We start from the raw sequence: 141,713 nt of genomic DNA, 5'->3' as shown, positions 1-141,713 counted from the left end.
CTGCAGGTAAAGACACATTATTTTGGCTTTAATTAGACATGAACACCATTGGTAGTTATAAGGGGGGTTGCGGTACACAAAGCAGCGAGAGTCACCACATTTTCAAGCACAATTAGATATAAGGCAGAAGTCTTGAATCTGGATGGAAGCCATGAAGAGAGATCCTTTGATAATGGCCCACAGGATTGTTGTCTGTGCTGTGATTCGCCCACTGAGACATTCATCACACATCACATCATTGTGTGGCATGCTCCGGCTTTTTCAGCGCTCCCACCCTTTTCTGCTTCCCCTCTCTTTTCCTGACAAACACAGTGTGACTCATGTTGTACGGCGACGTCTGTCCAAAGAGCTGCAAGTGGCCTTCAAGTATTTCCCATCGATGTGAAGCAGATGATCGTTATCCCATTAAATGCCTGAGATTATTTTCGTAATCCATCTTTTTGACCTTTCCCCCACTCCCTCACTCTCTCTCCATGCATCACCTCTCTTATCCATCCCCTTAAACCTCTCTTCCCCTCCCCTCCATATCTCCTTCCTGTATTCCCTCTCTTCTCCTATATCCCTCGCCTTCAACAGGCGAGCAGAGACGAGGGCTATGAAGTGGATGAGGATTTAGCTGAACAGGATGCCGCATCTTTGTTTGAGGTACGTTCTCAGATTAAATCTGTGCTGCATAACTCCTTCAAATTAGAGGCCTTATTCATTGTGTGCCCTTTAAATAACATCAGTGTTTGCAAGGTAATGTGATCCCAGATTTGGATGTTTAAGCATGTGAGCCCAGGATGACGGGCAAATCTCACAAGTACAGGTTTAATTAAATCAAAGCTTGTTTCTTGAGGTAATGTACTGTGGCTTTTATTACACCAAAGGACTGTGGGATATTTGTGGAAATTCACAGCTAAGGTGTGAAGCTTCATATTTAAGTTTCACAGTTATGCTGTACAAATGTAAATGCGTGCAGAGGTAGTCATTTGGCATTTTCACCATATTATTATGAGGTTTTGAGTCGGTTCTTTTTAGCCATGCTAGCATTGTGGCTCTGTGGATGGCAGTTTGTCAGTTGGTTCACCACTTTGGTCCAGACTGAAATATCTCTATACAACTATTGGGATGGATTACCATGAAATGTTTTACAGACATTCTTATGTTCTCTACTGACTTTGATGAACTTTTCATCTAGCGCCACCATGAGGTTGACATTTGTGGGTTTTTAGTGAAATGTTTTGGCGACTATCACTGCAACTTTCATCTATCCATCAAACACCTGCAAAACGAATGCCATGTCCGTCATCAGCTGTACTTTGCTTCTAGTGTCTGTTAGCTAATGTTAGCATGCTAACATGCTAAGAAGGTGACCATGGTAAACAGTACACCTGCTAAACAACAGCACTTAAGCATTTTCACTGTGAGCATCTTAGCATGCACGTTAGCATTTAGCTCAAAGCACTGCTATGTAGCCTCACAGAGCAGCTATTGCATGGTTGTAGACTCTTTTATATAAATCGTATAATTTGCCTCTTCATATACGACTGACCCAGAGCCATTCCTTTTTAAGTTCATTATGGTTTATTATCAGTCTTATTTTCATAGCACCAGCCACTTAGTTGTCATGATAACATTGTACTGTCTGAGCCAGTACTATCTTATTCTTATTGTTATAATAAAGCAGGAACTATCCTTTAATGAATAACTGCACTTGCCCCTCTTATCAAATGAGACAAAATAGAACAGAAAAACAGGATAGGAAATGAGACGCATGTAATACTAAGACAAATACTCACAAACGTTGGCGTATTATTTCCTCCTTTTTGCGCCTGTCAGGCAGGAGAAGGCAGATTTGGCACAGATGAGTCGACCTTCACCTTCATCCTGACGCACAGGAACTACCTGCAGCTTCAGGCCACCTTTAAGGTCTATGAGTCGGTAAGGACTGCACTCATTCCTGGAAAGAAAAGATGTGGCTGAGAGATGATTTCCTACTGGCTTCTCATCATTGTTGATATTGTAAGTTCTCATGTTGACTTATTGTCTTGCAGCTTTCAGGAACAGACATTTTGGACACCATTGACTCTGAGGCAACAGGAACCCTCAAGGACTGCTACATTACTCTGGGTAGGTTGCCCCGTAACAGGTTCATTCACAAGCCATGACATATCGAATCAAATATCAGTTCTTGTCATAACACCGGCTGCCTTTGTGTGTGTTTTAAAGTCAGGTGTGCTAAGAACCCGCAGCTGTATTTTGCCCGGCGCCTTAATGCCGCCATGAAAGGAGCGGGCACTGATGAAGACACGCTCATTCGCATCATTGTAGGCCGCTCTGAGGCAAGTCTGTGAGCGCATGGCCAGATGTCTAATCGTTCTGAGTAACCGCACAGGAGTCACAATGTTTAGTGAATCAGATTTGGTTTTAAAGTAATTCATTTAAACATCCAATTCAAAGACAAAAATAAGCAATGAAAAGAGATTGTGTTGTGAACCCACAGGTCGACCTGGAGACAGTGAAGGACATGTATCTGGAGAAATACGACGTTACCCTGAAAGACGCTCTGGATTCCGAGTGTGGAGGAGACTTCAAACGCCTCCTCATTGAGATCCTGCTCTAAAACGTGTCGCCTCCTTCCTACAGGTCTTATTTAACCGACATGACACAGCCTCTCCTCTGTACCCACTCATCCTCCCTCCTTCCTCCTCCTCTTTGTTCTCCTTTTACCAGTTTCACTCATTCTCTTTCTATCTGGCATCCTTCGCACATCTGAGAGACAGTCTGTATCTGTTTGTGTCTTTGCAGCATGGACCAAAAAACCAACTCATTATTATATCATAGTGTTTTACACAACGTAAACTTGCATTCATAGTCTTTAAATACACAGTTTTGCCAAGAACATTACTTTTCTCTTATTGTTTTAGTCCAATATACCACAGAGGTACATCGAATATTTGATATCCCTTTGACAATATTATTGCAGCATTGTGGAACTTGTGCAGCTGAGCATCGTGCTAATATATTTACCCAACTACATAGTGTTAGTCCAGTTCTTTATTCACTATCAGCAGCTTTACAGTCATTTCATTATTTCAGTTGTAGTTCACCATTTCAACCTGATCCCAAAGCTGTAAACATCAAGAGGCTGCTGCTGCTCAACATAAACCATGTACTGTGGCCTCTCAAAGTTTTCATTGTATTCATTTCTCTCACCATCATTCATTAACTTCACCACTATTTGCCTCAAAGTTGCCTTTCATGAGATGCGACGTAATTTCCTTTTTGCTGCAAACACTCAACACATAAGTGCCGAATTATCACTTTTGATTAATTACACGCGATGATATTATTTCCCTGATATTGAACTCTTTAAGTACACAGAATTGGGGTTTTGTAGTGACATCCCGAAATGCTATGTGGGATTTTTAACTCAGAAGGTAGTTTGTAGTCTTATTTTTAATCACAGCTCACATTTACACACTTTTATTATTGGACAAATGACTTTTTCCTGTTGTCACTCAGTCATTGAATTTTCAATTTACTACAGATCATTAGATGATGATACTCATTTTGAAAAAGATACATTTTGCTCTGTAACCCCTGAAGTACAATCACTGATAATGGACCCACTGTCTGCATCCATGTATTGAAGTGTATCTTAACTCATTTTATTTAAAACCCAGCCTACAGTGATATAAATTACTATGAAATATGGTTGTATTGTCATATAGCAAATGAATACACTAAACTATATGAAAGAAGTAATTGTTAACCTGTTGTAATGGCATTAAACATGTGGCATACATTTGCAGTGATAATAAATTTTAACTCCACTAAAAAGTTCGTGATTCATTCTCTGTGTCTCCTGTAGAGGGCAGCATCGCACCACTAGGAATGTTGTGTTTGCTGCTTTTCAGGAATGACATGACATGAAATCATAGTCAAATCAATGATGTAATATTATGTATAATTAGATATTTCTGACATGTATAACCTATTGTGTGCTTTAACATGCTGTATAATGAACATTGTGATATTATTTATAAACAACCTTTTGCTCTGATGTTAAATATGAAGATTTACTGGGTTGCTTAATGTTCGTGTCAGTGGCTTATGATCCAAAGCCATACAAAAGTTGTTTTCTTACAACATCCACCCCAAAACATTTTGACTTGCTACACAGCACAGAAACTGTGGGATGCCTCTGGGCAAGTTGAAAGTGGATAGAGGAGAAGAAAAGTTCAAAACAAGCGAGAACTGCTTCCAGATGCACTGACACAGGAGCAGCCGATTTCTCACTTTCTTTCCCACTGTTAGTTTCTTTCCCACAGCATTCGTCTTCTGATTCTCCCGCTCCTCCTCCTGCATCTTTCTCTCTCTCTCTCTTGCCTTGATGTTGTGGTTGTTTCAGTATCGAGGGTAAGGTTTGGAGTACACCTGCTTTCTGCACATTCTTGCTACCTGTATATCTACAGTCTGTGCACCATATGGAGCCCAGTAGCCCCTCCGTGCACCACACATTCCTGCTAATATAAGACAAGGGCGGGGAGTGCAGATTCTATGCAGTGGACACCAGTATGATGAGTGAGACTCCCTTTGGAGAAACACATATATTGTAGTTTTTGTAGGAAAAGTATTGATGTGGGAAGTGGGGTGAACCTTATGTTCCACTTTTTTTAAATAGGGTGACTGTCCACAGGCTTTTTGCTATTTGGACCCTCCCCTTGACTTAGAAGAAATAACACAACAGTACACTTCTAATTCATAATTTTTTAATGTGTCTTTAATGTAATTTTTTCCAATTAATCTGAAAGGGAAGCTTGAAATAACATGTGAATCTGAGGTGAGAAAAAATTAAAAGACATCTCCCTGCGCTCCCAGTCAGACTACACTCCCTTCAGAAAGAAAACATACATGACATTACCCCTTTTCTGACCCTCCTGACTCTACATTATATATATGCCGTTATGTCGCTTTATGGCATTAAATTCCATTCATTTTGTATTTACTTTGGAGGAAAATTGATTGAAACCAAACAAAAAGTCAACATACATGCATATAAATGCATGCCTTGCCTCAAGACCCACCCATACGCTTGGCTTTCCCTCCATCTGTACTCTATTATCTAGAGTGCTAATGTGTTAGAGCAGCTAGTCCTGCCGGACAGAGCTCCATTCTCTATACTGTGGAGCTCTGACCTTTTTCCTTAAGCGCTTATCATCCCCAGAACACCATAACTCACCCAGGAGGAGGTGGTTTCAATTTGTCTGAAGATATGCTTTTTTCCTGTTCTGTTAGTCGACTCAGGTCTGGTTATTGTCTTGTGTCTCTGACAAAAGTTGTGCGCAAGATTCAGGCTTAGTTCATAAACTGGGCTGCACATGCTTTATTCATGGCAACAGTCTGGTCAAACAACCTTGAACTAGAGAGAATTAGAGGACTGAAGTGGGAAATGGTTGTGTCGGCACTCTTTTGATCCAAGAGACTCCATACCAGCACCTTCAAGACACAAACCTGCATATTAATGGCACTAATCCCCTAAAAGTCATGATTTATTGAACAGTCTATAGCACACATTAACCTGGAGGTCATGACTTCAAAGGCTGAAATAATAACATCAACTGGTCTACTGGTTTTCATAGAACATATGCCCAGGATCGTAATATGCTTTTTGATCTTGTGCCAAAGAGCAGTACTCTGGGAATGGGAAGGGTTGTCGGTGGACGTGCGTAGGAAGGCCATTAGGAGGTTAACTACCCGGCTAATATAATTTCAACTGTTTAAATTCATGATAAAGGACCTCTGTCCTTTGATGTGTAATAGCAAACACCTGGCAGCTTGTTCCAAGAGCAAACATGTTCAATCTCCACGTCTCTGACTGCACCACATAGGAAAAAACCCACGATGGGAGTAGTCCGTGCAAGATTGTCAGTCTCTAAATGCTGTATACAGGAGATTTGGGATGGAACATGCTCGGCATCTTTGTAATTACAACAAACATGGTGACAATCTGTGATATATTATGTGGTCTAGTTTGTTGTGATTGTGGTCCTGATGTAGAATACCTTAAAAAATCTGAAGGTTTTACGAAATATTCTTGTAATTGTGGAGTAGCTGTTGTGGACACTTAATAGCTAATACTACTAAAGAGTTATTTAACTAGTAGCTGTGTCCTAATAACTACTTTAAATGCTAATGCTAAAACACGCTAATAGGCCTCATGGTAAATGTGAAAATGTAATAGCAGTAACAGTAGCACAAGGAGATAAGAGTCATAAAGTTAGTCAGCTAACTCAGAGATGTCAGTTACACAGCGATATCTCTCTAAACGTTGGCTAACGTTAGTTAACATTAGGCACCATACAGTAAGCTGGTCATACCAGACTAAGTTAGTGAACTTAATGAACAAGAGCGTGTTTGTTGCTGAGGAATTCATTTATTTATGAAAAATATGTTATTTCTAATTTCGAAAGTTAGTCTCGCTTTAAATGACGCATCTGTAAATGTCACACAGAGGCAGCAGCACAAAATCTGTCAAAACAATTTTAATTTTATTGTATTTAATATAAAACAACAAATATACACTTTATTACAGTTTAGTTTGAGTAAGCAGTAACTATATCTTAAGGTGATAATATTTAAAATAGCATGCTGTCCCTCCAGGACAGTTTAATGTCGACAGGGCCTTAGTGAAACGCACTCCTTTAAGTCCATAATATGAAAAGTGTAGTCATTAAACAAGGCATGCAGTAGATATTCACATTAGAAAATGGCGGCTAACATGAAACACATGCTCTTAAAAAACACACTCCTGAATGAAGCCAGCACCAGAGAACCGCTTTGGGTGACAGCAGAAAATGCTGTAGTCACAGTGGGAACGATCTGAAGGTCCTTTTGGCGTCAACAGAGTAATTGAATTACATAAATAAAAGACAGACAAAGTACAGCACATGGAATTTCTGAACATAAAAAAGGAGAAAAGTCAAGCGTGAAAGTTAAAAACTGTGTCCTCCTGTACTATCAGGTGAACACAGTTGTACAATACAACAGAAACACATACAATGATTGATGCATGATGATTTTTTAAATAAAAGTCCATATTTGAGCTTTTTTTAAACACAAATTAGCTGTAGGCTACTCACTGCAAAATAAAGCAGCTTAAAGGAATAGTTCCAAGTTTGGGAAATATGCTTATTCGCTTTCTTGCCGAGAGTTAGATGAGAAGATCGATACCACTATGGTATTTGTGCATTAAATATGAAGCTAAAGCCAGAAGACGGTTAGCTTAGCTTAGCACAAAGGCTGGGGGAAAGCAGCTAGCATGGCATAAAATCATGAATCATGAATGAATCATATAATCATTGTTACTTTTGCACTTTGCTTTTTGTACGTATTAAACAAACAAGACATAAGAGCCATGAACAGAGCCAGGCTAGCTGTTTCCAGTCTTTATGCTAAGCTAGCTGCTGGTGGTAGCTTCAAATTCAACAAACAGATATGGTGTCAGTCTCCTCGTCTAACTCCTGGCAAGAAAACAAATCTCTTTCCCACCACATCTAACTATTCATTTAAAATCAAACCAATGAAACTAGTCCATCATATAAATGGCTTAACATCTGGTCTACTGAACTGGAAACCATATAAAGAAACAGCATAGTAAAGTTTTGTCTTTCTTGGGTTATGCTGCCACCCAGAGGAATGACACTCCACTTCCTGTTTGGTGGCTGATCTGGTTGACCCTTCCTCGCACACAGTCCAGTGTGAAGAACACTGCTGTGCCGTTATGAACCTGGAAAGACGCCCGCAGGCTCACACTGGCCCAATGGCTGCCCTCAGACATCTGACCACCCACCTGCTGAGCCAGTGGGACGGGTCGGGCTGCCTCTGCCTCCCGGCCTCCTCCTGACCCCTCTGGATCACTTCGCCTAAGAAGAGTCACCTTGACCAGGTTGCAGGAGTGAATGAGTTTGAGATCCAGAGCCACGTTGGCTGTGCCACTCTCCCTGAACACAAATTCCCGTCTCTGATCTGTGGGTCCCTTCCCTAGCAGCCCCATCTGGGACACCTGAGCGCTGGTCTGGCGGAAGAACAGCGGCTTGTTTCTAACTGCTCCTGAGGGAAGGCCGGTGTAGGCCACAGAGGCAGACAGCGAGGAAGAGATAGCAGCAGGGACCCAAACCAAGCTAAGGGTACTGATGCCTGTCTCGTCGCCAAAGAAACGTACGTTGCACTGAGCAGGAGAGAGGATTTCAAAGCCCAGTGTGTCCCCAGGGTCAACTTTAGCCGCTCCAGACAGAGATATGGACGTGTCTCGATAGTGGACGCCTGGTTTGAAGGTACGGCACAGTTCCATGCCGGATCCATTGCGGTTGAGGTACGCCAACAGCTGGAAGCCCTCACTCACACACGCCTGGCCCATAGAGTACAACGCCTGCTGAAATACAAAACGCACAGTGCCACTTTCTGCATAACGGATCCCTCGGCCGTCATGAGTCAGTCCAACTACATAAGGGTCAGAGGTGGAGGTGGTTCGGAAGACAGGGCGATAGTTTGTATGGTAGTGTGCGGACACGGTGGCCTGTGCTGTCATGGCAACAGCCCCGGTGTCATGAGAGAGCCAGAAGAGACTGAGCGGAGATGCTGAGGGGTCGTACAGCTGCAGACCTTCACTGCTTTGGTTACAGTGGTGGCTGGCGCTCCGGAGGAAGAGGGAGATCATATGGCCTGGGGCGACCTCTGCTACCCCACTGATGCTGGCGCTCTGGAGCGACTTTCCCTCCCGCTGCTCCACCCTAACGCCACTGAGGTCGCGACCTTCCGAGCCGTCTGTGCTGTTCATACGCAGACACACCTGGATGAAGCTACGACAGCCGTGGCTCACCGAGAGATTCTCATCCAGCCAGACCAGACCGTGCTGCCTGAGCACCAGACGCCCATCCTCAGCGGACACCAGACCTGCGTCGCCTCTTCCCTGGATGTGAAGCTGCACGCTAGGGAAGGCGTGAGCCAGGACGCGGCCTTTTGCGCCAGGCAGACTCACATCTCCGGCCCAGGAAAGAGAGAGGGTGCCGTCACCAGCAGCAGGGCCAGAGCAGACGGTATCTGTGTCGAAGGTACAAGGTGAAGCCACGGGCTCGCCATCACACTCATTACAGGCCTGACACTCATCCATGTCCGAGTTGTAGAAGTAGCCGTGGCCGCACATTCCTGAGTTGGCGTCTCGCTCTGTCATGCCCTGGCACCTGAATCCACCTGATGACGGGAAAAAAGAGCTGTTAGTTCAAAACGTATTTCATTGTCTCTAACTATAGTCAGTAGTTCAACGAATGGAGGGGAGGGAAAATGTGGGAATGGTTCCAATTGGTTATTGTACACTTTTTAGAGAAATTAGAGTTGTAATCAAATGCAGGCAATATTGACAAAAATGTTACCTGGAGTATTGAGACACTTCTGTTGATCTTCACACAGATCAGCTATTTCAAGGCATTCATCTCTGTCCTGCAAGGATGAATAAATGTACACTTTGAAAAGCAGCATTTTAAAGCAGCTATACTTTACTTGTCAAATATGACTACTTGTATGTGAAAGGGATTGCTCATAGTAGTGAACGCACAGAAAGTCAACCTACTCTGTATTTACCGTCAGCTCTACAGAGCTTTAAGGCATCTTTCAGTTCACAGTTTTGATTTTGCAGGACACAAATTTACTGTTTTGGTCCAGTTTTCAGCAGCAGGCAGCTGTTTTCAGCAAAAAAGCTCTGCAAACCCACTTTACCTGCTGCCTGCCTAACACCAAACTGCAGACAGGCGCAGTTAGCAACTAGCTGTTGAACATAGTGGAGCCAGAAATTTCCCTCAGGAGTTGGTGGAGACTAAAACAGAGCTACAAGAGAGTGAAAGTTGGACTTGTTGGCCAAGTGGCCAGAAACATGACTCCAAATGAATGCTAATGTTGCTCCATGTGTGCTAGATGTGTACATCAAATAGGCAAGTGTTTTCTAACATTTCATTGCCATTTCAGCTTAAAAGGTAAATACATATTTTCCGCTGCCCCCAATTGGCCAAAAAATCAGTTATTGCAGGTCTAACCATGGAACCGACAGGTCACCAAATCCATTGCCATCTATAGGAGGTTAAAATTTAAACCAGATGGCTTTCTTGTTCTGTCTTCTGCTTCTTGTTTCTTTATGACCGTCTTCTTTAGATAGTAGTCAGTGGTGAAACAGTGGAAAGCACTCTCTTGCAACATCTGCTATAACTGTAAGTTGTGTCATATTGTATGAGTCCTGTTTATGTCCACGAGTTCAACTGTGATGGCCGCGCTAACCTGGCAGATTCTGTCTGCGTGGACTGAACACTGGGCGACCAGGAAGAAGCCAGCAGGACAGATGGTGCATTTCTCACAGCGAGGGCGGCCGCTGCTGAAGCCGCAGTACTCCTCAGGACCGCAGCTCCCACAGGCCAACAGGGAGCGACCCACCTGACGGCATCAACCACCACAGTCATGTAAAGAAGGCAATGTAGAGAAGCTAAGCACATGTCGTATAGTGCAGGCATCTTATTTACTGATAGATGCTAGTTGTGGGATGAGACAGCGTTTATGTTAAAGTAGATTACATTTAGTTAAAATTTGATAAAAAAAATATTAACATTAGGTCAGAAATCATTATGCAAGATTCATGCAGATAAGAATGTGAAAACTATGGGGATTAATTACTGAAGATTATTATTAGTGCAGTACATGCTTTTGCAGTAGATCTGTGCAGTGGTGGAGTAAGTACTCAAATCTTCTACTTAGTACAAGTAGCAATACCACAGTGTAGAAATACTAGTAACTAATAGTTACAAGTAATAGTCCTGCATTTGAAAGTATACTTAAGTAAAAGTACAATAGCATCAACCTTCACTTAAAGTACCAAGAATACAAGTAAAAGCTCATCATGCAGTATGGCCCACTTTCGATGTAAAACGTTGATTATATTATTGGATTATTACCATTGACGTACATTAACATGTACATCATGTTGCAGCTGGTAAAGGTGTTTATTTAATTATGGTAGTTTGTAGTCTTATCTTAACCTACAATAATACATTCATTTGCATTCATTTTATTTTGCATTATTAATCTGAATCTGCAAAGTAACAAGTAAGTTAAGTTTGCCTTTGAATTGTAGTGCAGAAAATGGAAATACTCAAGTAAAGTACCTCAGAATTGTACTTGAGTAAATGTACTACTTTCTACCACAGGGTCTATACAGGGTGTATATAGAGTTTGACTCAAACTTCAAAAACCTCCAGACACACATTCTTGCTAAATGATGGCTGTAATGACTTTTTATCACAGTGCCTTTACTTACAAATGAGTTAGGTCTCTGAAGATGGAAACATCTGGTATCATGTTTTTATACACTATATTTTAAACACACTCGATTCCTGATTCAACCTGCAGCTCACCTCCATCACGCTGGCCTCCATGTCCACCTTGTGCAGAGAGAGAGCCTGCTGGGCTTGGTGGGCTCTAGCCTGCCCACTCAAGGTTTCCATGTGACTGTCTAGCTCCCCCTGCAGGTTCTGGAAAGATGTTTGTTTGAAACTGTCCATCAGTAAGTTGTGCTGGGCTTTAACCTGGAAGTAGAGAAATAAAATATAAAAAAGACAAACATATTTTTTTTGAATGAAACTACAAAATGTGTGATTATTCTATGCAGCCCCTATTACTCAGCTCTGTGCATAACTGCTCATTTCAGCTCGGCTGTTGGACAGAACATTTTCCTCCCCATATGGAACAGATCCTCCACAGGGAGGTCAGCGGTCATCAACTATCTAAATAAAACTTCTGTAGGTCAGGTGTTTTCCATCCACCTCAACTAAATAAATGTTTAATGTTTCTCTAATCACCGGCCAATAACCAACTATTAGCACTTCTCTCATCATCAGTCACAGCGACCTTACTTGCTCCATCTGTTCATACATCCTCCTCTGTTGCTCCAGCATTTCTCTCTGCTGGCTGACCAGCGTCCCCTGCTGCTCACTGAGGAGCCTCTGCAGCTCCCTGACCTCGTCCTGCTGGCCCCTGAGGGCCTCAACCAGCTTCTCCTGGCTCTTAGACAGCTGCAGCTGCAGCACAAGAGCGTCCTCTGAGGGAACCTCGTTGGTCCCTGTGACAAAGACAGAAAACCATTACAAGGCACTTTAAGTGATTATTATTTCCTCACTGCGAAGGCTGCACTTCAGATTAGATGAGTTATGGCTAATCACTCACAGGCTGGTGGCTGATACTGACCTGGTTTCATGTCACATGTCAGCTGTATCCATGCACCACGTTCCGACCCAAAGTCTGGCAGTTCGTCCAGAAACTGCGCCGCTCTGTCTGTCACATGAACCGGCGAAGAGTGTCCTCTCCCGTCGTCTCCTCCGTGCGTACCGCAACCGTCTCCGACGCAAGGCTTGGGCTTCTGACGCATCCGGAGGGGAAGTTTACATCCAATCCCTTTGCACTCCCGTGCTGCGCTGTCATCACTCGTCGGCCGATGAGAGACAGTGGTCGGACAGGTCCCACCGGCGCAGCCAGGATGGAACACCTCCGCTGTGATGGTCCTCGGGTTCGTCCTCCTGGTGCCATCCGTGCCCGCTTGTTGCGCAAAGCTTCCCTGCTGAGGCTGGATGATGGTGTACGGTGCTAACGGCGCGCTTTGGGCTTGCTGATGCCCGAAATGAGCATCCTGTTGGTAACTCGGGTGGACTTGTCCTTGTCTGGGCTGTGCAGAGTGGTGAAACTGCCGTCGGGGCGCTACTGCCTCCGCGCGCCCCTGGCAGTGCGCTCCGACGCACGGTCTGCTCCAGTCCTGGCCAGAGAAGCAGCGCGCCCCCCGGCAGATCTCAGATGCGCTCTCTGCTCCACTGAGTATAGACGTAACACAGAGCAAGAATACGGCAGAGACGCGTGCCATGTTGCTATGCTGAAAGGTCAACGGCTGAATGGTGGCCCCCTTTTTGCGCATCAATCCTTTAGCCCAGCAGATCTAGTTTGATCATCTCGTTAAGAGGAAAAAAAACCCTCAAATTAGTAACTGTCCATACGTGTAACTGCCAATTGATCTTGAACAAGTGATTGCACAGACATTCAGCTTGTCTCCATTGCGCGCACCGCGGTTTCTGCCCCCTTTGCCCCTTCTGGAGATAGCTCCGTCTAGCCCACATGTGGCGCTCACTGCTCCTAATTGGCAACAGGCTTTGCTCCTAGTCTTAAATTAACCCGTAGCTTTCCCGGACATACCACTCCGCCGAGTCACTCCATTCCCGTTGAAGCTGTGCATGTGGTAGATATTTGGACAATTCCAATGTTGTTTTTATTTTAACACTCATTCTTGAGCAGTTTTGTGTGCACCGTTGACAGAACTTCATGCCAAATGCCAAATGGTCCGCTGGGATTTACTTTATGGGGTTTTTCCACATGTAACTATATTACTCAAAGGGCAAACAACTCTTTCTTTCTAACCGTTTCCCTTTTCTCTCGCCATTCATTTTGAAGATCAGCCCAGTGGGGTTTTAACAAGCCCTGTCAGAATTAAAACCTCTGCTTTATATGGCGTCAAAGCTTTGATCTCTTCTGTAGTACTGGATTAGGGTCTCAGTTGTGGGACTTTACAACTCTGTGATACTGTAAATTTTTGGAGCCAAAATTGCCTCTCCTGTAAAATGTCCACTTTATAACAGGTTATTATTGCCACTCTCATTTCCCTTCCCTGACCCCACATGGCTTTGATTAAAGCTTTAACCCACATTAGAAACACTTAAATGTTTCTCTCTCCTGTCATTTCCATGGTAAGACACACACACACACACACACACACACTGAATATATACCAGTCAGTATGTAAATCCTGCACCTCTCAGAAGTAGTTTGTTCATCCAGAAAGCTTAAAAACAGTTGAAGGGCTGAAGCTAACTGCAGCATGCACACACATGCACACACACATGCACACACACATGCACACACGCAGCAGGCGATAGCAGGGTCGCACTTAGATACAGTTACTAATTTGCTCAGTCAGGCTGAAGTGAGACCACACACGACTGTGTGAGCGCTATAAGAGGTCTATAAGAGGCTGTTAATGTCTGTTTCCACAACTGCTTTCACACATTTCTTTCGCTGTCTGCACTATTCATAGTGGTGCTATTGTCATCGGTGTCTTGCTCTGATCTGCTGTGCCGTGTCATGACGCTGTACCTTATGACCCTAGGACCCCTCAGCCCATTCTCATGTGAGTGGAATATTATTTTAGTTCTTATTTGAACAGAGAGGCGTTTCTGTTATTTAGCCTATACTCTTGTTGATATAAATGGGGGGGGGCAGAAGCTGTCAGTATAACACAATACAATTCCAACAAACTGCATCCTCCAAAATGATCATACTGTTGAATCAACACCTCTCGGTTGTTGCATTCGTTTCAGCTAGAAGTACTTCACACGGTGTACATCATCGGTGTGTCGTGTTTTCTATTTGCCAACAATTCACTTTGTCCAATAGGAATTTATTGGAGCGTATAAGCTGTCATACATTCTTTGAGCCAGTTGTTCTAGTTATACTAGAGTTATACTTTACTATAAGTACTTTAAACTATAAGTTGTACTAGTCCTTTTTCTATATTTCTTGAAATATATCAAGATTGTCATTTAACTACCAGAAATGCTTATGATATATATATATATATATATATATATATAAATATATTGTAGTAACCTTGTTTCTTTCATCAATCCCTGTCAGTCGTCACTTGGTTATACGCTGCTTTACTGCAAGTGACCTGTGGATTGATTAGACCTCGTTAAGGCAAGACTGGCTTGTTGCTATAGCAACTACAGCAACAGCATGGCAATGCAAAGTGAACACATTAATAAACAGGAGGATTAGACTTCTATTGCAGGTACAATACAGGGCAAGATGTTAATGAAGTTTTAAGCCTCAATTTAAAATAATTGAGAGCCATGCAGGAAGTTTGCGCACCAAACTAACAATACTTCAAAGAATCACAAAGGTGTAGTATATCCCCTCCTGACAGGTGCAACAAAACTAACAGAAGAGTGAGGGTGATGTCAGTCAAGGGCAGGTCTAATCAGGCAAACTAGGTGGGACCACCTGTGTGAACCTACCATGATGGTGTAGGACTGTGAGAACTGAAGAGAAGAGGCTAGTGTGTAGTGGTCAGTAGGTGCGGTACAGCACCGCAGATATGCACCATAATAAGAAAGTTAAACCTCATTCTGCTTTACCAGAGAAGCAGATACATCTACTTCCTGATTTCACAGGAAGCTCAGTTGACTGCAGAGGCAGTGCAGGCACAGTCATGTGCACAAGTGGTTTCTTACAGACTTGCCCCTGAGAGTTTTAGCCTTTGCACTCACTTCATGATGCTCCCATGTGTGAAAGAGACAGAGAAGGTAAGAACAATTAAAAAAATGATTCTGAATGTTTTTAAAAAAAATAAGTTTATGTGTATTATGCCAACTGTATAGTAAATCAATAAAATACAAATGTGCAAAAATGCTAAATATATCTATCTATCCCTTCTGTTAGTCTCTTTAAGAGTTAAATACTTGAGCAGCCACATCAGCTTTGTTTAGGACAAACACATGTCCTCTCACAGCAGCCAATGGATGGTTGTGCAACTAATTAGAAAACAGTAAGAAGCTCTCAACCACAAGAAAAGAGAAAACATGTTGGTTTACTGTCAGCAGGCAATGCTTTTTGATTCCCTTCATGCATATAAGTCTCAATAAATCGCCTTTTGTACTCCGGCTTTGGCTCGTCCTCCTGTCAGCCTGCCTGTCTGTCTCCTGGCGGCTGATGTGTGGGACCACAGAGGGAGACGGCAGCAACAATCTGACATGCCTGATGAGAGCATGGAATTCATAAACAAATGTGGTTTTGCAATGCATGCTGCGATGAGCACATGCCCGAGACTGCAAACACAGAATCTCTGACCATTACCAGTAATAGAAAGTTTACCCGTGCACGTAAACATAAAACAGAAGTAAGGATTGACGTATGTGAGGCACGGAAGTCCGGAGTGGCCACAAAGGTGAAGTTCACTTTCTTGATCCAAAGATTTCACTTTCACATGGAAACAATACTCAGTCAACCACCATCCTCTCCCCTCTTCCCCTTCCACCTCACTGCAGGATCTCTGTTTAAAAAGGGCTAATGGATGGTCTGTTTACTGTGCAGCATAAACACAGAATGAGACTGAACATCACAGTCAGGACTGTATACTGTACGTCTTTCTGTTTGTGTATATGCACATTAGGCTGCGTGTGTGTGTATATATATATATATATATATATATATATATATCTGTGTATGAAGAGGGACAAGTGGTACAGAGAGCAACAAAGAGCGGGACAGAGGCTCTAAATGTATGAATGTCTCAAAGACCACATGAGTTGACAGAATATGTACTTTGCACACCTCCAGCTGCACCTTTAATGTATAAAATAGATCAGCGTAAAGTTAAACAAAGCCAAACAGATGTCTGCTGTGCTCGTCACGTATTTAGACTCCAGCTGTATCACGATGTGATCCGACGCTGGTTGAAAAAGGTACACAAAGAAAAGATGATAGCAGCCTTAGTTGAGAGATTGTCTCAGCACATATTAAGAAAAACAAAATAGATTAAAAAACATACGATATTAAAGCTGCTATAATCCATATTAATGTGGTTACAATCCAGTTATATCTAGTGGTTCCATACAAACACAAAATGCACTACATATATGTGAACTTATGTACAGAAACAATGTATAAAGCTCAGAAAACAATGCAAACAAAGTGCCATACTATCAATTCAAATGTCAGTGATGGATAGTTTATATAGGCATTGCAGTCTATTGTGTATATTTTGCTATGTGTGCTTCCAGGTATTTTGTTAGTTGCATGTCCACCTTGTCCATGCTACTCTATGCATCCTGCAACAGAGGAGTTATCAGAAAACTTCTACATTAAGCGGTAGTGGTGGTAAACCTGTCCTCTGTCCGTATGTACTGTTTCTAGTTTCTATGCACGCTGCTGTGGCTTTACAATATGTATATATATATTGTTACAGTAATGATAACCGCACATAGCAACGGTCTCAAAGACAAAGCAGGGAGCTCATTCTTCAGTTCGCTTTTTAAGCCCCTCCACATGCGGGATGTATTTTTGACCCTAAAGCTGGCAAGATGCCTCCTCCATATGGACAAACCCAGACGCTGAGTTCCACAAAGTTTTGCCTCATGTAAATCTTTGATCTCAATGAAGCCCTTTTTCCCCCAGAAATGATCAATTATTAATGCAAAGTATGTGATGTTCTTCAGCTCGAGCTGTCGCCCATAATTCACAGATTATTAGTTAAACTCGTGACACCTACACAAGACATTTCAAATCGTGCTAAATTTATCTTTGATTTTTAGTCAACAAAGTCTTCATATTAAGATCTTTTCCAGAGAAACGTCACACTGCTTGCCTTCACCTCCACATGGTGTCTTTCAGTAAAATGAGAGGATCAGTGAATCAGTTTCAGCGTTGCAGTTTATATGAAATTATTTCTGAGTCGTATGTACTGTGAGTGGAACGTGGACCCACATGATGCAGCTGATTGAAGATGAGCTTCATCGGTTTGCTGGACGGCGATAAAAACAACTCTTGCAACAGCCAGAGCAACATGGAAAGCATTTCAACTTGCCACACACGCTGCTTTGTCACTTTTTAGAGTCACATTTCAGTTTTTTTTCTGTGGAGTGATCAAACACTGTTTGCATATTGTTTATCTGTTTTTACAGCTATGAAAGGCATATCCAAACTGTGTATACGTGCATGTATGTGTCCAAGGGTGTTTGTATCTCCGTACCACAAAAATGTCAATTGTTGGGCAGGCCTTTCAATACAGCCCCCCCCCCCCCCCCCACCCCCAACTGTTCCGCTTGCTTCCTGAGAAACAATTCCAGAACTGTTGCCAGTAGAAACTGAATTTAAACTGAACTGAAATCATCCAAAGATTTTCAGTTCCTGGTGCTTCTGGTGTAGTGTCCTGTAATCTCCTTTCTACATTGTACTGCAGCTAAAATCTAAGATGTTTTGTTCTGCTGCTCTCAGATGGACGACATAGATACCATGTTCAGTCACCTGCTTGGGGAGATGGAGCATCTCTCTCAGGTGAGTCATACAGCAGAGCTAAATGCTAACGCCAACACTCCAACATGCTGAAGTTTAGCAGGTCTAAACCACATTCACCATTGTATTTAGCCTGTTAGTATGGTAACATTTGCAAACTAGCACTACATATAAAGTAGAGCTGAGGCTGATGGGAATGTCATTAGTTTTGCAGGTATTTGGTCATAAACCAAAGTATTGGACACGTTACAATTTTGACCTGACGACTGGGCCATGAAAAGTAAAGGGATTACCAAAATTATTACCATTTATCCCAATAGGGACGTGAACATCTGTACAAAATGTCATAGTTTTTAAGATATTTCACTGAAAACCAAAATTGTGACCTGATGGCGCTAGAGGAAATTGTCAAAGGATCACTAGGATTCATCCTCTGCAAACCATGAATTTAGAATTTTTTAAATTTCATGGCAATCCCTCCAGCTGTTGCTGAGATATTTCAGTCCGGATCAAACTGGTGGACCAACTGAGCGCCATTGCCATCCTTAGAGCCACGCTGCTAACGTGGCTAAAAACATGTTGGACGACATGTCCTATTACGCATTAGTAAATTTCATCTGGAGTTGTGAGAAACACACATCAAAACATCTTTGGTCGCATTCTTTCTCAAAACATGACCAGATGAGCTGAGACTCTTACACTCTCGCCGAATGTTCCCATCAGTGCTTTTGAAGTAGGAACAGGTTACAAGAAGGGAATCAGACAAATCACTTGATGTTTACCTCACTAATCTGGGCATTATCTGATTACACATGGCAGCCTTTTGTTTTGAAACTGAGCCTCAGACAGAAAAGCGGAAAGGCGACGCTGAGATGTGAAGTCATCGCATCTGGATTGGTCCGTGGGCGATCGTCGCAGATTCCCTTAAGCACACATAAGCTGCTCATCACATATCTGCAGCTCGCCAAGAAAAACATTACACACATCTAACTGATGCAACCTCAGCCCGAGGCGTAATTCATTATTGTCCATTTCAAATCTCCCCATGTATGCTAAATAAGTGCAGCCCTGAGAGTGGGATCAATCTTAAACATTACATCAGACAAAAAGCTCTATATGTCACTTTGGCATGCGTCCTCTTGGAAAGCCATCACAGTGACAAACACCACTCCACAGACTATTACCAGAGTCTGCAAGAAAGGCATTTTGATTAAAGCATTGACCCTCTCAGAGTCGGAGACACAAAAGGATTTCAAGTATTTCCACTTGTTGCCTTGATTGGGTCCATTCTCTGCTTTACTGCCGCGGAGCCGGAGGACAAAACCCAGACTGAAGGAGCTCGGAGGTGTCAGTTAAGCAGCAGCTCCAGCATGACGACATGTGTTTTCATCAGACTCAAACTGCATGCCGGCAGGCATCATTTTGTGTACAGGTTGGCAGTCTGCCCAGCTTGTTTATACAACATGATTGAGCCTGTGGAGAGTTTGGTTAATGATTAAAATATTGCAGTTTGGATATCAGCCCTTTTCTTTGCGATATTCAAATGTCAAAGGGACAGCGATTCACCAGGAGTGTGGATGTGTGCACCGGATGTGTACAGCTTGCTTCAAACAAAAAACAGAGACTGCAACCTCACAGTTTTGACAAATCAGTTTTTCTTAATGAACTGACATATGATTTATTGTCTTTGCATATAGTAAACTGAGTGCAATGTGTTCTCCATTATTGGTACAGCTTTAAAACAGAGCATGATAAAGTGCAGGGAAACAAAGCCACTGATAAATAACAGGCTCACGTTACATAATTAAACATTAGTTCAGAGCAGTTCAGGGACACATATGGCCCACTTTGATTTTCGGGCTGCTCTTATATGTATTATATTTAATTCTTCACAATATACAACTGTCATTTATGGGTGTGTGGGTAAGACAGTGGGGACCCCGGGGGCGTGAGATGTTGTTAATTTACCATCACCATTACTTCATTGCAGAGTTTAGAGCCGGCAGCCGACTCACCAGAAGTGGATCCTGCCTCACAGACAGAGAGCACCTTCTCTATTGGCTTCACAGACTTAAATGGTAAGTGCTGGTTCAGATGAAGACACTCTCATCCACAGCAAGAACGGTAGGTGAAGCTTTGAGTTCCAGATGCTCCAGCAATGTTACACAACCAAGAGTCACACTGCCCTGAAAGTAGGTGTGAAGTAGAAGGATGCAAGTGGGGGAGATACGAGTCCAGTGATAAGATTTCTGTTGGGAGATGGGGAGTGACTGTTTTTTCTTGCGCCAGGAGGTCGTGCCAACCTCTAGAAACCAGGTGGAGATAATCACGTTGGGAAATGAAGGATAAGTGGATGGTTGTGGCACAACTGTAAAAACACACATTCTTTGGCCTAAATTAAGGATTACAACTTGTTGGACTAAATAAATAAAGTAAATTAGATAATGAGGGAGAAAAACTGAAGAAACTGAACACACCAAGCAAGCCTCTTGCTCACACAAAAGGGAGTGAGCAAAAGAATATTTAGCTTTGATTCAATACAAAGTGGGAATGTTGTGTTAAAGGAATATTTGATCTTTTGGGGAACAAACGTTTTGTTTGATGAGGAGATTGGTACCACCCTCATGTCTGTCTGTTAAATATGAAATTACAGCCAGCAGATGGTTAGCTTAGCTTAGCATAAAGACTGCCTTGTTAACGTAATATAGATGTGTTCACCTCTCGCTAAATGAAAAACAGTCTTAAACTTTGGGAATGCATCAACAAATGGAATTGTCTTTGTAATTTGAAACTAAACTTTGATGTATTATAGTCTCACATCTCCTCTGTCAGTTGTGCCTTTGTAATGACAGGATGAAAATGTTTAATCTTATTTTTTCAGGGAAGTTTCACCGAGAGCTTCCCAGAACAACAGCCTGATCTGTTGGCTACTGAGCAGCTTCACCACAGCAGTTGGTGGTTAAAGGCCTGGCTCAGCGATACCTCAGCAGTGCTAATGAGGCAGCAGCGAGTGTGACTGTTTCAGTTTGCTCGAGTAGATTTGTCCTGCCAGCCCGGGGATTGAACCCGCGACCTCTACGAGGTTGCTTCTCTAACCTTTAAGCCACAACTCCACCCTTATCTCCTCACAGAGTCTCTTAATGAGCTGGAGGACCATGACCTGGATGCTCTGGTGGCTGACCTCGGATCAAAATCAACCAAAAAGACCAGCACCAGCGCAGATAATCAAACTGCAGCGTCAGCCATGACTTTGCAATCTGAGCCAGCGGCTGCCCTTCCTCCACCACCAAACACGGCTGAATCCTCCGGAGTGCTGCAGGCGGTAACATAGAATCTGTCACTGGACATAAAAATGAAGTTGTATTTTCACGAAAAAAAAATGATATGATTGATTACCTCCTCATATTATGCTTCCAGAGCAAACCCCAGACAAAGGCCGACAAAATTAAATTGGCTCTGGAGAAGCTGAAAGAAGCCAAAGTGAGGAAGGTAAAGTCAGCAGGTTTTTGTGCGGGTCTTTCTTCAACATGCAGCCTCACAGGTAAACAAACTGAGCCTGCTGCCTCTTCTAGTTGATAGTAAAAGTGCTGATGAGTGACGGCAGCTCCAAGACGCTGATGGTGGATGAGAGGCAGACGGTCCGAGAGGTTCTGGACAATCTGTTTGAGAAGACACACTGTGACCGCAGCATCGACTGGAGCCTGTGTGAGACCAACCCTGAGCTGCAGATCGGTGAGATGAACACATGCTGCACACTGCTGGAGACACTGTTGCACACACTGTGTGTGTGTGTGTTTCAGAAACTGAAGACCGATACACACTTTCAAAGGCTGGCTTCTCACCATTTCAGAGAGAGGCTTTGAGGACCATGAATATTTAGTGGAGCCGCTGTCTGCGTGGACTCGCCACACTGAAAATAAAATCTGCTTTGTGTCCAGACCTCAGAAGTACGTGATGTTCACAGACCCTCAGGTCAGTATGTAAATGTGCACGCATGTTCTTCTCGTTTGATCACGCAGTTTGACGTTCAGTCACTAAATTGAACTATGGCTCTCTCTCCCCGAAGTTGTTTTACATGTGGAAAAAGAAGAGAGAGCGTTTGAGTGGGATTAACGAGCAAGCCAAACAACTCTTACTTCAGGTCAGTTACAGTGCCACCATATTACTGGAACTACATGTCAGGTTTCTGTGTGTCAGTACACAAACTGAAGCTTTGTAACATCTTTCACATGTGCATGGTCATAACCTTATTTTAACTTTTGCCATTCCGGTCCCCAATGTCTCCGTTGATCTGATCATCGGCCCTGTATGTTTTCCACCTCACTCCCAAACCCAGTTTTCCAGGAAATGAGAGCAGGTCTATGACCCCTCTCACTGCCAAGCCTTCACCTCAGCCCCCATTAAGGCTCCCCCTGCTGTCCTGGGCACAGAAGAGCCGGTCACGTTATTCAATTCCACACCAATGCTCTTGACTCAAGTGCCCCTTACAAAGTTAGAAAACCTCAAATCAAAGCTCGGCCCTGGTTGAACGCCACCAGTCGCACAGTTAGTCAGGCAGGAAGCAGGCTAAATACCAACAGTTTGTCAAATCAGAGAGACAAAACTTTTGTGATATTATCTTCAAACACCCGTAGACCCAGTACTCAACCCTTTCTCCTGAAGCAACACCTGACACCAGTGAATATTTCTTAAGATACAAAATTGACACTACAGGATCAAAAAACCCAACCTAGATCCGTCTGTTCCTAATAATTGCTGGCCAATCTCTAAGCTCCTGTTTCTTATCCCATTTAAGAGTCTTGATGAAGTTGTTTTCTCTCTGTTCATCTCCCTCTTGGACAGGACTCATTTCAGTCACACCACACACAAGTGATTTGTTCTATAGGAATGTTAAATGAGCCCTATAAATACATTGACTTGCCTGACTAAGACTAAGAGTGCATTGTTTTACATGACATTGTTTTGTTTTTTTGTCTCTATCCTGTGATAATTTCAGTTTTGCATGTCCTCTGACTCTGCAGGAGCATTTTGGAGGTTCCACTCTGATTGTTCCTGATCTCGAGGGCACGCTGTACCTAAAGGAAGATGGGAAAAAAGTTTGGAAGCCTCGCTACTTTGTGCTCAGGGCCTCTGGCATCTACTATGTACCCAAAGGAAAGACAAAGGTATGGCAGATCAAATGTGTTTTTGAACAATGGAAACATTCTACCGCATATTTCATTTTAAATGCAGCCATGTTTGGTGCGCTGCTGACACCAATGTGTTGCTGCTGTAGAGACAACAGGTAGGTGAGAGATTACATTTAGCCACCTGTGTGGATGAAACCACCTCCTACACACACAGCCTGGAGAACATTCTGGTTTGCTGTTGTCATGACAGTGAAATTGGTAAATACTCAGTTATGGTTATGTTTCATCAGGTGATTTTTGGCACCATGCACAAAAGAAAAAAGATAACTTTATTTTCCATCTTACTGTCTTCCTGTTCCCGGCTAGCAGTGGCTGTAAGGCTGTTTAAACTTACAAATTGAATTTTAACATCCACACAAACAGTTAAAATCATTGGCATGTTGGTATTTTAGGTAAGTAGGCAGAAGGATTTGTCATTTTTCATTCGGTTGTCTGATGTTATTCCTGGTAATCTTCAGATAAACAAAAAACAATAGTACAACATTTTGGGAAATATGCTTATTAGTTTTCTTGACCACTCTCATGTCTGCAGGTTGAGCTACAGCCAGCAGTCGGTTAGCTTAGCTTAGCATAAAGACTGGAAAGAGGGTGAAACAGCAAGCCTGGCTCAGTCCAAAGATTAAAGAAAAGGCAACTACTACCCACTATTGTGTTGTTTTTTTTACCCGAGGCAGCTGTTAACCACTGCTCCCAGTCTTCAGGCTAAGCTAGGCTAACTGAGAAATAGTCTGGCACATAGTCTTGCACTTCCTTTTTTTATGGATTAAACAAACAGGATATAACGTGTTCATTCTGGAGCTTTGTATCTCCTCCCCCCCGTTTCCAGTCTTTTTGAAGCTAAGCTAACCAGCTGCAGACTCCAGCTACATATTGAACGGACATGAGAGCGGTATCAGTCCTCTCATCTAACTCGCAGGAAAGTGAATTTCCCAAATGTTGCAATGTTGACAAATGGTGTCAGTTTTTTCAAGTAGACTATAAACAACCTTCCAGTTGAGGAGAAAATAAAAAGAAGAAAACTGGATTAGTATGGCAGCAATCCTTAAACAACGAGATAAGAGAGTTTTTCCCCCTGTGTGAAGTGTATGATGGCTTACAATGTAAGCCTTACATCATAGCTTAGCAGAAGCAGAAAGGCAAGAGGAAGAGCTGAAGAAATGAAGATGGACGGTGTGAATTGAGGCCTCGCCGCTGTTAAAGAGAAACATGTCGTCCTGTCACTGAGCAGAAAAAACGCCCACACAAAAAAAAAATCATCCAAAAGGGAGAAATAGATGGAGGGGAAACTGTGCGAGGCAGATGTGCAAATCGCAAACATGAGAGAGCTGCAGGAATCATCTGAGGCCAAGGAGCAGTGGAGGATCCGGAAGGGACAGTTCATTAGGCAGGGGGAAAGAGAAATGGCCACAATCAGACAAAAGAAAAAGCCCAACTGAAGTCCTCCAGCGGTCTGAAATGCACCCACATGCAACTACAGTGACACGGACACAGAAGCTACTGTCACATATTTAGAAGAGAGAATCATGGAGCTGGGATCATCACACAGGCAGAGATGGAGAAAAGGTAAGAAATGGAAGAAGAAAAGCAGACAAAGGTGTGGGTCACTTACAGGAAACTGCACCTAGTGGTGCGAACCACAACAGCAGCATCTACGTGGTTGAATGTGTGAAGATGATGTGTTCCTGATTAAAATGGAAGGAATGCTTTAGAGAGAAAAACAAAATGTTTTCTCTGAAATGGAGCTCGATTGTTGACTCCCTTTGAAAATTAAATAAAGACAAATGGCCTCACATTTAATTGTTGTTTTTTTTATTTTTTTATTCAAGTCTTCATTTTTAATACCTACCACACAATGAGATTGAGAAAACAACCAGAACTTCAAAACAAAATAATGACTGGCAGTCATTTAGACTGCTCTAATTTATGCTACCTCTTAAATATCACTGTAAAACTGTTCTGGGTTGGCAATGCCTTTTAACATTAGAAATGATACAAAACCGATTACACAAACGCATTTTTGTGTGAATTGTTCAACTTTTCCCTGCAAAACACCTGAGAGGAACTCTGCTGTGCTGCAGGAGACTTATCATCATATATAACACTTCCACACTTTATGTTCCACGTTCTAGGATTTCTACCTCATGATTTGCTTTTTTCTCTCTGTCCGACAGTCTTCCAGTGATCTCGCCTGCTTTGTCCGTTTTGAAAAAGTCGACATCTACACCACCAACAGCTACAAACAGAAATACAGAGCTCCCACCAACTTCTGCTTCACGCTAAAGGTAAAGGCATTACAAAGCACAATGATGTCATTGTTAAACCACTTCAAGGGTCCCCCCCCCCCATTTATGACATTTTAAGATGCATCACTTTGAACAACACTTACTGTATCATACTCTCCATACTTAATAAGAGTTTGGTCACATCAAACATAGACTGAGAGGAGGGCTGAACATGAGACAGGACTGTGCACAACTGCACTGCTGCACTGCAACAGATAAAGATCAAGCTGTCAGGAGATAGGACGAGTGGTCAGTAAGTCGTGTTGAGGGGAAGTGGGATGAATGAAGAACCACAACCGGTTTTGACCATGTTGTTCTGTTGGTGTGACGTGTATTTTTGACAGCCTGTCAGAAGTGCTTCTCAACCATGGGAACCTGGACAACAACCAAACATAGTGTTTGCAGAAACAGTGCTGTAATAGAATAGTCACATCTAGGATTTCCAGTTTTTGTCTGCTTGTTTTTAATTGAATTAAATGAATCAAGAGACCAGATTCCCACTGAGAAACACATGTTTGGTCCTGTTTTAACACTTGTGTGAGTAGTGTTCATGTTCCACAGTGCAGTGACAGCTTGGTGTGGGCTGCCCTCTGCCGGCTCTGGTGTGTACTACAACTACACAAACTCAGCGAGAGACACAGCCTCTGTATTTACTAGGGAGGCAGAGTCTCCCAAAAGACACCATTGTGTTGCATTATGGGAAATGTAGGCATTTCTGGAGCTTGACCAACACTAGGGACTAAAAGTCAGGGTATCTTGGCCTGTACTGCATCAGTTTTGACCATTCTTTTTTTTTTTTTACAATATGTCTCTCTCAGGTGCCCCAACTTTATGGAAGTGCAAAAAAATCACAGGAGTGCCCCTTTAACATCACTGTTCTCTCTATTGGTACTCTTTCCCCAGCACCCCTGCATCCAGAAGGAGTCGGACTACATCAAGTTCCTGTGCTGTGATGATAAACACACACTGTCACTTTGGGTCAACTCCATCAGAATAGCCAAGGTCAGATTCAACAATGACATTTTTTTAAATTTGGGGTAAAAGTATATGCAGACATTTCATCAATGGCAAAGAATGAAACAGGTGTGTGTCCTCTGTGTGTGTGTTCAGTATGGGACTGTCCTGTACAAGAACTACCAGGCTGCAATGACCAGAGCCTCCGGTTTGCAAACTCTCCGATCTGCTGCACACAAAGGTATGCCATTTTGTCATTAATGGGTGTATGTTTTTTTGTTGTTTGTAAGACCCAAACCTAAGACAAATGTCTATCCTTATGTGATAGACAATAAAGTTTTTTGAATCTTGAATTTGAATCTCATTGGAACTGTACAAAAAACCTCTAAGAAATGGTCTCAAGAATGGTGCACCACTTGGACCAGTTGTACGCTTTGCATAAAAAAGCTGAAAGTAAATTTTCTAAACGTTTATGTGTGATTCTTACAGTGAGTGCAGACTACATAGACTCCTAAGTGCCCTCCCCCAAGCACTGAATCAGCCAATAACAGGCCTCAGAAGGTGGTAAATATATGCAATTTGGGGTATTATTCATAACATGATGATGATGTTAGAAGTAACTGTGGAGGCCGTACAAAATGTTTGATGTTAGTACGTTGTTCAAATACATGTTTAGCTTTTACGCTTTTTCCAAAACTGAATTCAACCTAAAAAGAAAGACATTTACATCTATGGCGTTTATTCTTAACTCTAAGAATAAGAGCAAAATTACTGAGATTACTGAATGATGATGTACTTAAGACAAAAATGTACCTGTGTTTGAACAACAGCAGTGGAGAAAACTGTAAGAATGCAGGACTTATAGAAATTTCCCTGCCTAAAATATTATATATACGGTATATTTAAACACTAAAACCCACACGTCGGGGTTTAATTCTCATTTGGTTGTCTTTACAGACAGATCCAACGGTCATGTTGAAGACTATCCACATGAACCACCACCTGACTTCATCCCTCCTCCTCCTCCTGCTGGACACACACAAGTTTGAGACATCTTTGCCACCTTCTGTGTATAACTTCAGCTAGCCTGGATTTAGCAAATTCAGCCTCCCTTTGTGAACACACGTCTGGACAAATGGAGCCAATAACATGATGTTTCATGCCTCTGATGCAAAAGAACGTATTTTAAAAGCTTATATTTATACTTGTATTTTGTTTTGGACAAAATCTCTGCAACTTTTTACACCTGTTCCAACAGCTTGACGATACACAAAACACACAGTTCTGTCCATTGTTTCAATGGGCTGTTTATTACAAAAAGACTGTACATAAATTTCAATGAGCACATCCTATGTACAAACTGAGAGGAGGAGACAAATATTGGATTCTGATCCCATGAACATTTAAGTTACTGACCCCCCCAACCCCCCCGCGCTTCATCATTAAGAAAACACACATCAAAGAAAGGCGCCTTGACCTGTGATGCCCTGAAATGCTAGACGTTAAGTGGTAAACATTACAAAGTTCTGCACGTCAGTGGTTGTCTCATGGTTTCTCTATGAAAAAAGTATAAATTAATCCTTTACATACAAACTGCTAGTGAAGCGCCCGCAGCAGTCTGACACAAAAACAAAACAGGTTGAATGCAAAGCTAGAAATACATTAGAAAAAGTTCTCACAAAAGAATTACCTCATGATGGAAAAAATACAATCAAGAATGGGATGTAGTGGCAAATCACTCACTGTAATGACGTTAAGATATTTTCATGCACAGAGGCTCCGTGAATCCTTCTTCTAGTCTGTATGGAGACCTGAAAATGTTACCTCTGGGCCATATTCCCCTCATACACAAGGAAGTCTGCATCCATTTCAAAATAAGAGCTTGTGTTCAACGTATGATTAAGTCTGCTTATGTGGCTTGTTACAAACGTAGCTTCTGAGATAAAACATTTAGCTTCAATGATATTTGACTTGCACCAACAATCACTTTGTAAGAGCAGGCATCTTACTTTCAAAAGTAGTAGAAATCAGAACAGAAGTCTCTGTTTTAAAGAGTCATTCCTTCACTGCAGTTAGCAGGTGTCATTCATGTGTATGTGTATCTGTGTGTAGATAGACAAACTGCAAGTAGCAGGCTGAATCTAGCTTCAGCACATTACTGCTGGGCTGCCTACATTCACTAAAATGCACAGGTGATTCAAGACGATTACAATCAAATCTGATGGACGTTCACCCCTCTGGAGCAATGTAATGAGACTAAAATCCCTTGTTACATTTCTACAGTATATAGAGCGGTCTTGTTTTGAGGTTGTTTGGGTTGGTGATTATGGTTATTGAGCACCAATGGAAAGCACCACACCAGCAACCACTGAAAGAACAGAGTGTAAAGGTTAGTCGATACTTCTGGGCAGCAACTCTTGTGTTAAAAAAAAAAATCAAAGCAACGGCGGTAATCATAAAGTCATCACAGTTGCTGATAAGTACTCAGTGCAGCTATTCCAACACAACGGAAAACAACATGAAAACACACAGTCCTCCCTCTGCTTCACATTTCTGCTACAGTAGCTGGACAGCATCACCAGATATAGTGATCAAAAAGATATACTTGTGACTGAACATAGAAAAATAAATGTTTATACACGGCCACTTCGCCTTCGGTCAAGTTCAAATGGCACTGTGAGTGATGAATAAAATTAATAATTCAAGTAAAAACAAACAAATAAAATGTAAAAACAACATCTTGGCATCATCACCTCCACTGACGCTGATGGAAACTCACAGGTGAAACTCACAGACTGACAAAATGTACTGTACTGGCAGCTTCTCACGTTATAGTTTATATACAAGTCAAAGAACAGAAGGAAAGTCCACCAGAAAGAAGAAACTGTTTTCTTTTTGTATGCTTTTTTTTTGTAATGCATTCTATACACTCGGTTCACCCTTTTCAACAGCATCCTCACCGACACAGAGCATAGTAAGTACACAACTCCAGGTTGCTTTTGTTCCCTCTTGAACATCTTGTGATTCGGACATCGACGGCATCAAACATTCAGTCGTGTCCTAATGCACTTGTTGATGCTTGTTTGTCCTTTTCGGGTTTTTTTGTATTTTTGATAAGGTACGATGGATGTGTTTGAAAGGAGGGAAGGGTTGTTGGTCTGCTGGTCTACAGTGCAAATGAAGGGTTAGGAGTGTGTGCAGCATTTTATCATAAGAATGCTCCACTGCCTCATCTATTCATGGAAATCGTAGTAATACTTTACTGTCTGGATCTACTGGAAATACTGGAAATGTTGGTTGCACATACACACAGTAACACTAAATCTACATCTACTTGGCATTCTTTAAACTATTCTGATTGGATGTAATTTCTTATGAGGCAAAATGTGAAAAGTGCTACCGACCAGTGGCAGCAAAAAGGTCTTTATCTCCTCCCTTTTTGTCCACAGTGTAAACTAACAGACCCTGGTCTTCCAAAGCTTCAGCATCCTCCTTCTTTGTGCGACACGTTTTTTTTCTTCTTTTTTTTTTGAGCACAACAATACGGTGCAAGCACAAGCCCCCCCCCCCAAAAAAAAGAAAATAAGTATGTAAATTCACCATGGCACTTCAATTCAAAATGGGAGCCGTATGAACTGCAATCACTGGACTGCATACATCTGTACATCTTCACCGTTTTACCTCTGTTCAAAACTGCAGTGCCATTTTGGGTGTTTTATTTTGTTTTGTTTTTTTAGTCAGCATAGTGCATGATCGACTCGACGTAGTTTCCTGGGAAGAGTCCGGTGACGCCATTAGAGACGCCTTCGAACCAGCCGTCATCGTTTTTCTTGATTATGTAGATGATGGCTCCTTCCATGAAGGACAGCTCATCCTCCTTGTCCTTGGAGTAGTCGTAGATGGCCACAACTATAAAATAACATCAAACAAAGTTATCAGTTGAAGAACAAGAGAACAAGACAAAAAAAAAAAAACGTCCACCTGGCGGTTGTATTCGGTCACTAACCTTTCTCTAAGTAAGCCTTGGGGGCCCAGTGGGGGTCTCCGTCAGAGTAGGGGTCGCTGTAATGAACCACTGCGGCCTCCTCTTCCTCGTAGTCCACAGGTGGTGGCGGAGGAGGGGGAGAGGGCTCCTCAAACACACCGATGTCCTCGGGGGGAGGTGGAGGAGGCGGGGCTGGGCTGTCTGATACTGGACGAGGAGAAAGAGGACAGATAACGAGTTTGCTCTCCTGATCTGATCTGCCACTGCAGTACATTTCAAAACGTAGCTCTTGCAGCAGAGTGAGTGTGTACATACTCCATTTCAAAACCTCTTTTATTGTTATTATTCTTTGGTCCAACATGGCAAAGCAATCCGTACAATATTTGATTCTTTAACTATTTTTGCCAACAGCAAATGTCCCTGTGTAGAAGGACAACCTGGAATCTAAATTAGCATTCATATTGTCAATTCATTTTTCCATATTGACGAGCATCTTCTAGACCAGAACAGAAACCTTTATGAACCTTGTTACTGGGAAGACCTCTGCAGACAGGAACTGCCACAGTGGTTGTGCAGTGATGTAAATGTTCACTAGAGGGCAGGTTATGGTCCTTGTTACTCTTCAGTAAGACAGTCATCCTACACCGTCTACTACTACTACTAGTAGTACTTGTATACATTTTAGAAATACTGAGGTCAACAAGGCCAACACAAGATAATCGTTATATTTTCTTATACAATGCCAACATGAAGGTCTAAATTCTGCTTTAAAGCCTCCACGCTGTCAGGAAGAAAACTCTGTTAAAGAAATACTGATTTTATTTATTTATAAAGTAGTCAACTTTAAATATATTGAGTCTAAAATACTTGAGTCAGCCCTGTGTTGTTTTTGATTTTTTTTTTAAATTAACACCAACTTCTCTCAGTGTGGTTGTGGTGCCTCAAAGGGATGTTTTGACCTCCTCTTGAAACATTCACAAAGTTAATGTGATTTGTATTCTAGAAATCAGCAGTGGCATTTTAAGCATACGCTTACAAAATAAACACCCAGAATATTCCCTTGAGTCACTTTGAGAATGTGTGTTTTACACACACACACACACACACAGTCAGGGTGCTTCTGTGTCCGAAGGCTTAAGCTTCAGCAGAAAAAGGGACCCATCATTTCTTCCTGTGTGTTCACAGTTCAAGCAGGTGGTAAAATGAGCGTTTTCTGGAAGTGAGATTGTAAAAGCTCGACTGAGTCCTGACACTCTTCCACTGACGCTACGGTCTTCAGTCTTTTAACCACATGTGTGCTTGTGACACTAGCGTCATCTTGGAGCATGTCTCCCTGCAGGCTTACACCCACAAGCCTGAAGATTAAAGAAAAACTGCACCTCCTGTCTAACTAATTCATGAAACTGCTCTTGAATTAAACAAACTGCAATAATGCACCAGAGGACTGAGTCTAATGCATCCCTTCAATTCCAGTCTGCTTACATACCTTTTTTCTTACAACTGACTTAAATCTGTTTACAAGCTGTCTTGGATTTTATTGGTCTGTGTAAACACAGCATACATTACACTTAGTCAGAGTTTAAGTATACAGTTGGCAAAGACTATATCTGACTGAATGTCAACCATTCCCTGCGAAAAAAAACAGTTTAATAAACATAAGTTTGCATTTGTGTGGGTACCTGTTTATAAGTGTTATCCAGTATTAAAGTGGTAACATATGAGATCAGTATTTTTTTTTTTTTTATTATTGGTTTAGTTTAAGGCATAATCTATTCCTTATTTGACTGTACTGCCTCATGTCCAGTAGTGTGCTTCAGTTCTGTGTGATGGCAGCCTGCGTTACTTTTGACCAGACAAAGATTGCTACACAGCTGCATTTCTCCAGACAGGCAGGTGGTGAATCAGGGCACTGCATCAGGTCACATTTTGCTCTCGTCAGTGGAGAAAGTACAGGACGCGTGCTTTCAGTGATCCATCGCCATGGCAACAGGCAGACATCTGGAGGGGCGTGTGCTCCCCCTCACCCCCGAAGAGCTGAGCAAGAAAAGGTGTGCTGAGAGCAGCAAGCCGCAGGGGAGAGAATGTGAGGCAGCGTCGGGATGCTGAGCATTGATAAGAGATGTGAGGAAACAAAATATGACCTTTAATCTGTACCAATAAAAATCAACAGACCTGATGATCATAAAATGATCATGTACCAATCACCTTTTTTATACATCAATGCATGTATTTCCTTTCTGATGCTGATGCTGTAGCTGTTCTCACTTTCTGCACCTTCAGTTTTCTGTGGGAGTGAATGTGTCTCCGAGTAAGTGGATGTGAAGAGTTTTGCAGTGTCATCTTTATAAGCAGAGATTCTGAGTTTCAGAAATGCACCGCAGGTTTGTGCACTAGTGAGTGTGCATATGCATGTGGTGGATTTAATTGTACTCATGCATGTACATGTGCTTAACTGCACATGTCTTTGTATGGATTTTCTACTTACTGCTCTCCTGCATTCTGGCCACAAAGCCGGTCAGAGGGATCTGTGGGGTCAGCTGGACCATCGGAGGAGGAGGCGGAGGAGCCACAGACACTGGAGCAGCAACACCCAGCGAGGGCAGACAAAACGAGAGAGGCAAAGAGCGACGGAGGTGGTGGACAACGAGAATGACCATGACAAGAGAAGAGCAAAAAGAACATAATAGAGGAGATAAAAGTCCAGAATGGAGGAAGAGAGGGGAAAAAACAAAGACAAAAAGCTTGTCAGTGAGCGAAAACAGTGCAGGAAGCATTGCTGAGCAACTCATTTACACATTTCCAATCAGGGTTCTTTTGTGCTGCGTTTGTCAAGCTGGGCTAAAGAGGCATTCATCTCATCTCAGTCTGAGAATCCACCTCATCAGCGTCTGTTTTAAGTCAGAAGCAAAGGCTGTAGCTAGCAATAGGTTTCTGCTACAGTGAAAGAGCTGTGAAGCACTATGCAGATCCAAAAACATGACAGTGGCAAGGTGACAGCTCAAAAAAAACATTACAGGTAGAGCTGTAGCATTTCTATCTGATCTGACTGAATTGAATTAAAAGCAAATTGTCATGGTGTGTCAGGTGTGTGATCAGGTGCTACATTTAGTTCAATCAATTTACTGAACGGCCTAGTGTTCACATGATCTCCATCTTCTGTCCCTGAAATGAGGCTTTTTGCTACATTGTCTTAAAAAGGAGATAAATGAATGAAAACAAAGAGAAACACAGCTGTCCTCGAAGTCAAAGTCAAAGACATGATGTCACACACACTCACGCCAGGTCTGGAGGTAATGGGAAATGGAGAAGCGTCTGTAGTCTCACCGGGCAGTAATGTCAGTAAGCTACACCCTGAGAGATCAATGAGCTCCCTCACATACTGGAACCAGCTTTTTGTGCTGTTTAACTTCGATTACATTCACCAGAATTTTTCACTTTAATTACATTTCAATGAGTATACATCACAGAGATCATATGATGTCCCACTTTAAGTCCCTGGTTGATGCAGCTCTGCATCTTTGTCTCCCTCCTCCCAGACAAGACAGACCGCCTCCTCCTTCTGTGCCAAGGAAGACGCTTGTCCTTTGAGAGAGACGCCATTAGAGGAGAGTGATGTCTGCCAAAATAAATTCTACTCTTCTGACAGAAAATATGCATATGTCCTGGGTTTCCCCTTGTCTAGTGGCTGTTCATGTGTTGTCTTCCCTGAAATGCCTGCCTGCCTGTCTCTCCTGAACAAGAAGCCTCCTCCAGCTGACTAAAGTGATAATGTCATAACTCAATTAGAAATGGTAATGAAACACTGTGCACAGTAGTGCTGAGGTGGGAAGGTTTCAACAACCCTGACTTCAGTAATTATGGCTGATCATTCATTTTCATTAGCCTCTGGAAGGGCCAGCCCATGCGTATATTTTAGACCCAGAGGACAATTATGGATTGTGGAGAGCAAAAACTGCTGGACAAGGAATGGACAGAACAATAATACGACACAAGCTTCCTCTCTGCTTTACACACATCTGGGAGTGGCCAAAATGTATCACCAACCATCTAGTAAACCACACCATTAATAACACACATACATTATTGATGAATAAATGTATTCTACCTGAGTTCTGTGGGTAGGCAGGGCCCCCGTTGATGTGGGGCTGCTGGGAGGAGACGGAGGGCGCGCGGCGGTAGGTGCCAGTGGCCGACACCATGGAGGCCGAGGAGGTGGTGTTGGAGTTGTGGCGGGAGATCTGGCGGGAGATGGTGCCGAACTGGGACATGGGTATGGGACCCAAGCCAGGGCCCTGGGGCACTGAGGCAGAGGATGTCGGCACTGCAGGAGAGGAGAGACACGGGATCACAGCGTTAACACCTCAGCCTGGTGAGTCAGCACATGGCTGTCACCGTAATTAACATTAACAGTAGTTTTTGTAACAGTACGCATTCATTTCCATGCAGAATGTAACTACAAATAATAAGCTGCTGTTGGTATAATAAGAGCATTTAAATTCAGTTTACTTTAGGTCCACACAGATAAAAAAACACCAACAACAGTACAATATGATTCTTTTTATACTAAAAACACTAACAAGGGGCAAACAGCCTGCACAGCATTTTCTTCAATGTATATATAATGTGTGTTTGTGCAAAAACTAAAAGACCTGATTATAGAATACACCTTTACAATATTGCTGTGTACTTGCAATGCTTTTTCATAGGTTAATAAACACTTAAATCAGGCCTGAATGAAGCTGAATGCTACCAAATCTTTAGCATTTACATACTCACCTTGCCCAATACTGGGAGGGGAGGGGGTGGGAACTGCTATAGGGATACCAACTCCACTGCTTCCACTGTTCTCCCTGCCGCCACTACCACCACTGCTGCCACTGCAGAGAGAGAGACAGGGACACACAGAGTCATGATGGTGATCATTAGAGGATGTGTGAGGCATAACTTAATTACACGACAGTGTTTGACATCCTACCATTACTCGCTCATATGTCATTCCATCATAACAATTCTTCTCGTCACTGTGGCAACAGACTCGCAGTTCTGTGAATAAGCTTTGTGCACCGTCTGGCACATTCACACATGAATACTGGGCACCAATCTGGGAGCGCACAGTTACATTTGCAGTTACACAGTGTAACAAAAACAACACGAGAGCCAAGACTTGTTTGTGACGCAAAAGGAGGAGATTCAAATCTAAAAAGCTCAGACTAAAAGGAGTAATTAGACTTTGCCTTCAGATGCTGAATTGTAAATTTGAACATGAATGAATTATCATTGCAACTTTGAATTTGAAATATTAGTGGTCATATTAAGCAAGCAAGGGTGGATAAGTGTAACAGCTTAACTTAAAAGAGACACTAGGCACTAGCACACTGACACAGTTTTTTGGTTGTGGATATGCAGGTGTAATGGATGGTTGTGTCTGTAGATCTATAATGAAACAATGTCTATGATGATCAAGTACTGACTGTAATTTGAGGGATTTCTTTTATCTACACTGGCTGAACAGGCCCCGTGTCTTTGTCCTGCTGCACTGTTCAAAATTTTGTGAAACAATATAAAAAGGGCTTCAAGTAATATGATGTTCATCTGACATGAAGGTGACTGCTCTCACACACCCCTGACAGCCTTATCCTTTTAGGTAGTGAATTGATGCCAGTGATTTTGAGGGAAACAACTAAATTTATAGCCACCCTAAATGCTAAGTTTGGTGGAGCCATGACAAATTTAAAGCTGTCCTGCCCTAATAATGATAAAAGTTGTCATAAATGTGGCAACAAAAATCAGACAGTCTTGAGGAGAGATCAAATGAGGCCTTATTGAAAACACCTGTGGGAGTGAAGACAGTGTGGTGTGTGGAATAAGTCACAGGTAGGCCTTTCTCACGGAGGACATTTTGACATGTCGTAGTAGGAAAAGCACAGCAGCTGAATTCCATTTAGCTGCTTCAGTTTCAGGGTCCTGGCACTGTGCATGCTGGTCCACCGCCATGACTTAGTGGGACACTTGAATAACAGGGAGCCATCATTAATGTTATTAGCAACACCTGCGCCTTCCCTGCTATGACGAGTCAAAATGTCCGCTGTGAGAAAGGCTTATAAAGAGGGAGGGGGTCTATGCTACCTGTGTGTCCTGGGCCTCTGGTTGAGCGAGGCTGTGCGTGCGGGGCTGTGCTGGCTGCCCAGTCGGGCTGGGCTCGTCATGTAGTCGTTGGGCACCACTGGAGGCTTCACTGGCTCCAGCGTCTTGTAGGGGGTGTTACGCCTGGATACAGATAAACAGAGCCAAAGAGAGCACAGTCAATTCTCATGAAGTGAGAGAAAGCACTTTTACAGACACTGTTTATGGAACCATGGTCAGGTGGTCAGGCTGTTATAAACAACCATTGTGAAATGTTTGTGCAAGAATACATATACACAGACTGAGAAGAATTAAAAGTATTTTAAAAACAACTACTACAACTGTAAGCTCTCACCCCAGGGTACCGCGACCAGCCATGGGGGGGCTTGGGGGTTTCTGTGTGGGTGGGTTGGTCCTGGAAAGTGTCCCGCCTCGTCCTGCTGCGTTGTTCCCATGTTGCTAGAGGAGCAAACACAAGTTAAAACAATGCTTTTGTGTAATCTGACTCGCTGACACCAGGGTGATATTAAGGCTGAGGAGTCACTTAAACTTCTAATGGCCGAGTAAAACTGGAATTACTTTCAAAAAGAGCATCTCATCTTTAGTTTCAACCAAGCATATTTTTGGAGGCTTTTCTGTCCACTTACATATAATATAAAGACATAGAATAGGAGACAAATAGAGATATGAAGGGAGGAAGAGAAATTGTGGGATATCACTCATTAACTGGTTCATGGATGAAGATGTACAGGACATGGGAATATTTGTTAAGGGTAAATATTGTAAATATGAAATATAATGTTTGATGTCTCCTGTTTACTGTAACATACATATTGAGTTGACCCTGTAGTATATTCATGGTAGAATTTCCAGGTTTATACTTGCATTAATAAAGGGGAAGGTGATTAATGGCAACTTGTGAATATTACAGTTACAGGCAACAACAGATGAATATGATACTGCTATGTTGCACAGTAATAAATCAGCTTTTTGATGGAATCACATTTGTTCTTTGAAAACTTAATTCCATGTTATCAAAATCTATAATTCTTGTATATGTTTTTCCAAATGACAGACACGTTTTAATGGGTGCATGGACACCTTGACTGGTTGGAGTTTTATAAAACACATGACAGAAAGAAGAGAAAGACAACCATCTCTTACCTTGGCCTTAAGCCACTGAGTGCAAGCAGGCAAAAAAGGGAAGACAGAAAACAAGATATGCTCATTGGTTATTGCTTAAAAAAGTGAGTTTAGTGAGAGCAAGCATTATGCATGAGCGCTACATCTATTCTTCGTTAATACATTTTTATATACAGTATGTAAAGTTGAAAGAGCATCATGAAGACAAACGTGAGCGAGTAGAGAAATGGAGTAGGAGACTAATATAAGGAAACATGCTAGTGTAAAAATAAGTTGCCCCTTACAGCCGACCAGAGTCAAGAGGTTTGAATTGACCAGCCGGCCAAGTGACCAACATACTGAAAACACGAGGGGCTGAAAATCTGTGTTAGATTACAAGGTCCATTCCCCTCTAATGTACGATGTGTGTGTCAGTCTACCCAGCTGTGTGTGTGTGTGTGTGTGTGTGTGTGTGTGTGTGTGTGTGTGTGCAGATGATGATTTTTAGTCAACCAACAGCCCAAAACCTAAAGGCATTCAAATTACAATCATATAAAGCCGCAAATTGTTACATTTGAGGAGCTGCCACCTGATCATTTTTGGCATTTTTACTTGAAAAATAACTTCTAAAAAATAACTAAAATATTTGTTAATTGTATAATCAGCTAATCGTTTAAGTAGTAATCACATTTTCAACGCATCTAGAGTCAGATTTTATTAAACATTTATTACAGTATTTGGCATATTATTGTTCACTGGGGTTACCAGCACAAGAATGATGTTCCCTCCTACTTAAACAGCTGCCTGGCAGAAATGAAACCCACATCTAACAACCCAATTTAGGTTTTACACAACAAAGAGGAAGAAATAACTTCCATTTGTTCCACTTTGTAATCAAAAGTTGACAAAAGTGAAAACACCACATTGTACTGTGTATCAAATACACATAGTGAAACTACTCCCCAACCCTGTTTGTGTTGAATGGTTGAGTCTGTTCTGTGCGCTGTTACAGACTGTAATCAGAATAAGAATCACTTAAATCGCCAGACACACTAGAAATAAAGAGAAGCACCTAAGCTACATGCGGCTGTGCTGATATTTCAAGTGTAGCAGTAAAGCACAGCGAGGTCATAAATAACAGCAGTGAGGTGTTCAGACTGGCGGAGTGGCTGTAATGTGGCTGAAACTATGTCACCCTGGTAACTGCCAGTAATGCCAATAAAGGCTGCCATGGTGGTGGGTGAGCACAGTCATCCGTAAATGTGTGAATGGGTATTTCCATGCTCAAGTCTGACTCCCCATCTTTCCGTGGGTGAGTACCCCTGGATATATGGATGAAAGGCAGAGAGGTGATGATCACGCCTTGAACGCTCAAAAGAATCCACCACAGCCGGGAGGAAATAGGCTGGAAGCTGCTATTTCGCACACAGTATGAACACACCGTGAACACGTATACAGTAAGTACACAAAAGCAAACACACAGACGAACATACCCACACACGTGCATTAATATACTTCTCAGAATACTGTGCTGTGCTGGTACAGCAGTGAGTATGAAATGACATCAATCCTTCTGAATTATTCACAGACGTGTGTGAGAGAAAAAGTGTTTTGGGGGGAAAAATGTGGAATGCGATATGCATTTCTGTCTGCACCAAGCCAGACAAATGCACATCCATGAACACAAAAGCAGCATCACACACACACACACACACACAAAGGCAGACAGAGAAATCACAGAGAATTTAAAATGAACCAGTAGCCAGGGAGAAAAGTTTTCTTCCTTCCTAAAATCCAACCCTTATTAAAACAACTAAACTTGATTAAATTAAATCCCCAAATGTAGACTCCCAAATACTGCTGGCAGCATGAACAGCCGTTTTCTAATGCAGGGTATATTTGAACAGAACCTTTTTCGAGCATCTCCACACTGATCTGTGCTGATTTCTGCAGAGATCCATCATTTGCAGCATCCACGGGCGATGCTTCATTTGCATAGCGGGCCATGCCAGATCTGTCTCAGCGTGAGCAGCTCTCAGAGGAGGAAACACGAGCTTTTGAATTTGAATCAGCGGATGTTTGAAAGTCAGCGGACAGCCACTATCTCGACAGACAGACAGGGATGAAGAGGCCGATTCAATCACGCCGCGGAAATGTGTGACACCAGCAATCAATGCACACAAGCGAAAACACACAGAATGCACAGAGGAGGAGGGGAGAGGAGACGGCGGATGGATCATGGGGAGAGAAAATAAAAAAAATTGAAGAATGAGCCGGAAAAGGGCTGAAAGAATATTTTCCCAAAATTCAATAGGGCATGTGATGGTGTGAGTACCACTTGGCCAAAACGTCTCTGTCTTGCTCACACTATGGATGCCACACACACACAAACACAGTCTTTTCTATTAACTTCCAGCTAAGGATGTTGTTACTGGGCATGAACAAAACCTCTGACAAGCAAAGCTTTTTTAGCCACAGCCAGATACCAACATAGCTTCTTATTCTTGGACAGGTGTTTGTTACATTTCCTGTTTTCTGTACTTCATTAACTAAAAGGCCAGTGTATTGATTGGCTTTTGCAGTGTGACTGGACGTGTGTGAGTGAATTATGAAAGCAGACGGTTCCTTTGTTCACATGAAGGTGCCAGGTGTGAACTCGGCTGAGTGCATGTTTTCCTGTCTAGCAAAATTGATTAACACTGGAAATCAAGACGATCTATCAAAGTAATGACTGCAAGTCAGTCTGGTTGTGGTGAAGCTAGAAGAGTGTGGCAGTGCTTTTTGAAAACCAGTAGCTAACGAACAGAAGAGAAACGGAAACTAGGATACTCTTGACATGAGTAAATACATGCATTCAGATTTATTGATCTTTAAGCCTGTTTTGTTTACACTAAAACTACGAGGGATTTATTTTGACATTCTTACTTTGACGCCGTGTCCCACATCATCCAGCAGTGTGTAGTCAATGGGCTTTCGAATGTAGCGCACCGGCCGCTCCATGTTGCCCGGGGCGATGATCTTGTGGGTGCGAGAGGTGTTCTTATTTGTGGTCAGGATGCCGATCTCTCGACGTGCCACCTTCTCCTTATGAATATCCACCGTCTGCAGGACAGAGAAAAGAAGGGGGACATGAGACTACAAAAGACTTTTAAAAGGGTTTACTTCACATATTACATATACTCAATATTCTCAAAATGAATTCCCTTCAACTCAAGAGTTTTCTTCATTTTAGACAGGTTACTATTAGAGACATGCATGATTTCTAATTTCCCCTGTTTTGTAAAGAGGTTGGATCATATTTTACTAAAGGGCCGCACCAGTGCCTGTTACAGTAATTTGCTTTTAATGCAAACCCAACACTTCCTCCGCCTGTTTCATATTAGAAGCCTCCCAGGAAGTGTGGGGGGGGGGCATTTTATTATAAAATACCTGCAAGAAGTGTTTGATTTCATTACAGTAACTAAACATTGCAAAAGCGCAGCAAAGTTTTTTTTTGTAAGAATTTTTCTAAACCCATCTTATAGTATACAAATGTTTATTTATTTTTGATCATTATTTGACACTATGGTTTTTAGATTTTATCCAGTAAATTCCTCCAGTGAAATCCCCAGGCCTCCCACTGCTTGGACACACACTCTGGTTTCATCCGTTGAACTCCTACTGACCCACTATTCTAGCTCTATCGGCCTGCACCCTGGGACGCACTTGACGAGGCGCTCCTTTAACCCCCTCCTCCACCGGGAGCAATTGAAAATACCAGTGACCTCCATCTCTTCTGCGATTACAGTCATTATCGCTCACAGCACCCATTCACAGCGGGTGCCGTACGGACTGGCTTTCAATTTATGAATGATAGATGAAACTGGAGGGAGCGGAGGGGGGGGCTGAAGGAAACGTGGAGAAGGATGAGGGAGGACGGACAGCTTCGTCTCTGGAAGAGGAGGTCACACTTGGGAGAAGAGTGCTGATGAGTGTAAGCGTTATTAAAGCTTGTGTGTGACATATATGAGTCCATGTTAATCCCACTGTAAATACTGTACCTCTCCCTGCATTGGTGCATACTAGAAAATTTGAAATGAAAAGAAAACATAAGTGTGTATGTGTGCATGTATATGCGAGTGCATGTTTTGTAAGTAGATGTGTGTTAGACAGACATCCCAATGAGGTCACGCATCAATCACCACTCAGACATCTCATCCGGTCAACCCGACAGCTCCCACTGCTGAGACCGCCTCTCTCTGGGTGCTGAAGAACCCAACTGAGAGACTGAAAGCCTGATAGCTGTCAGGAAGTTGACCCCACGACTGCCACTCCAAAACTCTCTCTGTGTCCGACGTGAAGCCCGTGTGATGCATGTGAGGTGTATATATATAGAGAGAGAACACGCTGGGCTCTTTTTTTAGGAGAGGAAACCGAAGCGACACGCCCAGCTTCGGCTGGGAAGTAAGAAAAAAAAGACCCGCCTATTTCCTGCCAGCGATAGGCGAGCAGAGGTGGAGTGCAGATTAGACAAAGTGAGAACAACAAAACTCAACAGGACAGAAAGGCACAGACAGTTAGAGATACACAAGATAGACAGTATACTGTATGTAAAACTGTACGTGGTGATGGGAGAGATGCTAACAAGATTTTTAGCCTCTAGATTTAAGCCAGCATCATTGGAAATGTGCGCTTTAACCAAACCACATATGCGGTCACAGCCCATCCTGTGTTTCCATGGTAATACCATGAGGACAAACTGAAGCAGATCTGTAGGTGATGACTGGACCCTGTCAGCTTCACTTCAGCATTTCCTCTCCACGCGTACTGCTGAAAAACAAAGTTACCTAATTGAAGTAATCTTCCTGAAACATCTAGACATAATAACTGTTGCCTAATCATTGACGACGGGCCTCTGTCTGCCCTTCCTGTGCTCTCTCAATCTCATTTTCTTTTGTAATCTCTTTACTCTGATAAACATCTGGCTGTCTGCTCAACCTCTGCAGTGTGTTGAGAGCAGATGGTACTGCTGTTTCAGCCTAATAAATCTGTGTTGTAGCAAATGACTCGTCTCTGCAGTGCAGTGGAACAAGTTGTGCACTTTTTTTTTTTTTACTCTTGTTGAAGTGTTATTGGCAAGAAGAAAATATGATGTAGCCTGTGTTGAGATTCCAAGGCGTGTCAGCGTCTCATCAATGATATGAGATCATTGATGTATGAAATCACACATCAATGATCTCATATATGGCTTGGTAACGGGTCTACACATTCAGACAGTTCTACAGTGGGATTAATATTCTGCAGTTATGAATGAAACCTCCGTATCTGTGTCATTATCATTTTTTATATGTACATTCTGTGCTTGAGAGGATTTGACCAACTGAAATGGAGCAGGAAGAGACACACGAAAAAAAAGGAACAGATGAATCAGAAAACAAACTGGCAGACAGTGGGAGTCAAGAAAATGGAAAATAGAAGTAAAGAGACTCATGCGAAGGTCCTTTATGTTTATCATCGCAACAGAATCCCTTGCACTGGTTTGGGTTAGGACACCAGAACTGAACGCTCACACATGTTTAGGCAGAACCATTCAATTTGACTGACACACAGAGAGGAGAAATGGGCTGCAACAGCTCGGGTTTGATTAAACACGCTGTTGATTTGCATTTAGGTGGTAGCATTTCTTGTATAATTTTGTGACAGCCTCCTCTGCTGTGGGCTTTTAAAGCCTGCAGAGATGGGACTTGGGTTTGGCAGCAATGTTTGGCTACCTTCTCTTTCTAATCCCATTTTAACTCTTTCAAGCCGAGACAATTTGCTCAGTCTAAGCCGGAAAAACACTTGGCACCACCAAGCAGGTTATAATTTAATTTCTTGGACACATCACTACTAGAATAATGAATCAAAGCCCTGGGGACACACCTGCGTGAGATACATGTAAAAAGTAAATTAACTTTTCCAACCCATCCGTGCCTGAGACGTCTACTGAGAGACATGGATTTCCATCCGATAGCACCTTTTCTATATTTTCATGCACCCATATGTATTGGATTTCCCTTCATAAACCTTTCTTGACTTAGGTTAGACACAGGGCTGGTTAACAATATAGCCTCATGCTTGTTTGTTGTACGCAAAAGGCCAAAAGATATCAAGTTAAAATGGCTGCTGTGAAAAAGAGCTATTTTGAACATGATGGACAGAGAGATGAATGCTCTCAGCACCAACTATAGATAAGGGACCATACTGACTTCACAGTTTCTGCACTGGGGTGGTGTCAAGTGTTCATAACCACATGTTACATGAGCTAGTGTATCTGACGCAGAAATATGTCATGAAGCACCACTGACCATCTCTAAAGACTTTCATTGTTCTTCATTCGACTGCACCTAACTCTACTCCATCCTGCAGCCTGTGGAGTAAAGCGGGAGCTGGAAATGCTAACCAGGCGAGAGTGCTGGCGTCAGGATTTCACTTCATCCCTGACAGGCTTAATGAAGCACACAGGGAGGGGACGGGGACATTCACTGGCTGACAGGCAGGGTGGCCGCATGAAGCACAGAGGGGGAAAGGGAGACAGAGAGAGGACTGCTGATGAAGCAAGAGGGGCTGGAGAGGGGCTGTGGAGGTTTGGCAGCTCCAGCATGATCCCTGCCCCTGTCATATCTATCCGTCTATCTTTATAATGTGTCAATGTAACATTGTGCATTGTGTTTTGATGACAAAGAATAACACCAGCGGGTTTGTACTATATTGTACTTGAATATGTTTAATCTTCAGATGACAATCCTCAAAACCACACCCTGATCCACCAATATTCCTCTACAGGACAGAGAAGATAGCAACAGTTTGTAAACCTAAATATATAATACCTGAATACTGCTGCTGATTTTCTCTTTTTAACAGAAATAATGTTTTCATTCATTAATTTATTCCAATCGCTTCCATTTTTTTTGATTGCTACTTAGCTGCTGTCAATGAAACTCATGTCTTACTGCAGATGTTTCACATTAAAAGCCTACCAGTAAAGGGAGGGAAAGTCTGCATTAACATCAAACAGCTTCAGCAGCCAATTAAAACAGGAGTAGATCAGACAACAAACTAAAATGTGATACATAAACTTGTAAAAACAGAGGAAATTAGAAATAAAGGCCTGTTTAAATATGTTTCAAATAAAGGTTTTGTTCTCTCTGCAGATGGAGTAAATAAAGGCCCTGGCCCTTTTTTCAGTTAATGCATGCATATGGTATGTGTATGTGTATCTTCCAGAGCTGCGGTGTATACCTGGGAGATGTGGTTTATGGAGGACTCCATGCGTCGTAGTTGCGAGGCCTGTATGTCCAGCAGCTGCAGCACATTGTTAGCTAAGGCATTGATCTGGTAGGCCACGCTGGCCAGAGACTGGGTGGTGTAGGCCTTGGTCTCCTCCAGGGCCTTCTTCTTGTCTTGAGCCTGGCAGAGAGAGGAAACAAGGACACGGAGAAGGAGGAGAAAACACACAAGTCAGAAAAATCAGTGGAATGGTGTGTGGGTGGATGAAATGAGTTGGCAGAGGGAAGTAAGGTATGAGCTCCAAAAAGCTTGAGAGGAAATGCTGCACTCTCGTTGTTACTCTCCTATCAGTTGTGTGAGCAGGGAGTGAGAGGGCAGCTTTCTTCAGGGAGCTGTGTTTGACAGGACTATTCATTCTCCACTGTTTTTAAACTGCAAAGCCCTGTTAAGATCTGACGGGAAGTGAACAAGAGTTTATGATTCTCAGAGAGGAATGACTTCGTGGATGCAAAGCAACCTGGAATTGGACGACAATAACTTCCGAATAACTCAGATGGACAACATGGGACAGGTGCATGGTGGGAGTGGAGCCCAGTGAGCAGGAATGCCAAGACATTTCATAGGATCCCAAATCTCCACCCGGCTGCACAAACCATCTGTTTCTGGATGCCTTTAAATAGCGTAGGGACTGAATGGACATATTTATAGTTTGGAAACAAAACAGGGACAATGCAGACACACAGAGAACTAGTCCAACAGGGAACTGCCAAGAAACTGGAACTGGACTGTAACTAGCAATTATTTTCAATATAAATTATTCTATTGATTTTCCTTTTTTATGAATAAATTAGTAACTAGTTAGTTTTACTGAAAGCCAAAAAAACAAAAACAAAGTTGAGCAAGTTATACACATATGAAATATGAAAAATGCAACTCAATTTGATATGCTATGACCAGCAAATGTTTGGTCTTAAAAATAGTCAAAATAAATAAATATAAATATATAAAATATAAATATTAAAATAACCATTAATACATTTCTTTCAATCACCTAACTGATTCATTGGCTAATCACTTCAGCTCTAGTTGTCTCACACCCTAGCAAGTCAATATGACTTGGGTTATTCATGAAGCCTCAAGGAGCAAGAAGAGGCTGTCCTTAAAGAATGAGTTGTATCACTGTTTTTACGAGCTTCAGAGTTGTGTAGTTACATAGTAATTATGGTGTAGATTCAACACATTCAAAAAACTGACAGGCTGACCCACAAATTGTGATGCATAAAATATTAAATAAATATAAAAAAGCTAAAACACTACATTGTGACTTGCTTCTTATGTACAGGCAAATTGACATTTTAAGAAATAAAATATGCCTCCACATCAGCACCTCTCAAGCTCACTTATTAACACATTGTAACTCGTGTTTAATCTGAACAAAAACAACAACAAGTTGGGGTTTGACGGGATGTTACGTGCTGATAATCTTGTGGCTCTAGCTTCATACTTAACGGACAGATATGAGAGTGGTATCAATCTTCCCATTTAACTCCAGGAACAAGATAGCGAATAAGTGTGTTTATCAAAATGTCAAACTATTCCTTTACGATTTACATCCACAGAGTTTGATCTGTTGCTGCATCTTAAGCTGTTCAGTCACTATGATTATTTTGTGCAGACTTTCAAAGCTCTAATCTAGAATCCCATAAATGCTGTGTCACAAAGACAGCAGCTATGATTTACCAGCTGTTACCAAACAACAATTATGGTATGCGTGTGAGGTAGCAGGAGGCTAACAGCCTGCACCATGACACCACTTTACAAAAGGACCACCTGCCCACCTGCTACCTTGCAAACCACCTGCTGGACCAATATCTGTTGCAGATGTCTGGCGTGAGCTGCAGGTCGGCCTGACCCATGCAGATCTTTGACTGCCAGTTTGTAAAACAGAGTCAGAAGAGGAAACACTGCTGGCCTACTCTGCATTATCACAGTAGACTGGAACAGGCTCTCATACCTGAGCTCAGAAAACAATGACTTATGTTTCCAAAGACAATGTACATGTACCACTGAAACACCTGGCAGCCACATTTTACTATTCTCACGAGTCACGTACAAACAGAGATTTAAAAAAAATACCAAAACAGTAGATACACACTGTTATCTTTAACAAAGTGAAATGCATTAATGAGGGGCAGTAGAAGAAGAAAATGTGTGAACTGGGATTTAAAGAGAGGTTAAAACTTCCAACGGAATCAACTAATTAAAAAAAGGTCTGAAAATATCCTGCATGAAGGCATACTGCATAATAATAGCCTACATCTCCCTAATACACATTACTCATTATGGATCTCTCTCACTCTCTCTTACTCCCGCTTTGAGATGTTATGTTTCATATTAAGCTTACAAAAGGCCTTTTGTTTGGAATTTCTTCTTTTTGTTAAGTGCCTGACTCAACCTCAACAATGCATTAAAATTAAGCAATTTCTGAGTGCCATATCATACTGAACTCCAGGTCTGATACTGGAATATAATGAACGTCATGAGTCATGAATGAAACAGCCATGAGTCAGAGGGGTGTCATGGGAGCTGACAGGGGGGATTTTGGTGGGGTCAACATCAGGGAAATATTAAGTAGATTCCTGTCTAACACCCACTTTTTCCACACATCTCCTTATAGAGAGGAAAAAGTATTTATCTTTAACTTGGAAACAAAAGTGACACTGATACTGATTGGTCTGTTTAAAAAAATGCCACTCGAACATATTGACATGCTGGAACAAAATGAGGAGGAAGTAGTGTTCATTTTAAGCTTTTTTTTTTTACCTAAATATCTACATACATGTCTACACACCCATAGCAGCAAAGGCCCATCTGTATCCCAAAAAACAGCATGATATTCATTGTTCAATATTACTACAGAGATCATCCACAGAGTTGCTATTTTGGTATACAAAGGCCTTAAGAAAGGTAGCTAGCAACAAAGCTAAGTTCTGCTTTTATGCCACCCATCATTCTGTCGGTGACAGCTTTTGAAATGGCTTTCAAATATCTCCTCTAAGAATAAAACTCTTATTTTTTTCCTCCAGCATCACAGAGTGGATTTACATATAAGGGCATGCATTATCAGTGTTTTGTTCAATTTTACTATTCTGGCTGATCGTGTGATGTGAATACATAAACTGCATTTAAAAAATGTTATTCCCACAGGATTATGCTGATCTATGTTACATCAAGACAACCAGGTATTATTTCACGTCTATGAGAAAAATATGCATCTAAAAAGATTTTAAGAAGTGGTGAGCCATAGGGAGCAAAAACCAAAATTAAGAACTATATTCAGAATACAGAACTGTATTCCAGGTCCAATGTTACTGTGCACAATCTGAGGATAAGCTATTTGGCCCGCACAGCCTCCTTACTCTTAATTCCCTGTTGTGTTTGTCAAATGTGTTTATATGCACGCAGGATTCTAGCTAATGTGTCTAATGTCGCTTAAGAAATCATTATTCAGGAGAAGCCGCATACGTGTATCCTCATATTCCAGGCAATATTCTAGATATTGCAGTAGAAAGTGAAACTGGTACAGGGTGTGGAACGGGAATGAAAAGCAATATGCATCCACTTCTCATACATGGGTTAGCAAAGCACCTAAGCATTTGTAAATAAAATCTTCTATGACTTAAATGGCAGTACAAATCTCTTGGCCCTTTGTGTATAGAAGTATTCATCATTGTCTTTGTCTCATTCTGCTACACGTAAATAGATGCAACAACAAAGAAGGTAATACATCTTATTTGGATGATGGCAAAAAAACAACCCCAGTGCATTCTGGATATCAGTCTTATCATGTGACTCGTACCAAAATATATATATATAACATGGTATGATTATTGATTTCACAAGGTGTTGGGTTACAGACAGAGGTAATGTGATGCAAACGTGGTGTGCCGATGAGAGTGGACAATGCTTCAAGGAGCTATGATCGAAATCCAGCATGCAATTTTTCACCATTTTCCCTCATTGTCCACAACAAATACTGTTTGTCTGTTCATTTCCTTGTGGCTTCATGCAGTATGGCACAACAAAATTTCAGATTTGAGCATGTCTGCTGTCATCTGCAACATGTGTGGTTTTTCATTCCCCTTAGCTGTGTCTTGATATAAATAGCATCAGGGATTAAAGCAAATGCCAAACTGATGATTTGTTAACATCATTCAGCAAGAATATTTACAAAATTTGCAGATGGGTTGTAGGGGGTATAATTCCTACCCTTGCTCGGTTTTATCCAGTTTATGAATGAAATCACACACATTTCTGCCTCGTGGTGACAGTCAAGCTGTCAACCTGCTGTTACCAACAAGATGTAGTCTGCCAAAACAATCATTTAATGTCCACACAATAATCCAAATAACTGAAATTTACATCCCCAAGTGAATATGTATAGACTAATACATCAGCCACCTGGGGTCTACATCGAAGCAATGCAGTTTAAATAATGAAACTGCAGTTAAAATAGACCCTAAATAAAATGTGGAAATAGCATGACCTTTGAGCAAAATAATAAAACTCTCAAATAGTGTTTTGCATAATGATACTGGGGTGAGCACACATAGCACACAGGTCCTATATCTATGTGAGCACACTCCAACACGGAGCTGTGTATGCTTGTCAGTGTCTAGGCGTGCACTCAAGCAGTGTAACCTACATTGCATTTCTGATGACAGGCAGGGAAAAGTGATCTGACGTGTTCTAACGGCATAACTGTGGGCTTTCTCAGCGCCACAGTCAAAAAATTACCATGCGGGAGCACAGTGGGGTTTCTGGTGTGTGCTGGTCTGTCAACAGACACTGCTGTTCACACCAGACCATTCAACCTAGTGATGTCAGCTCACACTCTCACCCACATTTACTGAATACACTGTCACCCAGGCAAAAGTAACAGGGTGATGAGGTTTATTGTGAGTAATGGCTTCAAGCTAGAAATCCCCATTACTGATTTAACATTTTGTACACATTGGGCAATGAATATAGTGATTTTGTCTGAGGGAGACCTCCCAATTTGAGAGACATTTTGCTGTTGGACATGTACAGAACTGAATTACATTTCACAGTATTTTATTACACTGTATAACAAAGCTGTTATAAAACAGTTACTTCCACTGAAATTAATAAAATGGAAAGTAAAGCTTGTATGGTTCCTCCACTGCTTCTGACTACTGATTCCCACATTTCCTGACTCTGACTGATCATTCAGTCTGATATGCAAAAACAAGCAGACACACCTATCATTAACCTGCACTGTGTATTTGATTGCAAGCAAATGATCCATGGACGTGCTGCTCTGGAGCCATGTTTTCAGCACTGTGGCAGACACATGATATCTGCACCATGACACATCTAGAGTCTTACACGACTTGTGTTTTTCCCTAAAAGTCTTCAAGGACTTGGCCTACATAATGACATCCACTGATATGCAACTTAACAGATGAGAGATGCTTGGAGCCCATGCTAATGACTAATAGAAAAGACTAAATACCAAATGTAATAACAGTCCTAGTGAGTAGCTTGCCTTTACTCAATATTCTACAGTTATAGTGAGCGTATAAGCATTTAATGGTAGAGGTCTGGTCTAATAACATCTGACAAATATTACTAAGTACTTGCAGTTTTGCTAATGTTAGCTTTTAAATTCTGCACAAATAAAAGGGCTCTTTATAGAGTTCATTGGTGAAATGTTCCTTTATAATACAGTTACATGGCCCAAACGTGTGACGCCTGTTTGTGGTTAAGACATGTGAAAAGGATAATTAACGTTTAAAATTCATTATAAAATGGGGGCCAATATTACATTCTGTCTCAGGTACCTATCAGAGACTGCAGTCAGTGACAAACCTCTTGGTCATAACAACGACACACCCTCCAAAAGCCCCCAGCAGCTTTCTACACATCGAGTGTAGCCTGTAAATGTGAACACGGCTCCGGTGAACCGGGCCGGCTAGCCACAACGAGAAAATAACGCCACACAGCCATGGCTGACACCGCACCGAGACGCGACTGAATCATTATACCGGGGAAAAAGGCCACTGCATGTAGCTAGCGGTTTGAGGATCCCTTTCGTTGCGACCAGCATTTCCTGTCCCTGTGGTTTCACTCACTTGTACTACAGCACCGCAGACACGACGGACATAACTGATAAATTCGCCAAATTTAATGGCCGCTCGGCATCTCTTACCTGAACATAGTTGTTTTCACAGTATTCCGCAACCCGGGACAGGTTCTGGTAGCTTTCCACAAGAGCTCTTTTGCCGGCAGGGATTTCCTCCTCTAATAGCATTTGTAGCTCTGCCATCTTACATCCCTTTGCATTTCTCTCCTCTCTGTCCTTTTTAGTGAGGCGAGGCGGTGATGCTGTGGTGTGTTGCTGAGAGAGGGGCTCCCCCGCCTGGCATTGTGGGGCCGCTGGCCTCCGATTCACAACAGCCTGTGACAAATGGCAGCTACGATATAAACGGAGGCCGCTGATTGGCTGAGAGGCCGGGGGAGAAGAGCAGTAGACCAATGACATTTCACTGTGATGACGTTTAAGTCGATAATAAAAAATAGATTAACATAATAATAATGATTATTATCATTATAAAGTTATTGTTATTTATGCGGGAATCACATTTACATGTTATGTATCCACATTCCTTCCTCTCTTTTATTATTTTTCCTATGAAAAAACACCCTAGAAAACGTGTTAAATGAAAGATTAAAAAAAATCAGATCAGACCATAAAAAAGGCACAAATGACTCGCAGAAGAACGCATATCTGTAAAAATGAGGATAGATTTTACAGTCACAATACAATCCTCAGGATTACACATACGCAACAGAGCAATACATACATATATATACATACATATACATTGTTTTTGTATATCTTTTTTTACTTTTATTTTTCACTTAAATATTGTAAATGTGTATATTTTTTACTTTTTTTTTCTATTTCTTATTTTTTATATTTTTGTGCATACGTATGCTACTTTCTACTATTGAATGGGAGCACCAGTACTGTACAATTTCCCCCCGGGGATCAATGAAGTATTTCTGATTCTGATTCGGATTCTGCTTACTCAAAATAAATGGAATATCTAACCTAAAGAATTATGGAATTTCATATATTTCATAATATTTTAGCCTATTTATTAAAACACTCGACTCCATAGTCTACACACAATAGATGTTTACGTCTTGATTTGTGTAATAATACTTTATAAAAAAAACTATATAAAAAACGTATGGTAAATCTGTGTTCTTTCAAAGAGATGCATAAAATACAACAACAAAACTTGGCAACTACAGATTAGAAATTAACCTACAGCACAGAAATCCCTACGTGATTCTGAATGAGATAAGAAAGACAATCTTAAAAATGCATTATTAAGTTCAAGACATGCTATTGTGCCTGTATCATAAAATCTTTCTTTAAAAAGCATAAAAGACCAACCTCTCGACACTACATTTCCCACACACCCCCGCGGTTTAAATACCCGCTGAGAAGGGTTTGTGGGATTTGAAGGAGTAAGTGTTGAGTCTCAAGCCACCATTTGACGAGGTTTTCCTCAACAAAAACTACATTGCCCAGATATGTTTTGTGCTCAAGCGTTGACTGTTTGGCTCATCCTTGACCGGAGTCGAGATTGGCTTTCTGCTGCATATTGCAGACAGACACCGGGCTAATGAAATAATTACCGCACCGGCGATTGTCAACTTTATGGTGAGTTTCTGACAAATCAGCCACAGAGGGAATCATTTCTGTTAAAGAATATAGTCAGTTGGCGCTAAACCGATTTAGGGTTTATTAAATAGACCAATCTTATCCTAGATTATGGGATATATATCTAGATATCCTAGATTAAACAGGAAACAGTCTCCCTCCTTGGATAAGACAAGTGGCAACTAGCTGCAGTGATGACCAAATTGTCCCTCGCTGAACCCTTTCTGAACTGCTTCATATTGCTTCATATTCTTGTTCAAGATGTGAGGACCCCTTCATGCCATCCTTGTTGGGACTCAGCATGGCGCAGGAGGAGGACAAACACAGCCTGGAGGCGAAATTTGTGGCTGCAGTCAAAGTGATCCGGAGTTTGCCTGAAGAAGGTGATAACTTCTTCTATTCTACTCTCTCCTTGTCTATGCCTGGAGGTGATTGGACCTATGTGTTCAGTTGTGTGCTTTATAATGTGAGGTCTGTGCTTGTTGGTGTGTTAACACTTCAGGTGATTGACCTACATGCATGAGCATTTAAGAGCTGCCTCTCTTGGCTAACCCTTTATTGAGAAAGCTGCTGTAAGGATAAGAGCAGATTAACTGAATCAGTCATTTCTCAAGTCGAATAACAACTCATGTCGCTCACATGTGTCTCAGCATAACATTTCATGCTTTTACTACATTTCCAAGCTGTACCTTTACCCACACATGTACCTTTTTATAATTTGCTCCATTCATTCCTTCAGGTCCTTTCCAGCCGTCTGATGACATGATGCTGATGTTCTATAGTTACTACAAGCAGGCCACCCTGGGGCCCTGCAACATCCCCAGACCAACCGGCTTCTGGGACACTCATGGCAAAGCTAAATGGTAAGTGCTTGTAATATGCTCTTGTGATGCACAAGTAATTGTTATATTCCTAGAGTCATGGCTAGTGGCCACATGGGCCACGAGCAGGTGCAGGTGGATAGATAAGATCCATAATATTTATAATATTCAGAGTCTCATCCCCTGTCCATTCTGAGTCCAGGTCACTTCACATGCCTGCTATGCTATTGTTCCAGATCCATGACTTAGTTTAATAATACCCAAATATTACTGCATAGATATAGAATATATTAAGTCTGGAGAGATTTCTGCACCACTGTGTGTGACGGCACATTTTCAGTTATTCAGTGTTCAGTCATTCACTTTCTTCTCACTGCTCCAGTGTTGAACTAAGACTTTGTGTTGCCAGGGATGCATGGAGCTCTTTAGGATATATGACAAAGGAGGAAGCCATGAAGAATTATGTTGAGGACATCCAGCTGGTAAGTCCTTTCAAGGAACACTAAAGCTGAACCGAAGCAGCATGCATAATGATAAACAGTCAATAAACTTGGAGCACACATCTCTCTCCACATAAATGTTTTGGCATGGTAAGAAAAGGGTGTGTGCTTAACACATACAGTAAATATATTTTCCTATTACAAATGATCTAATAGCCTAGTGATCAGCCTCAACTTTAGTTTGTGTTTACTGCTAATTAGAAAATGTTAGCATGCTAACAGGCTAAACTAAGATAGTGAACATGGTAAACATGGTATACCTTAGTACATACATTAGTCTTGTTCATGAAAAATGACTCACTTTATGGTGTTTATTTGAGAAATTTGTTGAGCAATGACACATCCTTTTGAATAAGAGCAGAAACTGCTTTTGCAAATGTTATTTCTCATTTTTCAACTAACAGAATGTAAGTGGCATTCAGGTCCTCCAGTTACCAGCTGTTTTTAATGTGCTTTACTTAACAGCTCCAACAGGGAAATCAGTTGGCCTTATCTATATATAAAATTACATAAATAGATGTAATTATATATACATAAGGCTGACACTTTGTGGTAACTTGTTGACAGTCTTACCACACCTATTTACACAAAAACATGTGTTTTTTGCATATTTTCCCAACCCCTCTTTAACATAAACTTTATCATTTATGTGTGTTGTCAGATTTTGGAGACCATCCCAATCTCAGACGAAGTGTCTGACCTGGTGCAGAAGCTTGGCAACTTCTACACAGAGGTCGACAGAGAAGGAGAAGAATCTGAAGAAAATGAGGTGGACAGGAGGCCATTCACCAGGCCTTTTGCACAACATGCAGGTAATGCACATGATCATCGGTGCCAGAATAACTCCACGCTGGAAGACACATCAAAGGAAAAAGAGGACACACACCAGGGAGGGCTCTACTGGGATGTAGTGGGATGTAGTACTGCTGTCTTTGTTAGTCACACAGATGACACTTTTTTCAAACACTGAGCCTGTCTTACATGTGTTTTTGTCACTAGATGAGCTGGTCACACCATTTCAGAGACCAACAATGGAAGGCAAGTCTTTGGTGTTCGTAGTAGCTGTAGAGATGATAGATTGGTCCCACAGTATATAAGCTGATTAAGTGGCTTTCAGTGCAGTTACATGACAAAAGATAAGTGTACATTATCCTTGGCTTACGCTGCAGGAACTTTAAGATATTAGATTGTTAGACGGACGAAAGTGTCTTGTGTTAATCTGTCGTGTGTGCTGTAGTTAGTCAGTGTGTCGGTTGTTATTTGCACTTTGTGGTGTAGACGCAGTGTGTAGAAGCTGTGCCCTGTTGACCAGCTGTGTGTATGTCTTTGCTTTGTGTAGATTTACGTTGTGCAACATAACATACTTTGATAGACAGTTAATCAAGAGTGTTTCCCTCACTGCTCAGGCTTTGGGGATCTGTGGGATGATATACAAAACCTGCAAGAAAATGGCAGCAAAGACAGCAGTGTTCAAGGCGTAAGTGTTGGTAGCGAGGAGGCAGAGGGAAGCAAAGAAAGTAGTGAAATTGAGAGAGGAGAGGAGAGTAGTGATTGGAAGAACAGTGAGGAAGAGGAGAATGGGGATGAAGAAGACAATACGGACGATGAAGACAAGGAGGAGGAAGAGGAGGACGGAAAAGGTACCATCTGTAGTTGTCAGCTGTTTTGTGCTGTGGAGTTTATGTTGTAGAGTGAACCACACTGTTGCACTGGGTGACACGTTTCTTCATTACCATGAACACGGGCAGTGTCGTTTATTTAGAGTCAATCCCACATAAATCGACCTGCTCACTAAATACTCACTCGTGAACCAAATGTGTATCAATCCACAGTTGAAAATAGTCCCTAACAAATATACAAATTACTCCTGTGTGAGTAACATTTGTTAAAAACTACAGGTGCCCAGTGCCCAGGAAGGTACTTAGCCTTTTTGAAAAATCAATATATATATATTTTTTGTTTGACCTTTCTGTATGCACTAGTTTATTTTAATTGTCCTTAAATCATGCCTCTCTGTTATTAGTTTAAAAAAAGAATTAAAGCAACTGTTTGTGTATTTGTGCTGTGTTCTTAGATTAGTATTAGATAAGTGACTAAAAACCAGCCAGCACACATGTATTTCTTCGCTAAGAATAACATTTTCACTATAATATGACACGAGTTAATTTTAAGGGTGCGAGATACATAGATCGAATTTGATGTGTTTTCCCTCTGAATACATTCCTATGAATGAGAACAGTATTTCAAGGAGATAAAGGAAAAAGTCATTTGCATCCAGGGTGAGATATAGCTAGACAAAGGGCACATCAAAAATAACTGCTCTTTTTTGTAATGCTTTGTCAAACTCTCTCTCTCTCTCTCTTTCTCTCTCTCTCTCGTCTCAGACTGGAGTCCTGACCCGAGGCTGCAGATGGTGGAGGACAAGAGGTGGAGGTCTTGCACCAGAGGGTCCAGCAGCAGCATGGAGCCCAGCATGTCCTCCTTCACCAATGGGACACACAGCTCCCTCAACAGTGAGGTGGAGGAGGAGGAACTGGCCAGCTCCGTAGAGCCCAGTGTGCAGTATAACTCCTATATGCACTTTAATGGACACCTGAGTGGTAAGATTACTTTTAGTGCAAGAAGTGTATTTTGATTGTATAACACTATATACAAAAAAGCACAAGATTTGACAATGCATACCTCCAAATAGTTTATGATTACACTCTTCCAGATTCCTTTTGAGTAAAGCCTTCGATATACTAAAAGAATTAGATAAGGTGAAACATAAATTATCCCAAAATGTTATGTTGCAGCAGCAAAAACAACAGCTCATGAAACAGAAAAATAACTATAATAAGTGTAGCAACAATACAAAATAATAATATATATAATATAATATAGCTGAGGGGAACTGCAGTGTCAGGTGATAATTCTGTATGGGTTTGTCACTAAGAGCGACCCCTCTTATTTATATATATATATATATATATATATATATATATATATATATATATATATATATATATATATATATATAAGGCTAATTAACATTGCATTGTTAAAATGTTGTTAAGAATCTAACAAACAAAATGTTTATTATGTAGATGTACAGTGAAGGACGATGTCATTTACCCTGTTTTCCATGCAGTTCCTGAGAAGAACCACCGATCCACAGACTCAGATAATGAGGAATTCTGCGACTCAATGGAGCATCTGGCCATGGAAGAGGTGTGGCGTCCCTCCTCCAGTGTACACAACATTGAAGGATTAGTTTCGACAATTTAGGAAACGTGCTCATTCACTTTCTTTCCAAGAGCTAGATGAGAAGATTGATATCACTCTGAAGTCTCATCACTAAATGTGTAGCCAGAGCCGGGAGACAGTTAGCTTAGCATAAAGACTGGAAGCAGGGGGAAAGCGCTGAGCTACCAGAACTACTAAAGATCCCAATATGACAAGACTAAGGAAATCATTGCACCTAGCCAAGAAAAAGTCCAGCACATAAACCCCTGTGAAAAAACATGTTGTTTATACACTTCAGTTTCTGTACAGATTAAAGTAGCCTCAGAGTTTTAGAGCTTTAAAGGTGCTGGTAGGTGCATTTTTGAACTTTAGTCACAGCCCGACTAGCTGTTTCCCCCTGGTCCCAGTCTTTATGCTAAGCTAAGCTAACTGTCTCCAGGCTGTAGCTTCATATTTTCAGGACAGATTTTCTCATGTTACCCCAGGCAAGACAAAGTGTATTTTCCAAAATGTCAAACTATAACTTTAATCGTGTCAACATTATAGAAAGAAAGTCATGAGGAGTTACAAAGTAAAACACAAGCTGAACGTGTTCTGACCTCATTTTGGCTAATCAAACTCATCTTTTCCTACCAAAGGTGCTGTCTACATCCAAAATGATGTCACCTGGATCAGGAGCTGCCTCGGTGAGGCAAAAGGATCTTTGGTTCGAGAGCAACACAACTCTGAATGGAGGAGAGGATCAAGTGCTCATGGAAGATTCCTGCCTTAGAGAAGGGATTAGTACAAGCCAACACAACAGCGCCTTGTCAAGAAGAGGGAGAGGTGAGACTACAGTAGTCGGCTTTGATTCATACTGACGCTGTATCGCTAATTTACCTTTCTCCTAAGATGTGCACTCAGTTCATCCTGCTAGACATTTAAAGGCATCGCATACCCTAAAACACAGCACAGTTGCATCTTGTAGCATTAACACTCTGACTCTCGTCTCAGGTTCTCAATCGCCAAGGGCAACCTGCAGCTCTCAGCGGCGCACCAGCGTAGATGCCGCCTGCCGTTGTGTGTCACAGAGCAGACACCCCGTCAGTGCTGCCAGGGGAAACGTCAACGAACAAATAGCCACAGCTCTGCTGAGGCTGCAGCACGACATGGCCACTGTGTTGCACAGGCTGCACGCTCTGGAGGCGCTCGCGCTGTCACAGGTGAAGGACCAGGGGTGTTAGCCACATTGTGTTCGCTGTGGAGATCGAGACATTGTCACTTCTCTTTGCCATCACACAAGCAGATTTTTCCAGGCACCTGTGCACTGAAATGTAACATTGTTGATGACGTTGATGATGCTGATACATATTTATTGATAGATTTCTATTACATTTTTCAGTCAAGATCATCCTCTCCACGGCAGGAGGACTCCCTACCTGTAGCACTAAAGGTCCTTATAACAATGTTTTCTAAAGTGTATTTGATTTTTACTTAGAATTGAAAATGGTTTTGTTTTTTATTTTGCAATTTTATGACTAAGTGGTATCCAATGAGGAAACAAACTGTAGCTTTAATGCAAGTTTCTGTTTTTATAGTTCCTAAGACCCTCCTGGTGGCCTTTCGACTTCTGTCCCCTCACAGTGGTGTTGACTGCACTTTGGCCTCTGATTGCCCATTGGCTTGTCCAGGTTTACTTACAGCGGAAGAGAAGGTGAGCAAAATACTTAATAAATGTATCGTCACTAATTAATCTGTTTTTGCTTTATAGACTACTGAAACTCTGTTTCACACTTTCTCCTCAAAGAAAAATCCCCTGAATTATCTGACAGCCGTCGGCATCAATCAAGGAACATGAATCCGGGATGAAATTGTTGCACTGTTGTTGCTTTGTGGCTTTTTCACGCCACCACCACAGACACGGTGCAATCAGGCACCAGTAGAAATGGAAAGGCCACCTTAGACAAATGAACGGCCAGGAAGGTGTTTTTAAAGGTAGCCTCTGTAGCATTTGGACTTCATGGACACTTTTTAGGTGTTACAGAAAAGGAAGATGTATTCACTGTAAATGCTGGCACATTTCTTTGTTACAGTCAGCTTAGCATTAGGTGGTGATCTTATTTATGACACGTCTCACATATCACAGGAAGTCAATGTACACACGACTCACGCAACTGAGTCAACTTTTAATTGAAATAAATCCATACAGTAGCTGTGGACCTTAAGCGATGAGTTTTTTTTCTCATTGACATTGAGTTGTTAGATTTATTGTACATTTCATTGTTCATTGAGGTTTCTTTTAATGTTTCTTTTAATATTTTTTTTTCCTGATAACTAAAGACATCAGCCTTTTTGTATTTATTGTCCGAAATATAGAAACATATTTAGTGGCATTTCTTTTTAGACCAAATAGACATGGTGACAAATGTGGTTATATATGTGTAAAAGTGTTTATTCATTGTATGGCTTCAGTGCAATAGTATCATAGATTGCACTTTTGCAAAAAGAGAGATACAGAGTAAGGACAATCTATATATATTTATTATTGTGTCTAGTCAGCTGTACAGTGAAAATTAAAAGATACTCTGTTTAAGCAGGGGTGTCATGCTTTCAAATAAACAGATGTACAACATAAGTATATAATGCAAATTTTGACATGCAATAAACACATTCTTGGGACAAACGCATTCACTGTAGTGAATCATTTCTTTTAATGCGCCACATTCAGATGTAGGACTGTGAAGCTGTAACTGCTTGTGATTCTGACTGCTATTGTTATTTCTGAACCATGAGCTGACATTTTTAAGTATATAGAGACTACATCATATCTATCACATTTTAGACTATTGTAAATGAGCAGAATGCTATCATTAAATTAATTGTAAAGCTAGATGAACGGAATTTAAAGTAGACCAGAAAAAGGAGAACACATTTCGACAGGGATACAAAATGTGTCACAACACGGGCAACGTCACATCCGAGTGATATTCAGCGGTCAGACCACCGGCCGCTGAAGTTCGCAGTCTGACTTGCTATGCCTGCTTCAGAAAGAGAAAGGGAAAGAAATACGGACTTTTAACTCACAGGGACAGTGGTGTAACTTGCGACGCTTGACTGCCGTTTTGTACCAGTGAGAATTAGAAATGTTTTCTTTGACCGCCCAACCGCAGGTAAGAAAAGCAAGAAACGTTAGGCCAAGCTAGCATTAGCATTGTTGTTGTTTTGGTACTAACCCCGTTCAGTTGAGCCTGCTAGCGAGCTGAGTTAACCTTAGCTTGTTCTCTCATGAGCCAGACTGCAGTCGACCTTCCGCTAGGGTTTGGTGATTTGAAAGAAACTTATATTTACGTCCGTTGACATTGTGTCAGCGCTGTTATCATTCTATTAACTAGTAATTAAACTGAAACAAAGACAGAGAAGTTTCAGCTAGCTAGCTACTGTTCTGTTGAGCGCTCAGCGTGTCCTTAGCTGTCAGGTGGGAAACTGCGTCAATGAGTGACATGTTTGACTACTGATGGTTTGCATATTCCAATAAATCAGCAGTTTAACCAACGTTCCTACGTTTCTACCGACAAGTGACAATCACCTGTGTGGCTACTTTTTTATTCATCATAAGCGTGATTTGGATCATGTTAACTTTGTAACACTAGCTAAGTTAGCTGATGTACTTTACCTGTGACTACCTCAGTTAGCTGCCTAACAATAGGGCTTGTGGTGCTAATTGTAACATTTATGATAGTTGTGATTTTTTTAATGTTCAAAAAATGTCATTCACTCACGCTTTGTTTACATGTGATCTCAGGTGACTGTACCTCTCAGCCACCTCATCAACGTCCTCCACTCCATAAAGAGCTCAGTGGGAAGCAGCAGCAGTGCCACCTGCAAATCAAGAAAACACAAGGAGCATGCCACAGACTCAGAACTACACTGCGCAGAGGTATACATTAGTGGGACATAATCTGTTATTGCTGTATGAAGTGAGAGACAGTATGATGCTGCACTGACTTAGTTGTTTTCATCCCAAGCCCTGCTACACAAAAACCTGTTCCAGAATAACTTGTGAGGAATGTAAATCAAATCTCATGCATGAAACGGTACAATGTATTTGTGTGCAGCCCATGTGGAACATGCGTGAGCTTGGCTTATCAGACCTGGGAGCATTGCAGCTGGATGAGCTGGTGAACCGTGTGTTCCCGCGCTTGAGTCCACAGAAGGAGCCACATGCATTGGGTGGACAGACAGCCTGGAGGACCTCGCATCTTTCTGCACACTCATTTTTCTTCAATAAGCATGGTGAGAATGTGCATCTTTGTTATAAATAGGCCTCTCATACTGTACCTTGTACCACTTACAAACTTCTGACGTCTCAACATTGCTAGAAGATTATTGTAACCTCAGAACCCTCTCGACTCCTCATCTCCATTCATGAATGAATACACCATATCAGGACTTTACAATCTTTAAACATGGTGTTTCACTTCACTGCATAGAATTTCTTCCAGGAAACTAGTTAGTGGAAGCGGTAAGCATTCATTAGCTACTAGGTGACCGCCTTAACAAGCAACTAGGGCCTCTGCTGCCACTTTTTCCTTAAAGGTATCTCAGCATTAACAGATATACCTTGTCCTCTGTTCCCAGGCTTCTCATGTGCTGCAATGCCCATGTCGGCCACAGCTTTTTCCAGGCAGCACCCTTCACCCCTTCAGTCTGTCTGTACAGAGCTACAACACTGGCCAGGTAACTATGGATTAGAAGCATTTATAAGTGGTGTGTTATTTGAAAACAGTATAGACTATAGACTTTCAATATTATCTAGGGTTTCCTATTTTTACAGGTAGGTTGTAAATTTACCTGTAACAACAACAACAATGTGTATATTTACAATGTTTACGCTAATCTAGTAAAGTTACATGCTGTGCAAACATGGTCAGCTGTTTAATCTGCATAAACATCATATACTTACTGTATATTACAAGTGTGGGTCCAGAGCAGAGGTTTTAAAACTTTAAAGAGCAAAACCAGACGACTGCAGTCAGCCTCCGACCGCCCCCTGGAGTCTGAAGGGTTCACACCATCTTTTATGAAGGTGAGCACTTAGAGATGTTCACATGCATTTTATGGATTTGCTTAACGTGCTTATTACATCAAGAATATCCTTAACATTCTTAATGTAATGAGCATGTTAAAGACACAGTTTTAAACTATTTACCTGTAAGTGTAGCCTTACCAGCAACAAACACTTTTTGGAGGCTCTTGAGCAGAAAAGAAGGAAAAGCTGTTTTTTCTTCTCTGCTGTCTTGTCAAATAAAAACGGAGATGGGCCTGTCTTACATTGGAGCTTCTGCACAAAAGAAAAATGGCACTTAATTGGTGTTCTGCCTAGCCTGTGTCACCAACAGGCCTATGATAATCGCTGAAATAGACAGTATGTTGTTTTTGTTATGCAGCCACGTTAGCTCAGTAACAACACAAAAGGGACCTCCAGCTGTTCTGCCCGTGCAGGAATCTAAAAATAAAAGCTGAACAGGTGCACCTCAAGTTTTCAGGCCTACAAAGCGAGTCAAGTGTGATCGCCTTGAGAGTAAAGGTGTGATGAAAGTGAAGGAGTGTTCTGGCTTTTTGAAAACTGCTGACTAGTCTTACCTTGTATCGCAGGGTTTCCTGACACGTGACAAGGGGGTTGAAGTTGAGAGTCTAGACAGCCTGTTGAAGAAGAAGAACATACCTGATGGACAGCAGGATGCTTTCAAGAGGGGCTTCGCTGAGGGGTTCCTGAAAGCTCAAGCCCTGACACAACGCACGCAAGGCAAGTTTTAATACAAACTTCACTGTTATTCCACTATATAAGCATTAAACGGCACTGATGTATAGTTGTTCTGCTCCAACTGTTCAGACTCTCTCAGGAGGACTCGTCTAATCCTGCTGGTTCTGCTCCTCGTTGGGCTCTATGGTATCTCCAAGACCCCCTTCATATCGGGTAAAGGCTCCTTTTCTCCTCTAAGGCTCCTTTTCCATTTCATGTCATACATGAAATCACCTCTAATATGTTAATATTTTAATATATTAATGTTGATGATAAAGCTCAGCATTTGCCTGCTAAACTAAACCATGAACATGTGTTTACCCTTAAAAGAAAACAACTAAACTTGATATAACTGAACCATATCCTGCTCAACTAATTCTAACCTGCAGTATTGAACCACTAATATAGTATGCAATCAGACATGGTTATTAAATAATTCTCAGTAACAAGTAGTGTGTGTGTGTTTGTGTGTGTGTCTGTGAGTTCATTAACCGTGCCATGCAGTGTGATTTCGAACTTTAATCTAACCATTTTGGATAGTGCGGTTCCGAACCACCTCAGGCCTGGACTCGGCAGTGGACCCCGTCCAGATGAAAAACGTGACATTTGAGCATGTCAAAGGGGTAGAGGAAGCTAAGAATGAGCTGCAGGAAGTGGTGGAGTTCCTGAAAAACCCACAGAAGTTCACAGCCTTGGGAGGAAAGCTGCCAAAAGGTAGTGCTATCTTTCACGGGTCATTTTTAAGCTTCACAGTTTTCAGAAATTGTGCACTTACCTATGTTGGTAGTATGATGACTTTTCAACTATGAAAGAATATGGTGATTGCACAGTTCCATTCAGGGCTCCTCCTTGCCTCTCTTTACTTTAGGTGTCCTGCTTGTTGGCCCTCCGGGGACTGGAAAGACTCTAATGGCCAGAGCGGTGGCAGGAGAGGCAGATGTGCCATTTTACTATGCCTCTGGGTCCGAGTTTGATGAAATGTTTGTTGGAGTGGGAGCCAGCCGCATCAGGAACCTTTTCAGTGGGTTTTTTTGTTATTATTTTAATGTCAAAATTGACCTCTGTTTCCCTTTTCCTTCCCTAGAAATCGCTTGAGCGTGTAAAGTTAACTTCTCCTAATACAAGTTCTGCATGACTGTGGCAAAAACATTGTAATTGTTGTGCTGAATATTGTGGTAAATATGTTTATTTTTAGATTTGTTTTGCTTGCTTTTTTCTAGGGGAGGCTAAAGCCAATGCTCCCTGTGTGATCTTCATTGATGAACTGGACAGTGTGGGTGGGAAAAGGATTGAGTCTCCCATGCACCCTTACTCCAGACAGACTATCAACCAACTGCTTGCTGAGATGGACGGGTAAACTCTCAAATGATCTGTTGCATTTTTACATTTCAGGAATGCAATGAGTGAGGAGCCGTCTTTCAGTTCAGATTAAAGCAATGTTGTCCTGGTGATATGGTGGGTTTGCAATGCATGTGTGTGCAGTAGGGGTGGGTAATATGGATAAAATCTTCTGTCATGATAATTTTATAATGTGATAGAGATGCATATATATTCATTTTAATTAATCAAGAAACCATCTATAGATAAAATTACTGTTTTTTTGTTTTGATCCATTAAATTAAATATATGACAAATCAACAAATCACAGTGTTGGTCAAAAATAATAAAAGTACTGAAGCATTGTGGCTCAAAACATGAATTAGAGGGCTGAAGAGTCCTGTGGTGAGAAAACGGCAGAAGACGAGAGTTGCTGCATCGCAGACGCTGACTTGGCATGTACCCTGTGATATTATGTTGCAGGTTTAAACCAAATGAGGGCGTGATCATCATCGGAGCAACCAACTTCCCAGAGGCTTTGGATAAGTATGTTTACCCCTGTATCTCTGGCCTAGCCTGTCTGGCTTGTGCAAATGTCAGAGCTTAACAATGCACATTTACAAATGTCAAGGTTTATAACCCTCAGAGTCACAGCTTTCCCTGTCTGGACTGCAGCTCCGAGGCTGTGTTTGATGCAGTGACACAGAAATATATGCTGACTTAGTATTTTACTAATCAGCTGATATTCTCTTTTAGTGCCCTGATTCGCCCGGGACGTTTTGACATGCAGGTGACTGTCCCCAAACCGGATGTGAAAGGCCGCACGGAGATCCTCAACTGGTATCTAAAGAAGATTAAAGTGGATCCAGGTGGGAGATCAGCATCTGCTAATCCTGAAATATTTTTTTCTCAAATGCATTATTATGGTGTTTAACCCACATGTGTTTGTATGTCCTGGTTTGATGGTCCTGACACGCTGAGCACACTGGCACAGAGCGCTGGTGTTTTTTAAGCATAAACATTGTTGGGTGGATGTTTGCTATTTACTTTGCTTTAACAGTCGTCCAGTCTGTGGCCTAGACTGACTGTGAGCTCTTTGTTGTCTCTGCAGCTATTGAGGCCAATATTATTGCCCGGGGCACAGTTGGCTTCTCTGGCGCTGACCTGGAAAATCTGGTTAACCAGGCTGCCCTGAAGGCAGCAGTTGATGGCAAAGACATGGTCACCCTGAAGGAGCTGGAGTTCGCTAAAGACAAAATCCTCATGGGTGAGTAATGAGGATGCTTTGCTAGTTGGTAAAGAGAGACCACTTTCTTGTTTCTCTGCAGTTGTTATAATATGCTATCTTTCTACTGATCCTTATCCTGATTGTCTCTGTTTTCATCTGGCATTACTTTTTGTCTCACTTTTAATCCTCCTCGAAATAATTTCATTCATTGCTTCTCCTGTTTCCTTCAAGGACCTGAGAGGAGGAGTGCGGAAATAGACAAGAAGAACAAGCTCATCACAGCATACCATGAATCAGGCCATGCAATTGTAGCTTACTACACCAAAGACGCCATGCCAATCAACAAGGCTACTATCATGCCCAGAGGCCCCAGTCTGGGACATGTAAGGAAACCTAGAGCTTGTTAACTCTCCATATTAAGCTTTGACACCGGGTCTGGAACTTTGTACCTCCTCTCATCCCCTTCATGTTTCACCCCTCCTCTCCATCCTCTTTGATGTTTCTTGGTCAGGTGTCCATGCTTCCAGAGAATGATCGCTGGAGTGAGACTCGCTCTCAGCTGCTGGCCCAGATGGACGTCAGCATGGGCGGCCGTGTAGCAGAGGAGATTATATTTGGCCACGAGTACATCACAACCGGTAAGAAAGACTTCCTAAAAGGGACAATAAGTCAAAAGATGTTTATTGTGAATCTTGATTCCCTTACGTGAAGAAAGGTGTTTGGCAGGCTGGAATTTATAAAGGCAACATACGTATACGTTCTTCTTCTTCTCCAGGTGCATCAAGCGACTTTGATAGTGCCACAAAGATCGCTAAGTTGATGGTGACCAGATTTGGAATGTGTGAAAAGGTAGGCTTGACTTGAAAGGAACTTAATAGGGGGAGGCTTTTCATAGAATTTGTATCGCACATGCATCACAGTCTACGGTTTTGCTATAATTTCACGTACACTTATGTATTTATTTCCCCTTCCTGTCTCCCAGTTGGGTGTGATGACCTACACTGACATGACAATGCAGAGCCCAGAGGCGCAAGCAGCTGTGGAGCATGAAATCAGGCTGTTATTGAAGGTGTGTGTGATCTTTTTGGGGAAAGCTGAACAAAAAAAACAACAACTCTGCGACCCAACCAGCTCTTGTAAAACCCTTTCTTACCATCTTTTCTTTTGTTGTCTCCAGGAGTCTTACGAGCGAGCCAAAGCCCTGCTGAAGTCTCATGCCAAAGAGCACAAAAACCTGGCCGATGCTCTGCTCATGTATGAGACGCTGGATGCCAAGGAGATCCAGCTGGTCCTGGAGGGCAAGACCCTGGAGACCAGATGAAACGGGTGAGGACTGCAACAATCAGGGGGTAGCAACGGGGGAAGCGGTCAGATTTTAAGAGCTCAGGGGTCATGGAAGGAGGGATGGACTCAGTTCATGAGCAGCGAATCAGAGGAGTAAGAAGTCATGGCCTCTTGACGAGTGCTCATGTGGGACTATGTCATATCTTCATGCTGTCTCCTTCGTGTAATCTCATCAATATTCCCAGATATGTAGATTTGTTATATGAAACGTAAACATGACGTTCCTGTGTTCAGAGGTAAGCAGTTGTAAGTTGCACAGGTTCATTGTATGTGATGAAGATTAAAAAGTTAAATGCCAAATGGTGAAGATGTTGCTCAGGTCGCTTTATCAGTTGGTGGGAGGAAATACATGAATGTAATTCAGATAGGATTCCTTTTTTTATGTTAAAGGTTTAAAAAAGAATCCAGTCAGGTCTGTATAGATTCTGTCTATGAGAAATCCTGAGCGGCATGTATCTTTAACCCAAAGAGCCACTGTGTAATCATGGCAACTAGACTCTAACTAAATCTGAACTCCAGTTTGTCAGTTGTCTTCCAGTGTTTGTGCTCATATCTGTTATTTTTCTAGTATGTCTTCAAGGTCAGGCTATATAGTGGCTATAAGGGGGTGCTGCACTTTCCGTCTGATTCTTTGTGTCTGGGATGATCATGTATCTACGTTCTCCTGTTCTACTGTACCCCTCTGCATATGTCCCTGTTACTTATTTTTAAAGGTGGCCTTTTGGGGAATGAATGCGTAAATCTTTCCTTTTTGAAGTAGAAAGTGTATAAAGTTAAACTATAACAACTCAGCACTTTGGGTAAGTGTACCAATTGAAAAACGCACTTGTGCACTCTATGTAATTTATTTCATTTGTGCTGTGTGTATGGATGGATCAAAAAACTGCAGCTCAGCCTCAAAAAGCATGCAACAAATACACGCTGTGTTTATGTAGTGATAGAGCAGGATTTAGGATTTTAAAGTTGTAATGTTGGCCTGATTTATTTAAATAGCTTGGGCATCTGAAAAACCTCTCGGCAAAATATCAGTTTTTCTTGTAGTTGCAAATGAGTGGATTAAAGACTCTTGATCTTCAGATTATTCAGTCATTTATTGTCCATGGGCATCTCCTTTGTCATTACTTCAAAGCTGAGACATTTTCTCACGTCTAGTGCTCGGTTCCTTTCTGTTTCAACACAGAAAGATGCCAATGTTCAGTGCTCTGTGTATAAAGGAAGTTAAGCTATAACAAGGCTTAATTGTAAAGTGACATCCTTGATTTTCAACACAGATCAATGGTAGAAACTTGCTGTTATGGTTCTGTTAAAATGTTGAATGTCAAGTTTCAAGTGATTAGTTACAGCAGCGACAGTATGTATGGAACATTGATTTCCTTTTTGTATAGTTCTCTTCAAGATAACCACCAGCATATGTTGTACTCCATAGTGTTACCCTTTTCCTGCTGTCTTTTGCTTCAATTTGACACAATTTCTTCCATTTACTGGCCTTTTATCCACGCTTAGCTGTATATATGACTGGGATGTAATGGGAACATTGTATATAGATGTATAGTTATGCTTTTATGCTGTGAACACATTGAATGGCTCTCTGCTGTTGATTGATCTCTCAACAATGTAATGGCAGTGGTAAATGAATGTGTGTGCAGCTGTAATAAATGGAAAGATAAAATTAAAAATAAACTTGTGATTTTTGGTGTGTGTGTGTGTGGGGGGGGGGGGGGGGGGGCAGTGAGCAGGAGTGTACTAAAGAAGTATAGAATGACTCTGCATATACCTTTGATACAAATTAGACAAAATGCTCAAGGTTTACACTTATCACACATCAAAACAGAATAGATTTAGAATCCAAAAACTTACAAAATAAGTGTTAGAGTCGAACTGAAATTAAAACCCTTTTTCCTAAGAAATCAGTGTATATATTGTCTGTGTGTGTGTTTTGACTTGTGTACGTGTTTGGTCAAAATTGTAATTACCAAAAAGAAGAAATTTAACTTTTATTTTTCCGCCGTGCCCTTTATGTTAGTGTTCTCCACAGGGTCAGTGCTGTAATTTGATTGGTCCAATATCTGTGTAGGCGGGCACTAAAAGTAGTTCAAATTAAAATTGAATGCACACAATGCACATAATGGACATATTCCCACTTTAATACCACTTCCCACAGGCCCCAAATAGTGTCAGAAACACTGGTATGAACACTAAACCGTGGAGCAGCCCAAATGTAATCACAAGAAACACAATCTTGAAGAATGTCCTAAAGATGTAACTCCCAGACATGGACAACACCACTACTCCTAAAATAGTGGACAATGCTCCTTGCAGTATCGGATAGCCTAAATGGGCCAGGGCATCCATAGCTTTCTCATTAACGTCATTCTTGGGGCTGGAGACAAAAGAGTAAGAAATATGTGCTGAGAAATCTACAGAAAAACCAATGCACATGACCAGGTTGATCATGGAAATAGAGTCCAGGTTTACACCCCACAGTGCCATAAACCCTGTCACACCAGCAATGACTGAACAAATTGCAAAAGCCACCCACACCGAACAATGAGGGCTGGGTATCAGGACGAGTGAGACGACTAGTATCACAACTGCAGCCACCAGGATGGTTTGAATGGTGTTCTCCATGATGACAGTATACTGGTCAAAGTAGATGAAAGCAGGGTGGTACACCAGGAGCTCTACTGGACATTCCTCTGCCATTTTCCTGAGTCCAGTCATCATGTCCTTCATCGTGGTTTTGTTGAGTGTCTGAATGAAGAAGCGAGAGGCCTGGATCTCATTTTCTGCAGTCAAGTTGATGTCTTGTTTGAACATGGAGTTGAGTTCTAAAAAATGGGGCAGATGTGTTTGGAAAGCCTCGTGGGAACTCACATTGAGATTGGTTGCATTCGCATACCGTAGAAAGGAAAGAAACCAAGCAAAAGTGCCATTGACAAAGTTCAAGCTTTCAAAATTTGAAATGCATGAATGTAGATGCTTCTGTTCATCCTCATTCCAGTAAAGGAAGGGCTGCTTCACTGCAACCATCACGTTACAGCTATATTCAGAGAAGTGTTGCCTTTGATTGTTGTAGTAATTGATGATGTAGGAATCGTCCAAAGCCAGATTCCTGATGTCGAGTCCCTCCTTTAAGGTAAAACAACCATAGATACTAACAGCCAGATAGCCTGCATAAATGACAAGTACGCATGCTTTCGTCAATTTGTGGGTCAGAAATGGGCCATAGAACCGCTCAAAAATGTGACTCATGGGCCCAGTTTCCTCCTTTTCAGTGATTTGATCATAGCTCCCCCCGACACAGCAGATACTGAAGGCTTTTGAGTGCCTGGATGGTAAGTCAACTGGGACTTTTGCACAGGTGAACCAGTGCTTGTTCTCTGCCTCCCTCTGTCCATTCAAAGCCATGCACGCCCCCAGGAAAGTGATGCTGTACAAATAGCAGAAGCAAATAGAAATCCCAGCATACAGGCAGAAGGACTTGACTGAACCAAAGGGCGAGCTGTATCCCAGGAAGAGAGCCAGGGCATCTGTCAGGGTGGTGATGGAGATGGAGATGGCAGCTTCCTTGTAGGCGTCAGCCAACCGGTCAGGGACATTGTCCAGAACACAGGTCCTCTGCCAGCAAGAGATCATGATGAACATGTCATCCAGTCCAATACCTTTAGATTTAAAGTCAGAGGAGAAAGAGGCTGAATAACCTTGTAAGGCGGGCAACTGTCAATTGTGGTGGGTCCTTATCTTGTGACTTTGTCTTTTTGAAGGGCCTGTGTTAAGCTCTTTAAACTAAAAAATAATGTATAGACTGCTACTACTGCATTTTTCTGACCACTTTCAAATGTCCCAGACAGCCATTGGTTTCCCTTCATTTCTGCACAGTATGAAAATCAGTTAGCGGACTCTTGAACTTGAGTTGTATAATCCCTCACGGTACACACGTCTGCATTGCTTTTGGTCTTTAGGGGCCCTCTAACTGGTTAATCCTGCACTGGTTATGTGACATGAAAGGAAAAGTATAATGGACATTATCAGAGATCATCAATGTTGTGCATTGAGATTGGGAAATGTGAATGCCTTATGACAATTACATCTGGTCTGAAAAATGCTAAGACTAAAAAGTGTGATATGACTGAGCAACTTATTGGTGTTGGAAAATGGAAACATGAAAATGTATGCGTCAATGCTTTAACTTTTTAGGTTAACAGGCAGTGGTGTTGTTTTGAGTTCTGTCTAACTTTGATTCAGTCCTGGACAGGTGGAACCTCATGGACCTGGGTGTTCAACAGAACCTACCCAATATCATGAAAGGACAGGAGGCAACTGTCATGACAAAAGGATGATCCAGCAACAACAGGGCACCAAAACCGCTCAGGACTGCCAGACCTGTGGAGAGCACCCCACAGGATGCCACCCACACCTTTGTCCTCACATTATCCAACCTAAAAAAAAATCACAAATCAGAAAGAGCCGTACATCCTAAATTAAATTTTGCATAAAATGTTCAGCAGATGTTTTACCAACCTCCAACAAGATATAATTGAAAATGTGATGGCAATGGCGTAGGTGACGGAGAATAAATAGATGACGGAAGCTGGAGATTTTTTAAATTCCCACTGCATTGACATGGAGGTGGAGTACGACACCTAAAAAGATTATGAATAAGTTTAACAGAAGCCACTTAATGACACCAAAAGGTGATCATTTAAAACACTGGTATGTATCAAAGTTCTGCTTACCTGAATGGAAGTTGATGACACGTTTGACACCAAATTAATGAAGCTTTCCAACCAAAGGTCGGTTTTTGTTTTGTTGTCCTCACGTAAATAATAATGGAGCTGTATGGCTTTAGCACTTTCAACAACTGAGCTCTCCATGTTCAATTTCACACTCCCCAGACTTAAATATAAAGGAAAACTCCTAAAATCAGAGTGATGCCATGGAAATGTCAAATTGACGGTGTCTATATTGTTGGCATTGTATTCAATAATATCTAAAATGTCATTAGAGGTGCAGGATCCTGTCCCTTCAGCACAAACATCCACATACTCAAGTGACTGGTTGTCAAACTGCACTACCATACCCCTGACTTTAAAGTCCAAGTCTAGGATGTCCTGGAGTGACTCCACAGTCAGAATATTCCTGTCACTTGTAGCTATGAGAGTTGCATAATTCCCATCTGTGCTCAGTCTTAAACGTGAAAACATGGAATCGTTTCCTGGAAAAGTTTCTTGGATGTATTTCCTCTCCGTCTTGGCTTGTCCATCGACAGGTGTGAACTGCTCTTCGATGCTGTTAGACATTCTGTCCTCGAGAAGATAGAATCCGCTCCCCAGACTCGCAGAGAGAATAAGGGGGGCAATCAAGAACCACCAGGGATGAGATCCAACATAATGACCCATCATCTCGAACCAGATGCGTAGGGGTCTCTCTATGCAATCTGTGCGGAATCTGGCCATAGCTTTTAAAACTTACTCCCTTAAAACCAGGATTTCTGTTTGGCATTTAGTACAAAAACTACTTTGGGGAGTGTGAAGGAGCTGCTCCTTTTCTCGGAAATGTCAGACTAACATTAGAGAAAGCTGTGAGTATTCACAACCAGCTGTATTTATTGTGCTGCAGACTCTTTTCAGCTCCTTCATGAGATGGGATTTGCATAATAACAGGGTTGGCCTTCTCTGTAATGAACAGAGGCAGATGAGGTTTGAGGAAAGGCTCTGTCAAAGAGTCTATTGAAGAACAGTGGGTGTAGTATGGTTCACTGCTTCCATTTCAATACTTAGTGTCACTGGTTTTCAATAGCTTAACCCCCAGGTGATTCCTTCTCACGGTTGAGATAACATTAAAATGTGGGTCCTAGAAGATTGATGAAATGTAGCAAAGGCACAGAACAAAGACGTATTCTAATGTGGATCTTTATTTAGACCATTCAAAGGTTTCCTACCTGTCAATTGACAATCATGTTCTATGGTAGACTTCCCCCTAATCCCGCCACTTCTGCTCCAGAGTAAACTGGTCAACATCAGCAAAAGAACATGTAGCTATGTTTAAAATACATGTACAAACCGTGAAAACAAAACAAACATTTGCGAGGTATTTAAGTTTGGAAAAGCCAGTGGACAAATGACCAGAAACACATGAAAAATCTTAGCAATATGTTACAGAACTTACATTTTACAAATTCACAATGCCACCACCTGATAAATAAAACACCGTTCTTTTCAGTGCTGTAAAACTTAAATGGTGAGAGTTTTTATCAGTTAACACTTTTAGACTCAATACTTTTTAACAGTTGTATCACTTTTGTCATTTTGCATTCAATTTAATTTAATTCAATTTAAACTTTATTCAATGATATTAATGTACATACAGTACAACGTCTGGTACAAAATCAAGTCTTCAAGAATACAGTAATAACAATTTTTTTGTATTTTATTTTATTGTACTTTATTTTATTCTGTTTCGTTTTTTTTTATTTTACGTTATTTATTTATTTTTTATTTCATTTTATTTTATTTTTTAAACCTCGTTAACTTCCGTGACGTCACGCGTCGCACGTTGGGCGGAAGTTGCGCGAACAGGAGGCTGTCACCGTAGCTACTAGCCGCCTGCAGCCCTGAAAACAAGTGAAATTTACCGATAAAAGCGTCGCCAAGTCGAAGTCAAACTAGCCCCCACGGGAATATGGATGAAGACGTGCTGACGACTCTGAAGCTGTTGATAATTGGCGAAAGTGGAGTCGGGAAATCCAGGTTTGTATCTCTTTATGGCGAGCTTAACTGTTACTAGCTAGCCTGTTGTGAGTGTTAATATTCTTCTAGTTATGTAAGTTAATTCCCCACTGCTCAGCAGCTGCTGCTACAGCTAGCTGGCAGCGTTGTTGTTTTTTTGCCATCAGTTTAGGCCAAATACGCAATGTTGACACGTCAACATTTAGGTGACAGATAACGTCAATGTCACACAGGCATCTGTAAAACTTTAACTGGTATTTCGTCAGTCCTCAGTCAGTTGTCAACACTAACTGTATAGTCGTTGTGATCCTCCTGTAACTGACAGAGGCAAAGGTTGTTAGAGCTTTTAGCCAACTCACAAAAGCCTACTGTACTGTATGCCCTGCTTATTTTCATATTATCTTTATTTCCCTAACAGTCTCCTCCTGAGGTTCACAGACGACACTTTTGATCCAGAGCAGTCAGCAACAATAGGTTTTACACACACACACACACACACACACACAGACCTATGGAAACTACTGATCATTTAAGATGGGTCCATTAAAGCCCTTTGTCTTTCCTGTCTCTCTCATGGCTGATCAGGTGTGGATTTCAAAGTAAAGACGCTCGCAATAGATGGGAACAAAGCAAAGCTCGCCATATGGGTGAGTCTGAAGTAATTAAACCATTGTCTATAGTTGTCAGCTGTGTTGTCAGGAAAAACATTATGCAATACACAGTTTCCCCCACAAGATGGAGACATTGCACAGCCAGAATCATGGAAAGAAACTTAAAACTTCCTTTCATGAAACACAAAGTGGTCCAGTCCCAATGTCCAATGAAAACACACCGAGGCCATAACCTAAGCCCTAAATACTGAACTCCCATAGACTTTAAAATTTGTCTTAAAGTCTATGGGATGGTCCTGAGACCTCACAGACTTATCGTGAACATATGTCAAAACCAGAGTGTGGACGCTGGGACTTGGCTAGTGAACCTGTTGGTCTGAAAAAGTTAGGATTCACGGAATCATGGAGTCTTTTTCTGTCGTTGATCCCAAGTATCTTTACCTTTTGCAGGACACAGCTGGACAAGAACGGTTTCGCACCCTGACGCCCAGCTACTACCGCGGTGCACAGGGAGTCATACTTGGTAAACAGTGATGCTTATGAAGCCACATAACAGGGTCACAGACATACAGTTTGTCAGTTCATGCTTATTGTTTGCTTGTAATTTCTACAAACAAGACATTGAAATGTCTGTGGGAGTCAATTTGGATAAAGGCATCAGCTAAATGCTCATACTGTAAATCAGCAGCCATCCGATAACTGCAGTGTCGTGTTAAAGTTCTTATCAGTAAAAGGTTATTAAAGATGTTACTATACTTACATTAAATATACCCTCTAACTGCTCCTCTCTTCTGGCATGTTTTGACAGTATATGATGTCACAAAGCGCGAGACTTTTACGAAACTGGAAAACTGGCTGAATGAACTGGAGACCTACACAACACGCAATGACATTGTGAAAATGCTTGTTGGGAACAAAATTGATAGGGTGAGTCTGTAGCTTGTGACGCGTGAAATACTCAAGTGTTTTTATAAATGTGCTCACCAGCCATGTGTGCTGCCACACTTGTCGAGTACATGATGTTTAATTGCTTAATGCCTCACAATGTGTAGAGAAAATCACATATCACACTTACTGTTTGGTTTTCAGGACGACCAGGAAGTGGACAGAAATGAGGGACTGAAATTTGCTAGGAAACACTCTATGCTTTTTATTGGTAAGTGTCCATGTTAGAGTAAAATCAGACATGGTCATTTAAACTAATAGAGCCATAAAATGTAACTTAGAGCCGTTAAAACGTACCATAATGTACTTAAAAGTCAGAACTGTAATTGTGTAGTTGGAACAAGTTAAGACATCACTTAGCAAGTCGTGCATTTAGTTTGGGTTTGTTGCGTTGTTTATACTGCTTTGGCATTTTTGAGTCTCAACTGTCAGCGCTGCGCTGAAAGATGCAGCCTCTCCAGAAGAACTGCATTATGATTAAAATCTAGCGGGCTTTCATTTATCGGATCCATGTCTACACGTGTTCCTGATTCTCATCTCCAATCTACCCCTCTCTGGGAAATTGGGTTAACGTTTCGGTGGAGTTTCCATTTTAGAACTAAATTAAGGGGTTTTGAAAAGGGCTGGGCAAGAGGATGTCGTGGATTTAATCCGCTGTGAGGATGTCTTCATCCCACTGGATGTCTCCTTCTTCTTAAATGAAGTCATTTCATACTTTATATGTCATGTTTGTCAACACATGGATATTTTAAAATCTCTGTCATTAGTTTTACCATATGAAAAGGAAGATGTTTTTCTCTGTTTTGGATTTAAAAGCTGACGTTTAGGGTTTTTTTTTTTTTTTGTGACATTTTGGAAAGTGCACTGCCAGTTTATTTTCTAATCTCATAAATCTTGGTAACCCTCTTTCCATTGTACAGAGGCCAGTGCAAAGACCAAAGATGGCGTCCAGTGTGCCTTTGAGGAGCTTGTGGAGAAGATCCTCCAGAGTCCGGGGCTTTGGGAGAGTGAAAACCAGGGTCAGAAGATTCGCCTGGGGGAGCAGGAGCAGGGCGGCGGGAGGGCATGTGGAGGATATTGTTCCATACCCTGAAACTGGACAGAACCGAAAAGCACCAACCTGAGGGAGTGACCGTGGACCAGGAACAGAGAGCAGAGCGAGAGGTGGAACTGGATGAGTACTTGTTGTTGGAGTAGTTCTGTCGCTCGAAAGGACTTTGCTGTTTGCACACTTCCTTTTCAACCATCGCCTGTCACATGTCACTACTTTCTGTCTAGAACATGAATGAAAGGATCATGCAAAAATAACCTCTTGTCTAAGGAAGTATAGTGTTTTAAATTGACATAACCATGCCAAGTGTACGTCATACAAGTACATGTCTGGTTTGAATTTATCTTATTGGCAACAGTGATTCTTTTGTACATTAAGGCATCGGGTTAATAGCGTAGTGCCTATAACATGAAACAATTTGTAGGTCACAGTACATAGCTTGTCAAATTTTACTCAAAATTATTCATTATAATCGATACAGAAGTCTCAATTATTCACTTCCAGGAAAAAAAAAACTAGCTGCAAAGTGCAACATATTCTACAAGACATATTTGCAAGCTTTATCTCATATAATTTCATATATATCACTTGGATTGAGGATAGTGGTGGAAGAGACTTGGTATGTGGAGTGTGTGTGTGTGTGTGTGTGTTGGTCTCCATTTAACATCTGTCATTTTGCACCAAAACACTGTGAATGCTCCCAAATGAGACATTTCACAATGGACCCTGGTTACTGACACCAGTTCATTTTTGCTGTTAATGCAATTATTATTGGTTTGATGGTGATATCCATCAAATTCTATGTATGTATTTATAGCGGCTGACAAGTACTCATCTTTGTCTTTTAGGATTTTTCTTTTTCTTTGCATGTCTGATCTAGACCCTAACCTCCACATCTACATCTAAGTGTAAGGTTTACAGTATTAAGAGCTCCTGCAATAAAATATGCTCTTTTACTTGAGTTCATTTTTTTTGCTCTGGCAAAATTGCATTTAGTCTCAGCTTGACCCTGTAAACCCCCCCCCCCCCCCCCCCCCCATTTATTTCACAGTTTGTGTGTGGTGTTGTGGTCTATATAATGTTCCACTGACTTATTGAAGGCATTTCTCACACATTATAGTATGAGAGCATTCCTGAGAGCTTTGTTTCTTCCTCTCTACAGTATAATATGGATTTGATGTATTGTTGCGATTTGTTTATATTCGTTTTTCATGTTTCAAATCATGTTGACTCTTTCCCACCTTTTATTCCTGTCCTTCTTTCCTGTTGCTTTTGCTATGCACCTATTTGAATCATATTCAGCAATATGTTGCCTTAACATTGAATGACATGTGATAGAGTTATGGTGCGGTAACGTTTGTATTGTTTCAAACTGAAATAAATGACAACCTCAAGATGTCGTCACTCAAAACTAGTCATTGTTTAATTGCCATTTGAGAAGTGCCATGTTGTGTAGAAGCCTGCCTAATCGAAAGTAGGTGTACAGTGGAAACAGGAGTGAGGTGCTCTTTCTATGGTCTCTCTGTGGTGATAACTAGCCTGTTGTACATGCAAGGCAGAAAACATTTGCCTAAAATGTTAAATAACAGACCAAAACCGGGACATGAGTGGAAAAATCCTGTTAATCATGTTTTGTAAGTTAGTCCCAGAGGACAGTTGGTGATTATTAGCTTATGTTTGGTGTCAGGACGTCCCCAGATGGAACAGGGCGCTCCCCACAAGTCTCTCCTCAGAGTACCAGACATTCTCCAGAGGCTTATCGTGTTCTCTTCATTTCTCTACGTTTTTGGCAGTTGACCCCATATTGAGGTCAGGAAATTCCTGAGATCCCATTTGGCATTTCTGTTATTAACATCAAAAACAGATGACACTTAAGTGTCTCGCCTATCATAAAGATGTTTGCCGTAAAGGAAAATACAGAAAAACAAGATTTTTGTTCCTCTCACAGGCATCACATTGTACTTGTGAGCAACATACCTTATTATTTCATTACAGTACATTCACAATACCTGACTTGGGGGCAGCGGAAACAAGCTGTAAACACATACTGGCATCACTTTTAAAGTCTTTACGGAAACTTGTTAGCTAGCAGTAGCCTGTGTACACATACAAGGCAGCTCTGTGCTGAAAAGTTAGCCTCCAGTCGGTTTTTAGAGCTTTTTCTCTTAAAACAGTTAAAGCTGCACGTTGTTGCCAATAACGACGCTATGAGAGCGGCGAGAGTGAACCAAAACAGTTACGTTGTGGGCCCGGAAAACCAAAATAATTAGCTCAAAAACATTAAAAAGCTTGAGTTAAAAAAACCAAAATTTTCATCACTACCTGCGACCTCTTTCACATACACACAGACATTTGATCCATTAATATAAAAATATTGATTATAGCTGCTTTATCTTTGTATCAGGAAACTGCAACGTGTCCCCTGTGAGTTTTTAGCGTTATCCATCATATTTCATGGACTTTGGCTGATTTACTGACATACATTTCAACCAATATAAAATATTGCTGGTGTCCAGTAATCACTGTGAATCCTTCCTTAGCTGGAGCGATGCTCATCAGAAGCATTTTAACCACAGTACTGCTTGAAGAACTGCTCAGTTCAGGATGCCACCCGTCTGCCCATAGTACAACCTTTTAAAAAGCAATTTTGAAAGGATATAACGAAACTGCGAGACCCACAATTGCACACATGAAAACTACCACTAAATACAGTTCAGTGAAACAACTATGCAGCTTCAGCCACTGCAAAGCAACGAGTTAAGGAAAACGACTGGTCAAAAGATTTCACATTGGGTTTATTCAAATAGCTGCTGTCAAACTTTAGCATTGGATGATGATCCAGTCTCGTGGAAGTTAATATAACTTACTGCAACAGATGGCAATAGGAAGACATTAGAAACATGGCAAAAACAGTAGAAAATATTCAGCTGTGTTAGGTCAGTTTTTCCATTTTACAATGTAAAAATGATTGAAAATGTCAGGTTTATCAGCATTACAAAATAACAGAGGCTGTACATATATTGCAAGGCACTTAAGCATCTGGTATTCCTATATGGAACGACAGACCAGATGCTCACATGAAATGCCTACACACTGTGTGCCAGGGCCACGTTAACAGTCTGGACCTCCGAGATATGAGAGGACTTCTGGATGATGCGGCTGGTGAGAGTGGACCCCGCGGTGCAGCTCTGCCTCAGAGCAGAGGTGGGCCCTGTGACACACACCCTGTCTATGATAGTGGTCCTCGTGGTAACCGAGAAGGGCTCTCGGGTGCAGCTCTGCCCTGTGCCAGCGCTGGGCCCGGTCACGCCGCTGCTCTGGCCTGCCGTGCAGCTCTGCCCCTGGGCCAAGTTGGTCAGAGCCACGGCGGCGTGGATCTCTCTCCAGCCCTGATCGACTCGTCTCTGCTGGCCTCGGTCCTGCTTCTGGTCCCTGGGAATACATTAAAGAAAACCTCCTGTGTATGAAGTGGATTAATAAATACCATCTCACCTCTTGCCTAAATGAACCAGGAACAAATCAGCTCACGAGCAATTTCCCAAAAGCAAGAAATTCAAAGCAGAACTGGTACATTTGCTCTGACATCTCCTCTTGACACAAAGCCAGAATAATATGGATGAATTAGAGGCGGCGGTTCAGTTTCAAGGACAACATCCAAGAGGGATTATAAATAATATTACTTTTCAAGTTGATGAAAGTTGAAAAGTGCAAACAGCTGATTTGATTGCAGATGGAGGGATGAATAATCACACTTACCTGTCACATTTAGTTGAAGTATAGTCCATTGTATCTGCAAGAGAGAAGAAAAAGACTCACCTAAGTATGCCGTGAATCAGTTTACGTGATAGCAGTGAAATTGCAAAATATTCACAGGACAATCAGTGTTGGCTTATGCTTTAGGGCCGTATGTTAGTGATACATAGTATTAATGTGAGTTTTTATGTGTGCATCTCTGAATGTTGGTACATTTGTGTATACAGTTACTATTTGTCCAGCGTGTCTCTCTGGATGTGTTTAACAGTGCCAGAAAGGTTTGACTCAGTGAAGTGCACCAGTCTGCCTGTGCTCAGCTACTCTGGCCAAAGCAAATGCAACGCAGTTGTTTCTCTTGAGCTTTTGAGAGGAGGAAGAAAAAATCTGATATCTGCATCGTGTCATGAGGACTGACGCTGTTTCCAAAGCTCTGCTATCACCTGTAAAGTTAGTCCAAAGTTGTGTCGTTCCTTTCCCGAAAGCTCTCCCTGCACATCTCCATCTTTTTGTGACCAAGGCCTGAGCACTTAATTAAACTTTACCAACGGGCAGGGGAGTGTCTTATGAATGAATACCTAAGGACCTCGCTACACCTGTGGAAGAAGGAAGGGTCAGTCTTTCTCCCACAATGCCCTGAAATTAAACAGTTACAGTATCTCTGGCTATTTCAGCTGCAGGAGCAGGAGAATAGGACTTCAGAGAAATATTATATTGCTTGCACGATTTCTGTTTGTGGTCTGTGCATAAGCATGCATTATATGTGGAGCATATTTTCCATTTCACTTTTGGAATATTGCCTTTTTTCATTGGAGCAGATAGAAGCTGGTCAAAAGCGATTTTTCTTCAGAGGGCAATAGACGGGGAAATTAGAGGCCCACTGTGAAACACAGTCTTTCAATTCTAACAGCCCGAAACATCCCCATCTCTGATTTCTTCAGCCAGGCCAGAGCCAAGAGCAACTACTTATTGATAGTAAATCATTTTGCCGTTTTATGCTTTTTTGCTACTGAACGTCCCTGAACGTTTCTCTCTTTAGCCATAACATGCGTTTGCCAAGAAACTACTTCAGTACCTCTGTTGTATTTATTACCAAGAAAAAACATTGTTTTACCTCTGGTGAGTTTCAAATTTACAGCAGGGATCAGTTACGTTAGAGAATTTCACGGGGGCAATGAAGCTGCTGAATGCTTTTTTTGATTGCATTCTGGTGCAGTAAAGTTATAATTTCATGCTAGAACTTACATCTAACCATATCTTTTTACAAGTGAGGAAAAGTTTGACGTTTTCGGAAACACTCTTATCTACTTTCTTACCGAGAGATGAAAAGATCAATACCACTCATGTCTGTACGGTAAATATGAAGCTACAGCAAGCAGCCGGTTAGCTTAGCTTAGCATAAACACTGAAAACAGGGAAACAGCAAGCTGTTTGAAAGTAACAAAATTCACCTAGCAGCACCTCTAAAGCTCACTTATCAATACGCTTTGTCTCATTTTGTTCAAAAACTGAAGTGAAAAAAATAAGTTGCAGGTTTACGGCCATAAAACAGTCAAAAAACATCCCGGCACATTATCTCCCGTAAATAAACGCAGCTTGTCGTTTTCACACTTTGGTTTTTGAACAGATTGAACAAACAAGATGTAACGTGTTGATTAGTGAGGTTTAGAGATGCTAGGCTTTAAACAGGCTAGCTGTCTCCCTCTGTTTCCAGTCTTTATGCTAAGCTAAGCTAACCACCTCCTGGCTCCAGCAGCATATAAAACTTTGTGTATATTCTGGGATTTACCTTTCTATTAATCTCATAAATCCTGTCTCACCATGAAGTTATGTCTACATGAGCTGATTAAAATTGGGTATTCTCCCACAATATCAGTTTAAACCCCCCCCGACCCAAAGTCAGCGACTCGGTGATCTCACAGGTGTGTCATTGGGATCCACGCTGGAAAACAACCGTGTGTTGAGAAAACATTGTAAAATCTTATTTCCTCTGTGCGGATATGTATTTGCTCCCCTCTCAGCATGCCTGTTTTCGTTTGAAACAAAGTGGGCGGAAAACGCAGCAAGGTGTTTGTCCAGATATGTTTTTCGGCGCTCTGCGTCCTATAAAACATGATTCTGGTCACATTTATGGGTCTCCAGCTACTCACATCAGCTTCAGTATTTCCCTTAACTTTTTAAGGGAAATACTGAAGCTGATGTGAGTAGCATATTATGTGGTGTAAACATCCTCACATTCCTGCGCAGTAAATACTAACACACAGTATACTATTCCATTAGGCTTTTAAAGTGTCCTTGTAAGACACTGTGTAGTGGCATCTCTTATTAGTCCATCACTTGAGGTTTAGTGACCGTTTTAGCCGTCTCCTGGGCGGAGTATAAACGTGTTAATGGTGTTAGTGCCTGTCATGAATCTGGCAGCTTGACTTTCCACAGCACCTCCACAGAGGAGCCGTACTGGGTTGCAAGCACAATTAATATGACCAGCAGGGATACATTAAAAGTTTGCACAAACATTTCAACAGTGCTGCCCACATCGTGCGTGACGATATCAAAATACTCCAAAAGAAATATGATTTGAAGTAAGAGAGTAATAATATTTTTTGAAGGAATAGAGTAACATTTTGGGCTTTCTTGCCACGACTTAAATGAAATTGATTCCACTCTCATGTCTGTATGCGAGTGAAGCTATAGCTTAGCTTAGCATAAAAACTCAAAACACGGGGAAACATCTAGCCTAACTCTGTCCCAAGTAGCCTGGCACATAACTCTCGTAAAAACTAGTCATTTTTACGCTTCAATTTTTGAACGGAATAAACAAATTAGATATAAAGTGTTAATTAGTGAACTTCAGAGGTGCTGGTAGGTGGCTTTTGTTGCCTTTGGACAGAGCCATTCTAGCTGTTTCCTCCTGTTTCCAGTGTAAATGCTAAGCGAAGCTAACCGTCTGCTGGCTGTAGCTTCATATTCAGCGTAGAGAAATGAGAGTGGTATCGATCTTCTCATCTAACTCTCGGCAAGACAGCGAATAAGCGTATTTCCCAAAATGTTGAACTATTCCTCTAAAGTGAATGAGGGAAATGAGGATCCTTATATAACCATTGTTTAATTCATACAAATGTTAATTAAAATGTTTGTAAATTTATACCATATTTGTTTAATAATTTGAGCAAAACAGTATACTTTAAACAATATGCAATTGCAGTGATTCACTATTACTTTAAATGTATATTGTACAAGATAAGATTATGATTAATTATTCAAGTAGGCCAATTTGAGGTTAAACTGAGTTTCCCGGATACAAATTAAGCCTTGTCACAGATTATAAAAATATCCATTAAAGAACCTTCAGACTGGGACCAGGGTTTCCAGGAAAGTGGTTCTAAAATAATAAAACAGGAACTTAAAGCATGCCTTGTTTAATTTTAGAGTGAAACTTACGCTTACGTAAAATATGCTAAAGAGCAGAATTGGTTTCAAAAATCTTTTCACAACTCTTATGATATAATGTACATTTAGATTGGTTTTGAGTAGGAAAGTAACACTTGGGAGAAGCCGCCTGCCAGAGCGCACATGAGTCAAGCAAGCAAACACTGATGGGAAAAGCCAAATGGATGTTAGTGATCTCGCTCTGCGTTGCCTCACAGCTGAGTGGCAGCTCTGACAGTTGCTCTACGAGACGTCCTCACTGCTTTACTGACAGACTGCTCCATTTCTACATTTGGCTGAGGTTTCCACTTCTCACCCTGGGAAGAATAAAGTCTCAGACATTCTGTAATTGTCCTTGAGACTGGACTGGACATTTCCACCATGGCAAGAAGCTGAAGCGGAACAAATGGCACATTCTAGTATATGGAAATGATATTTGCGGTGCGCAGCAGCAGCCAGCATGAGCTTCATCCAATTTTAAAATGAGGGATTTCAACGTCTGCATGAGTCTTTATTAGTGATGTTTGTAAAGGCTTTGGCTCCTGTTCCTCAACGGATTTGAGGGTTGTCAGTGTGCTGGGCTCCCTATGGGTCTGAAAGGGCACCCAGGTGTCAAACCCCCTCCCAGTTTTGCTGTAACTTTATAATTGAATCTCGCAGAGCTTCTGACTTTCAGTGGAATGCCAGAGATTTATTAATGTCAGGAGGAGCCATGTGGAAGTTTCTGTTCGGTCTGTTCTTATTTTACTGTTCACTGTGGTGTGTTAAAAATGAACTGAGGGGAAGCAGGCTAGTTAAAGTGTCATTTTACCTCACATTCAACATAAATCTACAATTAACAAGGAAGACGCTTTAATGATTTCTGTGGATGGAGGGTGCTATCATCTCTTTTCCACCCAATCTACCATCTATGTTGTATTTGATTGCTTACTTTTACGACTGTATGCATAATATGAGTGTCTGCATTATTACATCCTCTTTACACACATTCAGTGCACATTCTGTGTTAAAGCACAATTTTCCACTCATCTCATTGCTTTATTGTGTGATATTGTCCCGCAAAGTGACAAAAACTGACGTCTCTCACCCATGTGGTAGACAAAGTTGGCCTCTGTTTCGTAGGACGACGCCGGGGAGACCACATCTCGATCACATTCGTTGGAGCTGAACGACTCGGAGTGGCTCCTCCTCTTGCGGGCTGAAGTGACGCCATCGGCCTTCGCCGCCATCATGTGCCGCAGGGTGTCGTTCAGATACCGATTCAGTAAACTGCTCTTGTACTTGGATGGAGGCGATGCACTGTCGTCCGCCATGGCGAGGACGCTGCCCTGCTTCTGGAGTACGCTCTTGTGGGAAGATGACCTGCCAAAGTCTGATTGGCTGATAGGAGTTTGTAAGGGACACTCTTCATCTGCAGCAAAGGAAACAAAACTGTTGCACTGATTCATATAATATATAAGATGTTACAAACTATGATAAATGATGATGTTTTAGATCTGCAGCCCGTACCATCTGAGTCAGTGTCATCACTGCACACGCTCAGTCTCTCAGCGTTTCCCTGGATGTATTTATTGTACAGTTTGATCCTCAGGGCCCAGCTCAGGTCTGGCTGTCTCACTGTGTTCTTCAGCCTCCGCCGGGCATTCGCAAACCAGTTCGAAACCTGCACAAATGCACCTTGTTATGAGACACCACTGGCTTAATCTTAACTCACAAAATATTCAGTATCAACACATTCCTGAAGTCCCCTTTGCCTTCATGCCACCATCACCGCTTTCATGCACGGGTTTGCCTCTCACCTGCACTAGAGTCATATGTGAGCCCAGGGCCAGCAGGACCTTCTCTGTCTTGGTGGGGTAGGGGTTGTCCCGGTGTTTGTACAGCCAATGTTTCAGCGGTCGGGCCATGTCCTGCAGCACCTGTCTCTTGTGGCGAACTTTGACCCCACCCAGACGAGACCTGGAGGAATCAGAGGTTGCCTAAAAGATTCATGCAGACCACCTACAATTCCCTCTGTCCAGACTACGCCGTTTATACATGAAACAACACAATGCTAAAGAACCGCAAAGAACTATTCAACTATGTATGTGAAGGCAGAACAACATTTTAGCATGACACAATGTCAAGTTAGAGGACTGTCTCAGATTTTATATGACTGCTTTTTAAGTATAACCGCATTAAAATACATATTACAACTGTCATACAGCTGTTTAGCCATCAAAACAATATTTACAACTCAGGCAAAAAGGGCGTACCCATATCTTCTGTACTTGATAGGAGAGCTGTCTTCTGTGGAGTCCTGGCATCGCAGCAGGTCTGTGCTCTGCCCGTCTGTTAAACTGCTCTGAGGTAAGTCTACACAATTCAGTCTGCTGCTCTCCTCTGCTCTCCTGTTGTCCTCCAAGTGGAGCAGAGCGTCAGACTTCATCACAGCGACTTTGTTCATTGTCAAACACAGAGAGTTGTCCTCAATCAACAGGTGCATCAGTAGACTTCCAGATGTAAATAGAAGCAGTGGGTTCCCATCCTGGATACACTCGATGTAAAGGTAATTTAAAAAAGAAAGTGTTCCTTCTCTCTGTGCTCCCGGGAGGAGTGACTGAGCAGACAGATGATGACAGACTCTTATGAGAGAATAATGTTTGAAAAGTCAGAGGATGTTGTCTGGTTTAGTTGAGCTGTGTGAGGAGAGTTCAAATAACCTGCTGCTCTGCCGCCCATTGGCTCTCCCGCCGTCCAATCACTTCTCTCGAGAGCTCTGCGAGGAAAAGCCAGCAGAGCAGCAGCCTCGGCAGCACCCCAGCATAAGAAAAATATTGCACATGTAAGAATATCAGCAAATGCGGTCATTAGATTTACTAGTGAGATTTTTTTTTTGTCTGGTGTGACTGAAGCCTAAGCAGTTTGACATGCTCTCATATTTTCTACATGAGGCGTATGAATCTCTTGCGGTTTCACCAAAAATCGTGTCAGCAAATAATACATGTTTTACCAGGGGATTCTGGAAATGTATGGGTGTAATTACATGGTTGCTATTAACCAGCAAAACCACCAAACTGTGCCTCGTGTTGGGCAGCGAGTCCTGCTGAGTTGAGATGGATTTCAGTACAAATTGGCTCATTATGAAGTCAACACAAACGCTGGAAAATGAACTTGATCCTTGCCTCTGTAATCCGCAGCCAGTGTTGCACATGCAGTTAACAGATTTGTGAGTCCCAATGTGTGTTAGAATGTGCATTTAGTGTTAGGATTGTGCATCTTTTACACTGTCTTGCGTGAGTGTGGATAATCCAACCATAATGCTCATATTTGCCAATGTTTACCTCCAGTTTGGTGCAACAGGGACTGTGACCAATTATAAGACGGGGTCTGACAGAAGCTTAGCGTCATCATTAGTCTAACTATATGACAACATGCGGGCACTGGGCCCAGTATTCGAAGACTCTGTGGCTCAACTTCAGCTGTCATCCACGTAGGTTTTTCCTCCTGACATCCAAACACTCACTTATGTAAGACTGTTTGGATCTACAGTAATGACTTTGCCATGCACAATCATAACTTTCAACAAACATATGCGATACAATGCACTTTTTTCCTGCCTACAGTTGAAACTTTTTGAAGGTCGTGGCTAAAATCCGAGCAGCACTTGTTCAACCATTAACCATATTAAAGGACGCCATAACTCTCTTCCCTGTTCATAATTCAGCAGCATCAGTGGGGAGGTTGAGTTTCAATGGTTTCAAAGCTGAAAAACACATGGACCAGAAGCATCCCCGTTAGGTGCAGTAAATTCCTTGCTCACATTCCTCAGCAGTGGTTGGAGAATGCTACATGCTATCACACACCATTTACTCCTGTCCCTCTGTGATATGTTCACCGGCTCAACTGTTGATGTAAGCTGGGAACACGCCTTCATTCGGCAGCCAGGAGACCTGTGAAAAACACTGTGGGAGGACATATATCTCTTCTTGTTTGGATAGTTTGGCACTCGTATGTGTGTGTGTCTGTCTTGCAGGCTCACAAGCTCCAGGCCCATCCAAAGGGCCAAACATCAAGCCAAGTGTGTGTTGGAGAAATTAATTGTATCCTCAAATATCCTGAAGAAGTAACTTCTGCCACATTTAGATATTTTATTTACTTTAATGTTATTATTTCTAATTTAGTACATTCCAATGGAGGATTATTGATGAGACTTGTCAAATGCTTTTCATGCTGTTACATGCTGCTGCTGTATGCGCCAAGACTTTGTAACAGAGGCCACTGTAGCCAAAAAAGGTAATTACAGCATAATTCCCAAGATTGTCTTCAGGTGCTTTAAAGCTGCACTAATTCATATTTTCATATTAACAATGGTTAAAATGACTGTGTAATGAGGTGTTGCTTCTAAACTGCTCTCATCAACCTCAGTTCCAGCTGCAGCTGTTTTTACCAAAAGCTCTGATAAATCTACTGTTTACAACCTACCCAGCACCAACCAGCAACCAAGTTAGCAACCAGCTGGTGAACATAGATGAACATTTAGCAACTAAAGACCAACCAGATATTTGGCTCAGGAGTTGGTGGAGACCAAAACAGAGCCAAAAGGCAGAAGGAGAGTGAATATTGGACTTTTCTCCGGTGGCCAGAAACAACTGTTTGCTAACACTTTCACCATAGCAACTTTATAAGGTTATAATAAACAAAGAAAAAGAATTAACGAAGGTTTAGAGACATTACCATCTTTAGGTGATCTGACTAAGAGTGATGTTTCCTGGTGAGTTGGTGTGTTCACATCTTGTTTTACTTTTGTAATAAAACCAGTGAAATGCTAACATAAGAGCCATTAAGTCAGCAAACTCTGTCAGTTAGTTGCACAGCAATATCTTTTGTTTGCGAACATTAGCCACCATAACTTTCTGGTCATACCAGACCAAGTAAGGCTGTACCAACAAAACCCTTCAGTGTACTGAATGGAGCAAGGGTTCGTTTGATTGCTTATGAATTCAGCTTTTTATTTGTAAGAGGAAGATTGTGTTATTTCTTCGTTGCGTAACCTGGCTTTAACGTGTCAATATCAGGAAAATCAGTTGACTCTTTAAATTTACAGAAACCTTTTTCCCCTTCCTGCTTTAGGTTTGTATATCATACACTTTCAGCATCAGCCTTACTGTGTTGGCTGTTTAAAAGTTACGAATATCTCATGCAAAGATGAAGATATTGTTTAACAGTCAGTCGTATTTATTTTTACATACTTTGAATAGACAGTTACATGATTGAGGCAAATTATCCGAGACCAATTGACATCATACTTCTGTGTAATGTTTGAAGTGGGAGCCGCAGTTAACATAAAAACGGTGGGTTTTCATTGGATCACTCTGGTGTCTTAAATGGCATCGTTATGATCTCAGAGGGTGCCTGCAGATTCTCAGTGGTGTGATGAAGTTATGCTGCCACGCTTTGGCTGAGGTCGGGCTTCAGGCCTGGCAGAAGTACGACTGTTGTCCTGACAGTCTGGTTTGTAGGTTTTGGCGACCTGTAGACATATAGACACGCCAATGAGTGTATCTCCACTCATCCACTTGTGCCACTGTCTTCTTCGTGTACTCAGTTGTAAACTACCTGAGACAAAATGGCAGGCTCTTTATCCCTGCAGCCTAATCCATGATGTAGCGCCTCGCCGTGCTTTCACAGCTTTTATGTGCGGTCATAACTTTCTCTCCGTACGTCTGCGAAGTCCCTTGAAAGCCATTACCGTCTCCCCACATCATGCGGCTCCCTCTTCCTCCCAAACACGACATGATAGACACATTAACACTCCTTCACACCCAATTGAGCACAGCATCCAAAAAACGAGGAAGGAAACACCGTGAATGTGGAGGAATGCAGCCATTAAAAAGAATTAGATTAAGCAGAATCTGCACCCCGACGGGCAGCTGTAATGCTCAAATATGAGTATTTGCTAATGGAGTGCCACTAATGGTGAGGATCTGACAATTATTTTTAATTGTCTCAATATGTTTTTGTATAAAAAATAGACCTCTTCACAATTAATGCTGCATAATAGAGTTGATTCTCAGTGCAGGGTGCTTAGAAATACACAAATTCAAGCTTTAAATATTCAACAGCCAATACTACAATGTCTACCATAATACTTCTAACTGAAACATCAACTTCTATTGTCCTCATCTACAATATCTACACAAATCTGAAACTTCTTCTTCATCTGCAGTCTAATTGTCTGTTATCTTGTTTATGTCCCTAGTTTTTTTACAGCATGTTGTTGGCAAAAATGTCTCCTTGACTGCTACTAATAATATTTCTCTGGTGTACATTACAGTTAATTGAAGTGCAGCAGCTGTCAGAATAATTACATGCTGATGTTTGCGACTTGGCAGGGAAGGATTACACTCAGCCACAAGCTCTGGAGAGTTTCCTTTTTTCCCCCTTCTTCTTCTTCTTCTTCTTCTTCTCCGTCCTGCGAGCCGACGTTATTTCAGCCAAATGCCAACAAAAAAAAACTGGCTCTGAGACAGACGGAGGGAGGGAGGGAGAGAGAGAGAGAGAGAGACGGATTCTGTTTGCCTAATTAGATACACACTAAGGGACAGTATGGAAAACTGTGGTAATCACAGGGATTGTTTACAGATGGAAAAATATTTCAAATATGACAAAAATTCAAATTTTATATCGTACATACAACTAAGATTTTTTCAAATCTTTTGTTCTTTGTTTCTTTGTTCAAAGTTCAAATCCAGCCGCTCAAATGACCACAGCTTCTGCGTGCTTTTGTCGGCGAGGAGCAAATCCACTCGGCAGGAATCCACTGGACCTCTGCCTCTTCTACCTTCTCGAGGTCCGCCTTCAGCTCTCTGAACGCCACGGCGATGTCTCCGTTAACGACCACCTTGTCAAACAAGTGGCCGCACTGGCTCTCCATGCTTTGAGCCGAGTCAATCATGTCCTCGAAATCCTCCTCCTGTGACAAGAGAACACCTGGGTCAATAAAGTGTAGGAACAGGATAGCTCTATTCAGCTCTTTCCATAGCTTGATTGGTGTGTCCCTTTGATTAACCATCAAGGAAAAGATGAAAAGAATTAAAGGAGCACAAAAAAAACACAGCGATTGATGATTAATGATGATTTCATTACTAATCTGACAAATACTGCTGATGAACGGAACAGCTAAACTCTGGCCATATGGTGACAAAAAACATCCTCCTAGACGTGGAACGGACCCCGTGACCATTGAACTACACGAGCCCAGGCGTAACGCGTCGTTACATGCTGAGAGTAAAGGATAAGAGGCCTTTTCACACCAGCTGTAGTACGAGTTGAAGATATGCCTGAACCATCTAAGGGCTGCGGTGCTTGGCACTGTGCGACACAGGTGTGTGACCTCGAGGGTTTAATAAGGGCAGCATGGGCAGCCAGGGTCAAACAGTGAATGCAGAGCCAGATGAGGATTATGGAAGTGACCTAGTATGTCATGTCTAAAACACCTCTGCCATCAAACATGCGTTCTCCTGTTTTGAGACAAGTGAACACAAACCCACCAGAGCAGCATCAAATATGAATCCCTCCCTCATTGAGTTCTTCTTCATCTTCTGGACAAAATCTACTCACCTATACTTATTTATCAAACAAGAAGCCACCCACCAAGCAGCCTTGTAACTCCCCCTGTCTCTTAAACGTCTCTTAAATGCAAACCGCAGGGTCAGCCATGTGTAAGGCAAGGTGTGCGCATGAGTAAAGGAGCTTAGGTGTGTGTGTGTGTGTGTGTGTGTGTGTGTGTGTGTGTGTGTGTGTGTGTCTGTGGGGTTGGGTGGGTGTATTGAGGCCAGAGTGTTTGACCTCACACCGCCCTGCATGTTACAAGACATGGAACATGCACCTGACTCCACACATGTACCTGCTGTGTGTTTATGTTATAACTTCTCTTACTGAAAAGATCTTGACTGAGCTCTTGTCCTCTTCTTCGCAGATGAATTTAGCTCTTCGTCTGGTGAGGCGGAGCTCCTCCATACGCGGGGGCTTCACAAACACCACGTATGGTTTGAATTCAGATGTGTACACAAGCTTTATTTTCTGCGGTGACGAAGACAAAACTGAAGGAGGTTAGATGAAGGCCTTATGAAGTATTTATGGTACAACAAGTTGCCTCAACAATGTAGACGTGGTTTAAAAGATAAAAACAAGATTTCGGAACACGGAAAATCATTATTGTTCCATCTTGAGATCCCTACATGGTGTGAATCTACATGCATCATTTCAAATGTGGCAAAGTGAAAACTTGTAAAAGCTCTAAATGCTGAATAATCTTGAATGTAAATGCAACTGAATATAACAGTTTTGTGTAGACGATTGGTAAAATTGATGATTTAAATAGTATTCTTGGTTTGAACCATGAGAGATTACTTTCTATACTTTCTATAAATGATGTACAGGCAGTAATGTGCAGCAGAATAACTTACAGTAGAAATCATTTAAGTTTTCCTTTGTTTTGCATTGTATGCCCCCTTTTCCCAATTTTGGACTGTCCTCTTGTACTGCAGCACTTGTAACTGCTAATTCCCACTGTTGACCTGGGGAGAGTGATGACCGCTATGTGCTTCTCTCGATACAGATGGAGTCACCTGTCCCTACTTGTTAGCAAGCACCTTAGCTGACAGGGCGCATGTGGAGTTTCATGCTATGCTCCTCTGCTAAGGTACCCCAACAAATGCAGTAGCATGTGATCCCTCATTGGCTTCCCACCAGGCGAACACTGCCAATTGTGTGCGATGAAGCGCCAGCACCACTGTGGTGACACATCAACAAGTCATATGATGAAAAAGCATACATTTCCATTACTGAAAAAGCAATCTTCACAATTTTTTTGTGTTAGTTTAAAGCACCAGTGTGAATGATTTACCCGGGACTTGTGAATTATTTTGGCTCAAAACCTTCCCTCTCCTTGGACACTCATCCAAATTAAGTTGGCCACGTAAACGTTAATGAAATTATCTTTTTTGATGGCATAATACTTACACTAGGGTGCACATCCAGGAGGCACACCTTGCCCTCAGCCATCACTCTGCGCACAGAGTCTAGACTTGTTCCATAGTAGTGTCCAAGGTATCTCCCATATTCAATAAACCTGGAGGCAGAAAGAAACAGACAGGACAGACACAGACAGGAAGGAGAGTAAGACAGCATATAATGGTAATCAGACAGCAGTAGAAATGGTGGCCATCGCTCTCATGAAAAGGGAGGAGGGAGCGAGACTATTTTTAACACTATGGGAAAGGAAACCTCCTGAGCATATACAGTACCTATGACTGAGAATGTCCTCTTCAAACATGTGAACTGACACAAAATGATAATCCACCCCTTCATTCTCTTTCCTTCTCTTCTCACGCGTGGTGTCTGAAAGAGAACAGGATGTGAGGCTGATGACGGCTTTAAAAAGATGAGGGAGCATTGTGAGTGCGGGAGGTAAAGGTGACAGTTTTAGGTGTCTGTCTTACACGGTACACTGACGCCATAGCGGTCAGGGTCGGATATCAGGAGCCTCCTCTTCAGTTCATTAACGCCAACGCCGCTGGGCCCTCGAGACAAAAATCACAAACACTGTGTTCTGTATGTGGGTATTCATTCCCAATATCACTGTGTACTAATGTTTTCCTCACGACAAGTCCAACATCAAATAGGTTTAGTGATCTGGTGACACAGCTGTCTTTATCATCAGTGAAGGAGGGAGAGTCAGACAGACAGAGCTCTGATTTCATACTGATTTCAGTCTGAAAAGCATTCTCCAACCTCACTCTTTTTCTCTGTCTCTGTCTCTCTATCAAACGTTAAATGCTCCTATACTCTCTGGAAAATCCATAGCATCGTGTTTAAATGTGACATCTGCAAAGCCACACAGTATCAGTGTCATTATAGTGTAGGATGCACAGGATGAAGCGCACACACACATACTGTAGCATCTGGGATTTTCTTCTACAGCAGGTTTGTGCAGCCCCAGATTGCATCAGACTCTAATGGAGCTCCGTCTGAAAGTAGGATTCCTGACATACCTGCCTTTTCCATCACAGCACTGAAAGCGCTCGATACATTACAAAATATCAGGTTTATAGACTCTCCTCTGTTACACTGCTGATGTCTTTCACAGCTGCTCCGCAGAGCTGGAGAGGAGCATCATCAGGTTCTGCGGATACTTTCTTCTGACCTTTTTTTTTCGAGAGTTACACGATCTGTAGGGCTTAAAGTGGCTGGCAGTCACTTTCACCAACTTTTCCCGGGGCATAACGGTCTATTGTTTCATTCAAAGTGCGTACGCAATGCAAACAAAAAAGGATATATTTCCAACCTGGTCAAACATTATCCAGCTGGTCCTGTTTTAGCGATCCAGGTTTTGGTTTTCCTGTCTATAACTCTCATTGCCAATACGCTATATATTCTTAATGATGACCTCCGGTCAATGAAGAGCCTTCACAGCAGACAGTAAAACGTAATCCAGAGTCGGGGCAAGCTCCAACTCAATTAAAGAGGTCTAAATCTAAATCCAAGCTGTCTTAACTGTTCTAGTCTGATGATGGAGCACTTGGCTGACATTATGAGGGATCTTATTCACAATCCACTCATCCCTTTCCCTCCATTCACCTATCATTTATCTCCTCTCTATCTGGTTTTGTTTTTGCACCTCTTCAGTTCATTGTGTTTCTCTTCTCTCTGCCTTCCACTTTCGATTTTCTTCCCCTCTCCTTCCATCTCTCCTCTTCTCGTCTTTCTTCGATTCCCCTCGGTCACAGATGACCTACAGTTGCATCGTAATATGACATTAAAAAGACCTTCAGTGGAGCTCGATGTAAAAGTCCCACGGGAGAGATATAGCTCAAAAATACATAGAGCAGGCCTGCAGGGTTGGCAGAGAAGTGAATCTGGGGTGGGCCACTAGGTAACTTAAGAGAACACAATATATTCTGACTTGGAGTTTTCTGACAGTGTTTACGTGGTTCTGATGGGAAAGGATTGTTCTTGCACTCGAGAGTGGGAACATAAATCTTCATCAATGCATTACTTTTTCTTTTGATCAACAACAGCTTCAATAATACTGTCCTTTTAGTGAATGGGATCACGTTATTTAGGTTTTTTTATATGGACAAAAAAAAAAGGAGTGGGATAATATAAAACAGAACACAACTGACCACAATGTGCAGTACTGTATATATCACCACAGTAACTACCATGTTATAAACTTTGCATATAGCAATGCTATATACATGTTATGCATACAGTATGTCACACTAGTTCACAGCATAGGAACCTATTTTACTTTTGTCATTGTGCTTTAAAAGCAAACTTTCCCCACAAGCTGGGAAGCCTTTTTCTTTAGCTCATACGTACCAACAAGAACGACCAGACGGTGTCTGTCCTTAGGGTCTCTGTGGTAGGGGATCACCTCTTTGTAGGTAGGGGGACGACTTGAGCTGTGTACCCCTGTGCTCCACCTCCTGGACCGAGCTGCTTCTCTGGCCCGACTGCTCTTTCTCCCGAGTCGGAAACTCCTTCGTAAACCAGCTGGAAGAGAGAGGGACCTTAGACCTGCCAGGTGTATTACTGAAAATATTGCAGGACAGCACTGAAACCTGCATTAATTGATTTTTTTGGCCACTTGAATGCAGCGCAACACAACCTCTGGCATATTAGTGGCTTATAAACTTGATATGGTTAATGTGTTAACAGCCCCCTACCAATTTACACATCCAGCAGATTTGGAGTCACATTTCCAGCCACCTGGAGAATGTCAATTATTCACTCTTCTTTTAGCTCTGTTTTTAGTCCCCACCAGATTCAGAGCTAAATGCTCTGCTACGTTCACCAGCTTGTAGCTAACTTTGTATGTCTGCCAGTTGATGCTGGGCAGGTAGCATACAGTAGGTTTTTAGAGCTTTTTCACTGATAGCAGTTGCCCCGCTGTGTCTGGAAGTGAGGCTGATGAGAGTGGTGAGACTGAACCAAAACAGTAAAGTTGCGGGCTTTAAAACCAAAACAATGAGCTTAAAGAAGCTAAAACTGTTCGCGGAGCTGAGGGGAACTGCAGAGTCAGTGGGTTCATCACTACTAGTGGCGCCTTTCACATTACACATAGTTATTTGATCCGTTGTTAATATAAAAATATTGATCAGAGCAGCTTTAAGAACCCATAGCATTGCTTCTCTTGGTGCACCACTTGGAAATCACTTTAAAAGTGCTCTCAAACGTGGTTAAAAAGCACCAGAGATACGCAGACGACAACAAGGACCATGACAGAAGGGAGAGCTACACTCGAAATGGGAGGCAGCGTGGAAGAATAGAACTCCATTAAAGAAACCATCAACTCTGCCACCTGAACTCTGGTGTCGAGCACTATCCTGAAGAGCACAAATCTCAGTCAGGAGACGACGACTCAGTCTGTCACGCGTCGCTTGTACTGTAGGCCGTCTGGCAGCCACCGTCTGCCATGCGACTGTGGTCTGGCCTGGCTTGGCAGGCTCGCTCTCTTTCATGATATGTTAACTGCTGCTAAGTGATGGTGCCAGGCTTTCTCTGACGTCAGCTGTAATTTCACTTTGTAAGCATATCTGTCCATTTCCTCTGCGGGGTTCATTCTAAGAAACATAGCACTATGTAGAGACTTCAAACTTTTGTTTACATGTGATTTAAACTGATGATTTCATGCCGAAATGTGAGGGGGGTATTACATACTGTATAAAACCAATGTTATACAGAAAAAGAGAAATCTGTTGTAAATGTAAATGTCAGTCTTAAGCAATTCTGGCAGTGAAACTCTCATCTGTGAAATCTGAAAATGCTCTCAGCTGTAAAATCTTAGTTCTTAGTTTTTTGGAAATGTTACAAGACGTTTCAGCTTCACCGGACAGCATGAAGGAAGGGTGAGAGGAGAGATAAGACCGAGAAGAGAGCAATGGCATGCAAAACATATAAAATGGGCCAGAGCCATTAATGTCAAGATTATATGATATGAGCTGCAACCTGCAGTTCTCAGTATGAAGCATCATAGTCCTCCATAAATACAATGAGACCATTTAGGACAGTGGTAGTGAATAATTCAGTCTTACCATTTAAAGAAATAGTCGGACATTTTGGGAAATGTGCTTCTTCGCCTTTCTTGCCCAGAGTGAAATGAGAAATTGATAATAATATCTGCTAATATCTGCTTATTAAAGAGCGTCTTTACCTTGTGTAAATTGACATACTTCTGAGTGAAACAGAAACAGAATAATAATTTGACTAAATTAGAACTCAACAACATTGTCTTGAAATGTAAAAATATCCAAACACTAACCTCCTACTATCATACTCATTTGCTAACTACAGAGAAGCTCACCCGATCACCCTAGCAACTACGATCCAGATGAGTTTATAGTGTTTATAAGTGTGGCTTTATATGAAGGGAAGGGTTAGCTAGTAGCTACTTAATAGATGTAAGTATACACCATAAGTTCAAGATGAGTCATCAAACATATGTTTTTCAGGCAGAGAAAAGACAATGATTTTGATCTAAAAATGATTTTAATTAATTTTGCCTTGGAACACAGCTAGCCTGGCTCTGTCCAAAGGTATCAAAAAATGCCTAACTGCACTTCTAACACGCACTAATTAATGCTTTATATGTCATTGCCATTCCAGTCTTTATGCTAAGCTAACTGGCTGCTGGCTTTAGCTTCATATCTAATGGACAGACATGAAAGTGGTATCAATGTTCTCATCTAACTCTTGGCAAGAAAGCAAATAAGACCAAAATGTCAAACTATTCCTTTAACCTCCTAAGACCTGGCATCCACATGCGTGGACATCACATTTTGGGTTATACCATAATACTTAATTCTGCTTATATGGAAATTCAAAATTGTCCCCGTATGCAGAACCACATCATGTCAACAGATGATGCTTAATTTTTATACTTATCAGGTCCCAATAAGCCCAAATAGCAAAGAGAAATTAAGATAGAGCTTGGGTCTTAGGAGGGTTAAAGGTCTGACAGTCGGGCTTCTGTTTTCTTCACCGTGCCTTCACTTGTTTATCTACATGTAGTTCTCCACCATGTCCCTCCTCTTTCTTTCACTCACTCTCTCCTCTGATTGCTCTGCGTGCAGTTATTTGGTCGTGCAGCATCAATAAGGGTTTACATGCCAGACAGAGAGGAAACACAGAGTCTGAACCCCGTCCTCAGGTGGAAGCTGGCCTGAGATAAGATGAAATGCACATTATTAAATGCACATGACTCTTAGGACTGATATAATGCCACATCTGTAATTAACTTGCCTTGTACGGACGTAAGGAGCCTTTTTACAATCAGCCTAATGTGCACGCCCCCATATGAACATCCTGCACTGCTCATACGCACACACATCATATCCAATCCATGAGATCAAGACAAATGGGATAAATGGGAAGGCTAAAACCACATTTGCTGTTCCAGTTCTCTCCCACAAATCTGCAAACCACAAAACTACATCATCATATGAACTGGTTTGTACTGAAAATATAACCAGGGTCTCCTTTTGTTGCTGGTTTTTCTCCATCTATTTTTATTGCTAACTTCAAGATATATTCAACGGTGGTGGAAAGTAACTAAGTACCTTTACTCAAGTAGTCTACATAAGTACAATTGTGAGGTACTTGTACTTTATTTGAGTATTTTCACTTTACTACTTAACTACTGTACTACATTTGAGAGTGAAATATTGTTCTTTTTACTTCACTACATTTATCTGATACCTTTAGTGACGAGTTACCAATTAATAATATAAACTATAATCAACAATATTATGTATTAGTGTAGATTAAGTTAAGATAAGACATTATTGATCTCCAGGGGGAAATTCACAAGCAGCATAAAGTAGCCGTTAATGAATCCAATAATTATAATTCAATAATATAATACACATTATTCTGAAATGAGACATTCTGCATGAGTACTTTTACTTTTTGTTCTTTAAGTATATTTTTCTACTTATACTTTTGTAATTTTACTTCAGTAAAATTCTGAATACAGAACTTTTCCAACCACTATGATAGTGCCACTTCAGTAAAAGATCTCAGTGCTTCTTCCACCACTGAAATTAAATATATGTGAGTTCTATTGTATCGTATCATGCTGGTCCCTTTTCCAGTGTCAGTGGAATTTGAGCGGAACAAGTCAAACATCTCACCAATGTGGATCCCTGTTATAGCGCCGTAGTCTACATCCTCCATGACTGGAAAAACAGGAAGAGAGAAGAGGAAAGAGTGAGGAAATCGTGGACTCAAACCACAAGGGGATGACATGTGCGTTGCTCTGAAATTTCATACTCAAAGTATTAGCTTATGTTCTGACCCAAATGTCCTAATATTTTGCTTTGGAAATGCTAATAATAGTTTTATTTAGAAATGATATCCACAATTTAGAAATATTAATAACTACCTTACTCTAGTGAATAACTAGCACACTGCAGAAGGCCAGATCCTTTAAACCTGCTTGGTTACAACAGAGGAACATTTAACAGAATGCTCTCCATTTTGGAAATTTGGTGCAGGGAGCATTACATGATTATTACTCTTGGATAATACGCCTCTTTAAATCGTTAAAAACCCCAAACCAAAGCCTAAAATGTACATGTGCATTATATCATGTAAACTATGGAGAAGGTAAGTTTTCAAAAGAAAATTCAAACAGACAGTACCTTCCCCCTCATCTGTGGAGCATGTGGAGAAAGCAAAAGCAGTGAGTACAACAGGAGGGCAGCAGACATGACCTGTCACCTCTCAACTTAGCACAAAAGGAGCTCTAATATGTTTATTGGAAAGTGTTAAAAGGTTTTATTCTCTTCAGGTGTGGCGATTTCATGGACAAAACGTTGGGTCATCACCTGGTGGTTTGACTCGTCGAGGCTTGAACAGGGCTTTAGGTCGCTGCAGTGTAACTCTCCTGTAGAAAGTCAAATAAGATGAGGCTGAATCAAAACAGGAGTAAAAATGTCTTATACATATTATATGACAGTGTTTTCAAGTGAGCGAGCATGTCGCTATCAACTAAAAAGCATTAAACGAAAACCTCTCGTGGAGCTGCTGCGAGGGGACGAGCCCTGCCCGAGTGTTGCTGTCCCCGAGGTGACAGGCCTGCCACCAGGTGTCATCCTCCATGCTGACAATTTGCAGGATGTCGCCCCTTTTAAAGGCTACTGCTGCATCCTTGCACGGAACGGTGGGATCCTCGTTAGGATCGTAGTCAAAAAGAGCTCGCAAAAACAGCTGAGGAAAGAAAATAATTCAATGTAATTGCCTTCAAGCAGACATATAGGAAAATACACATTCTATTTGATCGATTTATTCATTCATCCTACTGCAGCTTTGTGGACTTCCTCTGTATCCTGGCAATGGACGGAAAACATCTTTGTCTGGTGCTTTTTCACATATGTTGGTGACATTTTTGAGGAATGACCATGATCATAAAAAATAATTTGTCTTAATTGTTTACAAATGCTCCCTGCTCTAACAGCTTCCAGCTTGGACATCCACTCCATACATGTACTGGTAGTGGCCTACAAACAAACAGGATTGTGGAAATTTTCCACATAAGGTGCATAGATTTATTGTTAATGTTAAACTGAGATGATGCTGCTCAACACATGTGATGTGTGCGAAATGATTACTCAAGTTCGATAAAAAGTTGTAAATTGCAATGAAGTCAGTGAGTGTATTATCCTTGACTGTCTGATCTGAATTCACTTCTTGACAATGCGCTGCTGTAGTGACAGCACTGTGGCAAAAACACAAACTATAACCAAACGCACAAGATACCACTGATTTCATCTGTTTTTACTGAAACCAGGTGGGCAGCTTTCCCCCATGCAGCCAGAATGAATGCTAATGAAAAAAACACACAGCACAGAATATGTGTAGTTAATATTTACTGTACCTTCTTATTTGATGACATTTCTTCCTTGGAGGAGGCAGGAATGATTTTGAACGTAACTTCACCCTGAGAACGAGCCTGCGCAAGAAAAGTTACAGGGAGCAGTTTGATATTTTGGGAGATGTTCTTATTTGCTTCTTGCTCAGAGTTAGTTGGGAAGATTGATGCCACTTTCATGTATGTCTGGTAAATATGAAGCTAAACCTTGAAGCCGATTAGCTTAGCTTAACATAAAGACTGCAGGGGGAAACGGCTAGCTTGGTTCTGACCAAAGGTAACAAAATCAGCCAACACCTATGAGTTCAGTAAATAATATTTTTGTACAAAGAAAGTGTAAAAAAAAAAGCTGTTTTCACCTGTTTTTAGTCTACATGCTAAGCTGAGCTAACAATCTCCTGGCCGTAGCTTCATATTCCTTTACAGGATAAGGCTGGAGATATTCTATTGTTTTCTTACTGTCAACAAATCCAATTAAAAAAAAACTAAACCTAAAATGAAAAGATTCTACACAACACACACTGTCACACACACAAAGCCTGATATAGCTTATTCTCTGTGCCATAGATCGCCACTGTTGTCCAAAACTATTAAAAACACATAAATGAGCCACAGAGTTGCACTGGGTGACATGTTACTTCATTATCATGAACATGGGCACTATAGTTTATTTAAATCAATCCATTGCAATAATACAATACAAAATAAATGTGGATTAATCCGCAGCAGGAAATAGTCCCAAACAAATGCACTATTTATTCCTGTTTGAATAATGTTTGCTAAAAACTACAGTGGCCAGCTGTTTTAGCAAAATACTGAGAAAAAAAAAGCAACTATATATTTGTGACACTTTTTAAGTTTTACATCTTGGATGGGAACAAATAGGGTTGGAGCTGAAACGTATTGGCAAATGGACCAGCCTTATCCTTTACGTTACAACATTGAAAAGAAGAAAGAAAAGGTTGTGAACAAGGGGACAGAAGGACAGAAGGAAATAGAAACATCCAATGAGGAAACATTGAAGCAAACAATATGATGTAACAGCGGAGGTGAGACTAACCAGAAAAGAAAGAATTTCCTTTGGCTTGCTGTGCTCCAGTGAGACTCCATTCACCTCTTTCAGCTCATCTCCTTCATGGATCAGGCCTTTAAAGTGTTGGAAATACATACGGAAATTTATACCACATGCTCTTCTCTGTAACATGTACTTTTACTATGAACCGTCATCATGCTACTACAACCTAATGTAGAAGTATGGGAAAGTGTAAAGTGGACACAACTGTAATAACTGAGTTTATCAGCTTACCGCTTTTATCAGCTGCACCTCCTCTCATGATCCTGGCCACAACAATAGCCCCAGTGGATTTATCCTTCTTAATTGTTGCCCCCTTGAGGATGGTGATTGGTGAATGAAAGGATGATGGACAAACAGACGAGCAGATGCACAGAGGCAAAGAGGTCAAGCAATGGACGGTGAAAATAACATGTTGATTTTATTACAGTCCAGACAAGCTTCTTATTTAGAGTCACTTCATTCCAGTGAAGGCTATTTGTATAAAGACGGGACCATTTAGCCGGCTGCCTTCATGTAACACACAAAGCGCTGGAAAAGGTTACCGAAATCAACATTATTTTCAACAGATGTTACTGATGTGGAGCAAATCGCAATGGAAAGAGCATCTTATGTAGTTGACTACAATCAGCTCACGCTCGGGTGTAACCCTGTTGTCTGGAAAAACGGGAACATGCTGGATCGATCAAAGAGACCGTGTCAGAAAAAGGTCAGCCCCCCTCCAATCTAGTTTTGGGATCAATACAAAAGTATGTTCTTTATTATTGGTCCTGAGCACATTCCCCCCTGAAAGCTCAACCACTAACACACAAGCACACACACACTGCAAAAAATGTCCATCATTAAGTAAATTACTCTCATACTTACCCCTAAAATAATGTTTTTCTTAAAAAATATAGATAAACTCAAAGATTAAACTCATCTCTGCCATAGGGGTTTTGTTTGTCTTTTATTTAGCAGGATATCTTAAAAACCTGTTAACAGATTTCAATGAAATTTGGTGGAAAGTAAGGCCACAGGATAAGAAACAAATGCTTAGGTTTTGATGTGGATCCAGGAATTTTTTAAGGGAATTTTGACTTTGTGTGTGAGGGCATTTTTGAACATTTCTGCTATATTGTAATGAACTACTGGACCTACTTGAGTGGGAAAGAATCTGGCACATGTACCCACAGCTGTCCATCACTGTAAGTATTTTATGGAGATCTTGATCCAGATACAGATCAAAACATTCTGGAGTTTTTTTTTATTATTATTAGAATAACAAATTTAGAGGATTTTGCAGGCCTTGGCGAACGTATGCACTCTTTGTACTTTGATTAGTTTTCAGTCCAGTTTCACTTGATCCAGGAAATTTCCAGAAATAAGTGACAATGGCTTGGAACAAGGTGGAATAAGGCAGATCGTTCCGGTAGTATCAAGAAAATGAGCAATGATTAAAGACCTTGAAACAAATTGATTTACATCAGAAACAGCAGAAGAGATATTATCCCAATCCATTTTAATGCTCAATATGGATTTACAGGACTCATTTAAGAGTTTTTCAGTGCATTTACATACACACACGTAAATATGCACACACACAAACACACACACTTGCAGACAAACACACACGACAATGCTGAAACTATGTTGTGCGTCACAGCAGATATATGGCAACAAAGATGTGGAAGAATTGACTCCGTAAATTCCTGGTTGAGGAAAGTGAGCAGCAGGCCAGACGCAAAGGTGATCCAGGCCGCTGCAGGAACCGTTTCTTGTGTTTCTTGTCATTCCAAGGGCTGCAGTCCTGCTACACCTTGGCATACATGGCTTTAGCAGTCACGCCGTTTGACAACATGACATAAATTCAGTTCCTTGGATATGTTTATTGCTTTGAACTGCCTGTGCATGTCAAATATTACGGCTCGACAAATTACAAATGTTTAAGTGCAGTTGCCTTGTTACATGGTTGTCTTAACTTAAATACTTGCATTTGTGCTTGTTTTGTGTGCATTATAAGGCCAGGTAGAGCAAATTAGAAACAGGCAGACATGTAGTAAAGTGCAGTTGTACTTTGTTTTTAAAGCCAATTTCAGGACTATCATGGGTAGAGTGAAAAATATATTTTTATGTTAGCAAAGACAAACTAGACATCATGTATGACAATGGAAGGACTTAGAGGTTACACTTATGAACCTCCCGCTACAGCTTTTAAAAGAATATTTCGACATTTTGGGTTATTTGCTTCCTTGCAGAGACTTAGATGAGAAGATATATACCAATTATCTTAGCTTAGCATAAAGATTTGAAACAAGGAAGGAACAGCTAGTCTGGTCCTGTCCATAGATAAAAAAACAACAGCTCCAAAACTTAGCAATTAACATGTTAAATCTTATTCTGGTTGTCTCAAGAAAATGAAAAAACAAAATGTAAAAACCTTTCAACTGAGCTAGGCTAGCTGTTCACCCCTGTTTTCCATCTTTATTCTGAGCTAAACTAATCATCTGCTGGCTTTAGCTGCACATTTAGCATACAGCCATGTGAGTGTATCAACCTTCTCTTCAGCTCTTGGCAAGGAAGCGTATAAGGGTATTTCCCAAAATGTCAAACTATTCATTTAAGCCAAACAGAAGATAAATCAAATGTTCTCAACCTTTGAAACATGAAGACATGTTTACTGACCAGGGGCTCTTTGGTTTTGACCAGGCTGACAATTTTGACCGAATCCTCATCCTCCTCCAGTACTTCATCAGGTATCGGTGGCAGAGTAGGCTCAAAGTCTCTCTGAGCTACAGCGTCATGGACAGACAGGAGACTCTGTGAAGGAAACCGAAATACTGTGAAGGTGCTGATCTGCATTCAGGTATGTCACTTTGAATTCTAGGTGCTATGAATAGATGTGGCATTGGGGCTAGTATCCTGCAATGCATCTCTTTGCACGGAAAGAAAGGCACTGCCTAAGGCCGGCCAGTTGGCTGTCAAGGTTGCTGTCGAATTCGGCATAGTGAACAAATGCCAGTGTAATCACTGCAAAAGTCTGTTCATTAAATGCCGTCCATTCTAGTCACCAGGTTTACCAATGAAGGTTTAGACCAACATTTTTGACCAACTGGTCAGGCTAGAGATGGTAAAATGTAAGGTTAAAAAATACTCAAACAAAAATGCAACCAATTGCTGACTAATTAAAGGTGACTGGGTAGTGAATGAGACCAAAAATTCCAACAGGTTTGGCTGGCCTGCACTCACTAAAGCGACTGAATCCAAATACAGCACTTTCTTCTTGGTCACAAAACCTTCAATTTCGCCTGTGCCAACATGCCAAATGTGATTTAGTTTAGGAATGTACCGCCAGCCTGTGGGCCACCTGAAAGCAACCCCCCACACTACTAACAGTGCCTCTGCCTGCAGCCGTACTGGCTCACTCAAACATCACACGTCTTCGGACTGTGAACTGATATATGACTCACTATCAATGCCCAGACAGTTCATTTAAGTTCATTCGTTGTTCATTTTGGCAGTGTGAGAACTCCAGGTTTGTTTGCAGAAAAACAATATTCTGGATAAACGCTAATCTCTCACTGGGAGCCTGCACAAAGTACAACTCCAAAAAAAAGGGCATTTACTGTAACAAGAAAGAATGAGAAGACGGGGGAAACATCTGCTCATCAACTTAATTTTAACAATCAGCCAATCCATCTGTCAGTTAGTCTACTTGTTATCCCCATGTCCATCAACAGTTGCTCTGCTCAGAAGCTGCCAACGCGTGAGCAATGTGTCTCTGGCCACTTTCAGAGACGGGTTTTCAAAAAACAAACATTCATTTACAGAATATTATACCCAGAGTCTCTCATAAGTATGTGTGAGCTCCCGCGTTGGGGCCAAGAACAAACAGGTCATTAAGACTGTTTAAACAAACCTGTTAGTTCTTGGCTGGCTTCAGCTACTCATTAAGAAAAGCCATGACTTCTGCAGCTCACTGGAAAACCATACGCTGTGTGCATGTATGTGTGTGTATGTGTGTGTGTCTGAAATATGACTGTCAGCAGATCTGAAAAAAGGAAACATGCATTTGAGTAGCCTGGGCCTTTACATGAGTGAACACTAATAAACATAACTAGGGAGTAGATTAGCTTCAATGCCAGTGTGGTTAATAGATGTCAGCACCTCTCAGCGGGCAGAATGATGAGGTGAAATCAATTTAAATGAAATTTACAGTTGGATTAATTTGTCACTTTGTGTGACCCATATAAGAGCCGAATGTAGGAAACAAAATACTACAAGCCTTTTGATGTGCGTGTAAGCTGCAATGTTCAGTCGCCTGAACGGCATCAGAATAGCTCAGATGAGGCATGACTGCATGGAAATTAGCTTCTCAGATTACAGTTCTAGTGTTAGCTCATGTCAAGAGAAATGACTGAACATGTCACTACACCATTCATGAGTAGGTTTCTTTTATTGCTAATGATCCACTGGGGCACTGAAGTAGAAGGAAGCAAAACAACATCTTCCAAGTGGATTTCATTCTTGCTTCATAAATGGTCCATGTGAATGGCAATTATAGGATGTGCTTCAGTGATAGAAAACTGCACTCTCGCACAATTTGGGGCATGTTTGTGTTTGTGTGTGTGTGTGTGTGTGTGTGTGTGTGTGCGTGCGTGCCTGTGTGTGTGTGTGTGTGTGTGTGTGTGTGTGTGTGTGTGTGTGCGTGCGTGCCTGTGTGTGTGTGTGTGTGTGTGTGTGCGTACCTGTGTGTGTATGTGTGTGTGCGTGCCTGTGTGTGTGTGCATGTGCGGTAATATTATAGAGATTAAGAAGTCACTTAAGGGAATAGTTCGACATGCTGGGAAATACACTTATTCGCTTTGTTTCCACGAGTTAGATGAGAAGAGCGATACCATTCTCATATCTGTCAGTTAGCTTTATTAGTGGGGAAACATTAGCCTGGCTCTGTACAAAGGTACCAAAATCTATCTACCGGCACCTCTAAGCCTCTCTAATTGACACATTATATCTGGTTTGTTTAATTCATGCAAAAACCAAAGTGTAAAAACAGCAGATGTTTTACCTTTGGAGAGAGCAAAGCTAGCTGTTTCCCCCTGCCCCCAGTCTTTATGCTTAGCTAAGCTAAACTTCCCCTGGCTGTAGTTTCATGTTTAATGGATAGAGAGAAGCTACAGTAACCGACTCCTGGCTGTAGCTTCATATTTAACTGTTTAGCTCAGTACAAAGACTGGACACGGAGGGGAACTAGTTACATCTTGACAGGCTAGTTGCTTCCCTCTATTTCTAGTCTTTGTGCTAAGCTAAGCTGGCTGTAGCTTCATCATACAAACATGAGAGTGATATCAATCTTCACTGCTAAAGCAAACCAAAAATTTCCCCAAAATGTTACTTTAAAGAGTGGTGTGTGTTTTTTGGGTATAACTGATGTGATTTGACTGGACAGAGGACTTGGCTGTGGGAGTTTTAGGTGTGAAGCTACAGGAACACATCACCATGGAAGGAAATACACTTCACCTTAAAGTGGGGTTTGGAAAAGAGGGCAACCAGTTCTTTGACTTCATCTCTCCAGCCTTGGTATATCAGCTCCACCGCCAACTGGAAGCAGAGAAAAAGAGAAGGAGAGGCAGCATATATTTTTTTATAATTAGAGGTATACATTTATATCATGGCCTGAGTGAGGTTTGCTGTAGTCTACACTGTACTAGCCAAGAGAGACAGAGAAATGAGCAGGGAGACAAAAAGGGTTAGTGAAATTCAATTTCAACTGCAGTGACACATCATCAGTACTGTCCTCATTTCTACACTTTCATGCGGCCCCGTTCACCTCACTGGGGCTTTGCTTTTCTCTTCTTGATGTTAACTATTTGTCCATGTTTCTGTTTTTTGTGTCTTTCAGCCACAGTCGGAAAAAAAGCTCCCGAATGTTCAAGGCTACACGGCAGCTGCGGCGACAGCTAAAACAGAGCAGCCTTGACCGTCAGCAGCAAATGGAGAGGCGGAGAGTGACTGCGTGCAGTCGCCCGTCTTGTCAAGCATATTACTGTAATGACTTCCACTGCTTCAAGATGTCGAGGCACACTCCAGAGACACAATGCATGAAGGTCATTAGTTTCCACTGTGAGCAAACAGAAGCCTCTCTGAGGGGAAACAGACCCATGGTTTGGCCCTTCCAGTAGGTCCTGATGATTTAAGCCAGGCGGAGAGTGGCTGTCGAACCAAATCTGAAGCAAAGGGAGTGAAGGGAAAGAGATGGAGAGGAGTGTGTGGAGATGGGGGTGGGGGGGTGGGGGGTAGGGGTAGATAGACAGTATGGAAACATGGCAGGAATTACAGTGCATAAGGTATAAGGAGAAGATAAAGGAAAGCAACTGGAGAGAAAGGGGAAGAATAGAGATAATGGAAGGGGAGTGCGGTTTGGGGATGAAAAGATGGAAGCAAAGAGTAAGGGAAAAGTGTAAAAAGAACATCCTTGTTTAACACTTTGTCCAGGAACATGAGAGGGAAAATGATCACAAAGACAGTCGCAGGATGAAATGGAAATATAGGAATGATTGGTCGGTAGGAGGAATGAAGAAGACTAGTATATGAAATATGATGCACATCTGAGGGGAATAGAGACTGGAAGTGCCGTTTTGAGTCACAGCTGTAGTGGGAGTAGTCTATGTCGCTTCATCTTAAATCTTAAATTAATTCTATTCCTCTAACCTGAAACGTTAGCCTACACACAAAATGATTTCAGCAGGCTTACACTCGGCACCGTCCTTGATGACCTAACTCCTGGCACGCGGATACAAAAAGATATCTGCTTTTAAAACGCAGCCTTTCAAGCGATAATATCCGAGGTGACAGAGTTTTGGGATGACATTTCATAATTCAGTACACATGAGAAAGAATGTATGCTCCACTCGTGCTTCTGTGTGACAGGAAAGTCTTCTGTAGATCAGAGGGAGCAATTTGAACGATGAAAAATCTGCCCCCGTCCCCTCTGCTGTCAAGCTGTCATCCTCGGCAGCACGTCTGCCTGCAAAAGAAATCTGGAGAGAGTCACTTACGTCTGAGGCCAGACTCGCTGCGCGCTCATGGACGGGGATGGGGCTTCGCTTCTCAAAGCGCTTCAGACGCTCGTGGATCTGTCAAGTCAGGAACGTATCCTCAATCAAGGTTTTCTCTGCAGTAAAAAGGCTCTTACTGCAACTTCTACTGTTATTACTAATCCAGATCCTGCTACTACTATTCCTACTACTACTACTTTTACTACTAATAACATTAATTGATGATAATAAAATCTGAAACTGTATTTATGTGACCTGTTTCTTTGTTTTTAACAGTGGTGGAAAAATAACTAAGTACATTTATTTAACTGACATTACTACTAAAACGAGGATCTGAATATTTAATCCACCTCTGTATTTTCTGTCTGTATCTAAATGCAGACAAAATTGAAACTAAAAAAATAGATGTTGTAACCGAAATGAGTGGAAGTAAACAAGCAGGGATCACTGTGCCACCTTAAAGAGCAGGTGAAGCTTCTTCTCCATTAACATGCTGTGGAGAAACCTGTAGTCCTCCTCTCTGTCTGTATGAGACTCTGTTCCAGACATCACTGATGATAGCAGCCTGCACACGCCTGGGGGAGGAGGAGGAGGAGGAGGAGGAGGAGGAGGAGGAAATGCCAACAGGTATAAGCACACACATACATCACACACACACACATCAATAAGCAGTCCGCCTGCACCTGTTATTAATTTACAGAGCTTGTTTTGAAGGTTATGAGGCGAGGTCAAGAACCCAAAGAGAGAGGCCAAAGGTTAAACAGAGGGTGTGATGAAAAACCTCCCATAGGGGAGCCTTTAAAAGATTCACTTTTATGGGGATCATTGCTTTTATTTTCCAGTTATGTGGGCATTTCATCAATAAGGGCAGGATAGGTGAAAAGAAAAGAAAAACCTAATGTGTTAACCTGCTACACTTTGGACATACCTCTGTGTTCTGTTCGGCTCAGCATCCTCCTCACTCTGAGGAAAGAAAAGTTATATTGAAACCCTTGATATGTATTCATACTCAGTCATTTGCTCCTTTGTTATTATCAGCTAAGACGTAGACTGGAGCATGACATGGAGAAAGAGAAATGTATTTGTTTTTCACATGGTATGTAAAAGATGCTTCTTCTGAGATATTACTGCCCCCTAATGCTGGTATGAGATATTTCAACATTAACGGTAACATGCTGTTCAACTATCCATATGGCCATGTCAATAAAGTATTAAATCGGGCAATGTTTTATCATTCCTTTTCTTTATGACGTTAAACTTGACTTTCTTCCATACTTGATTGGTCAGCATTACTTACCTAAAATTACATCAAACTAAAGCAGAAAACGTGCCTCTGCTGCAGAATATATACTGGATGTGTTCTGCTGAAAATGAATTCATTTTTACCCTCTCTCATATCGTGATTTTGATCAATTTAAGATGAATTAGATTAGATTAGATTAACTGTGGTATCTAAATATTTAGAATTCCCTTTAAAAGCATGAGGATCGGTTGAACAAAAAGGCTTGTTAGATAATGGAAATATTGTCCAGCATCCCACCATGACTAGAGAAATACAACACAATATCCTCACTGATAGTTGTTTTTAAACTTAAATTAGTTTAATGTGTCAATAGCTGACAATAAATGAAAATATTGTGAAACAAGTTTGCACTAATACCTAATACCAGATTAGGAGTGTAACACATAATGTTTATGTCCATTCCAACAACCACACAGAACTTAAATTGCACTCACCAGACACTGTCCGTTCCATTAGGCCCAGTTCAGGCAGGCCATCGCTTAATGTGTAAAGAACAGGAGCTGCGTTTGAACATCCACTTGTAGAGAGAGGTTGTGTAGTGTTCGACTGGCCAGATTGTAAAAAGAGACTGTCTCTTATTCAGTCAATATGTGTCAGGTCTGACCTAGATCAAGCCAGCGGGCAATCAATACAGCAATCACAGAGCATGGGGTTGGATGTTAGTCTACACCAGCTCACTGTCCACATATGACTGTCACTGCATTCATACGGTTTTTAGTTGAATCTGAGGTCAGCAGTTGCATCATTTAAGTACCCTTTTATTTTCTTTCAACTTCACACTTTTCTCTCTGGTGATAAAATACATGGGTGTTCAAGGTTTTAAGGTCAATCCCAGGAGGCAATATTTTGGGTGATAAATCAATATAAATCAAATTACCCCTATTCATTGGGTTCAAGTCTTTTCATTAGGGGCATGACCCTATGCAAGACAATGAATACTTACCCAGTACAGGAGCTCTCCAGTATCACCCTGACCCCTGACCTCTCTGTGGGGAAGCTAATTGAGAATTTCCATTCAGGGACAAAGGTATATGTGCTGTGGAATAAATGCAGAAATAAATATGAATCTGTTACTCGTCTGTGTACTGACCAGAGAACCAGAGTGTCTTTTGCACTGCCTCATTATTCACACACCACATACCAAACAAGTCCCAGTATTAGACCTACTGTTCATGGAGGGCAAAGTGTTCATGGCATCAAAGAATACAGACAGCAGCCCAGACTAGCGGACAGACCGTGGGTGTGTCCCAGAAAATGGCCAGCCAACGAGATATGAACTCGGAGGAGGAGTCCACAGCACCAACTAGCTTCGTTTTCAGCTGCGTCACGTTATCCAGAGACAGCTAGGCTAATACCGGAAATTAAGCTACTTACTTCAAAATAAAAGCACAAGCAAAAAAAACTGCCACATTTGTTGTTACAACGAGGTCGTGGAGTTTTTCCTCGTTCTGCTTTACCATGTTAACGGGTTATTGTTTTCGATATCGCACCAAAATGAGAAGAATATACATATTTTTTCTAAAGCCAAGTCTGGCTGTCACTTCTGTCTAACTTCAGCAAAAACACCCCATATGTTCATTTCATGACAAAATGTAAAACGTAACATAACGTAAAATATGCCTATTTACAATGAGATATCTGCGTACAAGGACATTTCTTGGTTAGAAACGCCTTGTAGCTTAAATGTGTTCTCCAACGACGGCAGCTCTACTCTGCAATCTTACGGCCTAGCTATCGTGTATGTTTTAGGGATCGTTCCCATTTAGTGACACATTTTGTCTTCTTTGTTCCGTGTTTGAGTTTGACATTAGGGCTTTGCATAGACCGCCCAAAATTGCATTTGAACTAGTTCGTCTAATGTATTTTTATCTGTTTTTTAATTGTGGTACTTCATAAGGTTGTAATATATTGGATAATTATACTTTTAGTTTGAAAGGTAAACCGGAATATCTTTTTTCTAGCTAAACATTACCGAAGATTCCATCTTCTCCGTTTCCTCCTGACTCGGCTGCTTTTCGCTGAGCTACATCGGCCAAGCCAAGCGCATACCGTAACTACATGCCAGATGATGCACTGAGGGTGGTTTATAATAACGACCACCCGCTATGCAATGCTGGTGCTCGGTGCACGGCTTGTAGGTATCTGTTTGGTAGAATAGACTGAGTCTAGATATCAGGAAGCTGAAGAAAAGAGAACTGTGAGAGCAGACAGACAGGAGGCCACGGTTCCCCCTCACACACATACATACATCACCACGGCCTTGATGGTGATGTATGCAAGGAAACCAACAAGAGTCAGCGATGGGTAAATTAAGCACAAACCTTAACATTTTAGGAACTATGTGTAGGGTATACCCCAGTTTTTTATTTGTAGGTAGGTTGGTTGACGTTTGCTTGTATCCGTTTGCTAGCAGTGCTACCAGCTAGCGTTAACAGTTTGCCTGCAATTAGCTATGGGCTCTGGATATTTCCTGTAGCTAATCGGCTAACGTCAACGTAACGTTAGCTAACTAACATGTTAATGTTAAACCCTGCGTATATAGCGTAGATAATGTGCGACATATCTAACATTATCGGTTATTTTCTACCAGTGACATAGAGAGCAAACAGCTGTTGCTAAGGTGGTATTTCAAGCTAACTTGGCTAACGGCAGCTAATTAGCGAAATATGCCCCAGAAAGTGTCACTAAGGTTAGAAAACTAGCTAACCTAACCGTAAAAGTGCTAACTGTCTTAAAATACCGTGCGTTCTGTGTGTCTCCGCAGGTGCAACGACAGAAGGGATTCACAATCCTATCAGGTACGGACACCTGTCATTACTCTCCACTAACGTAGCAAGTCAAGATGTAGTATTTTTCCATCGAAACAATAACCTGAAATCTTCATATTGTTATATTGGAGATGCAGCAACCGTACTCAAACTTTTAATATCTGTGGTGTGAAGTTAAACATCCAACAATACTGACACTTAATAATACCGTGGAACAATTTAAATGATTACATATTTTATGTGCATGAATCTACATGGCTATTACAAAACTTTCCATGGCAAATACTGCTGTGGCAGTTTGCAGAATACTTGCAGAATAACTTGGTCAGATTTGCTCTTAAATTCATCTTGTGTTGATATAGCGTCACGTTTTGTCCACCTAGGGCAAATTTGTACTGATGTTGCCAGCCAACATCATAAGGAAAAGGTAAATAAAACTAGGCCAGACGGCTTTAGAGTTTGTATAAAACAGACTCCATGTGTGTAATGATATAGTTACAGCTATTGAGTTTAGAATACAGCTTACTGCTAAAAATAAAAAAACAGCCTCATAAATATGCAGATTTAAAAAAAATATATACATTGAGCAAATCTGTGCTTATAAAGAAACTAATTTAATGCTAGAGCCAATATACTTCGTCTATGGTACATATGTGTTTCTTTTGGAAGCAAAACTGTGTGCCCTAATCTTGTTGAGGCATAAGATGTTACATTCAACCGTCCCACCCTGAGCTGCAATTTATTCTTGAGGATATCAATTCTGTTTTCACCGTGCTATTGGTCTCAAAGGCTGCTTGATGCACTACATTTTTCCAGGAAAGATGTTATTAACTGCGTGAGGAAAATGACATCAGTGTAAGCTTGAGCACATCTCAACAACTCTTTCTGCCATGTTCAATTCAATCTAGACCCATAAATCTCAGCCAAAGAGCCAGTCCAGCAGCCTTCACCGTTACGACAAGGTGCGCGATGGCTCATCAGACCCCACACCCCCTTACAAGATGCTGCGACGCTCAGACGAAAGTCCTGTCAGCAGACATGGAGACGGCACAGGACACGGCAAGGCAAAAACCTCTCACACAGTTAGAGGAAAAAATGGTAAGGCTTGGCTCTGGTGGTCTTACACGTGCATGCAATTTTATGTTTTATCCTAAAGGGTTGTTCTAAGGATAAGGCAGCATCTTGGTCCTGAAATAACCTCAGACAAATAGAAAACATCAGATGCTTGTGGCTGCAGGCAAACTAATGGCTCTCAGCCTCAGTTTACTGTGATTCATTTTGACCAACAAATGCAGTCTTCTGACAAATATCAGAGCTTTCAAGCTTAAATTTGCATTATCTTTGTGTTCTCACTGCCATCAGATCACAATTTATTATTATTATTGCTCAAATGTAAATAACCCTAACCTAAAACAATCACAAACAAAGCGTTTCTTATTTGGCAGTCGCAGCTGTCACTGAGGATTCAGTCCTCCGCAGAACGTGTAACCTTGATAAATGGCTTTGTTGCAGGGACCAGCGGCTCTCCTCAGGAGAACTCTCACAACAACAGCTCCCATCATGGCTCCGACCCGCATGCGACTCAGAGCAAGCCTGCAGACAGGGTAAGACGTTGTCCGGAGTTATCTGATTATATACCCTCAGCATTTCCTGTAGAAATTGCCATTGCGCTACTTTGGAACATGGTATGCGGGACATTATGTAGAGGCATCTCTCTCTGTGTGTGCAGATGTTTTTCTCCCAACAACAGTGCATGATTGAAACTTCATATTTTTGTAACAGGCTCCCTCTATAGAGAAGATGGTCTGATTAGATATAGACTTCCTTATTAAAAAGATTTAATTATCTACTTATGATATCTCACTGGTTGGACTGAGCAATAAGGCCAGATACTCAATATTTCACATAGTCTGGCATCATGACAAGCTAACAAAACAAAACGGTTTACTAATGTAAACTTGTATGTACATACACAGAATGGTTTGAAATCTACAAGCACGTGACAAATGTGTAGCCAGAAGGCAGGTTTTTCCTCATTTGTTCATCCATCGTGAGAGAAATGAGGGGAAAAGAAATCCAGAGGAGACTTAAGAGACACAGGTGCTGTACAGTTCAGGTTAACAAGATTGCTAATATAGGCCTACTGATAATTATGCCTTCCTGTCCTCCTCTGCTCTACTTTGAGGTTTCACAAACCCAGAACAGTTTGATTAGCCATTAGCTGCTGCAAAAATATCCGTCTGTCTTTAGCGGGCCTGCAGTTGTCAAAAACTGTTCCTATTTAATGCCCGAAAGCTTAAACTGTGCAAGTGTTAAACCTGTAGTATCTGTTTTTGTTTATTAAAAGCCCCCCCCACCTTGTCTCTATGCTATCCTAAAGACTCATCCTGGGTATCAGCTCACACATAACATCAGTGAACTGTAACAGACTTGATCAGCAAGTTACAGCAGTGTTGACAACCTAGGATCCTATGGATCAAAACTATATGAGAGACATTAGATTCTACCATAACACTGTTATTACCATAAGAAGGAGAACCACTGTTGTTTTTATATGGGACATACATTATGTTCTTTTTCTGTCGAGAGCTAATGCAGAATCTTACCTGACTTTTCAAAAACTGCAATTAGTGGAATCTTTTTTGTTTGTGATAATACCAAGACCTTGCTATAATCAACTATTACTACGACTACGTCTGCTCCCATCCAGAGTGAAAAGCCGTTATCCATTATTGAGGGTGGGAAGTGAGGGATGCTTACTTAAGGAACATAGATTATGTATACTTTATTCATATGAGATGATTTATTTGTTGTCTCATAATGCGATCACTTTTGAAACCATAAAATAATCTGTCCTGTTACATAACGACAATTTTGCTGTTTTAGCCCATTTACCTGCAAATCATGACTTGCCTCTGTGCTGTGGCGTTTCAGATTTTTAAATGTGTTAACATTCTCTCACCTCCATATAGTATGAAAATTGAAGACTTGTCAGACTATATTGCTTATTAAATTGCTATTTACGGAGTGTAAAGTCTGCAGTCAGCTTACATGTTTTTCAGTGGTACTCTTTAACTTGTCATAATTACCTTAGTAACTGCACCAGAGTTAGCAAGCAGCTAATTTACAGCTGTTGTCCCTGATGTCTTGTCTCTCTCTCTCAGCACCAGGACCCAGCGGATGACTGGACAGAACACATCAGCTCCTCTGGAAAGAAGTACTACTACAACTGTAGAACTGAGGTCTCCCAATGGGAGAAGCCCAAGGACCTGTTGGAGAGGCAAGCCCACTGAAATAAAATTACGACATGCGCACACTGAAAGACCTATTCAATTTTTAACCTGAAACAGTAATGGAGATTCTCATTCTCATGCAGAGTCATACATTACAAGATCACGCAGTGCACCAGTCTTAACAGAATATCATTAGCTCAGGGTGCAGAGTCTAACTGAGTCTTTCTGCTTAATCTGCTTCAGGGAACAGCGACAGAAAGACTCCGTCAAGATGGCGGCAAACAGTTTCCCCAGGGACATGGACTACAGACAAGAGGCCTTGCAGGACAAAGCCACAACAAGTAAGTATGGCAGAATTATAAAACCTAAGCAATGTGGTTCAGGTGTTTACATAGTCGTCCTCTCCAGCACTGTGGCTAGCTTCTGTTGATGACTTTGTGGATAAACATTTAAGATACAGAGAGAGTTTTACTGTAATTTACTGCTTTTGTCTGGTGCACAAATGTACCTTTAGACAAAAATGACATATTGTGTTGAGTAATGATTTGTGCTTGTCTCCACAGAGACCACACCAGGGGACCAGTCCACAGCATCCAACTCCGGCCATTCCTCCTCTTCCTCTTCTTCTCAGAGCCTGAACTCTGCCCTCGGCGCTCTAGGTTCTACCCCCTCCACCATGTCCTCCTCCTCTTCATCCTCGGGGCAGGGGCCTCAGTCTGTCCAGTCCCCGTCACCAGCACTGTTGCAGGACCCAGCCCTCCTGCATCAGCTCCTCCCAGCCCTGCAGGCTACTCTGCAGATGAACAACGGCAGCATGGACATGGCTAAACTCAATGAGGGTGAGGGCACAAAAGAAACATGAGATGCCGCTTCGTCCACTTCCACACATACTGCTGTCTGTTGTAGTGTCTTTTTCAATGGTATCCCTGGGGTCACTAACATTGGGAATTTTAATTTTCCTACACGTAGTTGCTTTAATGTAAATCTTTTGTGCTGTGTGTGCCACCAAGAGCCTCCTGAGAACCATAGTGGCCAGAAAAGACAATAAAATGAAAGTACATTTGAAAAAGTTGGGGTTGCGTTATATTCAACTAGACAATAACTTGTTAACAACTTCTGATATTCTTTTTGAATCGAGAATGTTGTTTTATGGGTTGTTTGTAGCCATATTGCTGCTAAGCTAGCGTGAGCATTTTCAAGTGTGTTTATAGTGCTGTCTTTTTAGAGCTGGTCAGACCTAAAAACGTTTTGTTAGCCTAGTTTAACCTACAGCAGCTTCGGAAGGCTTAGGCCACAGAGGAAATAAACTCATGACGAATAACGTCTTCAGTGCTGGACAAGGACTGTTGGTTGAATTGTCGGTCAAGCAGCCAAGAATTACCGCTGTTGCTGATGACGTGGAGGTATAAAAGATAAACGCTAAGTGCCAGTGAACGGAATTTTTTCCCCCTGGATTAACAGCATAGTATCTCAGGGAAACCTTCTTAACAGGACTAGTGTAAAAATGTGTTGCTGCTTTGACAAAATATTTTTCCATAAATGTGTGTTGGGAAAAAAGGGAGGTGCTCTTTATATTCGGGCCTGTTGACGCCTTTCCATCCCTCATCTGTGTGTGATCCCATTATTAAAGGGCGACCGTGTTGTGCTGTTCCTAACCATTCACTTGTCATTTATGATGAATTTCTATCTATTCTGTGTGGACCTGATCATACGTGTGTGTTGTTCCCCCATTTGTTTGCTGGTAAAATGACATTAACACGAACTGGCTCCTGTGGCTGGTTGAAAAGACTGATTTCCACTGGTTTGTTTCTTATCTTAACTGTTTTCTAACTTGACTGTGTGTGTTCGTGCACTCACCTGTTGTGCGTCCTTGCTCACTCACCTGTGTGTGTTTGTGTGTGTGTGTGTGTGTGTACATTTCCTCTTTTCCTCCCTCCAGTCTTGGCAGCTGCTGTCACCCAAGCTTCCTTGCGGTCTGTGCTTCATAAGCTCCTCACTGCTGGACCTGCTTTCAACGTCACTGCTCTGCTCTCAGCTGCTCAGCACTCCAACCAAGGTACGGCCTCCTCGCTGTTTCTCACCATCTGCTACACAAACTAATGCCCTTTTTGTTTTTTTCTTTTTTAAGGATCCAGTTTTTTAAAGGCAGTGTCAAAAACCAAATGATTTGCCGTCGACTTTCAATCAATGAAATTCTGCATTTTCTACAAGTTAGCTATGTATATCGTTTAAGGGGTTTTTAGATTGACTATATCTGTGTGGAAAAACAAAAAATGTGCTCCCATGCATCCCAATGAGCCTCCTCAGCTCGAAGAAAGGATGTGTTTCAGTTGCAAATGTGTCAGAAAGAGTTGACACAAGTTGAACCTGAAAGCCCAATTCCATGACTACAGCCTTTTGATTAGCTTGCAGTCAGATTGTTTTCTGCTTTGTTGCTAAATTGATTAGTCATATGTGTCCTATTCTCCACTCCAAGCAGGGAAATGACTGCAGGCTTTGGTTTTCAATGAGGGCTAGCACTGCCGGTGTTGATCAGTTTCTTGATCTTGATAATGATCTTCTTTTCCTCCGTACTGATTCTACATCTACGTCTTTTCCTGCAGCCCAGCACTCCAGTCAGTCCCCCGTCTCTCTAACGTCGGATGCATCATCACCGCGGCCGTACGTCTCACCGCGAAACGGCACGCCGCAGAGCAACCAGAAATCCCTTCTGGGTGTGCACTCTGGCAGCGTCACATCCTCACAAACAAGGGTGAGTCGCAGAACCAAAAGTAACAAAGAATAGTCCAAATTGAAGAATGGAGGAGTGCTTCCCCTTGTTCATGACTCACAGCCTCTTTCTCGCTCTCTTCTCCATTTTGTTATGACTGCCCGTGTCTGTCACGTCGTTTCTTTCTGCTTTTCTACTCCATGTCCTTTTTTGTTTTCACTCTTATTTCATCCTCTCTTGCTGTCCGTTCTTCCCTCTTCAGGGCAGTATGTCTTCAGGTAAACAAGGACCAGCCCCCCTGTCTCAGACCACAGAGAAGCGTCCAGAGGACCCCAGAACTCTCCAGCAGAGAAGGTAGAAATGATCAGAAATCACTTCAATACACCATTTTTATTTATGACAATGCGTGAAGGTAAAGCAGACGAGACCTGAATTACAAAAACACATTTTACTAACCTCAATAGCCGCATGTGTCCCAAACAGTTTTCACAGGGACCTTTTGTTTGATAGAAAGTAGTTCCAAAGAGAGTCTGTATGTTATCTTGAGTTATGTTTTCAGGAAAGACGTGGAAGGAAAGTAATTTATCACTGCACGACTCCAGCGTGGAGACTAACCCTAACCCCTAACCCTAACCCTAACTATTACATCAATGCAGTTTTAAAAAAGACAACACTTTCTTAACCTCTCATTATGCGGTTCCCTGTACTAGAAGTCATGTTACCTCTTTTGACATACAACTATAGGGCCTCACTTTGACTTATCACGGCCGTTAAGTTCTAAAATACATTGGTGAATTGGTTATTCTCCCAAATTTCATCAAAATATGACTTTTTCTGAGACTATGATGAATGATATGGACTGAATAATCCGCAGTATCCCTGACTAATATGCCAAACCATCAGAAACTGCCCTCTGCACACACCACTTAATCAGTTGTCTCGCTCCACCAGCCAGGAGATTCTGTGTTCGGGATCAAACATATCTGGTGCTGCGTTGCCCCACGCCCCCTCCAGCAGCAGCAGCCAAACCCAGGCCGACGTCCCCGGCTCCTTCACCCCCACCCTGGCAGCTCATTTTGATGAGAACCTCATCAGACATATCCAAGGATGGCCTTCAGAGAACACTGAGAAACAGGTACTGTCACAGAGATGTCCACGTTACAGAGCAGTGGAGTGCTTACCACTGGGTTTTAGAACTGCAGAATCATTACGGAAGCCGGCTATTTTTATGCCTTCGGGCTAGCAATAGCCATGGCCGGAGGCATTGTGTTTTTGGGTTGTCTGTCTGTCCTATTCTCGTGAATGCGATATCTGAGGAGCGCCTCGAGGGATTTTCTTGAGCAGAACTGCTTCATGAGGCTGCTAGCACAAATATTTTAGACATCACAAGGTCCACTTACTTGAGCTTTCAGACTCATCTTGTGGCCTTTCTCAGAGGCTGCAATAAACCATAATAGCTAAATCATCTCCATCGACAACTGAGCAACTCCGTCTGCAGAGGAAGTCCATCAGTTGTGGTTGAAAACTTTGGAAATACCAAGTAAGTGATCCTTGTGATGGTCATTTTTCTGTGAAACTTAATATTTCAAAGGTTAAGAATAAACCTTCAGCTCAACTTTGAGTTTAGTTTTTAATTGATTTAATCAGTAAGCTAATGTTGATCCTTGTTTCCTTGACTTGTTAATAATTATCCTTTTTTTTATTTTTGTCAGGCGGCTCGGTTGCGTGAGGACATCCACAACATGGGTAGCTTGTACATGTCTGAGATCTGCACAGAGATGAAAAACCTCCGCTCACTGGTCAGAGTGTGTGAAATTCAGGCCACACTGCGGGAACAGAGGTGAGGCAAATGTCAAAAGATCCACATTAACCGAAACCAACATTCACATCACACAGTCATTTACTTATTTCATTTATTTTTTTCCTCAACTACAGAATCCTGTTTCTGAGGCAGCAGAGCAAAGAGCTGGACAAGCTGAAGAACCAGAACTCCTACATGGTGTGAGGACCTGAGCAGAGAAGAAAGGACTGGGATGGATGGATTCAAATAATGATGGAAAAAAGAGGAATAGACGTGGACAGCAAGCTGCTACAGCCTGTTTATTCTCCCTACTAGAGCAACTGAGGAAAGCTGTTAGAAGACAAATGAGACGGCGGCTGACGAGGTGAAGCTCCACCATCCTGAACATGTCTTTTTTCTTTTCTTTTCTTTTTTTTTTTTTTAAATTAGTTTTTTCTAGTGTCCAGACATTGAATTGCTCTCACTGAAAGGTGAAACTGACGGTTCACCGAGTCGGACACTTAAGCAGTGGACACAAAGGACCTGAGGCTCTTTTCAAACAGCACCTTTTCGGACTGTGAACCTTGGATTGTGTGTATTGTATTGGGTTAACTTGTTTTCTGGTGTGTTTTTGATGTGTAGTGGTCAGGAAAAGATTACAATTCATTCTTGGGAAAATGAACTAAAACAAACCATCTCATATTAATTGGTGTGACACAAATCTCGGGGGGAGGGAGGGAGGGAGGGGTGGGGGAGGGGGTTTGATCAAACTCTTCCCCAATCTTCTGAAATGGACTTTGTCATGCATTGAAATGTATGGATTCAATGGCAGTGATGTTACTAATGTTATTTTTTATTCATTATACTTGTCAGTGGTTTCGCCATCCCAGTGTGTCTTCAAGCTGGTTGGTTTTACATGTCTTGGGATTAGCGGAGACCCTTTGGCCAGACCTTTCTGAAAATACGTAAATGTGCTTTAGTTATTTTTGTCCCAGTCGATGGGACTCTGCGTTATGGTTCCAGTGGTACAAATTCACTGGGAACTTATGGCTAGTTACGTCAAACACACTCCAGATGTTTCAAAGCCATTTTGAAAAAGCCTACATTATTGGACCTAGGTTGGCTGCTAGTACATATGAGGTTATATTCATTTGTATCCCTGCTGGCCATCTTTCTTATCCCTTCTGCTATTTGTCCTTTTTTTTGTTTTGTATAAAAGTTTGTTTCTCTCCCAAGTCCTGTTGGGGGAAATATTTCATTCCTTTTGTGCAGCTTTGCAAGAGATTGTGTAAAAGAATAGAAAAGTGACTGAATTTAGAGTCATGTAAAGCTAAATTATTGTTGCACACGATTGATTATGTCCTTGTAGTCATAATGGAAAAGATCAATGGAAAGACGATTTATTTTTTCAAAAAGGAACCTCATGTTTTGTTTCACCGTTTTTGTTTGCGCTGTCATGGCTGCAGCCCTTTTTATCAAGTGACTCGAGCCAGATTTGGCTGCTTTTTTTTTAAAGACTTCGTTCATAATGAGGGGGTATACTTTTTATATGAACATCACATTAAACTGCAGTCGTACACTTCTACACCCATAAAGCAACTTCCTTTTGTCTCTCGTCGATTCTTTTCCTCTTCCTTGAATAGTTTCCACCACATCTGATGTGCACACTTTTTGGGGGGATGGGGGCGAGGGTGGGTTGTGGGCTGGGGGCTTTGTATTCCATAAACTATGAGAATAAAATATCATACCACACCTCTTGCTTGACTTTTACTTACAGTTCAGCTGTTCTAGACTTTGATTCAGCTTGTGTGTGTATGTGCGGTCTGTGCCTTGAGTACATTTCCTGATGAATTATGCATTTTTGTAAGTTTGCTAAATTAAAGTGTGTAATTATGCAGCCAGAGGAGGGGAAAGGGTGACAGCTTTGGGGAATGTATGTGCTATGGGATCAGACCAAGCAGGTGTAGGTGTCTGCATTGGTTTCGAGCAGCTTCCACTCAGACACATACACACTGGTAACACTAACATTGAATACTATTTCTGGCCACAAGATGGTGACAGTGAGCACCTGGAGTCTGGTTCTGCTTATGTGTGCATTTTTGCCCTCGGCTCAATCAGATTAAAAAACGTATTACTGTACATGTCACATTTAAAATGTATCTTAAACAAAAGCAGGACGCTGGATAAAATCAGAATGGAGTTGACCTGTGTTATGGCTCTGGGCCAACTCTTGAGGCAATACACACGTGATGGATGATAATGAAACAGATGTAGAAAATGTCGGAGGATTTCACCCCAGTGGTGTATCGAGGATGACATTGAACTTGGCCTTTTGGTTAGAACGCCTCAGCAGCTTTTCCTGCTTGCGCAGCTCCACCGTGAGCTTGTGAGCCTTCTGCTTCGTCACCCCTCTGTACTCACACTCTTGGCAAACTGTTTCAGTAGAGTCATACCTATACCACTATGCTAGATGAAATGCTTTCTCCAGCTGCAGCTCTTTTGTCAGTGGCTGTAATATCCTCTTGTTAAACGTGAGACAGACAGACTAGACAAAACACTGAAGTGATGATAGTGATAGTAATTATAGCCTGACAGATACTGGAGTTTTGAGGCCGATAGCTAAATTGATATTTGAGAGTTAAAGGTCCCTTATTGTCGAAAGAAAGACTTCCATGTCGTATTTGATTATAAAGCAGCTCTAGGTGCTGTATAAATACTGTGAAAGTATCAAAACACTCAGTCCACGGAGCAATGGACTTCCGTAAGGTTGTGATGTCACAACTTTAAAGTCACCGCATTGAGCCACGCCCCCAGCAGGTCATCTGCTCCAGACACAGCACATCCACCAAGTACAGGGACGCTCATCCACCCGCTCAGTCTGTCTTGAGTTATTCGACCGCTCTGCTCAGGACTACTCTTCAGGTTTTTGGAGGTTGTTCAGTTTGTCTAAAATGGCTTGTTTCTGACAGACAGTGAACTGAGGGGCTGCATGAAGGGCCAGTTTCAGATAAATAAAGATTTTTTTTAACTGTCAATCTTGCAAAGCTACTCTCGTGGAGTCCCAGAATAAAAATATAGAGCTGAAATGAGCATGATATGGGACCTTTAAAAACATATGATGACAATAATGGCCAATATTAATTGAATAATAATTTTTTTCCCCCATACATACAGGTACCTGACAAAATATGATTTTTTATAATTTCAGTGAACTGACCCTTTGAACAAAGCACTAGCACAGCTTTTCATGTCATTTAGAGACTTAAACATTCACCCCACAGACCGCAGATATGCATATTACTCTTCTAATTACATTTGCATATCAATTCAATCATGTCTTTCAACTTAAAAGCAATGATGAACCTAAGAAGTGTCCTCTTTTAACATATCAAGTAAACTACATGCTGCACTTGAGAATTCAAGTTTCAGGCTTCGATGTGTTTAAAATGTTTAATTTGCGTTTTATGTTTGCACATGTGTTTGATCTCTTCAATTTCAATGAATTGCAAGAATGAGCATGAGCAAAATGTCAATGTTACTCAAATATGAACTTGAATATTACCAAGTCGAACAACTAATGCTGCAGGGAAAGTTTAGGGCTCCACGTCCAACAAAGGACCACTATTCTATACTTTTGCCCTGGTCAGCATTGGCCCCTTTGAGAGATGGAGCCTATGAATCTTTTTTATACTCTTAAACTGCTTACTGTGTATTCAAAGTTTTGCCTTGATTTCATTTGTCATTATTTAATCATGGCGCAGCAGAGCCCGCACCTGAGACTATTTGCAGAGATTGCCAAATGTGTCCACTTGAGCTGCTTCATTTGTCCTCATATACGGTGTCATCAGAGGTCCCGGAGCATGCCAGAGACTACAGCATGCTGCTTTCATTACAAACCAATCAGGTCTCTGGTTTCTATTACATCTTCATCACTGGCATATCTGTAAACACAATTAATATCCCTTTGTTTCATCATGTGATCTACGACTCAGAATGGACCCATTAGTTTTAGGATTGGCCTGACCTGAGATAATAAAGGACTTTAGTTATCTCCTTTATCTACATCTGACTGCCAAACTTAATAATTATGTGCTGACATAGTACCTCAGACTGACAAGGCCTCCCCGAAGTATCATTGAGAGAGTCAGTTGTTCTAAATTATGTTTTCTTTTGTTTGTAGTCATAGATTTCTTTTTGGCGATTTACAGCAATGTCATGTATTTCTATAATCCCATTGGTTTAAATTAAGTCAGGTGTATTTATACTTGCCTCCTAAATCACAGCAGGTAATGAACCTCAAGCTGTGTGACACATTTAAATGCTCTTTCCCCATGTTAATGGAGAAGGAAAGTTAACTTCGTGGGTCTGCAGCCGAACCTCACCACTCAGACTGCAGCCTCCGCATCACCGATGCCAAGGCCTGGTCCAAGTTACCGTCATGGTACTGGTCTTAGGTAATTACCACAGCACTGTCATCCCTTAACAGGGGGTGGAAAGTGAGGAAATAGGTACAGCAGGATTTGTTGGTGGCTTCATTGTAGTGCAAATTCTCATTGTGGATGGCCATGTGCAGTATACATTAGCTGGCATGCTGAAAACAGTAGATTATGCACCTTTCAAACTAGGGTTTCCCTGAAAACCAGAAGGCCATGCTATGTCATTGTTATCCTCTGGGACTGGCTCTCTCTCTTTCACCCTTGAAAAGCTGTTACAAATCTACAAATTTCTTCTGCAGTACTGGCGACATGCCTGCATCGTCGGTATTACTAGTTTTGCCGAAATGCATTGGACCCATGTATTGCATTCCAACCCTGTTCAGGGGAGTCCTCTGACCAAATGTCTCCTAATGTGTGTTTTTTAACCTCTGCATTGTCAAGGGAAGCAGTCTTTTAGGATGTGCTCCCAGGCGGCTCATTTGCAGGATAGAAAGACGTGGATGTGGATCTTTACTTCAGTCCAGGGGTCTTCTGGTTCTGCCATTCTACTAGAGCCTCTTCCACAGGCTCCTCGACTGCTTATGCATTGTCCTCTGCATCCATGGCCGCTATTTCTTTTCATCTTCCTGGGCTTTGCTGTTTTTTCCCAGCAGCCACACCTTTATATTAGTAATCATTTTGGCGCCTGAGAACCTGTCCGATCACAAGATTGTGGAGAGATTCACTATTTTCCGTTCTCCTCTGTAGTAAATGAAATGAAATGTTACTTCCAAAGCAACGATAACAAGCAGTTGTATGGGGTAGAAAAGTGCATTGTCATTTTCTCTTTTGTTAGACGAAACTTTTGCCGACCTGTTTCATCATTCTATATTACAAAGGTGAGCTATTTTTCCAACGTCAGCAGGAATTTAAAATTCTGTCAAAGGTACTCTGGACAAGATATTGCCCTTCTTGCCCAAGAGGCAGCTCAGAAACATTGCACTTCATCATTCCTTAAACCCTGATAGGCTTGATCACTGTCACCTTATATAACAGCCAATATATCCCCACACCAGGTGATTGATAGATCCCATCGCTGCTGCCTTCGATCCTTCAGTGTTCGCTTCATACAGCACAGGTTAAAGGTCATCTTCGTCTGCTCTTAGCTTCTCTGTGTTTATTCTCTTCTGGGGATTCTTGTAAAGCTTCCTCACACACTGAGGCCAGTGATGGGCTGGCCATCTGGCAAGGTGGGCAAACGCCAGAGGGGCCACCTAATTTTGGATTTAAATATGCTCCCCATCCCATGACGCCTTTGTTGCTAACTTTAGACTGACAAGTGAAAGGCAAACGTTTTACTGGCATAAGGTGCATTATCGCCAGGGAACAGAATGTCTCAAGACAATTTGGAGGCCTTCATGCGTGTGGATAAGTTATAGTAACTCAAAAAGTGATTCGGACGATATGATTGACAGGGTTGCAGGGAAAAGCGAATTCCTTTCATGTTTACTAACTAGGCTACACGAACGCAAACCCAAATCGTTGTGGCTGTGTAGCTATAAACTAGTGGCTGTATTGTAGCTATGAAGCTGGGATAAGTCAGCTCTTTTACAGTCTGTGTCATATGTCATAAATGCCAGGGCCGTTTTTTGATCCCAGTCCATCACTGGCTGAACCTCAATCAGCCGCTCATCAGTCAGGGTGTGTGAGACACTGGGCAGTCCCCGTGTCCTATGGCCTCTTTCGCCAGGAGTGTCCTTGGGGGACATGGGTAACTGTGCTGATGACCTGTCATACTATATTTATCGCTGTCACGCGTTTATTTATGGGTCCCTCTGATCCAAGTGAGCCCGCTGTGCTCTCAGCCATTAGCCCTGTTCCTCTATTCACCGCTCCTCCCCTCCACACTTCAATTAGCTCTTTTCCCTCTCCGCCACTCTTCTTATCTAACCCTCCTGGCTTTTCTCCTCTTTTCACCCTTTTTTGTTCTATCGCCCACTCTTTCCCTCTGTCCTTGTCATCTTCCTCACTCTGCCAGTGACCATTTACACCTCTCCTCCCCCATCACTGCCAGGGGGGTTACATTAAAGTGACCAATCTCCCCTCAAACTGAACTGAACATCGAAGGGGGTAAACTTTGGTTGACTTTGTGAAACTTTTGATAAATGAGCGAGCTGATGGCCAGTGCCTTTTAAAGCTCGCATCGTTTACACTGTCATTGAGACATGTGAGGGGAGACTGGGACATGTGTCATTACTGTTTGCACTCTCTCTATATGTCGCACATGTGCATTAAGATTTTAGTGCACATTGTACATTTTATTTTCATTTCTACATTAGAATGGCAACACTTGTAGATTGATGGTTGCAGGTGGGGGTTGGCAGTCTTATTGCAAATATGTTGGTGAGCTATAAATCCTGTGTCGTGATTTAATATCTCAGACCCACTGAAAGCCTAGAGGCCACCTTAGCTGTGATATGTAACAGAGGCACGAGCAAAAAAACCTCTTTGGAAAATGTGCACATAAGTCCCATGGTCTTGTTTATTAGATGTACTGCCATTATTAAAGTCCCTGAAAAACATATTTTCTCAGGTTCCCTCATGAGCCTGACATTTCTTTGCCAAATTGAAGTGGGTGAGGCTCTGTTGGAAACAATGTGACATCACAGTCACATATTTCACGTGCACCAACGAGTATTTAGCAACCTGTGACTCAAAATCGGATGACATTTGTGGGGTCGTTACCTTATGTTGTCAATCAAATCTGATCAAACCATACCCACACAGCCACGACGAAGCAGATTAGCTGAGTTTCTCTTTTTTTAACTTATAATCAGCTATAATCAATATTCTTATATCAACAATAGATCACATGACTTGTACGTGAAAGGGGTTGCTCTTAGTGATAAACCCACAGAGAATTATCATCTGACTCCGCAGTTCCCCCCCAGCTCTACAGAGCTTTTTAGCGTCTTTGAGCTTGTTGTTTTGATTTTACGGTCCACTAACTTCATAGTTGTTCGATTTGGTAGTTCCTGCTACAGTAGGTGTCTCCAGGACCACGTTGTGCCATGATGACACACACACACAGACTCACAAGGTGAAAACAATAGCAGTCTGTCGCAGCTGGTAAAGACTGTCTCATAATCTATTCAGATCACAGCTCATCCTCTCTGTAGCAGTGAAGCACCTAAAATGACAACAAACGCTCTCAGAGTTGGAATTGCCTTTCTGCAAGTGCCTGTATGCATCTTTTATTTGTTTTCATTTATTTCCCAGACTAATCTATGTTTTCCAGCCTGGAGGGGCCTTCTGAAAACATCGATGGCTCATCTATTAAATGACTTGCACACAGAATGCATAAAAACAGCCAGTTATTTTTCAGAGTGATTCTGTTGAGTAACCAGGCGCACGCGCTGGTAAAAACAGTTTGCGCAGAAATCACAGAAGCAAGATGTTTTTGTAAAGATATCTCAGGATAATAAGTTAGATCTGTAACAAAGCGGAGGCGGTGTGCAATTTCAGTATCAGTGGATAAATATGACCTGATGTAAACCTGCTTATTTATACACTTAGTCCTGATTGTGTGCAAGATAGAGGACACACATAGTGCATATGTAAATACAAATCCACCTAGACATAGATAGAAGAGGATGAAGGGTACAACTGGGCAATATATTGGTCTTTGTAGTCTCATTATGACTGTCAGAAACTGTAACAATACAGACTCACCACAAGGGGGTGCTGTTAGTCAGTGGTCAGACCTGCTGTTGAAGATTCATAGAAAACAAGCTCCATGTGGGCTGCTTGGGTCCAAGTGTGAGTCTAACACAGGCGTGCATCCATACAGCAAATTAGTGCTTAAACCACGTCATAGAAAAAGCAATTTGCATGGAACTATTTAGACATTTATCAGATGTTTTCTTGGTATTTGGCCTGAGGGTAGACTGAGAATCCAAAAGGTTTATAAACAGGAGATGAAAATGCATTAAAAGAAAGATCAAAGCTTGTGTGCATTGAATATTGTTGATACCTCATGATCTTTGTCCTTTAGCATTAATCTACAAAGATGTTGCAGTGGATGGAAAGAGGTTACATTTTTAGTCAAGTCCGAACAGTGAGGCTGGAAAGTCGGGTGCTCTCAGGAGGTTGCTGTGGATCTGAATTGCAGCTATCATCACCGCCTCACGCACAATGGAGGATTCATGGTCCGGGCTTCTGGCAGGCAGCCCATCAAAACTTAAGACCATTAGGAAAGTTACAGAACCAGCCTTAAACAGTCACCAGTGGCTCTGACTGGGAGTGGTGCACATTCGGGTCCTGAGTAGGGCCTCTGTTGTCTTAATTGTCTTAATAATTTAAGACTGGTTACTAAAACAGCATCGTTTTGTAGCTATTTGATTGGTTGTTGCAAGCCAGAAGGCAGACATTTGTGCAGCGTCAGAGTAAGATTGCTTCATCATTCAAAATATGTTGGAGTTCATTTCAACTCGTTTTTACAGAAGGAATTTTACTTTTGCATATTGTGCTGGATGTTTTTCACTTGTCTTAGCAAGCCATCGGTCACTTTCATTGACTATCTATCATGGTAATGCATAAATCTAAGGTAGGAAGGAAAGAGTTGGATTTCTATCGATTTACATTGTTTCCTCCAGCCAACACTAGCCAGGCTTCATATTGACATTTACATATTTTCTTATCCATCAATAGTTAATAAACATTAAAGGAAGAACCTGCTCAGAGAAACCAAGAACAGAATTCTGCCATATTCCACCTTTACTCAGTCATAGATAACCACATGAGGGCCACTAAGAGCCTAACTGTATCCACAGAGTCTAGGAGTAGGGCCAGTTATCCCTTAAAGAAGGGAAGTTTTGAACGCTTCACTGCAGCATAGTTGGTGTGATTAATTACAGGCAAGATATTTGGCATTTTCCTAACCTTTCAAAGCAGTTTTATAATAATGTGTGTCATGCGTATTTTGTTTTTAATAATTGTTCAAAAACAACAACACTTTCTCTTGTATAGAGAAATAAATGAAAACAAGGCCTGTATATTCCCATAGGAACTCTGTCCGCTTCCTTTATTGTCATTTCACTGTAATCCCAGGACCTAGTCAAACAAGTACTGGGATTAAAGCATGAGCTGGACTGTTAAATCGGTTTTCAATAGCCAATGACCCATCCAATACCCAATGAGGACCAATAAACTCATTCTACCCCAGGCCAAGAGAATTTGTGTAAGTCATTTTAAAAAGCCCTGAGCTGACAATATTCAACAGAGGTACATTAATGGAACTGAAAATGCCACGACATTGTACCCCACAGCTGGACTGTAAATTAAAATGCTTAATAACAATAAATAGCTGAGAAATCCCCAGACAGCTTGGAGCAGCATTAGACCGCACCAATTAGGCTACTGAGAACAATGGCCAATTAGCTGTGGGATAATTGCATAGCAAAACTGTTATCGTTTCTAAAAGTTACAGCATTTTTGTACAGCTCATGGGGCTCCAAGTTGCTTAGTGTGACTAAGGAAGGTTTTTTACTTCGGAACAGCCAAGAGTTGCTGCCTCACCAATGGTCCCTCTTCTACCTTAACGTGTGAACAGGGACCACTGTGGGTGCAAGTGGCAGTTACAGGTTAATGGCGAATGCTAAAACATAGTGTAATAGTAGCGCAAGTACAGGAGAGCCAGAAAGACAAACTGGCTCAGTTACAGCAATATCTAATTTAATTTACTTAACATTCGTTACAAAATTAGCCACCATAAGCTACCAGTCACACCCATGGACATATAATAAGAACTAAATACCCTACTGTAAGATGGCACCCACTCACAATTTCTAAAAACATGTTTTCCTTGTCATACCTATACTAGTGCTAACAATGCTGTTTCATATAGGACCTATTTCACAAGATTCTTGTTTTAAAAGTCAGCGGGATGTTTTTCACGAAACGTTAACAAAATCTGCAGTCGTCATGTCAACCGGTGAAATCGCCAGTCGCCGACAAGAAATGAGAAACCGCTAATGTCTGAAATCCAGGATCTATTGTTTCAATTATTGTTAAGAATTGCAAGTAATACATCTGCCACCGATATCACAGTAAACTGCTCATGTGCCGTGTGGAATTGGAGGTTTTGACAGGTGTAGCAACAGTAACTGAGAGGGGTGGGGCTTAGGGGACACTCAACTGAGCAAGAGTGCATTTAATTGCTTATGAATTCAGCTTTTTATTTGTAAGAGAAAGATTGTGTCATTTCGTCTTTCAAAAGTTACACCAGCTCCCTTTTATACCAGACCACTTTGTGTTTACATGTGATAAAGTTTCCAGGAGTAATGTCTTCAAAAAGGATGTTTCATCACGTCTTTATGTCATCACATAAATAAATATCAATGAGCTGTGCAATGTGCAGCCCAATCAGCAGATTCCCTCCCACTTCATGCTCGTTTGATTTCCAGCAAACCTCAAGATGATTGAAGTCCTACAGCCGGCCCTAAATGTTCCATGTACTTTGGCTTCAGCATTCAGCGCGGTTCAACACGTTTTAAGAGATTTTAGAAATGAAAGACTGTCAAAGTTAAACATAAAAGACTTGTTTCAAGGTCTAATCAAAGGATGGCTTGTTTAAAGGCTCAATCAAAAGTTCTGCTGGTTTGACCACACTTCATGGCTCGTGAGCAGCTGTGCTCCTTCATCCATGTTTTGTCCTCAATCTCTACTAAATTGGCTGATTTAACATTTATAAAGGGACATAGCTCTACCTCTACCTGATTATATCCCTTTACCTGTTCTTTGCTGCTTTCTCCCCTCCTTGCTTGTAATAAACAAAAATATTTCTTGGAGAAAACCAAAAACTGTCAAGGGAGAATATATCTTTAAAACGACTTGGAAACTGGCGAGTGTTGGTGAGCCAGGGGACTGTGTAGGCTGTATTGATGATACACTGCACTATGAAAATCATTGACCCTGCTGGCAAGCATGTAATTCGTACTCTGGCAAGACTGAACCGAGGCCACGGGTGGAAATAGAAAGAAAAGGACGGAAGAATTATCCCTCAAGTTGAGTTTTTTTTGGTGCGCTTTCTGATCATTGGACAAAACAACGTTAAACGCTGATTCAGTGTGATGTGGAGCTGCCACACCAGCAATTTGATTCAGAGTGGAAACAGATTAGCATGTAGTCCTGATGCTAAATTACAGGCTTACCCGACAATAGCCTGATGAAGCCAATTTTGATTGCGAGAAACACTTAGCGGAACAACAAAACACTTATCACAGTGTGGAGCTACTTTCGAAGCACTCCCTGACCTCTGACCTGCCGACACTCAGCGTGACTGGACAAAAAAGCTCAGCGAATGGGAAGAAAGCTTTAAGGCATTCTTTAAAAAGAAGGAAGACTTACAGGGTCTGTTGTGACGGACAGCACCGAGGAGAGATCGCACTGCTTCACCTGCCATACTTGCATCTGTATGGACGTTCTATCGATGAACTGTGAGTGTTCTGCTGGTTTAAAAACATCTTCATTCTGAAAAAAGAAAAAGACTCACTGTATATAAAGTAAAAGACTTGCTGTGTATCTGGCTTTGCATGTACAATGCATAGAGTAGCAGTGCTGGCATAAGAGATCTGCTATACCAGCCTGGATTTATGGTTTTTGTCAGATACTGCAGCCACAAAATTACAAGTGTTGGACACTTTTCATCAATACTTCTGACCACAGTGAGGTACTACGATTCAGTCTATTAGGCACAAAGAGACATAAAGATAGAGACAAAAGAACAAAAACTGAACTGGGGGAGGAGTGTTCTCTGTCTGAGTAATTTAGGACGCAAGGAGTGACATTGTTGTAACGATACACTGATAATCAAATGAAGTTTGCACTCTTAAAGATGGCTGAATGCTCAACTAAATTAAGTATTGATCTCCCCTGAGGTGGGGGCCCTGCAAAACAAATGTGCACATGTGAGCGGAGGTGAAGAGGAAGAAGAAGAAGAAAAAGAAAAAGAAAAAGACGAAGAAGAAGAGGAGGAGGAGGAGGAGGAGGAGGAGGGGGGTGGCTGTCCCTTGTGTTTAGCTTTGCTTTCTTTTCCATTTTCCCTCGTTCAGTGATGTGTCTCTGTTGTCCACTACATCACTTCCATGATGCGAGCTGAGCCGAAGATGGAGAGGCCAGCTGTCTGGAAACAGCTGAATAGGAATTACCTCTCCATTGTGTAATATAGTGTCAAGAACACTGAGCTACGGCTGAGGAAAATGTATGGCTAGCTCCCAGGATTTGTACAGCGGTGAAAAGACGACGGCGTCAAACAGCGTCTTCGTATTTCCCCTCCCCGAGACACTTCATTCTTTACTCAGAGGCCTGAGGAGAGATGCGGCTCACCTCCTCAGCTCCTCAGCCTCACCACTGTGGTGCTGAATAAATAAAAAGGGCATCATCGAGAGGAATTAATTACTCCGTCCACCTCTCTTACGCGTCCCTACAGGTCCTCATTATAACAAATCCTGTCTGTGGCTGCCCACGGAAGACAATCCTGGTTGTGCTCGGCTTAATTGCACCGAGGCCACTTGTGTGTCTTGCTGCCAAACATACGTCAATACCTTTAAAGTAAATGCGGGTCGGCACGGGGTAAGTCGTTTGTAGAGAGCAACACGCCCGAGAAGGGAATAAGAGTATTTGAATGCATACATTGATTGGACTTTTGTTTTTGAATTATAATAGTAGTATAATAGTATCATTATTATCATTATGGGGCACTTGTGAAATGATTATGTCGGGCAGTGAAGTATTAATGAGGAAGAAACAAGAAGCCTGAGAACAAAACTGACACATCACCTTTTAAAGTTGATATGCTGAACATGTTAGCAAACAGTGGCCTATTTACGCATCTTGCAGACACGGAGCAACATTAGCATTCATCTGAAGAATACCTTATCTTTGTCAACTTAATAAATATCACATGTCCACAGATTTATGGTATTTGCATTTAGCTGGTCATCGATCACTGGTAAAGAGTTCTCTTGAGCTGGACTAATAAGACAGCCACTGCAGCGTGTGAATAATGAAAATAAGGTATAAACTCTGCTGTCTGCGTGGACATGTTGTTAATCACAGGACACTTTTACACCGATGATTACACTGGAGTCATAGTCACTATTTTTCCTCTAAGATAAATCCAAGACCAACTTTGGAAAAACTTGGTGGTCCTGGCAGCGACTTGGTGCATTATGCAGAGATGTCCAGAATCTTCAAATAGTCTTCCGTCCTGCAGGTATGAAATATGTCCCATCCACTGCATCCACGGTAAAGTACATTTTAACCTGTATCACAAAGTACAGTTTTAGTCCTTAAACCGAAAAAGGAAAGATGTCAACTTGAACTGACATGCTCGCATGCATCCTAGCTTGTCCTGTATGATGCAAAAAAGAAAAGAAATGAAGAAAATGAACATGCCACATCACGCGTTTCTATTCCAAACAGTCTGCCACTCAGATACAGTGAGGTTAAGTATCAGTTAGTGGTAGGCTGGTACACACACACACACACACACACATTTGTTGTTTAAATGGAAAGAAGTGATTAAGGAATTCACTGAAATTGTAGACGCTGAAAGCCGACACACTCTGTGGGACAATGAGCCCTTAAAGAGTGATTTACATTACATATCACTGCCATCAGGTTTTATTACATGCGTGCCACATGTTTTATGGCTGCAAATAGACGCATGCGCACACGCACACGTGCCAATACACAGTTCAATTACATCATTAAAATGATTTATTAACAGCTGTCCTTCACTTCGAGTGATATCCAGGATTTATTTTTCGTCTGATGATTGAACTTGACGTTTATTAGTTGGTAAGCAGTGCATCATGGGTAATCACTTACACTGTATGTGTTGCCTGTGGACGAGTGGGGTGGACAACACAAACAGAGCTGCCATAGATTTGGATTAGCTGAATGTCTGCGTTTGCTTCATGCCACATTCTGTGCTCATGAATGTGAACAGGGCTGCATGACACAATGTCAGCAAAGTGTCGGACTCGTTTCGCTCATTGTGATTGGTTTGTTTTAATCAGCACAGTTGGAGTTGACAGACCTCAAGATTCCTCGTGTAGAAAGACAGTAACAACATACTGCTTCTCAGTCTCAAGCAACCTTTTCCCACCCAGTTTACTGAATATAATTAATTATGTCGAAAATAATACAAAACAACTGAATGCATATTAAGTGGGGGGAAAAAAAGAGGTAGGTTTCTCCCCTTTTTCAGGGGAGACTCGGATCACTGCTCACACAGCCGAGAAGAAAAAAAGAGTGCAGCTTCCACCTCATTTAATGATCGCTTTAGTTACACAATACCACCTCTGACCCTTCTTTATTCAAAGTGCCACACTTTTTTTGATGTATTACCTCAAATCACAACAGCTAATAGAAGCCATACATCTTCATTCTTTCTATGCTGGCTTTTTTTTTCATGTGGACAGCAGAATAGATAGAAAAGCTTACTGGAAGCAAACCTGAATGAGCTTACACGCCAAAATCTCTTTTGTAGCAAACAGACACGTAAGGGAAGGGTTGATTAATTGGCCCTGATGAATTCTAACCTGCCTCTCAACTGATTATGTTGGATATTTAATTACACATGAATGCATGGCTCACTCGATAATCAATTGTTTCTCCTGGCAGGATGTGATCAAGTGATTTGGATGCTGGTGTGGCAGCAATGTGTGAGAAGAGCTCTAGTTTTTATCATGATGAGGACTTATGAAGTACCCTTTTTGCCCTGAGTGGAAGTTGAGAAAGCGGCACGTTACCTCTGCCCCTTTTTGTACCATTGTCTGCAGGTCGAGTACCCTCGGGTCCGCTGCTTGCGTTGTTCTTAGTGGTGAGTATTGGTGTGGAAGGGTGAATGGTTCTAACTAATGGCTTGTGGCCTACAGTCTGGCAGTGATGAATGGTGCTGTAGGTCCTTGCTGTGGTTTTAGGATTATCACAGAGAGGTTGGAGGATCGGAGGGCTGAAGTGCGCTGAGCTACACTCAGGCATGTGCTCAGCCAGCCAACCTCATGTAGTCCTTCAGGCTTTTTTCTGCGTGATGTGCTGGACAAACATGGCAACAAGCCAGGTTATCTTCACATGACTGGTAGCAGGATTGCTGCTCCGTGTCAGCTGAAGGCAATTTCATTATCCTCCGGGCTCAGGCTGTGTTATGACGCCAGATGTGACAAATCCCGGTTTTACCTAACGTAACTTTAAGTGTGTAGGAATTGGTGAGACAAGAGGAGCGCTTTACAGTTGAGAGTGGAACAGAGTGGAGGTCAAAAGGTGACTGTGCATCTCTGCCAAGATCCTTAGCTGCCAGTGGCAGAAGCCTTTTGTCCACTGCCAAAGAGTCACGATGCGAATAGCCTCTCCCTGCCCTTTATATTTGGGCTCATTATCCTGACACGTCTGTCACAGGATTTGTAACCTTAAGCAGTCCAATTAGAGAAGCAGTCTTTTGTTGCATTTCTCATAAACTTTTATTCTGCACAACTTCTTACACTTTGCCCCATGGAAATGGATTTCATAGATACCAAGGAAATAAATGTAATGCAAGGGGTTTCCTTAGAGGCATCATCGGAAATGCTGAAATACTGCTTACGTTAAGATTTATAGTAATTACCCTTTCCAACCACAGGAACACCTGAACCCTTTTTAGAAAGTTTAATTTTTTGTTCTTGGGCAAGTTAGTACTTTCCAGTGACCAATGAAGCGAGTCTGTAGTGCTGAACATTGCTGACCAGTCACACACTGGCCTCAAGCTTGCTACGGCTTGGTTACATTCAGACTGAAAAGTAAGCACTGTTTGTCCCTAGTATCAATATTAGGACTTTGGATGGGACTTTCATTTAACGTTATTGACATGCTGCAGACCTCACCTCGCTCCTGGGAACACTACACTCTCTTTGGTTTTACAGAATTTGTGCTCTAGCCTACTCAGTATTTGCAGTTCTAAAGATGCAGTGGAAATATAAACAAAAACGTGCTAGTTTTAGTAATTGGAATGCATGATACATGACATCTATGGGTAAAACATATATTTTTTAATGTAGTAGATGCTGGTAAGTAACATGTACTTTACTTGAGTATTTCCATTTTATTCTACTTTATACTTCTACTTCACAACATTTCAGAGGAACATATTGTACTATTTACTCCACCACATTTATCTTACAGCTAGAGTTACTTTACTTTGAAAATCATGTGATCAGTTAATGATATATGATGATGATTGTTATGGAATAAAGTACCCAACAGTATATCAAGGCGTTAAAAGTAGCTTCACCTCGCTAGAACGTCAAAATGCTTGCAGTGCACATTATTGCATTTGTAATAATAATACTTTAATATGATAAATACTATGATTATAGCACTGACAGGGTCCATTCTTCTGCTTAATGAGTACTATTACTTTTAATACTTCAAGTACATTTTGCTGATAATACCTTTACTCAAGTAAGCTTTTGAATGCAGAACTTTTACTTGTGATGGACTACCTTTATGTTGCTACTTTTACTTAAGTAATGGACCTGAATACGTCCGAACACCACTGCATATAATGGTATAGATAACCTTTTGAGGTTTTTGAGGCTCAATTGACCGTCAAACAAAGTGCCCACCTGATAACCCACATTACATTTGAGCTGCCCATATCTTCTGACAGCCAATGGTTTATGTACCGCTTCCGTGGTTGTAAAATGTACATACCTAATAATGTTACCTCAGACTCTGCACACAGTGAAACACATACACTGGCATATGTCTCCCTTTTTTAGACTTCCAACCAGCAACCACATCTGGTACCACTGTGGGGGTTCAATAGAAAACTGACTGTACGGAAATAATGACTAAATTAATGTCTAAACAATCTGGACAGAAAATAAAATACCTGAAATGAAACGTTGTGGCATAGGTGAAGGAAGTCAATGAAGTAATTCTGGCTACATTTGATCATAAATTACTGTGACATTAGCCTGACATCTCCAAATGCAAATTAGTCTGGAACCTCTCTGTTCATTTTTGATTTCCGAGGGTCGTTATCAATGGGTGAAAACCAAAATGCCTACAACCAATCAGAGCAACGAAACGTGTGACCTAGGGATAGGCTGCTAGGCTGGGTAGCTAGTTCAGACTTCCAATCCAATTCATATGACTTCCAGTTCAACATAATACACAGACATATGGCATGACATGATATGGAGGCCAACACATTTGTACATAACATGAACTACCAACCAGTTCGTTTAAAACTGATGCGACAGCAGATTCAGAACGTTCCACATCAGCGGCAGCCATCTTGGTTGCTTACGAAAATGCCTCAACACAGCTTCCCGCACCATGTTAGATAAATGGTTGCGATTGGAAATCTCTCTGAATGTTAAGAAAGCCAGACGCAAATCATGAGCTTTATTTTTAGTCATACTAGAGCCTGACAGTTGGTCCACCACTTTGGTCCAGACTAAAATGTCTCAACTACTGGATGGACTGTCATTACATTTTGGACAGAAATTCATGTACATTTTGGACAGAAATTCATGGTCCCCAGTAGAGGAATCCTACTGACTTTGAAGATCTTCTGACTTTTCCTGTAGCACCACCTCAAGGTTCACATTTGTGGTTCAGAGTGAAATATGTTGCCAACCCTGGATGGATTGCTGTAAAATATGTTACAGATATTCAGTGTTCCTTGAGGGGAAATGACTTTTCCTCTAATGCCACCATGAGGTTGATGTTTTTGACTGAAATATCTAGACAAATATGGGATTGATATTTATTTAATTTGCAACAGATATTTAAGGTCCCAAGAGGGATTCTCGTCAGCCTCAGCTGCAAACGTTTCGTGCTAATTAGCAAATTAGCAAACATTAGCATGCCAATAGACTAAATTGAGATAGTGAACTTGCCCGCTTAACATCAACTTAACAGCTTTGTCACTGTGAGCATGTTAGCATGCAGACATTTGCATTTAGCTCAAAGCACCGCTGTGCTTAGCCTCAAAGCTGCTATGGTGTCTGTAGACCCTCAGTCTTGTTTCCCACTTAGGAGCCCTTTATTTTGTCACCTTCCCTGTGCTTCATTATGCTCTAAGCAGTATGCGTATTAGTAAATGTGCAGTTCCTCCCAAAATTACACAAGTGATTTTCTTTCATTAATATTATGCAACATATTCAAACACAGTGCAACACAGCAGGTCTGCTCATTACACAAACTTAGTTTGAGAGGTTTTTCTTTGTCAGGCACAGGCCCCACTCAAATTATTCATTTGGAGATATTTTTAATTCACAGCCAGATGTAATTTGTTTTCTGGGAACAGGCGACAGCCCCATGCAGATTAAGCTATTCTGGTTTAGTCAGAGTGCAGCAGCAACGGAAACTGTGCTGCACTTCACCTGCTCGGTCTAATATCTAATTTAATCGGGAACTGAAGTTCATCACCAGTTACTGAAGCGACATGCTGATCTTGTCCTCAATGAGGTATTGACTTGAAGGAAATGATGACTTTGAGATGCTTGGGGCTTTAATGACCTGGTCATATCACACTGAATTCCCAGGTAGCCAAACCTAGTATTACCCTCTTAATTGAATTGTGTCATTGAATTGATTTTTGTCTTTTTTTTTAACATCCAGTACCATTAGATGTTTCCAGTGACAAATGCTGCAAAAGTGTGAACCTTTAGCTTTATACGGTACAAAGAATGATTTATAACCAGGTGAAAAGTGAGATTAAGTCATGTGGACAAGGTTTCATTCGTGTGGCTTTTATCAGGACGGTGGTGTACATTAGCAGGGAGGACAAAACTGTATAAACATGGGCTTATCTGTGATAAAGGAATGGACATAGAGTGATGTGGCCCACCAATTTTCATTCACGTGTGCAAGTGAAATAGAGCATCAGGCTGATGGATTAAAAAAACCCTCTCTGACGTCAGATGTGCCAGGGGAAACCTGGAGAAAGACGGATGGTGCAGATTCCCGAGGTCTGATATGAACATGAAGACTTTCTCTTTCTCCTCTACCATCTCCCTGAAAGGTGCAATGCTCTCCAGGACCCCAAACTAGTCAGCAATGTTAACAAAAAACACCACATTTTTTTCTCTCTCTCAGGCTTGGTGTCCAGCTGTCTGATGTGGTGATCCGGTTCAGTGTCCTGCATTTAAGAGAGCCAGGCAGTGTGTTGAGAACCCAAGGGTCTCTCTGACATGTTGTGTAAGTAGCCAAGCCCTTTGATGGATGACTCTTATTTTCTTGTCAACCTCAGACTACTTTTATGTTTATCTTGATATCTTCTTGATGGGCTTTCATTTATCCAGTACAGACTGGACGGGACAGGAAGGAAGGGAGGGAGAGCGAGAAAGAGAGAGTCAATCAAAGAGAGACAAAGAGCGAGGGAGCAGTGCGTCAAGAGACAAACAGAGGCAGGTGGACAGCAAGGAAGAGGGAATGAGAGGCCACAGACAAAGTAATTCAATTAGTAGGTCTCACAAATGATCGGCGCTGAGTGCCATTTTTGTGCAGAGACATGCGAATGAATCGCCATTTTCTTCAAAAGCACTAAACAGCTGAGCCTCAGCAGCTGCCAAATTTTGAATTCTCTCCCTCGACCTTCATTTGACTCACCCAGCTTCTCCTTCACCTTCATTGTTGGAAGCCCCGCAGGCCCGAGCTCGAGTGTGGCTCACGCTTTCCCTCTGTGTAGTCATTACTGGCTCACTTTTGGGCAGCACGCACAGACGGAGGAGCTCTCATTTTCTCCAAGTAATTCTGTGGTATTCATTCGGGCCCTGTGGTTGTTAGTTACTTGATGAGCAGCACTGCCCTGCACCACCCAGGGGAAATTTAACCACCTCGCATTGATTTATACGGCCTTCCATCAACTGACCTTAAAAATATCTTGAGCAAAGAGTGTGTTTTTTCTCGCTGTCTTGGTGTCTGACAGAGACAAACTGGCTCTAATACTGTCAGTTAGGACTGTTGAACTAGTTTCGCCCCTCATCTGCGGGGGACCACAGGTCAAAAATCTCACAGAATTTTTCCTTTCCATGTTTTTATTTACAGTACTTTATTGATAAAACACAAAAGGCAAAATAATCAGTCAATTTATTAGCCTGAATATCGATATAACTACACCCAATGATACACTTTGTCATTCTGAAAGTGCAGCATGCAAGACATCTATGATATGTGTACAACCCATCATTTTAGAAAAGGGTTCAAATACTGCATCGCACACTGTGTTGTGTTATTGTCCACATTTTCAATAGAAACACTCAACATTTCAATAAAAAACGAGCACCGGGCCGACGTTTCACCGAAGTCACTGAACACCACTTCTGAGAACATTTAATTTAATGTTGCTTTTTAATGAGTAAAATGTTCCAACAGTGTGTATCCCAGTAGGGCTGACACACTGACACAAATTCTGGCTATTCAATGAAGAATGAAAGAAAACAGTGATTTGTTTAACAGCATACAAATGTGAGTTAAGCTAAATATAATTCAGATATATGTGCAGCCCCCTTTTTATGGAAACTCTCTATTCACTCTCTATAATTCATTATTGTTTAACTCCTCAGATTCTGACAATTGCAGTGATTGTTTTGTCATCCAGTAAAGGAGTAAGCTTTGTTGTCATTGCGACATTACAAGAAAGAGGGTCCTGCACAAATCCCATCCGGGAGAACATTGAAAGAAATTTCAATGCCTTCAAAAATCCTTAAATCTTCACCACAGATGACATCATCTGGGTTATTTTGCCACTTTGAAAAGCTCCTCCAGAGCCGCAGAACACATTAAACATCTGTTTTCGCAGACTGAGTAGTACTTCCTGTGATTGGAACAAACTGAATGAAGGATGGCATAAAAATACAAATCAACATTTTCAATTATTTCAACCTGACCAGCACCTA

The 141,713-nt window shown here is 41.6% G+C and overlaps 10 protein-coding genes across 27 annotated transcripts in view; 6 read left to right on the top strand and 4 right to left on the bottom strand.

Moving 5' to 3' along the window:
• LOC139296219 (annexin A13-like) overlaps positions 1-3,995 on the top strand; it is a 7,408-nt gene extending 3,413 nt beyond the window's left edge. Inside the window, exons 6-11 of the mRNA XM_070918570.1 lie at positions 1-6; positions 577-645; positions 1,822-1,923; positions 2,037-2,112; positions 2,212-2,324; positions 2,486-3,995. The exon at positions 1-6 is cut by the window's left edge and continues 74 nt beyond it. Coding sequence (XP_070774671.1) covers positions 1-6; positions 577-645; positions 1,822-1,923; positions 2,037-2,112; positions 2,212-2,324; positions 2,486-2,605 — 486 coding nt within the window. The 3' untranslated portion in view covers positions 2,606-3,995. The remainder of the gene's footprint in view (positions 7-576; positions 646-1,821; positions 1,924-2,036; positions 2,113-2,211; positions 2,325-2,485) is intronic.
• An 11,400-nt stretch (positions 3,996-15,395) lies between these two features.
• On the top strand, positions 15,396-27,753 carry LOC139296723 (amyloid beta A4 precursor protein-binding family B member 1-interacting protein-like). Its single transcript, XM_070919204.1, has 13 exons — positions 15,396-15,425; positions 18,115-18,174; positions 20,123-20,210; positions 21,264-21,454; positions 21,550-21,621; positions 21,705-21,864; positions 21,983-22,104; positions 22,199-22,273; positions 23,154-23,297; positions 25,493-25,603; positions 26,507-26,605; positions 26,714-26,798; positions 27,515-27,753. The coding sequence occupies exons 1-13, from the start codon at positions 15,396-15,398 to the stop codon at positions 27,604-27,606; spliced, it is 1,329 nt and encodes a 442-aa protein (XP_070775305.1). The 3' UTR covers positions 27,607-27,753.
• Positions 27,754-30,290: 2,537 nt separating this feature from the next.
• On the bottom strand, positions 30,291-51,414 carry LOC139296339 (abl interactor 1-like). Of its 17 annotated transcripts, none has more exons than XM_070918716.1 (11): positions 51,268-51,414; positions 45,048-45,215; positions 40,713-40,889; positions 37,830-37,844; positions 37,021-37,124; positions 36,669-36,809; positions 35,322-35,419; positions 34,648-34,848; positions 33,028-33,117; positions 30,564-30,749; positions 30,291-30,466 (listed from the first exon to the last, which is right to left on the bottom strand). In XM_070918716.1, the coding sequence occupies exons 1-11, from the start codon at positions 51,382-51,384 to the stop codon at positions 30,291-30,293; spliced, it is 1,473 nt and encodes a 490-aa protein (XP_070774817.1). In that variant the 5' UTR covers positions 51,385-51,414. The 17 variants fall into 17 exon arrangements, with proteins under 17 accessions (XP_070774817.1, XP_070774802.1, XP_070774803.1 ...); XM_070918701.1 differs by having other exon boundaries at positions 34,648-34,902; positions 35,319-35,419; positions 51,268-51,384; XM_070918702.1 differs by having other exon boundaries at positions 34,648-34,863; positions 35,319-35,419; positions 51,268-51,384.
• Positions 51,415-53,080: 1,666 nt separating this feature from the next.
• Positions 53,081-59,037, top strand: LOC139296341 (acyl-CoA-binding domain-containing protein 5A-like). The gene is made up of 12 exons (XM_070918718.1): positions 53,081-53,177; positions 53,534-53,657; positions 54,025-54,097; positions 54,777-54,927; positions 55,115-55,153; positions 55,522-55,755; positions 56,500-56,730; positions 57,246-57,346; positions 57,979-58,165; positions 58,334-58,542; positions 58,722-58,772; positions 58,918-59,037. Exons 1-12 carry the CDS (start codon positions 53,096-53,098, stop codon positions 59,035-59,037), a joined length of 1,602 nt encoding a protein of 533 aa, XP_070774819.1. The 5' UTR covers positions 53,081-53,095.
• A 1,323-nt stretch (positions 59,038-60,360) lies between these two features.
• On the top strand, positions 60,361-68,698 carry yme1l1b (YME1-like 1b). The gene is made up of 18 exons (XM_070918501.1): positions 60,361-60,489; positions 61,122-61,256; positions 61,435-61,612; positions 61,958-62,056; positions 62,296-62,405; positions 62,975-63,125; positions 63,213-63,296; positions 63,663-63,836; positions 63,991-64,143; positions 64,343-64,475; positions 64,923-64,985; positions 65,196-65,308; positions 65,551-65,706; positions 65,899-66,050; positions 66,179-66,305; positions 66,443-66,516; positions 66,650-66,736; positions 66,845-68,698. The coding sequence occupies exons 1-18, from the start codon at positions 60,463-60,465 to the stop codon at positions 66,986-66,988; spliced, it is 2,160 nt and encodes a 719-aa protein (XP_070774602.1). The 5' UTR covers positions 60,361-60,462; the 3' UTR covers positions 66,989-68,698.
• A 455-nt stretch (positions 68,699-69,153) lies between these two features.
• LOC139296445 (patched domain-containing protein 3-like) lies at positions 69,154-78,400 on the bottom strand. The gene is made up of 5 exons (XM_070918846.1): positions 78,391-78,400; positions 71,748-72,469; positions 71,533-71,654; positions 71,305-71,450; positions 69,154-70,673 (listed from the first exon to the last, which is right to left on the bottom strand). Exons 1-5 carry the CDS (start codon positions 78,398-78,400, stop codon positions 69,154-69,156), a joined length of 2,520 nt encoding a protein of 839 aa, XP_070774947.1.
• LOC139296240 (ras-related protein Rab-18-like) lies at positions 73,589-77,757 on the top strand. 2 transcript variants are annotated; one of them, XR_011598448.1, is made up of 8 exons: positions 73,589-73,760; positions 74,158-74,213; positions 74,325-74,386; positions 74,801-74,873; positions 75,159-75,277; positions 75,440-75,506; positions 76,216-76,740; positions 76,771-77,757. XR_011598448.1 is itself a non-coding variant. In XM_070918602.1 (7 exons), exons 1-7 carry the CDS (start codon positions 73,693-73,695, stop codon positions 76,386-76,388), a joined length of 618 nt encoding a protein of 205 aa, XP_070774703.1. In that variant the 5' UTR covers positions 73,589-73,692; the 3' UTR covers positions 76,389-77,757. The 2 variants fall into 2 exon arrangements, 1 of the variants encoding a protein (XP_070774703.1); XM_070918602.1 differs by having other exon boundaries at positions 76,216-77,757.
• A 1,032-nt stretch (positions 78,401-79,432) lies between the features above and the next one.
• On the bottom strand, positions 79,433-85,971 carry LOC139296945 (homeobox protein Mohawk-like). Its single transcript, XM_070919517.1, has 6 exons — positions 85,781-85,971; positions 85,325-85,484; positions 85,035-85,188; positions 84,613-84,936; positions 80,103-80,136; positions 79,433-79,778 (listed from the first exon to the last, which is right to left on the bottom strand). The coding sequence occupies exons 1-6, from the start codon at positions 85,969-85,971 to the stop codon at positions 79,433-79,435; spliced, it is 1,209 nt and encodes a 402-aa protein (XP_070775618.1).
• A 4,278-nt stretch (positions 85,972-90,249) lies between these two features.
• On the bottom strand, positions 90,250-109,505 carry LOC139296444 (MAGUK p55 subfamily member 7-like). Its single transcript, XM_070918845.1, has 18 exons — positions 109,481-109,505; positions 109,009-109,127; positions 108,553-108,630; positions 107,015-107,095; positions 104,180-104,314; positions 101,750-101,831; positions 101,504-101,589; positions 100,450-100,524; positions 99,586-99,782; positions 99,401-99,459; positions 99,215-99,226; positions 98,705-98,749; positions 94,893-95,066; positions 93,011-93,091; positions 92,816-92,909; positions 92,532-92,640; positions 91,446-91,589; positions 90,250-90,480 (listed from the first exon to the last, which is right to left on the bottom strand). The coding sequence occupies exons 1-18, from the start codon at positions 109,503-109,505 to the stop codon at positions 90,250-90,252; spliced, it is 1,827 nt and encodes a 608-aa protein (XP_070774946.1).
• A 2,382-nt stretch (positions 109,506-111,887) lies between these two features.
• Positions 111,888-121,052, top strand: LOC139296004 (WW domain-containing adapter protein with coiled-coil-like). The gene is made up of 13 exons (XM_070918253.1): positions 111,888-112,159; positions 112,620-112,653; positions 113,532-113,721; positions 114,136-114,227; positions 115,788-115,903; positions 116,100-116,197; positions 116,420-116,695; positions 117,796-117,912; positions 118,460-118,608; positions 118,829-118,920; positions 119,518-119,701; positions 120,279-120,406; positions 120,502-121,052. The coding sequence occupies exons 1-13, from the start codon at positions 112,119-112,121 to the stop codon at positions 120,569-120,571; spliced, it is 1,587 nt and encodes a 528-aa protein (XP_070774354.1). The 5' UTR covers positions 111,888-112,118; the 3' UTR covers positions 120,572-121,052.
• The last annotated feature ends 20,661 nt before the right edge of the window (positions 121,053-141,713 follow it).

Source organism: Enoplosus armatus, chromosome 14 (assembly GCF_043641665.1).
Source record: "Enoplosus armatus isolate fEnoArm2 chromosome 14, fEnoArm2.hap1, whole genome shotgun sequence".
NCBI classification, from domain to species: Eukaryota; Metazoa; Chordata; class Actinopteri; order Centrarchiformes; family Enoplosidae; genus Enoplosus; species Enoplosus armatus.
The sequence above is the reverse complement of the archived record's forward strand: the minus strand, read 5'-3'. Positions and strand labels throughout refer to the sequence as shown.

Excerpts from the sequence above, each read along its gene's own strand:
- LOC139296723 (XM_070919204.1), top strand. The coding sequence starts at position 15,396 with ATGCTCCCATGTGTGAAAGAGACAGAGAAG. Across the intron at positions 18,175-20,122 it reads AGATGGAGCATCTCTCTCAG|AGTTTAGAGCCGGCAGCCGA; the intron begins GTGAGTCATACA and ends ACTTCATTGCAG. Across the intron at positions 22,274-23,153 it reads CCAAACAACTCTTACTTCAG|GAGCATTTTGGAGGTTCCAC; the intron begins GTCAGTTACAGT and ends CTGACTCTGCAG.
- LOC139296339 (XM_070918701.1), bottom strand. The coding sequence starts at position 51,384 with ATGGCAGAGCTACAAATGCTATTAGAGGAGGAAATCCCTGCCGGCAAA. Across the intron at positions 45,216-51,267 it reads GTGAAAACAACTATGTTCAG|GCTCAAGACAAGAAGAAGGC; the intron begins GTAAGAGATGCC and ends TCTCTCTGCCAG. Across the intron at positions 35,420-36,668 it reads CAGAGGCCCAGGACACACAG|TGGCAGCAGTGGTGGTAGTG; the intron begins GTAGCATAGACC and ends CTCTCTCTGCAG.
- LOC139296341 (XM_070918718.1), top strand. The coding sequence starts at position 53,096 with ATGGCGCAGGAGGAGGACAAACACAGCCTGGAGGCGAAATTTGTGGCT. Across the intron at positions 53,658-54,024 it reads ACTCATGGCAAAGCTAAATG|GGATGCATGGAGCTCTTTAG; the intron begins GTAAGTGCTTGT and ends TTGTGTTGCCAG. Across the intron at positions 58,543-58,721 it reads AGGCGCTCGCGCTGTCACAG|TCAAGATCATCCTCTCCACG; the intron begins GTGAAGGACCAG and ends TACATTTTTCAG.
- yme1l1b (XM_070918501.1), top strand. The coding sequence starts at position 60,463 with ATGTTTTCTTTGACCGCCCAACCGCAG. Across the intron at positions 63,126-63,212 it reads CCTGACACAACGCACGCAAG|ACTCTCTCAGGAGGACTCGT; the intron begins GCAAGTTTTAAT and ends CCAACTGTTCAG. Across the intron at positions 66,051-66,178 it reads GAGGCCCCAGTCTGGGACAT|GTGTCCATGCTTCCAGAGAA; the intron begins GTAAGGAAACCT and ends TTTCTTGGTCAG.
- LOC139296240 (XM_070918602.1), top strand. The coding sequence starts at position 73,693 with ATGGATGAAGACGTGCTGACGACTCTGAAGCTGTTGATAATTGGCGAA. Across the intron at positions 74,214-74,324 it reads AGAGCAGTCAGCAACAATAG|GTGTGGATTTCAAAGTAAAG; the intron begins GTTTTACACACA and ends ATGGCTGATCAG. Across the intron at positions 75,507-76,215 it reads ACACTCTATGCTTTTTATTG|AGGCCAGTGCAAAGACCAAA; the intron begins GTAAGTGTCCAT and ends TCCATTGTACAG.
- LOC139296445 (XM_070918846.1), bottom strand. Across the intron at positions 71,451-71,532 it reads TCAATTATATCTTGTTGGAG|GTTGGATAATGTGAGGACAA; the intron begins GTTGGTAAAACA and ends ATTTTTTTTTAG. Across the intron at positions 70,674-71,304 it reads CTGTCCTTTCATGATATTGG|GTATTGGACTGGATGACATG; the intron begins GTAGGTTCTGTT and ends TTAAATCTAAAG.
- LOC139296945 (XM_070919517.1), bottom strand. The coding sequence starts at position 85,971 with ATGAACAAAGTCGCTGTGATGAAGTCTGACGCTCTGCTCCACTTGGAG. Across the intron at positions 85,485-85,780 it reads ATCAAGTACAGAAGATATGG|GTCTCGTCTGGGTGGGGTCA; the intron begins GTACGCCCTTTT and ends TGATTCCTCCAG. Across the intron at positions 79,779-80,102 it reads ACTTCAACTAAATGTGACAG|GGACCAGAAGCAGGACCGAG; the intron begins GTAAGTGTGATT and ends ATGTATTCCCAG.
- LOC139296444 (XM_070918845.1), bottom strand. The coding sequence starts at position 109,505 with ATGCTGAGCCGAACAGAACACAGAG. Across the intron at positions 101,590-101,749 it reads AGGTGCAGCTGATAAAAGCG|GCCTGATCCATGAAGGAGAT; the intron begins GTAAGCTGATAA and ends AACACTTTAAAG. Across the intron at positions 99,783-100,449 it reads AAATGTCATCAAATAAGAAG|CTGTTTTTGCGAGCTCTTTT; the intron begins GTACAGTAAATA and ends TTCTTTCCTCAG.
- LOC139296004 (XM_070918253.1), top strand. The coding sequence starts at position 112,119 with ATGGTGATGTATGCAAGGAAACCAACAAGAGTCAGCGATGG. Across the intron at positions 116,198-116,419 it reads GCAGGACAAAGCCACAACAA|AGACCACACCAGGGGACCAG; the intron begins GTAAGTATGGCA and ends TTGTCTCCACAG. Across the intron at positions 116,696-117,795 it reads CATGGCTAAACTCAATGAGG|TCTTGGCAGCTGCTGTCACC; the intron begins GTGAGGGCACAA and ends TCCTCCCTCCAG.